Source organism: Salvelinus alpinus, chromosome 14 (assembly GCF_045679555.1).
Source record: "Salvelinus alpinus chromosome 14, SLU_Salpinus.1, whole genome shotgun sequence".
Lineage (NCBI taxonomy): Eukaryota > Metazoa > Chordata > Actinopteri > Salmoniformes > Salmonidae > Salvelinus > Salvelinus alpinus.
The window spans coordinates 31,234,877-31,379,055 of NC_092099.1; the positions used below are offsets into that span (position 1 = coordinate 31,234,877).

General features: G+C 42.6%; 5 protein-coding genes and 2 long non-coding RNA genes across 11 annotated transcripts in view; 6 read left to right on the forward strand and 1 right to left on the reverse strand.

Moving 5' to 3' along the window:
• Window positions 1–9,066, forward strand: part of LOC139538767 (mannosyl-oligosaccharide 1,2-alpha-mannosidase IB-like) — a 172,193-nt gene extending 163,127 nt beyond the window's left edge. For both annotated transcript variants that reach the window (XM_071341178.1, XM_071341179.1), the window contains exons 14-15: window positions 6,162–6,277; window positions 6,648–9,066. In XM_071341178.1, the coding sequence (XP_071197279.1) occupies window positions 6,162–6,277; window positions 6,648–6,780 (249 nt within the window). In that variant the 3' untranslated portion in view covers window positions 6,781–9,066. The remainder of the gene's footprint in view (window positions 1–6,161; window positions 6,278–6,647) is intronic.
• Window positions 9,067–28,240: 19,174 nt separating this feature from the next.
• LOC139538769 (terminal nucleotidyltransferase 5C-like) lies at window positions 28,241–34,993 on the forward strand. The gene is made up of 2 exons (XM_071341183.1): window positions 28,241–28,398; window positions 29,223–34,993. Exon 2 carries the CDS (start codon window positions 29,245–29,247, stop codon window positions 30,424–30,426), a length of 1,182 nt encoding a protein of 393 aa, XP_071197284.1. The 5' UTR covers window positions 28,241–28,398; window positions 29,223–29,244; the 3' UTR covers window positions 30,427–34,993.
• Window positions 34,994–42,551: 7,558 nt separating this feature from the next.
• On the reverse strand, window positions 42,552–89,868 carry LOC139538768 (ganglioside-induced differentiation-associated protein 2-like). 3 transcript variants are annotated; one of them, XM_071341182.1, is made up of 13 exons: window positions 89,383–89,868; window positions 80,438–80,577; window positions 79,849–80,002; window positions 78,784–78,872; window positions 78,297–78,373; window positions 77,695–77,854; window positions 73,703–73,853; window positions 73,497–73,573; window positions 72,997–73,073; window positions 72,736–72,875; window positions 68,229–68,283; window positions 67,271–67,414; window positions 42,552–44,049 (listed from the first exon to the last, which is right to left on the reverse strand). In XM_071341182.1, exons 2-13 carry the CDS (start codon window positions 80,451–80,453, stop codon window positions 44,029–44,031), a joined length of 1,161 nt encoding a protein of 386 aa, XP_071197283.1. In that variant the 5' UTR covers window positions 80,454–80,577; window positions 89,383–89,868; the 3' UTR covers window positions 42,552–44,028. The 3 variants fall into 3 exon arrangements, with proteins under 3 accessions (XP_071197283.1, XP_071197281.1, XP_071197282.1); XM_071341180.1 differs by lacking the exon at window positions 89,383–89,868 and adding an exon at window positions 87,852–88,015; XM_071341181.1 differs by lacking the exon at window positions 89,383–89,868 and adding an exon at window positions 87,852–88,015 and having other exon boundaries at window positions 42,552–46,997.
• On the forward strand, window positions 61,597–88,753 carry LOC139538770 (uncharacterized). Of its 2 annotated transcripts, XR_011667802.1 has the most exons (3): window positions 61,597–61,943; window positions 62,679–63,451; window positions 87,943–88,753. It is a non-coding gene; the product is annotated as an uncharacterized lncRNA (long non-coding RNA). The 2 variants fall into 2 exon arrangements; XR_011667801.1 differs by lacking the exons at window positions 61,597–61,943; window positions 62,679–63,451 and adding an exon at window positions 85,556–86,131.
• A 3,910-nt stretch (window positions 89,869–93,778) lies between the features above and the next one.
• wdr3 (WD repeat domain 3) lies at window positions 93,779–108,525 on the forward strand. Its single transcript, XM_071341185.1, has 25 exons — window positions 93,779–93,996; window positions 94,114–94,191; window positions 94,983–95,184; window positions 95,465–95,674; window positions 95,813–95,931; window positions 97,102–97,180; window positions 97,724–97,819; window positions 97,970–98,062; window positions 99,167–99,268; window positions 99,412–99,509; window positions 99,742–99,843; window positions 99,926–100,156; window positions 100,351–100,444; window positions 100,547–100,648; window positions 100,831–100,913; window positions 101,104–101,299; window positions 101,468–101,568; window positions 106,002–106,113; window positions 106,353–106,487; window positions 106,605–106,655; window positions 106,748–106,816; window positions 106,933–107,076; window positions 107,196–107,368; window positions 107,979–108,072; window positions 108,161–108,525. Exons 3-25 carry the CDS (start codon window positions 95,011–95,013, stop codon window positions 108,314–108,316), a joined length of 2,814 nt encoding a protein of 937 aa, XP_071197286.1. The 5' UTR covers window positions 93,779–93,996; window positions 94,114–94,191; window positions 94,983–95,010; the 3' UTR covers window positions 108,317–108,525.
• A 9,803-nt stretch (window positions 108,526–118,328) lies between these two features.
• LOC139538240 (uncharacterized) lies at window positions 118,329–119,599 on the forward strand. Its single transcript, XM_071340096.1, has 2 exons — window positions 118,329–118,339; window positions 118,459–119,599. The coding sequence occupies exons 1-2, from the start codon at window positions 118,329–118,331 to the stop codon at window positions 119,597–119,599; spliced, it is 1,152 nt and encodes a 383-aa protein (XP_071196197.1).
• Window positions 119,600–135,315: 15,716 nt separating this feature from the next.
• On the forward strand, window positions 135,316–138,701 carry LOC139538772 (uncharacterized). Its single transcript, XR_011667803.1, has 2 exons — window positions 135,316–135,707; window positions 138,459–138,701. It is a non-coding gene; the product is annotated as an uncharacterized lncRNA (long non-coding RNA).
• Window positions 138,702–144,179: the final 5,478 nt, after the last annotated feature.

Genomic DNA, 144,179 nt, shown 5'->3' on the forward strand with positions numbered 1-144,179 from the left:
TTTATTTTGTAAAGTGGCTTCTTGCATCAAACACAACAACAAAAAATCGGTCACCTCCTTGTCTGAAGGACAAGTGGATAAACAGGTTAATGTCAAGCCCTGCATGATTTTTTTCAATTGAAATGTAGGCCTTCATTGAACACGACACATTTGCTGCTACTGTAGGTTCAATGATAGAACAGCTACTTCAATGTAAAAATGTGATAGGATGCATTTTCTCCATTGTTTTTGGTGGTAGGCCTACATTATCATTTAATAGCCACAGTAGCCTACTTGATCACTGTTAAAACTAACTTAAAGCAGTACAGCCTGTGTTCACGGTAAACATGCGCCAGAAGTTGCACAGCATTTTCACAACGCTCAAGTTTGCGCTCAGCAGACCTGAAAGTTGCTCAGTAACTAAAAACATTTGTGGGAACATTGGTTCCCACTCCTTCAGAGGGATTCTGCTGACAGCTACTGACTCATAGAGTAACTAGAGAACGGGACCAGCTACTGACTCATAGAGTTACTCGAGAACGGGACAGGCTACTGACTCATAGAGTAACTAGAGAACGGGACCAGCTACTGACTCATAGAGTTACTCGAGAACGGGACAGGCTACTGACTCATAGAGTTACTCGAGAACGGGACAGGCTACTGACTCATAGAGTAACTAGAGAACGGGACCAGCTACTGACTCATAGAGTTACTCGAGAACGGGACAGGCTACTGACTCATAGAGTAACTCGAGAACGGGACCAGCTACTGACTCATAGAGTTAATAGAGAACGGGACCAGGACAGATTCAGAGTGAGAGAGAGAGGAGCAAACTCATCGTACTCTGTTTTGATCCACCATATTTTACACTTCCTTGAATTACATGTGATGAGACACAGAGGAGTAAAGAACAAGAGATTAAAAAGATCGATAAAATCTGTCTGGACACTTTAAAATAGAAATACCCGGTGCCTTGTAAAATCACAGCGTGTAATGCTTTGACTGAGGTCACAGACCCAGACATTAACTTAAAATCTAAATTAAAGGCATTGATTATATAGACTGGCGTGGTGATGGATAGAAAATGTCTCCTCCAACCCTCCCTTAAACAAAAAATGGCAATGGAATAAACGTCTACCCATATCCTGACTTAACTCTTTAGACTTATGGTATTAGCCTATATGGATAGGGTTAAATTGAAATGTTTCTTACAGAAGAAATATGAAAAGCATATGCATAATCATGGTAGCAATTAAAAGGGAGCAGTTTGGATATAATGGAAAAAAGATGAGAATAAAGGTGGACACAACCGTTCACCTGACACAATCCTAACATTACACTGTTGATTGGATGTGCATTTTACATTTACTGTACTTTTCGCCCCATTTGTTGATAATGAAATCTGTAAATACTCTGGATACATTCGTAAAATGATAGGGGCAGGTGAAACATTTTTTATTAAAATTTTTATTTCACCTTTATTTTATTTAACCAGGTAGGCCAGTTGAGAACAAGTTCTCATTTACAACTGCGACCTGGCCAAGATAAAGCAAAGCAGTGCGACAAAAACAACAACACAGAGTTACACATAAACAAACGTACAGTCAATAACACAATAGAAAAATCTATGTACAGTGTGTGCAAATGTAGAAGAGTAGGGAGGTAAGGCAATAAATAGGCCATAGAGGTGAAATAATTACAATTTAGCATTAACACTGGAGTGATAGATGTGCAGATGATGATGTGCAAGTAGAAATGCAAAAGAGCAAGAGGATAAGTAAGAATATGGGGATGAGGTAGTTTGGTGGGCTATTTACAGATGGGCTGTGTACAGGTACAGTGATCGGTAAACTGCTCTGACAGCTGATGCTTAAAGTTAGAGAGGGAGATATAAGACTCCAGCTTCAGTGATTTTTGCAATTCGTTCCAGTCATTGGCAGCAGAGAACTGTAAGGAAAGGCGGCCCAAAAAAGTGTTGGCTTTGAGGATGACCAGTGAAATATACCTGCTGGAGCGCTTGCTACAGGTGGGTGTTGCTATGGTGACCAGTGAGCTGAGATAAGGCAGGGCTTTACCTAGCAAAGACTTATAGATGACCTGGAGCCAGTGGGTTTGGCGACGAATATGTAGTGAGGGCCAGCCAACGAGAGCATACAGGTCGCAGTGGTGGGTAGTATATGGGACTTTGGTGACAAAACGGATGGCACTGTGATAGACTACCTCCAGTTTGCTGAGTAGAGTGTTGGAGGCTATATTGTAAATGACATCGCCGAAGTCAAGGTTTGGTAGGATAGTCAGTTTTGCGAGGGTATGTTTGGCAGCATGAGTGAAGGAGGCTTTGTTGCGAAATTCAGAAGCCGGTTCTAGATTAAATTTTGGATTGGAGATGCTTAATGTGAGTCTGGAAGGAGAGTTTACAGTCTAGACACCTAGGTATTTGTAGTTGTCCACATATTCTAAATCAGAACCGTCCAGAGTAGTGATGCTAGTCGGGCAGGAGGGTGCGGGCAGCAATCGGTTGAAGAGCATGCACTTAATTTTACTAGCATTTCAAAGCAGTTGGAGGCCACGGAAGGAGTGTTGTAGGGCATTGAAGCTCGTTTGGAGGTTTGTTAGCACAGTGTCCAAAGAAGGGCCAAATGTATACAGAATGGTGTTGTCTGCGTAGAGGTGGATCAGAGAATCACCAGCAGGAAGAGCACATCATTGATATATACAGAGAAAGAGTCGGCCCGAGAATTGAACCCTGTGGCACCCCCATAGAGACTGCCAGAGGTACGGAAAACAGGCCCTCCAATTTGACACACTGAACTCTATCTGAGAAGTAGTTGGTGAACCAGGCGAGGCAGTCATTTGAGAAGCCAAGGCTATTGAGTCTGCCGATAAGAATGCGGTGATTGACAGCCTTGGCCAGGTTGATGAAGACTGCTGCACAGTACTCTTTTATCGATGGCGGTTATGATATCGTTTAGGACCTTGAGCTAGGATATAGGTCTATACCAGTTTGAGTCTAGAGTGCCTCCCCCTTTGAAGAGGGGGATGACCGCGACAGCTTTCCAATCTTTGGGGATCTCAGACGATAGGAAAGAGAGGTTGAATAGGCTAGTAATAGGGGTTTCAACAATTTCGGCAGATCAATTTAGAAAGAGAAGGTCCAGATTGTCTAGCCCAGGTGATTTGTAGGGATCCAGATTTTGCAGCTCTTTCAGAACATCAGCTGTCTGGATTTGGGTGAAGGAGAATCGGGGGTGGGGCTTGGAGATGTTGCTGCAGGCGGTGCTGAGATTTTGGCCGGGGTAGGGGTAGCCAGGTGGAAAGCATGGCCAGCCGTAGAAAAATGCTTATTGAAATGATCGATTATCGTAGATTTATCGGTGGTGACAGTGTTTCCTATCCTCAGTGCAGTGGGCAGCTGGGAGGAGGTGTTCTTATTCTCCATGGACTTTACAGTGTCCCAAAACTTTATGGAATTAGTGCTACAGGATGCAAATTTCTGTTTGAAAAGGTTAGCCTTAGCTTTCCTAACTGACTGAGTATATTGGTTCCTGACTTCCCTGAAAAGTTGCATATCGCGGGGGATATTCGATGCTAATGCAGAACGCCACAGGATGTTTTTGTGCTGGTCAAGGGCAGTCAAGTCTGGGGTGAACCAAGACTATATATTTTCTTAGTTCTACATGTTTTGAATGGGGCATGCTTATTTAAGATGGTGAGGAAAGCACTTTTAAAGAGCAACCAGGCATCCTCTACTGACGGAATGAGGTCAATATCCTTCCAGGATACCCGGGCCAGGTCGATTAGAAAGGCCTGCTCGCTGAAGTGTTTTAGGGAGCGTTTGACAGTGATGAGGGGTGGTCGTTTGACCGCAGACCCATTACGGATGCAGGCAATGAGGCAGTAATCGCTGAGATCCTGGTTGAAGACAGCAGAGGCGTATTTAGTGGGCAAGTTGGTCAGGATGATATCTAAGAGGGTGCCCATGGTTAGGGATTTAGGGTTGTCCCTGGTAGGTTCCTTGATAATTTGTGTGAGACTGAGGGCATCTAGCTTAGATTCTAGGAAGGTCGGGGTGTTAAGCATGTCCCAGTTTAGGTCACGTAACAGTATGAACTCTGAAGATAGATGGGGGCAATCAATTCACATATGGTGTCCAGGGCACAGCTGGGGGCTGAAGGGGGTCTATAACAAGCGGCAACGGTGAGAGACTTGTTTCTGGAAAGGTGGATTTTTAAAAGTAGAAGCTCGAATTGTTTGGGCACAAACCTGGATAGTATGACAGAACTCTGCAGGCTATCTCTGCAGTAGATTGCAACTCCGCCCCCTTTGGCAGTTCGATCTTGTCGGGAAATGTTATAGTTAGCGCATGGAAATTTCAGGATTTTTGGTGGCCTTCCTAAGCCAGGATTCAGACACGGCTAGGACATCCGGGTTGCCAGAGTGTGCTAAAGCAGTGAATAAAACAAACTTAGGGAGGAGACTTCTAATGTTAACATGCATGAAACCTTCTTGCGAGGAAGAATAGATTCAAGTCATAATGTACAGACAAGGTATGGTAGGATGTGAGTACAGTGGAGGTGAACCTAGGCATTGAGTGACGATGAGAGAGGTTTTGTCTCTAGAGGAACATTTTAAGCCAGGTGAGGTCATCACATGTGTGGGGGGGGTGGAACAAAAGGGCTAGCTAAGGCATATTGAGCAGGGCTGGAGGCTCTACAGTGAAATAAGACAATCACTAACCAAAACAGCAATAGACAAGGCATATTGACATTAGGGAGAGGCATGTGTAGCCGAGTGATCATAGGGTCCAGTGAGTAGCTAGGCGAGCTGGAGATACAGCAATTCAGACAGTTAGCGGGCCGGGGCTAGCAGGATAGCAGATGGGCCTCCAGGGGACGTCGCAACGGAAGAGCCTTTTACGTCGGCAGACCAGTCGTGATGGATCGGCGGGGCTCCGTGTCGGCAGTAAAAGGGTCCAGGCCAATTGGCAAAATAGGTATTGTAGCCCAAGAATTGGCTGATGGACCTCTTCGGCTAGCCGGGAGATGGGCTTAGCTCCAGGCTAGCTCCAGGCTAACTAGTGTTTGCTTCGGGACAGAGATGTTAGCCAGAAGTAGCCACTCGGATAGCAGCTAGCTAGCTGTGATGATCTGGTGTAAAGGTTCAGAGCTTGCGGTGGGAATCCGGAGATATGGTAGAGAAAAAGCAGTCTGATATGCTCTGGGTTTATATCGTACTGGGCAGACTGGTTCCGGTTCTAAAGTGTAGAAAATAGCAGATCCGTACCACATTGGGTGAGGCGGGTTGCAGGAGAGTTTGTTCAGTCCGTAGAAGGAAATTGAGATAAAAAAATATATATGAAGAAAACGATATATACCCGGGATGGGACAAGACAAAACAGACGTCCGACTGCTACGCCATCTTGGAACATAAGACAGAGTTTGAGTCAGTGGACTAACTGGTGTCTCCAAGTGGCCACACATCTCTCCAAAGTGGGCACAGTTCCTAAGTAATTTCATTGCACTTTTATGACTCAAAGAAGAGTACAATCTTTGTTTTCACAAGGCAATTAAGAGAAATTGTAATTTTGGTGCCCATAGAAAGGAGTCAACAGTGCATTCAGGTACATGTTCCACAGCTAATTTTCTTCACAATAGACAAACATTAGGCTCATTCTGTTCAGAACAACCCAGTGTATGACGCCATGTCATCTTTTAACTGTACATCAAACATAGTGATCATAAACGTTGACACTGTTTCTGACATGAGTTTTATGATATGGAAATGTGAAGTGCACATTTGGACTCATGAGTTCATGGCTTGCTTGTATGACGATCAAAGCGGTATTTATTATAAAAAAATCTAAATACATAGTCATCTTAATTTACAGCATTTCCCTCACTCAGACAACAAAATTTGTGCAAATGTTGCCCAATTAGCTGCAGGGATGGGGGCAACTTCTTGTCGTGTGCGGTGCTCAAGTTCAGGACGTTTGTCAGTCAAAACCCATACAGCGCTGTGAAGCACAGAGCCTGATGTAATTTATAGCATGTTACTGTACAGCCATTGTGTTCCAATTTAGGCACTTATCAGTGCCAACTCTGCCATTTTCAACCCATCTATAGGTTAGAGTGTAAAGGACTAATGTATGGTGATTAAGTGCTGCTCTCTGTCTCCCCCTCCAGGCTATAGATAAGTACTGCAGGGTCAGCGGGGGGTTCTCCGGGGTCAAAGACGTCTACTCGTCCAACCCAACCTACGACGACGTTCAGCAGAGCTTCTTCCTGGCCGAGACGCTCAAGTAAGTCCTCAGCCATTTTGAATCAAGACTGCACACCCAATAGCTCTCTGGTTGAACAGCCGCTGTTCTAGGGTGATATTACACTGGTTGTTGTTTTAGGCTGAGGTGAGGTGGAGTGGATGGGGCAGCTCCCCTGTGTCCTGTTCATTCACTTACAATTAGTTTGAGATGGGGATGTCCTGGCCTGGCAGCCCCCAGAATGCACTGGAACTGTGTACTCTACTACCCTCTGCTGGTGACTGTTTATTGCTGTTCACGTTGTCTCACCTGTACCATACAAATAGCACTGATGAACAGAATATAGCAGCTGAATATTGTCTACTCTCTTCCTCCTCCTTGTCTTTCTACCTCGCCCTCCTATCTTGTCCAGGTATCTGTACCTGTTGTTCTCCAGTGATGACCTGATGCCTTTGGAGAGCTGGGTGTTCAACACGGAGGCCCACCCCCTGCCGGTACTGCACCTGGCCAACCTCACCCTCCCAGGGAGCCAGGCCCAGCGGTAGAGACCAGGGGTCCTCCAGGGGACCAATGAGTCCTTGCCTCCCTGCCTCCATCTCTCCCTCTCACTACTACAGACTGCAGAAGGAGAGAGCTCAGACCATTGTAGAGTGGAGAGGACTGGAACAATAGCCTCTCTCTCGCTCCCTTTCTTATTCTTTCATTCTCTCGCTCTCACTTTCTATAGATCTCTCTGGCTCTCTGCTGATCAGAAGGACGGTGGGTGCGTTCAGCTTTTGTGATTGCCCTCGTAATGTGACTTTTGTCAGGAGGCTTGATTTGTTTTCACCAAACTGTCTCATAACGGACGCACATGGGCGAGAGAGGGTGTATCGAGTCTGAACGAACAAACAGACAGACTCTTCTCTGAAGGGATATGTATATTCCAGACAGTCAGACTGACAGTAAAACTGAAGACTATGCGATCAGTGGGGTTTGTTGATTATTATTTTTTTCATTCTATCTTTTGGACGCTGATTGGCGGGGACACAACAATGTGACCCTCCTGGTCCGTCTGCCATTTTCTGTTTACTGTCTTGACCTGGAACTGTATCAGTGTTGCTTTGTGGATAGGAGCAACGGCTTAATACGTCCCCCTCTGGCACCTTTCTAAAGTGGGCCGTTGAAATGGAATTGATATCCCTTGCGTTCTCTATGCTACATTCTGCCATTTCTGTTCTTTCTCTCTATCATTCTCTTTCCATCTCTCATCATTAGCAGGTGACATACTGTTGCTTAGCCTGGTCTCAAATCATTTTTTGCTGCTATTCAACCGATGCTGCTTCTCTCTCTCCTCTCAACCTTGTCTTATCACTCCATTCCACCTCCATCTTCTCTTTCTTGTCATATTTCTTCACTTCTCCAGTCACTCCTCTCGCCTGGTCAATTTCTGTTCCTGTCTTTCCATAAATCACTAACACTCCACAGGCAAATTGGGACAGGTCTTGATTTGGCTGTGATTCTTGTCTGCTGATAAAATGGCCCCTGTGGATAAATTGTTATGCACTTTGTTGTTTGGATTACTGATAGGGAAAAGGGGGTGCAGTTACAGCACTGTAGGAGCTGAAGACACAAAGCCCTCCATTTATTATCTGTGTCTTTGACTCCTTTTAAAATGACTGACATGGAGCCATATTGTTGCTCTAACACTACCACTGATGGGTATAGCCTGGAGTTTTTCCTGTTCAGGAACAACTCCCCACCCTACTGATAGGGTTCTACCTAAACTGTTTCTTGTTCTCATTCCAATCACCACTCGCATATTAGGACTTGGGCTCCGTCACCTGTGCAATTAGTATGTTGAATGTTATGCCATTCATTCTCTATGGGCTGTGTTCTTAATGGACCTTTTGTGTTTCATATGAATGTTGTTTCTGCAACAGTAGATGGAACGGAAGGAACTCTGCTGTGTTCAGTGAGGAATCTGTGATTGGTGCATTGGAGTGGATGGAGATGTACTTTAGGTTTAGGGGACTGAAGGTAACACTGGGAAATAGAAATGTACCCTGGAAGAAATACAATTTTTGTTGGAAGTGTCAATTAATTTAAAGCCTTATCAAGTGTTGCTATGTGTGAAGCCTTTGGCCAATACTTTTTTTTTTTTTTTTTTTTTTTTACAAAATGTTATTCATACACAAGCTCATACACCACAAGCTCATACACCAGTCTGCTAGAAACCCAGCTGTCGCTCTAGCAGACCCATGATGATGAAGGAATAGTGATGATGATAATGTTGGGGTTTAGCTGATTACAGAACCACTCACCTTGCCAATCGATAAAGCCATACTATATTTGTGTTGCTGCTTAGCTAATTGGTTGGTTTCTGTCACTAATTTCTCATGTCTTGAATGAGTACCACCTGGCTGCACCTGTACAACACTTGTCTCACTCTATTCTTCTTTCCTCTGTCACACCCATTCTACTCATTCCTATCCCTCCAGCTTCTATTCCTCTCTTTCTCCCCTGCTATTGCTCCCTCTGTCCCCATCTGTCAGCAGCTCAGTGTCTCCCTCCTCGTGGTGGTGGCAGTAGCAGCAGCCTACTGGGGTAGAATGGTATGAAGTATGTTTATCACCTCCACCTCACTCTCTGACATCCTCACTCTGACACCATCACTGCTTCCTGTCTGGGTAGAAATCCCAGGCGTTCTTTGGCACTGTCAGTCGCCGGGAGGATGTTGATTTTGAAAAAAGTGTTCCGTATTTGTATTTTTACTGAACAAAAAAAGACCTGTAAATATGTTTAAAATGAGACAATAAAGATGTTATGAAAAGTGAACAGAATAACTAAAATGGTGTCTTGGTAATGTTTGTTTCCTGTTCACTCTGTTCCCTTATCTAATGCATTTACTTGCAGGATTTAGCTTGCGGTGCTCAGCACCTTTTTACTATACTTTTTTATAGAATGTTTATAGAAGGTGAAGTCAAGTCTTCTCTTTCAGCTCCTGTCCTGAGGGGGGCAGTCTTGCTTAATATCCAAAATACAAACATCAATTCAACAGCTAGTAAGGCTTAACAATAACGTTTCATTGATTTTAAGATTCTATTCGAGACTTTGAACACCCAAACTGTGATCGGACCCTTGGCAGGGATGATTTGTGTTATAATCCCAGTATCTAAAGATTTACTGTGCTGTCCCTCATATGTGGTACTGCCTGGGATGGGAATTACCGGAATTGCAAAGAGAACTCCTGCACACTTTATCTTTGCATGTGTCGTTGATTGTCTGTTTACGTTTCAATCTAGGACCTTTCTATCCCCAGTCAGTCTGCTGTGCCCTGCTCTACATGATGTTATCTGAGTATGAAGCCGTTAACAGTTACAGGGAGCAGCAGGTCGTAGTCCTGGCATGCAGCCTCTGCCCACAACACCACAGCATGGCACACTACGCTCTCTCTCTCCCTGTCATAACAACTGCTGTTAATAGAAGATAAAACAGCATGTCAGTGCAGAGATAGTATTTTTTCACAGTTTTGTTTTTTGTTTCTGTTCATCTAAGTGATTTGAGCAGTTCAGTAATGTTTCTTCTATCTGCCCAAATTGGAATGGCGGCCTCTCCTGCTCGCATCCACCCCTCATTTCTCAGTCTGTCATCAGTTAGCGTGACAATGGGCTGACAGGTCAGGATGGATAGGCAGAGAGCAGGGCCTGACCCTTGGACATCCATCTGACCTGAGGAGAACCCTTGTGTCATATGGTTTCCAGATAACGATCTTCAGACGTACAGGCCGCATCTTAATAGTCTAAAATGGCTTCTTCTTCATCTGCATGGATCTGAAAGCACAGGATAGGTGAAAGCACTATGGTGTTTGCATACTGGTGATTTTCTTCCACCGATCCAGGTCTTTTAGATCACTGCAGTTCAAGGAAAAGAGACAAATAGAAGAAACAAAGCCACTTGAGATGCACTGATGTACTGGTCCAGATGGCCAGAAAGAGAACTGGCAATAATGCAGCATAACAAAACACATGAGTAAATTAAGCCTTGTCTGTTTCTAGAAAGCCTTTCAAGTACATTATAAGGATATATTTGACTGTGCTCTTGAAGAAGGGACTAGTTGGATGTGGGTAATAAAGAAGCTTAGGAAAATATTTGGGCATAGATTTCTATCGCTGGTTATGTGTGGTTGCTGGTTACTCCTCTAAATGTCATTATTAGTTGACTTCAAAAGTTTGTTGTCTATGAACTGGCAAAATGTCCTGCTCCTGTAGGCTCATTCATCTGCACACACCCTGGAGTGGAACAGAGTTGTGTATATTTGTATGTAGAGGAACAGGACAGGTGTGTCGAAGATGGGACTCTGCCAAGGTTACAGTGATCTAAATGGGTAAATACGGACTTGATGTCCCAAGCAAATAACTCTCTTTCACTTTTCACATACACAGTACCAAGGATTTGAGAATCTTAGCTAGACAAGGAAGCCTTGAAATAATGAAGATCCCTACTATCCCCGTCCTTATGGAGTGGCAGCACAAGAGCTGATTTCCGTACTTTTGGAATATTTCGTGGTAACAATGTTAAATAAAAAATGTGGGTTATTGAGCCAACAATAATGGGCGCTGCACATGTAAGCAGACCAGGATCCAATTGGTCGGCCCCTGTGGATTTCTTGTCTATTGCTAGCACAGCATCCAGGACGTATTTTTATGTAAATAGCCTAAAAGAAAAGCTTTGATTATAATTTCTCTGATCATTCAGCACATTTCCCCTATCATTATCCAGCCCAATATCATTGTGAATAGACTTGTCATTGTGAATAGACTACACCTGTTGTATTTGGCGCATGTGACAAATAAAATTTGATTTGAAGTTATTTCAAAGAGAGAACCCGCTGAAGTAAAATGGTGATTAAATGCATCAATGATATCATTTTTTCCCGTAATGAGGTCCGTGTCTGAATTAATTTGTCGTGGCAGAGAAGAGGAAGTAGAACCCTTCAGGGATAGCTGAAATACAATCGAAGGTCACAAAAATAAAGATAATGTCAAAAAGCCTGTTCACTGAAGTCCCTCTTTGTGATGACACGAGGCTTAGATTTTTGTATTCTCACATCTCTAACACAAACATCTGGGCAATGGTCACTCGTGTCATGGGCAAATACACCAGCAGAAACTGGTGTATTCGTTAAAATAAGATCAATCCGATTTGACTTTGAAGGATCTCTAGGGTTGGGCCGTGTAGGCTTAGTCACCAACTGGGTTAGATTTAGATCATTACACATGTTTTTTAGATTGTCTGAAGCCTGCATTTACCAATCATAATTTAGATCACCCAGGATATCTTTTGATTTAGTAAAAGAAGACAACAAACTAGTTAACTGCTCGAGTACACCAAGGTTAGCTGAGGGAAGACAGTAGACCCCTATAACAGTTATGGATACATTTTCCCTAGACAAAGTCTTGAAGATAGTAGCTCAAATTCTTTGGCAAGGGAAATGGATTTCAGAGACAGAGAAATGATTTTTAATAAAAATGGCCATTCCACCACCTCTCTGTCAGCTCTGAACACATGATAACGCTCAATATTAATATCAGAGTACAGAATGATTCAAGCTTCAGTCAATACCAGAATAACCAGATTTGTCTGCATAGCCCAGATCTTGATGTAATCCAGTTTAGGAAGTAAGCTCCTAATGTTCAGATGCATCAACCAATTTTTTTTACGATTTTTAAAGTCACATGGAAAATCCAACTCAAACAAGCTACGTTCAATAGGTGGTTGCAGGCCCTGTCTGATGGTTGATATAGTTGGTATGGCTATAAGATTGCATAGAACTGCACCATTTGGTCTATCCCTATTAGTAAAAGAGGAAGGAGAAGAAATTGGAATTACTTTTCCAAGGTTAACACCATAGGGCCTGAGGCCGCAGCCAATGTCAAAATTAGGAACACTCAGAGTAACCAATGATGGAATGATATAAACAGACTTACATGGCCTTTGGTTGCTATCATGCAACAGCCCAAGCCCTCTACGTGCTTTGAAAACCGAGGGGGTATTCAAGTTTAAGGAATTCATATTTGAACTAAAAGCACTGGGTGAGCAGACCACAGTGGGCTTCTCTTTTGAGCTAACAATAGGATATCTAAGGGTGCAGTTCAAACGCATGGGTACAAGGTTACAACTGACAACACCCCTGGCAGTATAGACAACAGTACGACGATAACACTTAGAGTGGATGGGAGGTATTACCTGAGTGGGACATGGTCTGTGTCTGAGTCAATATCTTAACGCAGCCTTGAAATATGAAAAGAGGGTCCAGGCTCCTAGATGATTTGGGTGGAGTCCATCATCTCTGTAGAGCATCTTTTGTTTCCAAAAAGTGTCTAAATTGTCAATAAAAGTTATGCCAACAGAGTGGCAGTAGTCTTTAAGCCAGATATGACGTGCTAAGAGCCTGCTGAACCTTTCGCAGCCGCAACCCACTGACCCCTTTCATTCTAATATTGTGTGTTTGGGGCATCGAAGCCCTCGTGGGGCATTTAAGCCCTGAACGCTGCCTATCAGGGCAGCTGTGTCTCCCAGTCTGTGTGCCACCCCCAAGACCACAGCCAATCACATGCAAGCAACTAACAAGACTACCTAGCTAACTAGCTAGCTCAAAAAACTAGCCAAGTTAGCTGCATTGTTCCTTGCATGCGATTGGCTGTAGTCTTGGGGGTGGCACGCAGCCTGGGAGACAGTGCTGTCAGGCATCATTCAGGGCTTAAATGCCCCGCATACACTTTAGATGATGTTTCAATACACCCAGTCACTACAAAGATACATGTGTCCTTCCTAACTCAGTTGCCGGAGAGGAAGGAAACCGCACAGGGATTTCACCATGAGACCAATGGTGACTTTAAAACTGTTTATTGGCTGTGATAGGAGAAAACTGAGGATGGATCAACAACATTGTATACTCCACAATACTAACCTAATTGACAGAGTGAAAAGAAGGAAGCTTGTACAGAATAAAAATATTCAAAAATATGCTATGCAATTCACTTTTTGTCCTGAATTTAAAGTGTTACGTTTGGGGCAAATACAACACATTACTGAGTATCACTCTCCATATTTTCAAGCATAGTGGTGGCTGCATAATTTTATGGATATGCCTGTAATCGTTAAGAACTCAGGAGTTTTTCAGGAAGAAACGGAATGGAGCTAAGCACAGGCAAAATCCTAGAGGAAAACCTGGTTCAGACTGCTTTCCACCAGACACAGGGAGATGAATTCACCTTTCAGCAGGACAATAACCTAAAACACAAGGCCAAATCTACACTGGAGTTGCTTACCAAGAAGACAGTGAATGTTCCTGAGTAGCCAAGTTACTGTTTTCACTTAAATTTACTTGAAAATCTATGGCAAAACCTGAAAAAGGTTGTCTAGCAATGAACAACAACCAATTTGACAGAGCTTGAAGAATTTTGAAAATAATCATGGGAAAATGTGCACAATCCAGGTTTGGAAAGCTCTTAGAGACCCAGAAACCCAGAAACACTCACAGCTGTAATTGCTCCTAAAGGTGCTTCTACAAAGTATTGACTCAGGGGTGTGAATACTTACAGTACCAGTCAAATGTTTGTGCACACCTACTCATTCCAGTTTTTTTTTATTTTTACTATGTTCTACATTGTAGAATGATAATGAAGACATCAAAACTATGAAATAATAATATGGAATCATGTAGTAACCAAAAAAGTACTTAAAAGTGTTCAACTTTTATATTTTAGATTCTTCAAAGTAGCCACCCTTTGCCTTGACAGCTTTGCACACTCTTGGCATTCTCTCAACCAGCTTCATGAGGTAGTCACATGGAATGCATTTCAATTAACAGGTGTGGAATTTCTTTCCTTCTTATTGTGTTTGAGCCAATCAGTTGTGTTGTGACAAGGTAGGGTTGGTATACCGAAGATAGCCCTATTTTGTAAAAGACCAAGTACTGTATGTAAATTATATGTTTCTGTATTTTATTTTTAATGAATTTGCAAAAATTCTAAAAACATATTTGGGGTATTGTGTGTATATGGGTGAAAGAAAAACATCAATTTAATCAATTTTGAATTTGGGCTGTAACACAACAAAATGTGGAACAAGTCAAGGGGTTTGAATAATTTCTGAAGGCACTGTATGCCTTTAGTTTCCATGTGGACCAATTCATCAGTGTATTCTGAAACGCTATCCAAGGATTGTTCATCAGTGTTGTGTTTTTCGGGAGTGATATTGGTTCTTGTAGAATCCATTTCATTTTCCTCCATATTGATGTAGTTTTCTGAACTATCAAGTTCTTGATGTTCTTAGCTTTACAGTATCCTTTGAAAAAAGACAAATGCAAAGATTCTAGCGGTGAGCATGTGCATCTTCAATATTTACCCATAGATCCTCTTTAGTGCATATAACACTGTCTCAAGTAAAAGCCTTGGGTGGCGAGTTGATACAATTTAAAGTCAGACTTAAGGAGATATAAAACTTCCCTTTTTATTTTGTGAGTTTTATTTGCCCATATAAAGTCTGTTATGGCAGAGTGTACCTTTTAAAGAATGTCTTCAGTGGGGTAATTGGTACTACCGAGAATAAATACAAAAACTTTGGGAGCCATGCCATTCTGAAGAGGTTTATTCTACCTGTAAGATTTATGGGAAGACAGTTCCATTTAAATAGATCTGCTTTCATATTGTTGAGTAATGGGATGAAGTTATCTTCATGTGTTTGTTGTCACTTAGAAAAGCTTCCTAAGTATTTGATATTTTTTTGTGGTCCACTTAAAGGATTTCTGTAGATCATGGGTATTATTTTTATTTTTCCTATTGCCATTATGGCATTTTTTCCAGAATTTTTTAAAAATATTTTTGAATATTCTGAAAATATTTTTTGCAAGGGTGGCATTGAGTTTTCAATATTGGTCAGGATTATCTGCAATTAAGTTTAGTTTATATTAAAATTATTATTTCAGCTGGAAAGTTGAAGGCATCCAAAGTTTTGAATTGAAAAGGCCATTCAAGATGTTTGAAAGCCTTTTTGGAAACTACAGGCATTATTTATAAATCTATATTGTGTTTTTTAGCGTATTGTATTATACTGAAACATGTTCTTGTACAGTGGGGAGAACAAGTATTTGATACACTGCCGATTTTGCAGGTTTTCCTACTTACAAAGCAAAAATCCAGAAAATCACATTGTTTGATTTTTAAGTAATTAATTTGCATTTTATTGCATGACATAAGTATTTGATCACCTACCAACCAGTAAGAATTCCGTCTCTCACAGACCTGTTAGTTTTTCTTTAAGAAGCCCTCCTGTTCTCCACTCATTACCTGTATTAACTGCACCTGTTTGAACTCGTTACCTGTATAAAAGACACCTGTCCACACACTCAATCAAACAGACTCCAACCTCTCCACAATGGCCAAGACCAGAGAGTTGTGTAAGGACATCAGGGATAAAATTGTAGACCTGCACAAGGCTGGGATGGGCTACAGGACAATAGGCAAGCAGCTTGGTGAGAAGGCAACAACTGTTGGCGCAATTATTAGAAAATGGAAGAATTTCAAGATGACGGTCAATCACCGTCGGTCTGGGGCTCCATGCAAGATCTCACCTCATGGGGCATCAATGATCATGAGGAAGGTGAGGGATCAGCCCAGAACTACACGGCAGGACCTGGTCAATGACCTGAAGAGAGCTGGGACCACAGTCTCAAAGAAAACCATTAGTAACACACTACGCCGTCATGGATTAAAATCCTGCAGCGCACGCAAGGTCCCCCTGCTTCAGCCAGCGCATGTCCAGGCCCGTCTGAAGTTTGACAATGACCATCTGGATGATCCAGAGGAGGAATGGGAGAAGGTCATGTGGTCTGATGAGACAAAAATAGAGCTTTTTGTTCTAAACTCCACTCGCCGTGTTTGGAGGAAGAAGAAGGATGAGTACAACCCCAAGAACACCATCCCAACCGTGAAGCATGGAGGTGGAAACATCATTCTTTGGGGATGCTTTTCTGCAAAGTGGACAGCACTGCAAAGTGGACAGCACCGTATTGAGGGGAGGATGGATGGGGCCATGTATCGCGAGATCTTGGCCAACAACCTCCTTCCCTCAGTAAGAGCATTGTAGATGGGTCGTGGCTGGGTCTTCCAGCATGACAACGACCCGAAACACACAGCCAGGGCAACTAAGGAGTGGCTCCGTAAGAAGCATCTCAAGGTCCTGGAGTGGCCTAGCCAGTCTCCAGACCTGAACCCAATAGAAAATCTTTGGAGGGAGCTGAAAGTCCATATTGCCCAGCGACAGCCCCGAAACCTGAAGGATCTGGAGAAGGTCTGTATGGAGGAGTGGGCCAAAATCCCTGCTGCAGTGTGTGCAGACCTGGTCAAGAACTACAGGAAATGTATGATCTCTGTAATTGCAAACAAAGGTTTCTGTACCAAATATTAAGTTCTGCTTTTCTGATGTATCAAATACTTATGTCATGCAATAAAATGCAAATGAATTACTTAAAAATCATACAATGTGATTTTCTGAATTTTTGTTTTAGATTCCGTCTCACACAGTTGAAGTGTACCTATGATAAAAATTACAGACCTCTACATGCTTTGTAAGTAGGAAAACCTGCAAAATCGGCAGTGTATCAAATACTTCTTCTCCCCACTGTATTTGTTTGTAAATGTCTATTTTTAATAACCCTTGTTTGGTTCATATGTATTAAGACTTTTGCCGTTCTGTTGCTTATGAGCTTTGTTATTATTTTATTCTCACAATTTATTAAACTTATGGGTTTGTAATCAGCAGGGGACTCTCCAGATTTTTCTGGTTTTAATATATCTGAAATAACTGTTTGATACATGAAGTACTGAATTGAGTGACGTGTGTTGTCATTTGTGTAAATAGGGGTGCTACTTTGTCCCAGAATGTTAAATATAATTCTATGGGAAAGCTATCTATACCTGCTGTGTCTAATCTTTGGGTGATTTCCATTTTTAGTGATGATTTTCTGGTCTGCTGATAGTTGCTTCAGGGTTGTTGAGTCTAAGAAGGCTGTAGGATCAGTACAACTGTTTAATTGATATCGATTTTCATAAGTTTTAAAAATTGTCATTAATAACGTTGTTGTTTCTAATTAAAGCATTCGTATCCTTATCTTTTAAAATTATAACTGGTTTGGCGTGAATTCGTTTTGTAAGGGCTGCGAGATGTTTACCAGGTTTATTTACCATTAAATAGTATGCTTTATTTGAGTTTAACCTGTAGTTGTTGGCTCTCTTAAAAGTAAAAGATCATATTCCTGCTAAAGTTCAGACATTTTATTTTATAGCTTGTAAAGATTTTTTTACGGTTATTTTTCTAAGATAGTGATTTATTTATTTTTATTTCAAATTCAAATGTAATTTTTGACCGAGTATGAGATTATAATTTCCTTAATGTCCGCCTTAAAAGCATCAAAAATTATGTCTGGGCTGGCTTTTCTCTGTCCTCTGTCCTCCACATTTGAACTACAGCCTTATTCTAAAATGGATGAAAAGTGTTTTTCCCTCATCAATCTACACACAATACACCATAAAGACAAAGCAAAAACAGGCTTTTAGACATTTTTGCAAATGTATTCAAAATAAAAAACTGAAATATTACATATTCATAAGTATTCAAACCCTTTAGTCAGTACTTTGTTGAAGCACCTTTGGCAGCGATTTCAGCCTGGAGTCTTCTTGGGTATGACGCTACAAGCATAGCACACTTGCATTTGGGGAGTTTCTCCCATTCTTCTCTGCAGATCCTCTCAAGTTCTGTCAGGTTGGATGGGGAGCTTTGCTGCACAGCTATTTTCAGGTCTGTCCAGAGATGTTCGATTGGGTTCAAGTCCGGGCTCTGGCTGGGCCACTCAAGTACATTCAGAGACTTGTCCCGAAGACACTCCTGCATTGTCTTGGCTGTGTGTTTAGGGTCGTTGTCCTGTTGGAAGGTGAACCTTCGCCCCAGTCTGAGGTCCATGAGAAGGTTTTCATCAAGGATCTCTCTGTACTTTGCTCCGTTCATCTTTCCCTCGATCCTGACTAATCTCCTAGTCCCTGCCGCTGAAAAACATCCCCACAGCATAATACTGCCACCACGCTTCACCGTAGGGATGGTGCCAGGTTTCCTCCAGACGTGACACTTGGCATTCAGGCCAAATAGTTCAATCTTGGTTTCATCAGACCAGAGAATCTTGTTTCTCATGGTCTGAGAGTCTTTAGGTGCCTTTTGGCAAACCTCAAGCTGGCTGTCATGTGCCTTTTAATGAGGAGTGGCTTCCGTCTGACCACTCTACCATAAAGGCCTGATTGGTGGAGTGTTGCAGAGATGGTTGTCCTTCTGGAAGGTTCTCCCATCTCCACAGATGAACTCTGGAGCTCTGTCAGAGTGACCATCAGGTTCTTGTTTACCTCCCTGATCAAGGCCCTTCTCCCCTGATTGCTCAGTTTGGACGGGTGGACAGTTCTAGGAAGAGTTTTAGTGGCTCTAAACTTCTTCCATTTAAGAATGATGGAGGCCACTGTGTTCTTAGGGACATTCAATGCTCCAGAAAAGTTTTGGTACAGTACCCTTCTCCAGATCTGTGCCTCGACACAATCCTGTCTCGGAGCTCTACAGACAATTTCTTCGACCTCATGGCTTGGTTTTTGCTCTGACATGCACTGTCAACTGTGGGACAGTGCATGTGGGACCTTATATAGACAGGTGTGCGCCTTTCCAAATCATGTCCAATCAATTGAATTTACCACAGGTGGACCCAAATCAAGTTGTAGATCAATGGAAACAGGATGCACCTGAGCTTAATTTTGAGTCTCATAGCAAAGGGTCTTCTGTTTTGATTTATTTTAATACATTTACAAAAAATTATAAAAAACTGTTTTCACTTTGTCTTTATGGAGTATTTTCTCTATCCATTTAAGAATAAGGCTGTACTGTAACAAAATGTGGAAAAGGGGAAGGGGTCTGAATACTTTCCTAATGCACTGTATATAATACATTTAGGGTATTCTGTCACTAAGTGCATTTTCTGTTGGTGTAATTAAGCATGATACAGGAGAATGATTCGATATCACTATGTCATAGATTTTTTTAACCCAGTAAATTGTTGAGTGCATTTTTGGAAATAAAAATGTAGACAATTATTGAATAGCTTTTCTTACTTTGAGAAAAAAAGGAATAGTCTTTTGTAGTTGGGAATAGTAATCTCCAGGTTTCTTGTAAATTATTTGTAGATATGACCTTTTTCAGCTTCTTTGGAGGCTCCTTGAGTTTGCCTTTTTTATTACTATGTCTGTCTAACTTGTCGAATGTGTGATTTAGGTTGCCTGCTAAAATAATAGTTCCTGTCTGGATTTGATCTAATATAGCTTGAATTATATCTAAAAACACCAAAATTGCCCCTGGGGCGATATACAATGAAATCAATGTGTATTTTTCATTATGTAAATTACAATTTAACATTAGAAAACTGCATTTTTGGTCTGTGTGCTTGGCTATAAGTGAAAAGGTGTATTCTTATTTATCAGGATACCTACCCGTCTGCTGTTACTACAGTAGGTAGCAGCATAGGCCTCTCCAACCCAGTTCTTCTTTAAATATTCAATTTCTCCTTTTTTGAAATGTAACTCTTGCAGGAAACCACATCTGCTGACAATCTCTTTAAATGTTCAAGAACAATATGTTTTCTTTTGACATCATGGAGCCTGTGCACATTCCATGTAATTGGTTGGATTTTGTTGGTCTTTACTTGTATAGAATCAAAGTTAACCTTGTCTGTTCCATCTATCGTTGAAGAACCAGATAAAACAGTTTAGCAGACATGTCATATAGGACTGTGGACGTTCCATGTAATGGGAGAGTCAGTATTGTTCATATATTTTTTTAAGATCACACTGACTATCACCTGTTTCACTCAATGCAATGCCGCCAGCTTGGTCAGAGGATGGAGTATAGTGCTACTCTCTCTATTGCAATACCACTGAATGGAAAACATACTATTGCGCGACATCAAGTATGGGCAACTCCAGTCCTTAGGGGCCTGATTGGTGTCACACTTTTGCCTCAGACACAACTAACACACCTGACTCCAATAATCAACTAATCATGATCTTCAGTTTAGAATGCAATTAGTTGAATCAGCTGTGCTTGCTAGGGATGGAGAAAAGTGTGACACCAGTCCAGCCCCCGAGGACTGGAGTTGCCCATCCCTGTGCTATATGATGGACAACTACCAAGCTGATTTGTATCAAAAGTTCAGTAACGATTTGCTCTCCTGCTGCGCTGTTACTGTATAGACATGTTAACAATTAATATTATTCATGCCTAGTAATGTCTAAAACATGTTTAGTGTATTAGTGTCAGAGATATTTGGGAAACACTGATGGATTGGGCATGTAGTTCCTGCTGTGTTTAAGTTATTAGTCATCCTAGTGTTTTATCTGGCCTCAGTCTCCTACAAAAACGTCTGTGTATGTTAGGAAAGAGGGGATCCAAAATGAAGGAGAGCAGGAGGGAGAGGGGGATATAGTAAGGAAATGGGGTAGAAAAGAACAGGGATAAGATGGATGGGAGATGGAGGCAAAGGGTATATGGGCAGGGAGAAAGAAAGGGAAGGGATAAAGATCAAGGATGGAGAATCTTTCTATCATGTGGAAAAACTGACCCTCTCTCTTTTAAACAGCTTGGTGAGGTCACTGGGAAACGTGAAGGTGAATATGAGATAATGGAATAGGTCTAGTAACACACAGACGCGTCCCCATAAAGTTGGTAACACTCAAATGAAGTCCCCATAAGGCGAAAGTTTATGGGACCATGCTTGCTTTGTGATTATCATTTAGAAAGTGTCAACCTCTGCTCTCCCAAATGAAGAGTCGGGACTGGGGACTGATCCCTTTTGGGTTGTGGCTTAAGTTAAGTTAAAACGGGTTTTGCTAAAAAGTCAGATTTTCTTTATCTCGTGGGTCAGAAAAATAACTTCAAAATATTCACATGGGTCCCTCAAAATGCAATGGGGATTGGAAACCACTTTCTTCGCAGACAAATTAACATTGAGGCTTGCGTTAGGTGACTTTTCACACCAGTGATAACAAGAAGATCCTTTCAGTAAAAGACAACATTCACTCACAAACAGATGCACCACTTTCAAGTCAGCCCCTTCCCAACAGACCAATGCACCTCTTTCAACTCAGACCCCTCACTTTCATTCAACACCCCATTAAGTTCAGTTCAGGGGGAAGCCTTACAGCCTACACTCAGCTCAGCTCTGCAATTGCACAGCACTGTAAGTATGTTGACCCCTGGATTACCTCATGGCTCTGTAACCTCAGCCTCTGCACTTTCTTAACTTGGCTCCGTCATCATGGAGAGTGACAGACACATTTATTTTCAGCTGTGCTCTATTAAACAGTAATTGCTGAGCAAGGAGAGGGTCTATAGCAGTCAGAAGGCACTTCAGCGAAGCCTGATGAACATGTTGTCTCTGACCTAGTCAGTGTTAAATGTCACTGAGGGATCCCACTACAGAATGTCCTATACTGTATGTTCCATTAGAAAACCATGAGAGTAGTACTATTAACACATAGAATTAGTTAGTTCCAGAATCCAGATCAACTCATTCCGCTCAGGTCGAGCTTTATTTGAAAGCACTTTATCTCAATGCACTGTGCTTAGAGAAGATGAAAGTGAAAATTCCTGCCCTCTTCAAAAAACCCGTTCTGAATCCGTAGCCCATAACCCGCCGGCTTTAGATCTGAAATGCAGCCCAGGGCTTTTTCCGTTATGCAGATTGGAGTCCTCAGGAAGAGGCTCCCTGCGTCACGCCTGTGTGTCTGTGGGAGAGGTGGGAGGATCCTCTCCAGAGGGCTACCTGAAGATGTATTTTTTTTTTTACTGCCACTGAGAATCAATAGGACCTGGGGGTTGCTGATGATGTCAGAGGAAGTGCTGAGTTATCAATGTGATACTGCATGAGTCACGCTGCAGAGAGAGACAACATTTGCATGGACATCGGCAAATGTACTGGAGTGTTTAATGTGTGTGTGTGTGTGTGTGTGTGTGTGTGTGTGTGTGTGTGTGTGTGTGTGTGTGTGTGTGTGTGTGTGTGTGTGTGTGTGTGTGTGTGTGTGTGTGTGTGTGTGTGTGTGTGTGTGTGTGTGTGTGTGTGTGTGTATACTTACTGGTTTGATTCCCATCATAATAAAGAGTGTGTGTACTGTGCAGAAGAGTGTTTGTGTGGGTTTAATTGCTGCTGTGCGTGTCTGTTCATGTGTGTACGTGCGTGCGTGTGTTTAATGTGTTAATGGCCCCCGTGGCATGGACAGTGAGTCACATCCCCTTGGCACAGGGCCCAACAGCAGCAGGTGGCACTGCTTCTACCTCTCAATACTGTTTCTACCTCTCAACACTGTTTCTACCTCTCAGCACTGTTTCTACCTCTCAGCACTGTTTCTACCTCTTAACAATGTTTCTACCTCTCAGCACTGTTTCTACCTCTCAGCACTGTTTCTACCTCTCAGCACTGATCTACCTCTCAGCGCTCTTTGTACCTCTCAGCACTGTTTGTACCTCTCCGCACTGCTTCTACCTCTCAGCGCTGTTTGTACCTCTCAGCGCTGTTTGTACCTCTCAGCGCTGTTTGTACCTCTCAGCGCTGTTTGTACCTTTCAGCGCTGTTTGTACCTCTCAGCGCTGTTTCTACCTCTCAGCGCTGTTTCTACTTCTCAGCACTGCTTCTACCTCTCAGCGCTGTTTGTACCTCTCAGCGCTGTTTGTACCTCTCAGCACTGTTTCTACTTCTCAACACTGTTTCTACTTCTCAGCACTGTTTGTACCTCTCAGCACTGATCTACTTCTCAGCACTGTTTCTACCTCTCAGCACTGTTTCTACCTCTCAGCACTGTTTCTACCTCTCAGCACTGTTTGTACCTCTCAGCACTGTTTCTACTTCTCAACACTGTTTCTACTTCTCAGCACTGTTTGTACCTCTCAGCACTGATCTACTTCTCAACACTGTTTGTACCTCTCCGCACTGATCTACTTCTCAGCACTGTTTCTACCTCTCAGCACTGTTTGTACCTCTCAGCACTGTTTGTACCTCTCAGCGCTGTTTGTACCTCTCAGCACTGTTTCTACCTCTCAGCACTGTTTGTACCTCTCAGCACTGTTTGTACCTCTCAGCACTGTTTGTACCTCTCAGCGCTGTTTGTACCTCTCAGCACTGTTTCTACTTCTCAACACTGTTTCTACTTCTCAGCACTGTTTCTACCTCTCAGCACTGTTTCTACCTCTCAGCACTGTTTCTACCTCTCAGCACTGTTTCTACCTCTCAGCACTGTTTCTACTTCTCAGCACTGTTTCTACTTCTCAACACTGTTTCTACTTCTCAACACTGTTTCTACTTCTCAGCACTGTTTCTACTTTTCAACACTGTTTCTACATTTCAACACTGTGTCTACCTGTCAACACGGCAAAACACACACATACACACTCACTTCTCTTGCGCCACACAAACCTTTTGCTATACACACAATCCTCTCGTCACACACTCCTGCTACATACACTCCTCATGCCATACACACACATTCATCCTGCTACACACACTCCTCATGCCATACACACACATTCATCCTGCTACACACACTCCTGCTACATACACTCCTCATGCCATACACACACATTCATCCTGCTACACACACTCCTGCGCTGCTTGTGTGTGTATTTGTAGGGCTCCCAATAGGGGCAGCGGTCTAAGGCACTGCATCTCAGTGCTAGAGGCGTCACTACAGACCCTGGTTCGATTCCAGGCTGAATCACAACCAGCCGTGATAGGGAGTCCCATAGGGCGGCGCACAATTGTCCCAGCGTCGTCCGGGTTTGGCTGGGTTAGGTCGTCATTGTAAATACGATTTTTTTCTTAACTGACTTTCCAAGTTAAATAAAGGTGTGTGTGTGTGTGTGGTCCCAAGCGAAAAGAACCCGGTGTAAAATTGATGTGAAACTCCAGAGAGAAAAGAAACACAAATCTTCTTAAGCTGCGGGGAACAACACTCTTACTTACAGCACCTCACCCTCAAGCTGTTGCACAATGTGAAGATTCTGCTTAAAGTGCACACACTTTAAGAAACCACTTAGCACTGCCAGCACCTGCACAGACAATGCAGAGAAAGTGTGTAGATGTTGGCCTACTGTATAGTAGAATTCATTTTCCTATTGGGCAACAATTCAAATCAAATGGTAAGAAGATAAGAAAGAAAAACAGAGGAATAGACAGTAGGATATCTTATTAGTCACTTTGTGTTACCACTTTTTCCAGTAACAAAGAGATGAATGCGTCAGTGGGTGTGCAACCCATGCATTAGTGAATTGTACTGTAGTCATATCATAGACGTGTAATGATAGTGTACATCTATTTTTGTATTTTCCCAGTTGAGTCTTTCCCTTAAATGTTTTTGTACAGCTCATGTGCCACGTTTGACTGTGTGTAATAGCTCTGTTCTGTTCTGTCGTGAGTCACTCCTACTGTCAAACAGATTTGAGTATAATATGCAGCGTGGCTGTGAGCCCTTGGCTGCCGTCTTCAGCACATAATCGCCTCATTCGCTTTCTTTGGAAGTTTCTCTCAGTTGTAACATTAATGCTTTGGCAAAATGTACTCAATATTTGTCTCTTCTCTCTCTCTCTTCCTCTATCTCTATTTGTCTCTCTTCTCTCTCTATATATATTTTCTCTCATTCCCTCTGTCCCCCCTGAAACTCCTTGTAAGAGAGAGGAAAATAGAGAGAGAGAGAGAGAGAGAGAGAGAGAGAGAGAGAGAGAGAGAGAGAGAGAGAGAGAGAGAGAGAGAGAGAGAGAGAGAGAGAGAGAGAGAGAGAGAGAGAGAGAGAGAGAGAGAGAGACGGGAATTCCCCTGGTTTCACATCTCATGGCCCATCAGTTCTCCTTCTGACTGTTGGCTGTGAGTCTGCTGATTCACCAGATGAGGGGGACTGTTCTACTCCATTGACTAATGTTCTACTGCGTTTCCCACCCCGACAGCTGCCCAATCACACACACACACACACACACACACACACACACACACACACACACACACACACACACACACACACACACACACACACACACACACACACACACACACACACACACACACACACACACACACACACACACACACACACACACACACACACACACACACACACACACACACACACGGAAACCAAGTTTATTATTTGTTTCCTCTTCTTTGAATTTCCCCTCCCCTGTCACACATTATGATATATCAAAACCAAAAGTTCTATGGAAAGTGCATTATGAGAGGAGTATGTTAAGTTGGAACCTACTCTGAAGCAGGCTCCTACATACAGCTTTTCTCAGAGGTCTTTCTATTGACCTAGAAGGGCCAATAGCTATCCAGCTGCAGCTTGAGGTCACGTTTCCTGCAAAACACAACAGGCTGTTCTTTGTGGCTTAAAGTTGAATCTGCCCTTTTCACAGGATTCCAACTCTTCCATGAAAAATTAAAGGATGCAGCTGTTGATTTTTTTTATATATGCTGTGTTCAAAATACATATATTTTTTTATGTGTCCCAGTTATGAAAAAGTCAGTTTGGTTTGCTAGGCTTACAGCGTTGGGGGGGGGGAGGTGGACTATACAGAAGAACAAGCAATATTTGAAAGCCCATACAGTGCATTCGGGAAAGTATTTAGACCCCTTGACTTTTTAATCATGTTGTTGCGTTACAGCCTTATTCTAATGTGGATTCAAATGTTTAGTTCTTTTCTCCTTATTTTTCTGATCTACACTATACCCCATAATGGCAGAGCAAAAACTGTTTTTGTAGAAATGTTTGCAAATGTATAACAAAATAAAAAGTTTTATCAAGTATTACATTGACATAAGAATTCAGACCCTTTACTCAGTACTTTGTTGAAGCACCTTTGGCAGCGATTACAGCCTCCAGTCTTCTTGGGTATGACACTACAAGCTTGGCACACCTGTATTTGGGGAGTTTCTTTCATTTTTCTCTGCAGATCCTCTCAAGCTCTGTCAGGTTGGATGGGGAGCATCTCTGCACATATATTTTCAGGTCTCTCCAGAGATGTTCGCTCGGGTTCAAGTCCGGGCTCTGGCTGGGCCCCTCAAGGACATTCAGAAACTTGTCCCAAAGACACTCTTGTGTTGTCTTGGCTGTGTGCTTAGGGTCATTGTCCCTTTGGAAAGTGAACCTTCGCCCCCAGTCTGAGGTCCTAAACGATCTGGAGCAGGTTTTCATCAAGGATCTCTCTGTACTTTGCTCCGTTCATTTTTCTCTCAATCCTGACTAGTCTCCCAGTCTCTGCCGCTGAAAAACATCCCCACAGCATGATGCTGCCACCACCATGGTTCACCGTAGGGATGGTGCCAGGTTTCCTCCAGACGTGACGCTTGGCATTCAGGCTAAAGAGTTCAATCTTGGTTTCATCAGACCAGAGACTCTTGTTTCCATCTTGCCTATGCCGTTCTGTACCATCACTCATTCATATATCTTTATGTACATATTCTTTATCCCTTTACACTTGTGTGTATAAGGTAGTAGTTGTGGAATTGTTAGGTTAGATTACTTGTTGGTTATTACTGCATTGTCGGAACTAGAAGCACAAGCATTTCGCTACACTCGCATTAACATCTGCTAACCATGTGTATGTGACAAATAAAATTTGATTGGATTTGATTTGTTTCTCATGGTCTAAGAGTCCTTTAGGTGCATTTTGGCAAACTCCAAGCGGGCTGTCATGTGCATTTTACTGAGGAGTGGCTTCTGTCTGGCCACTCTACCATAAAGGCCTGATTGGTAGAGTGCTGCAGAGATGGTTGTCCTTCTGGAAGGTTCTCCCATCTGTTCAGAGGAACTCTGGAGCTCTGTCAGAGTGACCATCGGGTTCTTGGTCACCTCCCTGACCAAGGCCCTTCTCCCCGATTCCTCAGCTTGGCCGGGTGGCCAGCTCTAGGAAGAGTCTTGGTGGTTCCAAACGTCTTCCATTTAAGAATGATGGAGGCCACTGTGTTCTTGGGGACCTTTAATGCTGCATACATTTTTTGGTACCCTTCCCCAGATCTGTGCTTCGATACAATCCTGTATCGGAACTCTACGGACAATTCCTTTGACCTCATGGCTTGGTTTTTGCTCTGACATGCACTGTCAACTGTGGGACCTTATAGAGAGAGGTGTGCCTTTCCAAATCATGTCCAATCAATTGAATTTACCCCAGGTGGACTCCAATCAAGTTGTAGAAATGTCTCAAGGATGATCAATGGAAACAGGATGCACCTGAGCTCAATTTCGAGTCTCATAGCAAAGGGTCTGAATACTTATGTAAATAAGCTATTTCTAAAAACCTGTTTTCGCTTTGTCATTATGGGGTATTGTGTGTAGATTGATGAGGAAAACGATTTATTTAATCCATTTAAGTATAAGGCTGTAACTTTTCAAATAGATTACCAACGCAACAAGGTTTGAGAGTTTTCACAAATTGCAAATCCATGCCCTGCTAATCATTTCCGAAAACATAACAGTTCAAAAAGGAAGAACTGAGTTGTGTTTAGGAGATTAGATTGCAGCAAATGTATCACATCTCTGTTAAATGTGTCAAATTTGTTTGTCAACCGGGAAACCAAATCATCCAACGACAGCATTCGAATGAAGGCAGCAGACGCTTCTGGTAACCTGGCAACACAAAAACCTCTCTAGCCAATCAAGGGCTTCGCTCAGCGCATTAATATAATGAAATAGAAAGACTAGCTATCTAGTTGTTAGAAAATTCCAAGTCTGTCAATGCTGTAGAATTATTAAGAATTTCGATTAAAGGTAAATATTTTGTATTCACATTTTTATTCACTCATCTGAATCTGATTAAGTTTTTGTGAATAGGGAACGTGTTTTAACGTGTTGGGGATGGTGTAGTGCGACGTGGAGGGCTGTTCAGCCAGTTGCTCTTCGGCATATAAGAAGGCGTTTCTTTTAGTAGATGCGCACTTACAGGCACTGACATTTTAGTGTAAGACTCACGAGTGGATATATGGAAGTGCCTGCACGTTTCCTCCGCTAACATTTTCTAATTGTGCAATTTGAATGCCTTGAGAGGATACCTTCATAACCGTATGTATAATTTTTATATCAGCTCATTATGTGTGCATTTCTGACTATAACCCTTTTCATCTAGGTAGTTGATTCGATTTACCAAACTTTTTGATTTGCCTGTTTGTGAGATGTAAACTTAGGCTAGGCTCGCCAGCAGTTCACTTCTTACCTGTTTAAAAAAAATGTTTTAGGTATCAATTTTACACGCTGTAGTTTCCTATCTTGTGTAACCCTTTCGCGTCGTTTTCTGTGGCCATCTAAAGAATTGGTGAAGTGCTTTTTAGAAATAGTTACTGTACTTGCACGAACTTGTTCTGTCGGCTTCCACGTTCAACCAGTTTCACGAGCGCGTGCTGTAAAATGTGGAATTAGCCAGTCAGTCAAATTATTGCGAAGTTAGCTAGGCCGATTTAATTGAAGCGTTGCTGTTATTCATGCCTGTGTTATTTCCCCACATGTAAATATTTCGCGCATGTATTCCTAAAAATCATCTTCCCCCTTGAAATGAAAAGTTAAGTTAGGTAGCTAGTTAAAATCGTATTTTTTAATAAGTATTGTTTGATTAGAAAAAAAAAAAAATGTTTAGAGCACGATGTTTGTGACATCCAAATGATTGCTCTCGAGCACCTTTCTATTTTACTCTGCTGCTTAGTTCTCGATTGAAAACATTCTCACTCTGTTCTAGAAGTTCAGGAGGCATCATACTAGCTAGTGATCAAAGGCTGGAATTCCAGTGCATTCTGTTTTGGCATCTCCTCACAGACATGCCATGCATGTTCTGTGGGGTCAGAAACGACTTATTTTTGGTACTCGTAAACTAATATTTTTTTTTCCTGTCCTAGTTAATTTAAAGACAATTAGAAGATGGCTAACAAGGCAGAGTCCACAATGAGCACTACCACTAGTGAGAGTGTGTCCCACAGTGTGCTGAGCTGGGACCAGGTGAGCCGTCTCAATGAGGTCCTGACAGCAGTGGTGCCGGTCCATGGCCGAGGTAACTTCCCAACCCTGGAGGTGCGGCTGAAAGACATTGTTCAGATGGTGCGCACCCGTCTGGAGCTAAGGGGGATTAAAGTGAAAGATGTTCGTCTGAACGGCTCTACAGCCAGCCACGTGCTGGTGCAGGACATTGGCTGGAGCTACAAGGACCTGGACATCATCTTCAGGGTGGACCTGCCCCAGGAGTCAGGGTTCCAGTTGGTCAAAGATGTGGTGCTGGGCACTCTGCTGGACTTCCTCCCTGAGGGGGTGAACAAGGAGAAGATCACTCCCATGACCCTAAAGGAGGTCTATGTTCAGAAGCTGGTCAAGGTGTATACAGAGCAGGACCGCTGGAGCCTCATCTCCCTCTCCAACAACAACGGGCGCAACGTGGAGCTGAAGTTTGTGGACTCTATCCGCCGGCAGTTTGAGTTCAGTGTGGACTCATTCCAGATCGTGCTGGACTCGCTGCTCTCCTTTTACGACTTCTCGCCAGAGAACCCTATGTCTAGCCACTTCCACCCCACCGTGGTGGGTGAGAGCGTGTATGGAGACTTTGGCGCGTCTCTGGACCACCTCATGAACAAACTGATCGCCACCAAGCGGCCGGAGGAGATCCGTGGCGGCGGCCTTCTCAAGTACTGCAACCTACTGGTAAGAGACTTCCGGCCCACCTCGGAGGAGGAGTTCAAGGGCCTGGAGCGTTATATGTGCTCCCGCTTCTTCATCGACTTCCCCGACATTGGTGAGCAGCAACGGAAGCTGGAGGCCTACCTGCAGAGCCACTTTGTGGGTGAGGAGAAGAGCAAGTATGACTACCTCATGATCCTGCGGCGCGTGGTCAACGAGAGCACGGTGTGCCTCATGGGTCACGAGAGGCGGCAGACCCTCAACCTCATCTCGCTGACGGCCTTCAGGGTGCTGGCTGAGCAGAACGCCATCCCAGACGCCTCCAGTGTCACCTGCTACTACCAGCCGGCGCCCTACGTCCGAGACCACAACTTCAGCAACTACTACGTTGCCTCGTGTAACCAGAATATTCCAACATGGCTGCCATGTAACTGAGAGACCCATATAACACGAAGAATGCTGCTTTGAGAAAGGGGAAAAAAGTCAGATGTGCCAAAAAAATAGAAATTAGGCCATAACTGGCATTTCGCTCTGTAGTCATAAAGGATATATTTAAATGGCCAAGTGTTTTGATTTTGGTCTCCTTTCTCATTCCTTATCTACAGAGGTGTCAAGATCATTGGATCCAAAGTGATATTTTTTTGCCTTTTCTCAGATTGTAATGTTTTTGTTTGTTTCCCCTAATGAGAAGATTGGTTTCAAATTAACGTCCTGATTCAAGAATGAGTTCTACTTGGTGCCCACATGTTAAGTGTATTTGGTCCATCTTCAAAGAAAGGGAAACAAATATTTAGAAGTTTATTTGGGTTTTGCTCCTGTGTGTATTGAAGAAAGAAAAAACGCAGAAAATTGTTGTTTAAAAAAAATAAAAAGTAGTATAAAAAAAAGGTTAACTAAAGAGATGTGAAGCACAAGGTGTAAAAGGTAATCCTGAGATGACATAATGTTTAGTTCACTGATGAGCAGTATGGGTTTGCTCATCAGTGTTTTTGAGGAATCTTCTATTAGTGAGATGACTGTCCCATCTCCTTTAGAAGGCATCCAAGTTAAAAGGGAGGCAGAGGAATGGCTCATTTTGTTTTTAAATCAAAGGTGTAAAAAAGGAAAGGTAATCTTACCGAATATCACTAGCGCAGTGCTGCCAGAGTGCCTTTGTAGAGAAAAATGTGTTTTATTTTCTGCTGTGACTTGCCTCCTTCCTAAATCTGTTCAGCCAATACTATGTATAAACAATAGTTCATACTATGTAGGGTGCATCTCAATAGTGTTAAGTGGCTTCCTCTCCTTAGTATCTTCTCCTCCATGCAACAGGTCAAATAGAAATGTAGACTGCCTATCCAAACCTTTCACCTGTTTGTGGTAATGCTTGAAAGGAAAGCAAAGGAAGCCATGAACGAGTATTGAGAAGCACACCATGCAGTGTAACTCTTTGGGCCTTTTTGCTCACTGATCGTGGCTAATGTATGTTGTGGGGAGTTGCTATTCTTTTCTTTTAAACCTCTTCCAAAACATTGGTGCAGCAGTGACCACTCATGTCAGAGTTTATGGTCCATGTGGTGGGGTCTGTACTGTAAGCTCATTCGGAGAACAGGACAGGGCCTTCACCTCCCTCTTTCTGGAGTCTAGTCTGAGAGTCCGGGAGAGACTGTCCTTTCCCTTAAAAGGAGCCCCACTTGGCGGGCCCTGGAACCCCTTGCAGGCCTTCCTTTGCAGGCAGTGGCCTGAAATGGGATCCCAGTCTGGTGCAGGCCAGCTGGCAGCCAATAATGAAAGTGGGGAGGGAGTGTAGGGTGGCGGGGTTGTGCCAGTGTGTGATGGCAACCTTATGCGTGGGGGCTGACTCACTTCCCTCTCCACCACCCCCTAAGGGTTTGCAGGGGCCAGGTTTGAACCCTTTTCTGGCCATGGAAGGATAGGGGAGCACTGCTGCCTGCCTGGCACATTTGACGAAATGTAAGTGTCTGGAATTCCGTTCCCATTTTGGACCTCACGTGTCTTGATTTACATGGCAGAAGTTGTACTCTGATCTACGACAGGCATCCGAGTACCCCCTCCCACCCTAATTAAACTTTAAAACCAATTTAGAAATTGCACCCCCACCATCTCCCTTTCTACTGACCTGGCAAATTTAATTTCCAGTCTAGTGAGCCAACTGTTCGCCTTAAGTATTTCTGTCCAACCAAACCCAGGGACTTTTATTTTTGGACCTAAAAGGCAACATGACTTTCACTGATGGATGAGCAGCAGTGACTCAACCGTTTGCCCTCCTGCCCCCCCCCCCCCCCCCCCCCCTGCTTGCTGACAGCCTGCTCCCTGTCCCTCTACTCTGCTTACACTCCCTAGGTGCCAGCTGCTGCTCGATCAACTTGTGCAAACTAAAATGCTCATCCAGATAAGAGCTAGGATGTGGTTATCTGCTCCGTTCACAGGCCTGGGGGGGGTCGGCATGGTCTCTGGAGCGGGTCACACCCATGGGTCGGGGCACGTTGAGCAGCCCAAACTAAACGTGGACACTGCTTTTAGTCCAAGGGCCACCCACTAATAAAGGCTTCAGAAAAGGCATTACGTGACCCAGGAAACAAAACTGCAAAGTTTCAACCTCATTATGTAGACAATTATATGAACACATTCATTACATTTTATAAATCAATGGTACAATTTCAATCGGCTCATTATGGTTAATTTCCCCTAGCAATGGAGGTTGCCACGTTAGTAGTTACACACTTTCTGCTGTCCATGCTTGCAGAAAGCAATGTACGGACCTGAGGAATCACGAAATAATACGAGATAAGATGAAAAACTGTTCCAAGTTGTTTAAATTGCTTTATGTAGCTGTTGGGACCTTGAATGTTTTGAGAGCTGTGTTGGCTAGCAAATGTGCTGTCTTTAGTTTGGCAAGCAGGCAAAAGCAATGATGGCCCTTGTAGGCTGTACATCTTACATTAACTGAGAACAACTGTACATGGTTAAAACACATTTCCTTGTTTCGGGGTTCATCTGGATCAGTGAAGGACCGGTAACATGTTGCTTGAGCCTATGCAAGGACAACCACTGAACTCATGAATAGTTCTGTGTGCCAGTGTGCAACAAAAGTAACCAACATGTCCTTTTTTGATGATTTTTTTTATATATATATTTTTTTAAATAACAAATGAATGCTAGTTTTGAACCGGTGTTCATATTCATAACAATCTCTAATGTTTTTTTTAATTTCGCCGTCTTGTGTGCTGGGTCACGGAACAGCAATTTATTTTGTGGGTGGCAATGGGACAATTTTAACCTGGGTTAGCTTTAGCTTAGCCACCATGTGGGCACATTTGGTGTGGACCAAAGTCTGAACCAGCAACTAAGCACTTAAGTGCCTTTACATTTGGTGGGATAATTTTTTTTTTTTTGTGGGTGGGAGTTGAGAGAATTAGTTAAGAGCTGAATAGTTGCTACTAGTTACCATAATTGTAATTTGCATTTGGTTGAATTCTATTTTTCGTTTATGGGTTGAGACACTGCCATTGAATTATTTATGTAGACTTTTTTTTGGTGTCATGTGAAGTGTTTTTCTTAAGCCCAACCCCAAACCATACTTTGAAACTTAGCTGTCTAGTCATTCCAGTAATTATTTGTCATGATCTACATTTCTTTTTTTTTTGCCCCCACCTCCCTCCCCTTCAATTTATCGAAACCAAAGCAACACCTGCAGCTAGTGCAATGACAAGCCATACATAATAACTGTCTGGTGTCAAATGACTTGTACACCCCACTCAATGGAAGCACTTTAGAGGCCTTGTCTTACTCCATACCCAGCTAGCGGAAAGTGTACATGTACATAAGCTATGGAGGAGACTGTATGTTGGAGGTGAGCTGGTTCTCAGGGAGGTTAAATGTGTTGAAGGGCTGTTTCAGACTTTTGAAGGCTGGGGTGTAAACTTTTTGAACCTTGGAATGTTTATGTTTTTGAATTGTGCTCCCATCTTGGCCACCAGATTCCTATACTTGGTATTTGTCTCCCCCTCTGGTGTGTATTAGAGAAGACTTCTCATCTGTCTCCGCGCTGAGACCATTTCTGAGACCATTTTTAATTTGTGAAAGCTTGTTGCGTTTGGAGCCGATGGTCTTTAACCTTGGTTCTGATGAGTCACTTTTTTTACACAGCATTACTTCATAATTCAGGTGGAGAGGAGCTGTCAGTCATTCCTACAAATGTTTACCACCATGCAAAGTGATGACTCAATTGAGCTTTGAGCCAGAACCAGCAGCTCAGTAGCTCTCCAGAACCAGGGTTGTAGACCCACTGATATTGAATTTGTGTAAATTCTGTGTCTGTGTCCCTTACCCTGCCTGAATGTGTTATGGTTATTGTGGTCTCTGTCTCTATCCTAACTGGGAATGTGTGCCTATTTATCAATTGTAAACAGATGAGTGTTATGTATGCTCCCCTAGATAAGAATGGGTGTGACCAGGCTTGGCTATGATATATCGCTGCCCATATTTGGGGTTGTATGTTTCATGGATGGTGCAAGTGATGTTTCCCCCCCATTTTTATTTGTCAAATTTTTTTCCCCCTCTTTTATCTGCTGTAATTCCATGTGATTTTGCGTTATGGTCCCCTCGATTGTCTGGATTTCGGGGGGGTTGGGGGTGATTTCTTTTTTTCAAAGAGCAAGTCTTATCTTTTTGGAAAGTGACAATCCCTTTTTGAAGCTCTTTGCTATTTTTGCATTAAGAGTTGTGGAATTTTACAGCAGATATGTTTTTTTGTGTGTGTACGAGGATGCCTGTGTGGATGTGAGTTAAGTTAAAGATATGAAATTCTTGCACATTTTATTTTTTGAAATGGTTAATGGCAAAGAGCTGTCAGCTTTCTGATTTATGACGTTGATGACATCATTATACTATTTCATTTCAGCACTTTTACCTTTAGTTTTCCTTTTGGATAGAAATGTACTTCAGGAAAATGTGTTTGAAGAGGGAAAAACAACATTTAAATAAAGTATTAAATTCCAAATGTTGTCCAAATGGTGTTGCTATTCTGTTAATTAACATTTTTAAATGTGTTTTGTGTTAGGTTTTAAAACGTTTGGTTGCACTTTGAGGTGTGTCAGTGGGTACATTGTGTGCATGGTTTTGCCTTAGTGAGCACTAGTACAATAGCTAAGCTAATTTGTTCCTCAACTTAATGTGTAGTAAATCTGTCAACATTTTTTAAATTATTATTAGACTAAAGCAACTTGGTCAATAACATCGAGCCTCTGTTTTTCTCATTTCGATCACAATAGGGAAATGGTTACAAACACTCAGTTCAGCAATTACAGGCTTAGGTCTTATTCCCAACTCATTTTGATGCGGTCTGTTCCATGTAATGGAAATATTGACCCTGCCAAGTTTTCTAATGGGCGGGACATTGTTTTCCCAACATGCTGCATTGGACCACTTGGAAGCATCAGGGCCTACCTAGGGTCCAATGGCTAACTATCCATCAGTATTCACTTCACTATTCTCTCCGAGAGCAGGTCAGCCAAAAACTGGATGCTGGTGAGATTTTGTTATTCTAGTGCTTTCATACCTTGAAGTGTGAACCTGATCAATCACACTTACCTTTTTTTTTTTGGTTGAAGAACTGGGTAAAAAGTGTTCAAACTATCCATCCATACGTAATGCTGGAAACCTCAAGCGTAGACACTGAATCACACCCTGCTGCCATTAATAAAAAGGTGACTTATCTGCTGGGAATTACTCATGGTGTAACTAAAGTGATGCAGCTGTGTCCCCCGCACAATCTCTTAACCACTTTTTCCACCTCTGTCATTGCCGTTAACCCAAGGCACTCACACTGTCTTTCTGTATAATTTAAACTGTCTTCCTCTCTGACTTTATTGAATTGATAGCATAACAGTCTCCCGTAAGTCATTGAAGTCTAGGTTGAAAACGAAAGGAGACCGGGAATCTTGCAGATTCAGTGCCTCTTTAATTCCCTGCTGGACACATAAAAAAACTTGTTTTATTTTTTTAAAGATGCTTTTTAATGTATGATCCTAATTACTAATCTTTTTATTCTCCCACCTGTCTTTGCTTCTTTATTTTATAATGTATAGCGCTTTGTTACTTGTATTGAAAGCCCTATGCAAATAGTTAAATGTAACTCAGACTCCACTTGCATTTGAATATCTATCAATATGCTGATGGCACTGTGACATCCCTGCCGTGCGATCTGAGCGAATCCGAATAGACTTACTTAGCCATTAAAGTCATGTGGGGGACTGATTTTAAATTTGTAATATCTTTAAATAGCCTCTACTGTCACTGAATTCCAAAGCACACTTCTGTCAGACGTGGCCCTTTCTGGGTGTAGATCGTGGCTTCTCACTCTCCTACACCCAGGTTCTGTTATCTCGGGTTGTAAATTCCTGGCAGAGACTCTCCCCCTTTTCATGCAGAGAGAGACCACAGAGTGAACAAGGGATTTCACTTGGCTCCTAAATCCCCAAAATGGGAGTTTTAAACAATATGTCCACCTTTTGAGAGTGTGGGAAAGGTCCGTGGACACTTAACATCACATTACATAATTTAACAAATATTTTCATCTTTACTCATTCATTTTATACAAGAATTAAATGCAAACCCCATAATTGAGAATTGTACACAGAGATATAGTTGTGTGTTTCCTGTCCTTCATGAGGTTACAAAATGAAACACATTCAACATAACTGTCCCTTAAGTCACACATGAAAGATACCAAATTAAAGCTACACTTGTGAATCCAGCCAACATGTCAGAATTCAAATAGGCTTTTCGGCGAAAGCAAACGATGCTATTATCTGAGGATAGCAACAGAGTAAACAAAGAGAGAGAAGCATATTTCAACCCTGCAGGCGCGACACAAAACACAGAAATAAAAATATAATTCATGCCTTTGAAGAGCTTCTGTTGGCACTCCAATATGTCCCATAAACATCACAAATGGTCCTTTTCGATTAATTCCGTAGATTTATATATCCAAAATGTCAATTTATTTGGCGCGTTTGATCCAGAAAAACACCGGTTCCAACTTGTGCAACGTGACTACAAAATCTCAAAAGTTACCTGTAAACTTTGCCAAAACATTTCAAACTACTTTTGTAATACAACTTTAGGTCTTTTTTAATGTAAATAATCGATAAAATTGAAGACGGGATCTGTGTTCAATACAGGATTAAAACAAACTGTAGCTAGCTTTCTGGTCACACGCCTCTAACAGTACACATCAAGTGACCCTTGTTCAAGATGGCCGTATTTCTTCGTTACACAAAGGAAAAAACCTCAACCAATTTCTAAAGACTGTTGACATCCAGTGGAAGCGGTAGGAACTGCAAGAAGGTCAATTAGAAATCTGGATTCCCAATGAAAACCAATTGAAAAGAGTGACCTCAACAACAAAAAAATTCTGAATGGTTTGTCCTCGGGCTTTCACCTGCTAAATAAGTTCTGTTATACTCACAGACATGATTCAAACAGTTTTAGAAACGTCAGTGTTTTCTATCCCAATCTACCAATAATATGTAAATCTTATCTTCTGGGGATGAAAAGCTGGCAGTTGAATTTGGGTATGCTTTTCATCCAAATGTGAAAATGCTGCCCCCTATCCTAGAGAAGTTAACATTTCATTTTGAAGGAATTATATTCCCTGTAAAGTTTAACTAGTCAGCGGCCACGCCCCCATGAGCACAGACATGATCTGGCGCCATAGAACCGCCTTTTCTATTGTTACGAATAAAACCCCCTCCTGAGGAAATCCTCTTCAGACCACGCATACCTCGGTGTAAGCTGAGGTGGCACAGATTTGAGTACCAAGACTAAGTAAACCCACAGCGGGTGCTGGGATTGCGAATAATTGAGTACCAAAACTATACCACGTGGAGCATTGGCTACACAGCTGGAAATGGTTCAACTCTGAGACTATCAATCCCTACAGAATAAGAGCAAATCTTAGATACGAAGTACTAGTCTGCAGCTAGAAATTACGTAAACCGAGGACGAGAATAGACAACCGGCGAAACATCTATCCTATGAGAACATTTCTGAATGGTACTCTGAAGTATCCATTCTAACCACGAAAGACTTTGATCTTCAGGGAAACAGAAAGAAAGACTCGAACTGACTCTCCAGCAGACGGACCGACAATTCCAACAGAAAAGACAATATATGGGCATAAATATATTGATTGCAATTATTCCCGAATGAGTGAGCGTTCATGTGCAAAGGGTTAGCATTTCAATGAATATAATTATCCACTGTGTAGTGAAGCCATTTTGTCTTTCCCGCTTCTTTCTCAGTCCACACCCCCTTCCCTTTGTCCACCAAGCTGTCATATTGGTTTAGCCCACTAGGGGATCTTCCCTATCATTGTTAGTAACCAATAGCTACTGTTTGTTTGTTTATGCATTTCTGTGATTATTTAGTTAGTAAATAAATGATTAAGCCAATTGGTGTACGGATGATTTATAATAAAGGCTGGGTTTGTGCAGATAACCAACAGTTTACGACGTTCAGATGAGACTGACGTGAGGTAAAGAATAATTAATTAATAGAAGACTAATTGATCAGATGTTAAAATATCTGAAGAGTTATATTCGGAAAATTATAACTTTGTAATCTGAAGATTTTCCGTGGTGCCCCGACTTCCTAGTTAATTAAATTTACATGATTAGTTTATTCACGTAATAATAATTACAGAGAATTGATTTGGTAAAATAACAGTCTTCACCTTTAATGATGCCAAAGACACGACACTTCACTCTGTCGGTGTCCTCAGTATAACAGCATGCCTGTCGTGCTCTAAAGTCTTCCTCGGCTACAGGATGGTAAATCTCTCGTTTCCTGTGGGCATCAGTGGACACATAGAGAGAGGTGACAGGAGGGTGGGCACAATGCATCCCTCCCAGGTCCCTGTCCAGCCCAATAGACAATCACCATCCGAAACCCACACACAAAAACAGCCCAGCATATGGCCAGGCCAAACAATGCTTGATTTCTGGAATACTGCAGATAGAAATATGCAGAGAGACAATGAAAATGCAGCATGCAGCAGAATGCTTAGAGAGGGAGGAAAGGGACGAGAGAGAGACCCCATTGGGACAAGGCCACAATGAACCCGACTGTCCTCTCTCGCACACACACACAGTTGTGGTCATTTATCCTAAAAGATACAGAAGGGTTCCCCAACTGGTTTCCACTGGGTGGTTATATTTGGCCCCCCCCCAAATTTTCAGAGCAAAAAATATGTACTTTTTTTTATTTTTAATATTACAATTTTATTGTTGGACATAAAAGACTAAAAACACCAGGAAATCAGTTTCAAATTATTTTAATTTTAGAAATCTGTCCCCAAGTATTCCCATAAAGATGTGATCGTATACAAATGTAAGCAAATTTAGAAATTAATGTTTTAGTCATATCAGTTTGGGCTTCTGTGGTCAATTTGATTTTTTTAAATTATGTTCCGTCCCCAGACCATCCGCTCAAGAAAATTGGCCCGCGGCTGAATCAAGTTGATGATCTCTACAATATCTCCCCCTTCTCTGCTCTACTTGGTTTGTATCTGAGGTCTCTGGGCCAAATGCCACTAATTAGCTCTGTGGTTGATTAAGGTTGATGTAACTCACATGTACAACCCAAAAATGTGTTGATCAAGGTGATCTATAGCACCGATCACATCTGTTTTAAAGGGTGTGATGACATGACTGATTGTGTGTTTGTTATGCTTGATACAGACTGGGACCACATGTTAGTGAACCCTCCACTCCTGGGCCTGTCCACGTAGTAGTTTCAAAGTCAGGAGAAGTTCAGAGAAGGGGGAAGAGTTTCTGGGTAACACAGCCTCAGCTCCACAAGCAGTGCCGGGGGCAATGTAATATCTAGTCAATTGTACAACTGAATGCATTCAACTGAAATGTGTTGTCTTCTCTATAGAGCAGTGTAAAACAGAGATCCACTCAGTGTGTTAGTGTGTGTAAAAGGGGGAAGAAATAAAGCGTGACACCTCTTATCGCAATGAGTCCTGGGTCAGCATGACTGTACAACACCCTGAGGCATCCTCCTGACTCTGCAGGCCTGAGTTGTGGCCTGTGGAACTAACTTCTGAGAAATCTAGCAGTTTGAGCAAACTGTCCCTCCCGTTCAGGAAATGGATAAGCTGCACAAACATCCCCCATTTCCCCCCAGCAACAGCCCTAAAGCGTGTGCCATTTATAACAGGCGACATACTCAAGGTCCTGAGAAAGAGGTGTGGGGAGGGGGGGTTCGCCGGCGGCAGATACCAATGTGGTTGAAACGGAGAAAGCAAGACAGAGAGTGAGAGAATAGAGTGGCCTGCATGCACTACTGCATGTTTCCGGTGGAGACATTTCTCAGAAGCACCTCTATATCACCATTTGACCCCCTCCCCTAACTTCCAGTTATGTGTGTGAACTTCCAGTTATGAAATATTGAAATCAGATTAGATACTTTTGAAAAACTAGATATTACTTATTGGATTACTTTGAAATCCAGAAAAGATGCAAAAAATACATTGACACCTTTGTGTTTTCTCAATGGAACTCAATTCAGCATTGAAAAAAGGCGCAAGTTTAAGTTTGTTCCACCTGAGTGAGTCTGACCACAAGACAGAGACCACTGTGATAACACACCAAAAGCTTTTGATGGATCCTTTTTGTCTTCTAATGCCACTTAAGGGAAAAGTAATCCAAAAGTAACAAAGTAATCAGATTACGTTACTGAGTTTGGACAATCAAAAAGTTACATTACTAATTAAAATGTTGGACAGGTAACTAGTAACTGTAATGGATTACATTTAGAAAGTAACCTACACAACCCTGAAACTCAGCATGTCGGCTCAATAGGAAATTTCTTAAAAATGTCTATTGCCCAATCTGTAACACTTCAGCGATACAGATTGAATAGAGCCCTAAAACCATAATCATTTGGGGAGACTATTAATAATGTATTAATGTAGGCATTAGCTGTGCAGCTCCCAGAGGCCAATTCTAAGAGACTCCAGGATTGACCCTTTTGACTCATAACATACGCTACTGTTATCATCTGCTGTTGCCTAGTCAGTTTATCCCTACCTATAGTATATGTACATATCTACCTCAATTACTTCGTAACTCTGCACATCGCCTCGGTACTGGTACCCAGTGTATATAGCCAAGTTATCATTACTTATTGTGTATTTATTCCTCGTTATTATTTCCCTTTTCTCTCTGCATTGTTGGGAAGGGCACGTAAGTAAGCATTTCACTGTTAGTTAACAAAGCATGTGACAAATAAAATTGTATTTGATTTCAAGGGTTGATTCTGGACCGGGTAGTGTTCTCCCCCCACTACAGCAGACAATCTTTGATGAATGGGTAGTTAATTAGAGTAAAGGTGAACATTCGTCAGCGTTTGTCTCCAACATGAAACAGTGCAGATATTTCAGAGGAGTAATTCTTGGCTGCTCTGATGGACAGAAATGTGCAGTGGCGAGCCTTCGGCTACATGTTTTACAATCACATGCAGGGTCACTCGTAGGTCTTATGTGTTCTGTGTACTAAAGAAGTGTGGTTTGATGGTGATCTGTTCAGACTATTCTCCTAAGCGTGTGTAACTGTAAGTAATTACTGATATGTACTGTGTGTATATATATATATATATATATATATATATATATATATATATATATATATATACAGGTTTCTGTGGAGGAGTCCGCATTAATTCCACATCAAAGGAAGAGATGTAAGATGTATTGGACTCAAGCACATGGTGATCATTGACAACCTTGAAATCATCCACATAAGAGAGTGCCCATTGGGACTGAAGTCCTTTACTAATCAACAGCTACATAGAAAATGAAATGGGCAGCACTCCAAAGGACGCCTTCTTCATCCTCCAGTGTATCAAAATCAGTGAAACTGAAAGCCAGAAACAGAACACACTTTCTGTGATCAGAAACTAAAAGAGCGTGTCTCTCTTAATCGCTGTTAGTGTAGCAGTGTTGATCCTTCTGCCTGACCTCTCTCTCACCCATTCCTCTGTGGAGAGCAGAGCAAAAGGTGGCCAGGTGTGTGTGTTGCTTTGTCCACCACACCATTGTACCCAACTAATCCCTCCTTCACAACAGGAAGTCTGTGAATGATGGATTTACCCCGCTCTTCATCCCATCCCTCGCTCCTTCCAGCTTTGTCTCTGTCCAGAGTTTTAATCCGGCTTTGATTAATGAATGGATAACAAAAAAAAAGACAAGATAAAGGTGATGGATGGAGGGTTAGGGACAGGGCAGGTGGAGGGAAAGGGGCACGGGAGCAGAGGAAAGGGAGAAAAGTGGAAAATAGAGTAGCGCGGACAGGTTTTAGTCAATGAGACCACTTCACAGCTTCCTGGAAGAGATGGCTCTTTTCTGTGGAAGACAAGTGTAATGGAAAAAAACTATTCTGTGTGAAACACCTGCTGTTTATCCCTCCACTGCTTATCTGTTGTTTTCTCCCGTCCTTACAGTAATGTTGGGCCATGCCACAGATGTTTCCATAACAGTTTGATAGAAGCAATTTTTAAATCAAATGTTCAACATGGACTTTAATCATTACAATTCATATATTAGAGTACAGTATGTTCATACATGTACATATTCTCAAACTGGATTAGACTAAACAACAATCCTACACTGAAAAAACAATCATGGCAAAGTCTTTTGAATTTTCCTTGTTGTGATTAATGTAATTTGTTAGTGAGCTTACAAGTTAGGGTGAGATAAGAAGGAACTGGTAATAAAAGTTCACAAAAACAATGTATAAGTGTATTTCCCGAAAGCGCACACACCCTCGCAATATCGGTAAGCAGAATATACAATTTCAAACAGCACAAGGTCAGCATAAATCAGAATGGTACGACTGTTTATTTTCATGTCTTTACCTCAAAATGAAAAACTCTACATCATTAAAATGGCACGGAATGTATTGGGATGCAGCTCAAATCTCTGATTACATCTTCTCTCTAATAGACCACTAAAACAACACTAACTATAGCTGATACTTACATTCACTTACATGTCTCAGGAAAGCTTGTGTGTTAATTGACAGAAGAGCAAGGCTGGCATACAGTGAAAAAAATCACAATGTAATAGAGAAAGGAGAAATCAAGTTAAACATACTTATGAAGAAACTGACTGCATGGTAAAGTTAAACATACTTATGAAGAAACTGACTGCATGGTAAAGTTAAACATACTTATGAAGAAACTGACTGCATGGTAAAGTTAAACATACTTATGAAGAAACTGACTGCATGGTGAACACAATCATTTGGTATTCAGAAATCCAAAATTATGCATTGACGTCACTAGGAGATTTGTGCAAAATAAATTCTAGATACAATATGTTTAAAGTTAGGATGCTGCACTATTATTGCATTCCTAACATCTGACGTATAACTTTAACTGTGATAATGGGCATTGGAAGATGCAGCATCCCATGGTATAAATTCAATGTAAAGAAAAATAGGAACCGTTTGGTTCTTCATTAAAAAAAACATTCTTACACACAGTACCGCGCTAAGTACACTCCAGAAACAAACTATCTGCCTGTGTTTTCAAAAGAGGAAAAAAAAGAATGCTAATATTTAATATTTTATCAAACACTCTTAATCCGTTCAACAATTAACTTCTATGGCATTTAATGAATGTTCTTTGACAGAAGCAGTAGAACTGTGTTTATGGTTTCATTGTTTCAAGTGACACACGCACACGCACGCACACACACACACAGCTGCCATTAACACATTAAACACTACAGTACGTTTACCTAAAAACAGATTCACATTTAAACTGCTTGTGAACATATACAACCTCCAAAACCTACCATTCGGTGAAGTTTTGCAAAAATAAAAAATTTGAAACATAACATGAGTGATGTCACTCTCACACACACAGGAGGGCAGGTTTTTAAGATAGGCCAGCGGAGTGTCCTGGGATAGGTTGGTGAGTTCACACAGGCTCCGTCACAGAGAGATCCATCCTTCTATCCGTCTGTCATCTGATTGCATCACACTGCTAATAAAAACATCATCTTAGGTTCATCAGTATCCAGGCTTTTCAGAGTGTCAGCGTCCGGTATACTGTCCTTGTGAGGTCCCAGACAAAGCCCACTGAGGCCCTGGGTGGCTTATAGCCTGGTCAGAGAGCTGAACCACAGGGGTCCTGCTGGTCAGAACATGGAAGTGGAGCCAGTCATGTGACTGTAGATGTAGTTATGTTGCGTTCATAACCAAGTGTGAAAGTGTTAATTACCAGTTGGATGCACTCACATGCTTTGTACTCTTAAGTCTTATTAATGAATATATTCTTTCTACAGCTTATCAGTGTACACCCAATATGTTCACCTTGTTGATGATGCTTATTATGCATTATGGTTGAACCAAAAGATTACATGTAACAAACATTTTATTAAATTGGAAACAATTAAATGTATACAGTACCAGTGAAGAATTTGGACACACCTACTCATTCAAGGGTTTTTCTAAATTTTTACTATTTTCTACATTGTTGAGTAATAGTGAAGACAAACTATGAAATAACACATGGAATCATGTAGTAACCAAAGAAAGTGTTACAAATCAAAATATATGCTAATTTAGATTCCTCAAAGTAGCCACCTATTGCCTTGATGACAGCTTTGCACACTTTTGGCATTTTTTCAACCAGCTTCACCTGGAATGCTTTTCCAACAGTCTTGAAGGAGTTCCCATATATGCTGAGCACTTGTTGGCTGCTTTTTCTTCACTCTGCAGTCCAACTCATCCCAAACCATCTCAATTGGGTTGAGGTCGGGTGATTGTGGAGGCCAGGTCATCTGATGCAGCACATCATCACTCTCCTTGGTCAAATAGCCCTTACACAGCCTGGAGGTGTGTTGGGTCATTGTCCTGTTGAAAAACAAATGATAGTCCCACGAAGTGCAAACCAGATAGGATGGCGTATCGCTGCAGAATGCTGTGGTAGCCATGCTGGTTAAGTGTGCCTTGAATTCTAAATAAATCACGACAGTGTCACCAGCAAAGCACCACCACACCTCCTCCCCCATGCTTCATGGTGGGAAATACACATTGCGACTGCACTTGAAGAAACTTTAAAAGTTCTTGAAATGTTCCATATTGACTGACCTTCATGTCTTAAAGTAATGATGGACTGTCGTTTCTCTTTGCTTATTTTAGCTGTTCTTGCCATAATATGGACTTGGTCTTTTACCAAATAGGGCTATCTTCTGTATACCAACCCTACTGTACCTTGTCATAACACAACTGATTGGCTCAAATGCATTAACTTTTAACAAGGCACACCTGTTAATTGAAATGCATTCCAGGTGACTACCTCATGAAGCTGTTTGAGAGAATGCCAATAGTTTGCAAAGCTGTCATCAATGCAAAAGGTTGCTACTTTGAAGAATCTCAAATATATTTAGATTTGTTTAACACTTTTTTTGGTTACTACATGATTCCATATGTGTTATTTCATAGTTTTGATGTCTACACTATTATTCTACAATGTAGAAAATAGTAATAAAACATTTTTGTGTGTCCAAACTTCTGTTACTGTGAAATTAATTTAAACAATGTTTGTTGATGCTAATATTATGTACAATATCTAATTATGTTGCCATATGATAATAGCCTAATATATTCATGCTGTAAACTATCGTCTTAACAGTGTCACTCAATTCATTCAAATCGACCTAATAGTCATGACACCCCTCACTGTTGTCATTGGGTGCACCGTTTGTCGACATAAAAGGGTAATGTCATGAATGCTTGAACCAGGTTAAGGCGGCACAGGGATGCCAAAACGTTGGTGGTTTACCCAATAAATTACTGGGAGTTCATAGAGTGTGCAACTCTATTTTTATAGCAAACCAGCTGCATCAACCATAAACTAAAAGTACAGCTATTATGCTGTACTTAAACAAATGAGTGTTCACAAACCATATTAATATATTGCTTTGTTGTTGCATTTATCTGCTGAAAATTATGTGGTTTGAGCGCAGGGGTAATAGACTAGGTTCCCACTAGTAATTACCAGTTGGAGGGGCGTTCAAGTGGATTTTTCCCAGTCGTATGTGGTAAAAACCTCCATCCCACTTGGATATGAACGCAGAATGAGTCTCAGGGTGTTTCTCAATATGCATACTACCGTGCTCCACACTCTCATTGAGTACGTTCTTATGAGGACGAGAGTGTGGAGAATGCATAAAACATCACATCTGAGAAGCACTCGCACTCCCCCTACTGTATTACCTCACGCTTTACCTCCCCAGTCACTGAACCTTCTTCCAGCCACAATGGCAACAAGACAAAACAAGATATTCACAAAGCAAACATTTACTTCATAATTATCAGCTAGATTATCAGCATAATTATCAGCTAGAATCATAAATGTAGCTAACCAGATAGTTTAACAGGCAAAAATGACCTAAAACTAATATTTTGCAATATGTAAATTATTCATAGCTATCTGGCTGGCTAACAGAGGTAGCTAGCCAGTTAGCCCTATTGACTTATGTGCTTGTGATCTACAGTACGTAGGCAGTTAAACATGCCAAAATTAACACAGGATGTATTTATTAACATAAAATGATCAAGTATTGTAGTCAGGAAACATTTGAGATGTGAATAGGCAACATTTCATTCCTTAGTCAGAGTGTATTTTCTCTGCTTCAGCTAAAATAATGGCCACCAATGATTTCGGGAAATTCTCAATTTCTAACGCTGTTGCGTCATATTTCCTTACATACTTTCCATTGAAGCTAGCATCGATGCATACTTCAAAATATGTACAAAACGGAGTGTGCATTCAAGAAGTGCCCTCGGTGCTCTGTTTCGCATACTTTGATTTGGACTCCCGTGCGCCTATTTGCGTGCTCGGAATATGGAAGTATGCATTTTGAGAAACACCCTCAGAGTCCTTGGCTTTTATCTCTCTCTGTCGGAGTTCTGATTGGTTCACACCTAAAACACACACGAACAAATACATACAGGTCGTGTCATTACAATGAGGCTATAAACATTGCTTGACATTTTACTATCAGGTTACACACTGCACTGTGTGTATATAGTAGTAGTCAGCGGAGAGCATTTTTACTGCGAAAATCCAGAGATGTTACCAAAAAAGGCAATGAAAGCAGAAGTAAAAGATCAAATGAAAGATATTAAAGAGAGATTGTATAATTCTCTCATTCATTTGTAGGCCTGGTTTGCCTCTGTCTGATTGAGTTCAGTTTGAGTTGAGTAGAGCACACAAACCTGAGTGTATATACAGTTGAAGTCAGAAGTTCACATACACCTTAGCCAAATACATTTAAACTCAGTTTGTCAAAATTCCTGACATTTAATCCTAGTAAAAAGTCACTGTCTTAGGTCAGTTAGGATCACCACTTTATTTTAAGAATGTGAAATGTCAGAATAATTGTAGAGAGAATGATTTATTTCAGCTTTTACTGCTTTCATCACATTCCCAGTGGGTCAGAAGTTTACATACACTCAATTAGTATTTGGTAGCATTGCCTTTAAATTGTTGAACTTGGGTCAAACGTTTTGGGTAGCCTTCCTCAAGCTTCCCACAATAAGTTGGGTGAATTTTGGCCCATTCCTCCTGACAGAGCTGGTGTAACTGAGTCAGGTTTGTAGGCCTCCTTGCTCAAACACGCTTTTTCAGTTCTGCCCTGAAATGTTCTATAGGATTGAGGTCAGGGCTTTGTGATGGCCACTCCAATACCTTGACTTTGTTGTCCTTAAGCCATTTTGCCACAACTTTGGAAGTATGCTGGGGTCATTGTCCATTTGGAAGACCCATTTGCGACCAAGCTTTAACTTCCTGACTGATGTCTTGAGATGTTGCTTCAATATATCCACATAATTTCCATCCTCATGATGCCATCTATTTTGTGAAGTGCACCAGTCTCTCCTGCAGCAAAGCACCCCCACAACATGATGCTGCCACCCCCGTGCTTCACAGTTGGGATGGTGTTCGTTGGCTTGCAAGCCTCCCCCTTTTTCCTCCAAACATAACGATGGTCATTATGGGCAAACAGTTCTATTTTTGTTTCATCAGACCAGAGGACATTTCTCCAAAAAGTACGATCTTTGTCCCCATGTGCAGTTGCAAACCATAGTCTTGCTTTTATATATGGCGGTTTTGGAGCAGTGGCTTCTTCCTTGCTGAGCAGCCATTCAGGTTATGTCGATGTAGGACTCGTTTTACTGTGGATATAGATACTTTTGTACCTGTTTCCTCCAACATCTTCACAAGGCCCTTTGCTATTGTTCTGGGATTGATTTGCACTTTTCGCACCAAAGTACGTTCGTCTCTAGGAGACAGAACGCGTCTCCTTCCTGAGCGGTATGACAGCTGCGTGATCCCATGGTGTTTATACTTGCTTACTATTGTTTGTACAGATGAACGTGGTACCTTCAGGCGTTTGGAAATTGCTCCCAATGAGGAACCAGACTTGTGGAGGTCTACAATTTTTTCTGAGGTCTTGGCTGATTTCCCAATGATGTCACGCAGAGGCACTCAGTTTGAAGATAGGCCTTGAAATACATCCACAGGTACACCTCCAATTGACTCAATTGATGTCAATTAGCCTAATCAGAAGGTTTTAAAGCCATGACATCATTTTCTGGAATTTTCCAAGCTGTTTAAAAAGGCACAGTCAACTTAGTGTATGTAAACTTCTGACCCACTGGAATTGTGATAGATTATTTCACTTACAAATCACTGTGTCTGTAATCAATTATTGGAAAAATGACTTGTGTCATGCAAAGTAGATGTCCTAACCGACTTGCCAAAACTATAGTGTGTTAACAAGAAATTTGTGGAGTGGTTGAAAAACGAGTTAATGACTCCAACCTAAGTGTATGTAAACTTCCCACTTCAACTGTACACAAACTGGCATATTTCAACTAAATGTCTCTGGATAGGAATGCCTACTGAGTAGACAACCCTGAAGTCATTAAAATGGCAGTGTTTGCTGGTACATTATTGTAATGTACTGAGTTGCATCCAAAACAGCGGACATCTCACTGTTCCAGTTGTTCCCCATAGAAAGTGGTAAGCAGGCCAGTGTATAGTAATACTCATTACTTCCTCTGGGCAGTTCAATTCGCTGTGTCGACTATTTCCTCATGAGGAAATTTCTCTCTGTTCACAGCCTTGTGGCTAAACCCTTATGGTACCAACGCTTGGACTGAAAATTTAAAGATCATTTAAACTAATGTTCTGCAGGGAAAGCTACCGCTCTGTAGGGAAAGCTAACAGGCTAGGGCTAACACCAGCTGATCAGCAGGGAAAGCTAAAGGGTTAGGGCTAACACCTGCCTCTCTGCAGTCCAGCTGCTGATGCACTCATAGGCCAGGGTAGTGAGGGGAGAGACTGAGGTAGTTACCATAGTTAGCATGAAGAGCTAAAAGTGCACTTTGCAACATACAGATAGATCCATAATGGAGCCTCCACTTCAAAGAAATTCCCTTCCCTTCCCAATCTAACCCTACACAGGCCCAGGCAAAAACATAATCTAACCCAACACAGGCCCAGGCAAAAACATAATCTAACCCTACACAGGCCCAGGCAAAAACATAATCTAACCCTACACAGGCCCAGGCAAAAACATAATCTAACCCTACACAGGCCCAGGCAAAAACATAATCTAACCCTACACAGGCCCAGGCAAAAACATAATCTAACCCTACACAGGCCCAGGCAAAAACATAATCTAACCCTACACAGGCCCAGGCAAAAACATAATCTAACCCTACACAGGCCCAGGCAAAAACATAATCTAACCCTACACAGGCCCAGGCAAAAACATAATCTAACCCTACACAGGCCCAGGCAAAAACATAATCTAACCCTACACAGGCCCAGGCAAAAACATAATCTAACCCTACACAGGCCCAGGCAAAAACAATCTAACCCTACACAGGCCCAGGCAAAAACAATCTAACCCTACACAGGCCCAGGCAAAAACATAATCTAACCCTACACAGGCCCAGGCAAAAACATAATCTAACCCAACACAGGCCCAGGCAAAAACATAATCTAACCCTACACAGGCCCAGGCAAAAACATAATCTAACCCAACACAGGCCCAGGCAAAAACATAATCTAACCCTACACAGGCCCAGGCAAAAACATAATCTAACCCTACACAGGCCCAGGCAAAAACATAATCTAACCCTACACAGGCCCAGGCAAAAACATAATCTAACCCTACACAGGCCCAGGCAAAAACATAATCTAACCCTACACAGGCCCAGGCAAAAACATAATCTAACCCAACACAGGCAAGGCAAAACAAGGACAAGAAGAGATATCAGCACAGTGGTGTAGTGGAGTATATACGCAGATATAGACCGCATACACACTTTTTCATTGGGCATTGCGCATACTCCCTTCTTAATCCACACTGATACGTATCAAAGTAGTCTAGCGGGAGTACAGTGTATTCAGAACCCTTGACTTTTTCCACATTACAGCCTTATTCTAAAATTTATAAAATTATTTAAAATGAATTAACAGAAATACCTTATTTACATAAGTATTCAGACACTTTGCTAGGAGAATCGAAATTGAGCTCAGGTGCATCCTTTTTCCATTGATCATCCTTGAGATGTTTCTACAACTGATTGGAGTCGAGCTGTGGTCAATTAAATTGATTGGACATGATTTGGAAAGGCACACACCAGTCTATTTAAGGTCCCACAGTTGACAGTGCATGTCAGAGCAAAAACAAAGCCATGTGGTCAAAGGAATTGTGCATAGAGCTCCGAGACAGTATTGTGTCGAGACACAGATCTTGGGAAGGGTACAAAAACATTTCTGCATTATTGAAGGTCCCCAGTGGCCTCCATCATTCTTTTTATTTTTGTTAAAGTTAGATTTATTTTTTCCACAAACAAATCAAATAAAACATTGTACAGCATAAAAACATTGAGCATGACATCAAGACAAATCCTCCAACATAGCACATAGTGGGGAGAACAAGTATTTGATACACTGCCGATTTTGCAGGTTTTCCTACTTACAAAGCATGTACAGGTCTGTAATTTTTATCATAGGTGCACTTCAACTGTGAGAGACGGAATCTAAAACAAAAATCCAGAAAGTCACATAGTATGATTTTTAAGTAATTAATTTGCATTTTATTGCATGACATAAGTATTTGATCACTTACCAACCAGTAAGAATTCCGGCTCTCACAGACCTGTTAGTTTTTCTTTAAGAAGCCCTCCTGTTCTCCACTCATTACCTGTATTAACTGCACCTGTTTGAACTCGTTACCTGTATAAAAGACACCTGTCCACACACTCAATCAAACAGACTCCAACCTCTCCACAATGGCCAAGACCAGAGAGCTGTGTAAGGACATCAGGGCTAAATTGTACACCTGCACAAGGCTGGGATGGGCTACAGGACAATAGGCAAGCAGCTTGGTGAGAAGGCAACAACTGTTGGCGCAATTATTAGAAAATGGAAGAAGTTCAAGATGACGGTCAATCACCCTCGGTCTGGGGCTCCATGCAAGATCTCACCTCGTGGGGCATCAATGATCATGAGGAAGGTGAGGGATCAGCCCAGAACTACACGGCAGGACCTGGTCAATGTCCTGAAGAGAGCTGGGACCACAGTCTCAAAGAAAATCATTAGTAACACACTACGCCGTCATGGATTAAAATCCTGCAGCGCACGCAAGGTCCCCCTGCTTCAGCCAGCGCATGTCCAGGCCCGTCTGAAGTTTGCCAATGACCATCTGGATGATCCAGAGGAGGAATGGGAGAAGGTCATGTGGTCTGATGAGACAAAAATAGAGCTTTTTGGTCTAACTCCACTCGCCGTGTTTGGAGGAAGAAGAAGGATGAGTACAACCCCAAGAACACCATCCCAAACGTGAAGCATGGAGGTGGAAACATCATTCTTTGGGGATGCTTTTCTGCAAAGGAGACAGGACGACTGCACCGTATTGAGGGAGGATGGATGGGGCCATGTATCGCGAGATCTTGGCCAACAACCTCCTTCCCTCAGTAAGAGCATTGAAGATGGGTCGTGGCTGGGTCTTCCAGCATGACAACGACCCGAAACACACAGCCAGGGCAACTAAGGAGTGGCTCCGTAAGAAGCATCTCAAGGTCCTGGAGTGGCCTAGCCAGTCTCCAGACCTGAACCCAATAGAAAATCTTTGGAGGGAGCTGAAAGTCCGTATTGCCCAGCGACAGCCCCGAAACCTGAAGGATCTGGAGAAGGTCTGTATGGAGGAGTGGGCCAAAATCCCTGCTGCAGTGTGTGCAAACCTGGTCAAGAACTACAGGAAACGTATGATCTCTGTAATTGCAAAGAAAGGTTTCTGTACCAAATATTAAGTTCTGCTTTTCTGATGTATCAAATACTTATGTCATGCAATAAAATGCAATATAATTACTTAAAAATCATACAATGTGATTTTCTGGATTTTTGTTTAAGATTCCGTCTCTCACAGTTGAAGTGTACCTATGATAAAAATTACAGACCTCTACATGCTTTGTAAGTAGGAAAACCTGCAAAAATCGGCAGTGTATCAAATACTTGTTCTCCCCACTGTATACACAGTCAAATAGTCTCTCACAAGTTACAATACAGAACTAAATGGGTTCACAAGCAATCACCTCCCAGTCTTAGAAACATTACAAATAAAATGCATCCAGCTTCTAGAAATGTCATTTCTACTGGTGATCCTAGCAAGCGTTTGTTAATAAGATGCTACCTCCAACATTGATTCGATCCACTGTTTCAGAGCAGGAATGGCATGACCCGTGCAAATTCCTAATTTGTTACATTAGGTAACTCTGTTCTATTGCCCAAGAGACATTCTGGGTGAAACTGGAATTGTTAACCCCAACCATTCCTCCAGATATTTCAAAACATCCTTCCAGACAGGTAGAACTAATGTTAATTTCCATATTGCGTGTAAAAATGTCCCAGTGTCTTTTTGACATTTCCAACACAGAGAATTGTTGGTCAGCCCCATCCTATGAAGCCTTGTTGGGGTCTAATAAAACCTATGTAGTATCTTATATTGAGTAAGTTTCCCCCTGTCTTCCCTTATGTTCCTCCCTGAGCTGGACAAGATCTTCAAAACAGGTATCATCCTCAATTTCACACTTTAGGTCAATTTGATATATTGTTCTGAGGTGTTTATAGTCTTTACTCTGCAGATGATGAAATATTGAGTAGAAAATGGCTGCTTTATGTTTGGGTAATTCCAAATACTCAGCTATTGGGTTCTTTCCTGGATTTCATTGATAGCCGGTTAACAACCATTCTCTCAATTGTAAATATTATTTCCAGAAATGTCCCTCGTCTCCAACATCCTATTTTTGTACCAAATCGGAGTAGGACATTAAAACATCTTCATTGTACAGATCACCTATAGTATGAATTCCTTTCATTAGCCACTGTTTCCAGTACACAGCCTTCTTTCCTATCCGTAGCCTAGGATTGTGCCACAATGATGAGTATCCTCGTTTTAGATGTGAAATTCCACATATCTTGTGTACTGTTCATACACCTCTGAGTGTAACAAAATTGAGTTGGGAGTTTCAATAGACCTCTCCTCTGTAAGACTATGTGACAGAGTATCAACAGAGGTGAAAGGATAACTTAGAACAGGAATTATTGTTATGCAATCCAAGCCAGCATCCCTATGCCCCAAAGCTTCGGCAATTTAGCCATTTCAAATTATAAATTGTAGAATTTAACATCTGGTAAAGCCAAGCCTCCTACATCCCTTGGTGAGAACATTTCCTTCATATTAATTCTGTGTTTTTCCCTATCCCACAAAGTATTTAGTTAATTTGTCATGTTGTTCGGTCTGGAATATTCATAGGTAACAATGCAGAGATATAATAAAATTGTGGGACCACAACCATTTTAATCACGTTGATCTTTCGACATAAAGTTACCTTTTCCTATTTTTCTAAATTGGTCTTAATCTTGAATCGTAGTGGCTCAAAATTTTGGTCTCTTCACTTGGTCCAAATTTGAGCTTAACCTAATGCCCAAATATTTAATCCAAGTAGGAACCCATTTGAAATTAAATAGGGTAACGGTTCCAGAGTAACATATGGCATTAATTGGCATTGCTTCCGACTAACTGCAAGATGGCGCTGACAGAGATGGTCGCCTCGCTTCGAGTCCTTAGGAAACTATACAGCATTTTGTTTTTTTATGTATTATTTCTTACATTGTTACCCCAGGAAATATTAAGTCTTATTACTACATACAGACAAACTGAGCAACAGCACCTCTTCAACCTCAGGAGGCTGAAGAAATTCGGCTTGTCACCAAAAGCACTCACAAACTTCTACAGATGCACAATCGAGAGCATCCTGTCGGGCTGTATCACCGCCTGGTACGGCAACTGCTCCGCCCACAACCGTAAGGCTCTCCAGAGGGTAGTGAGGTCTGCAGAACGCATCACCAGGGGCAAACTACCTGCCCTCCAGGACACCTACACCACCCGATGTCACAGGAAGGCCATAAAGATCATCAAGGACAACAACCACCCAAGCCACTGCCTGTTCACCCCGCTATCATCCAGAAGGCGAGGTCAGTACAGGTGCATCAAAGCAGGGACCGAGAGACTGAAAAACAGCTTCTATCTCAAGGCCATCAGACTGTTAAACAGCCACCACTAACATTTAGCGGCCGCTGCCAACATACTGACTCAACTCCAGCCACTTTAAAAATGGGAATTGATGGAAATTATGTAAAAATGTACCACTAGCCACTTTAAGCAATGCCACTTAATACAATGTTTACATACCCTACATTACCCATCTCATATGTATATATACTGTACTCTATATCATCTACTGCATCTTGCCATCTTTATGCAATACATGTACCACTAGCCACTTTAAACTATGCCACTTTATGTTTACATACCCTACAGTACTCATCTCATATGTATATACCGTACTCTATACCATCTACTGCATCTGCCATGCCGTTCTGTACCACCACTCACCCATATATCTTTATGTACATATTCTTTATCCCTTACACTTGTGTGTGTGTAAGGTAGTAGTGTGGAATTGTTAGGTTAGATTACTGTTGGTTATTACTGCATTGTCGGAACTAGAAGCACAAGCATTTCGCTACACTCGCATTAACATCTGCTAACCATGTGTATGTGACTAATAAAATTTGATTTGATTTGATTTGAAACTACCTGCCCTCCAGGAGACCTACAGCACCCGATGTCACAGGAAGGCCAAAAAGATAATCAAGGACAACCACCCGAGCCACTGCCTGTTCACACCGCTACCATCCAGAAGGCGAGTTCAGTACAGGTGCATCAAAGCTGGGACCGAGGGACTGAAAAACAGCTTCTATCTCATGGCCATCAGACTGTTAAACAGCCATCACTAACTCAGAGAGGCTGCTCCCCACATTGAGACCCAATCAGTGGCCACTTTTATAAATGGATCACTAATCACTTTAAACAATGCCACTTTAATAATGATGTTTACATATCTTACCTTACTCATTTCCTATGTATATACTGTATTTTATACCATCTATTGCACTTGCCTATGCCGCTCGGCCATCGCTCATCCATATATTTCTATGTACATATTCGCATTCACCCCTTTAGATTTGTGTGTATTAGGTAGTTGTTGGCAAATTGTTAGATATTACTGCACTGTCGGAACTAGAAGCACAAGCATTTCACTACACTCTTATTAACCTCTGCTAACCATGTGTATGTGGTCGATAAAATTTGATTTATTCCAATTGATTTTGTAGCCTGCCATACTAGAATATGATTCAATACAAGTAAGTAATCGTGGTACAGACCGAAGAGGATCAGAGACCAGCAGTAGAATATCACCTGCATACATAAGTAGCTTGAATTATTTTCCTCCTCAATGTACACCCCTTATTTCTGGATCTGTTCTTATCATTGTTGCAAGAAGCTCTAAAACTATGGTGAACAGGAGAGGGGAGAGCGAGCAACACTGCCTTGTGCCTCTAGAAAGACTAAAAAACGAGACATAATTCCATTTGTAAGTACTGATGCTTTAGGATAGAGGACCCTATCCATTTACAAGTCAGGTCCAGAACCACATTTTTCTAGGGTTCTTAAGAGAAAAGCCCACTCTACCCTATCAAATGCCTCCTCAGAATCTAAGGAGACAGCAGCGATAAGAACTATATTTGATCGGTTTAACCACATGAGATGTAAGAGCCTCCTCATATTATCACTTCAGGTCCTGTTCTTAATAAATCCTACTTGGTCACTATGTATAATATTAGGTAGTTCCTTCTCTAAGCGTATCGCAAGGCTCTTAGTAAGAATCTTACAATCCACATTAAGGAGGCTGATAGCGCTAAAATTCCCAGGTTCTGTAGTATCTCAATCCTTTTTAGGAATCAGCGATATCAAAGCCTCATTAAAGGTGTCCGGAAGGGAGCCATTTTTAAATGCCTCCTGGAAAAACCACTGTCAATACAGGTTTAAGAATGTCAATATACTTTTTATAATATTCTTCAGGAAGGCCGTCCAGACCCGGTGATTTCCCTGCTTTCATAGATAAAATGGCAGCTCTAACATCCTCTTCTGTTATAGTACAATCCAGGTCCTCTACCTGGCTATCTGATAATCTAGGTAATTCTGTACCCATATCTATAGGGCTCGCTGAGGAGGATGTGTATAAATTAGTGATGCACCGATATTACTTTTTTGGCAGATACCGATATCCAATTATTTACTTGCCAAAAAAAACAATACTGATATTTAACATTTTAGCGGCCTTTTAAGCATTCCAGTACAGTTAAATAGTTGAAACACACACATGGATGCAGCGGTCTAAGGCACTGCATCTCAGTGCAAGAGGCGTCACTACAGTCCCTGGTTCGAATCCAGGCTGTATCACATCCGGCCATGATTGGTCCCATAGGGCAGCACACAATTGGCCTAGCGTCGTCCGGGGTAGGCTTACATTGTAAATAAGAATTTGTTCTTACATGACTTGCCATGTTAAATAAAAGGTTACACACACAAAAAAGTTATTTTGTTGGCATTTATATACACTACCGTTCAAAGGATTGGGGTCACTTAGAAATGTCCTTGTTTTTGAAAGAAAGGCAACTTTTTTGTCCATTAAAATAGATCAGAAATACAGTGTAGACATTGTTAATGTTGTAAATGACTATTGTAGCTGGAAACAGCAGATTTTTTGTGTAATATCTACATAGGCGTACAGAGGCCCATTATCAGCAACCATCACTCCTGTGTTCCAATGGCACGTTGTGTTAGCTAATCCACATTTATCATTTTAAAAAGGCTAATTAATCATTAGAAAACCCTTTTGCAATTATGTTAGTACAGCTGAAAACTGTTGTTCTGATTAAAAAAGCTATAAAACTGGCCTTCTTTAGACTAGTTGAGTATCTGGAGCATCAGCATTTGTGGGTTCGATTACAGGCTCAAAATGGCCAGAAACAAAAGACCTTTCTTCTGAAACTCGTCAATCTATTATTGTTCTGAGAAATGAAGGCTATTCCATGTGAGAAATTAACAAGAAACTGAAAATCTCATACAACGCTGTGTACTACTCCCTTCACAGAACAGCGCAAACTGGCTCTAACCAGAATAGAAAGAGTGGGAGACCCCGGTGCACAACTGAGCAAGAGGACAAGTACATTAGTGTGTCTAGTTTGAGAAACACATGCCTCACAGCTCAACTGGCAGCTTCATTAAATAGTACCCGCAAAACACCAGTCTCAACGTCAACAGTGAAGAGGCAACCCAGTGATGCTGGCCTTCTAGGCAGAGTTGCAAAGAAAAAGCCATATCTCAGACTGGCAAATAAAAATAAAATATTAAGATGGGCAAAAGAACACAGACACTGGACAAAGATATGGCTTTTTCTTTGCAACTCTGCAGTTTCTGTTTTCAGGCTGGTTGTATTGGTGCTAGCTACAGTTAAAATTGGAAGTTTACATACACTTAGGTTGGAGTAATTAAAACTCGTTTTTTAACCACTCCACAAATTTCTTGTTTTGGCAAGTCGGTTAGGACATCTACTGTGTGCATGACACAAGTAATTTTTCCAACAATTGTTTACAGACATATTATTTCACTGTATCACAACTCCAGCGGGTCGGAATTTTACATACACAAAGTTGACTTTGCCTTTAAACAGCTTGGAAAATTCCAGAAAATGATGTCATAGCTTTAGAAGCTTCTGATTGAGTCAATTGGGGGTGTACCTGTGGATGAATTTCAAGGCCTACCTTCAAACTCAGTTCCTCTTTGCGTGACATCATGGAAAATCAAAAATCAGCCAAGACCTCAGAAAGAAAATTGTAGACCACCACAAGTCTGGTTCATCCTTGGGAGCAATTTCCAAACGCCTGAAGGTACCACGTTCATCTGTACAAACAATAGTACGCAAGTATAAACACCATGGGACCACGCAGCTGTCATACCACTTAGGAAGGAGACGTGTTCTGTCTCCTAGAGATGAACGTACTTCGGTGCGGAAAAGTGCAAATCAATCCCAGAACAACAGCAAAGGACCCTGTGAAGATGCTGGAGGAAACAGGTACAAATGTATCTATATCCACAGTAAAATGAGTCCTATATCGACAACCTGAAAGGCCGCTCAGCAAGGAAGAAGCCACTGCTCCAAAACCGCCATAAAAAAAGCCAGACTATGGTTTGGAACTGCACATGGGGACAAAGATTGTACTTTTTGGAGTAATGTCCTCTGGTCTGATGAAACAAAAATAGAACTATTTGGCCATAATGACCATTGTTATGTTTGGAGGAATAAGGGGGATGCTTGCAAGTCGAAGAACACCATCCCAACCGTGAAGCACGGGGTGGCAGCATCATGTTGTGGCGGTGCTTGCTGCAGGAGGGACTGGTGCACTTCACAAAATAGATGGCATCATGAGGATGGAAATTTATGTGGCTATATTGAAGCAACATCTCAAAACATCAGTCAGGAAGTTAAAGCTTGGTCGCAAATGGGTCTTCCAAATGGACAATGACCCCAAGCAGACTTCCAAAGTTGTGGCAAAATGGCTTAAGGACAACAAAGTCCAGGTATTGGAGTGACATCACATAGCCCTGACCTCAATCCTACAGAACATTTCTGGGCAGAACTGAAAAAGAGTGTGAGCAAGGAGGCCTACAAACCTGACTCAGTTACACCAGCTCTGTCAGGAGGAATGGGCCAAAATTCACCCAACTTATTGGGGGAAGCTTGAGGAAGGCTACCCAAAACATTTGACCCAAACTAAACAATTTATAGGCAATGCTACCAAATACTAATTGAGTGCATGTAAACTTCTGACCCTCTGGGAATGTGATGAAATAAATAAAAGCTGAAATAAATAATTTCTCTTCACTATTATTCTGACATTTCACATTCTTAAAATAAAGTGGTGATCCTAAATGACCTAAGACAGGACATTTTTACTAGGATTGAATGTCAGGAATTGTGAATAACTGAGTTTAAATGTATTTGGCTAAGGTGTATGTAAACTTCCGACTTCAACTGTAGGTACCAAGGTAAAGCTAGCTTCCCCAGAAGTTACGGTCGAACAAATGATGCTTTATTACCAAAGCGCTACTGAAAATACATCGTTCGTGGCCGGTGTTTGCAGACTTTTATACAGCTTTGACAGTGCTACTGTATCTTTTTTGACTTGCAAAGACCCAAATGGCATTCCATAGTATGCATGTCGTGAAGCTAATAGCAGTGGCGCTATTGCTGTGTAACTCCGGTAGGGCAACATCTAAAAAATAGCGGACTTGGTAGTGTGTACCGGTGTTCGACCAGTCGGCGAAAGCCAACATCACCCACGACAGAGAACGGTTGATTGTCAAGGGCAATGAATTCCATTATCTTGGCTTTAATGGATTTCGGCCTTTGAGTTGTCGTCTCGCTGAAATTTTCAAATGACTGCTCGACCCACACAGCAGACATTGTGGGCTAAGTTAGGAACGCTGTGTTGCACGTGTAGTGCAACATTTTGTGTGTCGTCATTACGTCATGTACCTATGTTATATAGGTATGCACGTCAGCTTTGACATCGGTTTTGCACATCGGCGTTAAAATAGACATCGGCCGATACCGATGTTGGCATTTTTAGTTAATATTGTCCGATTCCGATATGTTCACCTATACATCGTGCATCCCTAATATAAATCTTCATAAAAACACACTCTCTCTCTTTGGATGAGGTCACCATCTTATTGCCCTTCTTAATTGCTGGAATTATGTTAGAAGTGTTCAGCATTTTTAGTTGTCTTACCTAGTAGCCTGCCTATCGTCTCACCTCCCTCATAAAAACTGGTTTAAAAAGTATAAAAACAGTACATATTCTGCCTTTTTGTTATCCATTACATGTAACTGAAATTTCAATTTGCAGGCAGTTTGAAATGTGCCATCTGTAAAATGTCTGGTCAAATCCCTTCCAAACCACATACTCGGTGTCTAATATTTTTACTGCTTCAACCCTTCCGCTCTTCTTTTTGGACGCATGTGCCATTATTTTCCATCTAAAATATGCTTTATAGGTTTCCCATACTGTGAAACTCTTTTCAGTTGAGCCTATGTTGATCTCAAAAAAGGATGTAAGATCATCTGCTAACGATTGGCTAAATATCTCATCTTGTAATAGCATGGTCTATATCAATATGTAACTATACTATAGCATGATCTATGAGGGCAATGGGCCCAATCTTGCAATGAATCACGTTATTAACCATGAAATTATCTATTCTAGTGTGTGTCTTATGACAGTGGGAGAAAATAGAGAATATACCCATCATTAGGATGGACTAATCTCCGTATGTCTGTAAGGCCCATATCTTCTGCTAGCATATGTATTGCAAGTCTATCCTTTGGCGTGGAGTTACTTGTAAATGTACTTCTATCAATCATATCAATCATCACTTGGTTGAAGTCTCCAGCAAGGATGATCTGCCCCTCCATATTTCCCAGTATAACGTTTACCTCATGGGGGGAAAAATATATATATATCAGTGTCCTCATTGTTGGGAGCATATATGCTGCATACCACTACATTAATCCCATTTATAAGAGCCTCAATGCAGATAAGCCTGCCAAACTCGTGAGAGTGGTGCTTCAAAATTAAGTATTTTGTTTATCAGAATAATCACCCCATTTTGAATTAAATGAGCTATGATAAACTTCTGCAACCCAGCCTCCTCTAAATTTCAGTGCCTATCTGTTAAATGTGATTCCTGTATGAACACAATATTTGCCTGTTTTGATTTTAAAATGTAAATCTTTTTCCTCTTCCCTTGGTTACCACAACCATTTATATTCCAATAGATTATGTTTACATAACCATTAGCCACATTTGTGTTGAGTAGTTATAGCCTGTGAAGTGTCCCATTTAACACACGTATATAACATTTCACAATATATGCTCCAGCTGTACAATAAAACAGTGTAAATAAAAGTAGAAAACCAATCCCAAAATAAAATATAGCAACGTAACTTTGCTTCTTGATGATAGATAAGATAACCTGCAGTCTCAACTCAAAATTCCTTATGGTCTGTGAGGCGCTTGAAAGGCTAAATTAGCAACACTCCCCAGAGTCCCGCAAACACATAAGCTACCTTCATTTGTATAGTAAACAGCATACAATTCAACTTGTATTTTACTCCGTCTCGTCTTCTTTATCTAGGCTAAACACCTTACTCTAGCAAGAATCTCTGCCTCAATGTTGTCCTTAAATAATTTTCTTTCCCTTCCAAGAAAAGAGCAGGGTCGCTGGGAATGCCAGTGTGTGCCTGACGTTCTTCTCAAGGTTGTTTCTTTACCATTGCAAACGTCTTCCTCTTTATTGCAAGTTCCTTGGACAAGTCTGGGTAAATAAGACAGCTGGCGGCCTACACACTGAACACCACCCTTTTCTTTCGCCGCTTTAAGTACCTTGTCCCGGGCTGTAAATCGTAGGAAGTGGATGAGAACCGTTCTCGGGGGCCTATTCTCGTCAGGCATGGTTAAACTGCGATGGGTTCGTTCAAGTCATCAATTCCAAATCCTTCTGGGGTGATTTTCTGCACACACACACACACACACACACACACAAGATTAGTCCACCGCCAACCTCACTCCCCTCTTTCAGATTAAGCAACATCACTGTATTTCTCCTACTTCTGTTCAAGTTCTTCGACACAATTCCACAATATATCCAGCTTTTTCTCATGATTCTCACTACCATTCTCCAGACAGGAGATATCTTCCTCCACTGTCAAAATCCATCCTTCTGCCCCATCCATCCTCTCTTGTATCGCATCAACTTTTTCCTTTAGCTCGGAAGTTGTTTTTATCGTGTGTTTATCCATGTCTTGGTGGGGGGGGGGATTCGGGAGGACTTGCTGTTTGTTTGCTAGCCGATGTGGCCTTCTGTGAAGTTTAGTGTGTATTGACATTCCAATAACGCCACCTTAGCGAGATGTTTCAAAATGTGAATTATCTTTATATTAATATATTGACTTGCAGTACAGTTTAAGACAAAAATGAAAGTGTGTGCCGTTAAATTTCAGTATTTACATGCGGTTATTAGGAGCTCTCTAATGTGCTGCCTTCTTTTTTGGCAGTCCCACGTGAGTCCTGCCTCCATCATTCTTAAATGGAAGAAGTTTGGAACCACCAAGACTCTTCCTAGAGCTGGCTGCCCGGCAAAATTGAGCAATCGGGGAAGAAGGGCCTTGGTAAGGAAGGTGACCAAGAACCAGATGGTCACTCTGACAGAGCTCCAGAGTTCCTCTGTGGAGATGGGGGAATCATCCAGAAGGACAACCATCTCTGCAGCACTCTACCAACCAGATGGAAGCCACTCCTCAGTAAAAATCACATGGCCTCCCGCTTAGAGTTAGCCAAAAGGCACCTAAAAGACTCAGACCATGAGAAAATGATTCTCTAGTCTGATGAAACCAATATTGAACGCTTTGGCCTGAATGCCAAGCGTCACGTCTTGAGGAAACCTTGCACCATCCCTACGGTGAAGCATGGGTGGCAGCATCATGCTGTGGTGATATTTTTCAGCTGCAGGGACTGGGAGACTAGTCAGGATCGAGGGAAAGATGAAAGGAGCAAAGTACAGAGAGATCCTTGATGAAAACCTGCTCCAGAACGCTCAGGACATTAGACTGGAAGGTGAACCTTCGACCCAACAGGACAACAACCTTAAGCACAGTCAAGACAACGCACGAGTGGCTTCGGGACAAGCCTCTGAATGTCCTTGAGTGGCCCAGCCAGAGCCCGGACTTGAACCTGTTCGAACATCTCTGGAGAGACCTGAAAATAGATGTGCAGAGATGCTCCCCATCCAACCTGGCAGAGAAGAATGAAAGAAACTCCCCAAATACAGGTGTGCCAAGCTTGTAGCGTCATACACAAGAAACTCAAGGCTGAAATCGCTGCCAAAGTACTGAGTAAAGGGTCTGAATACTTATGTAAATGTAATATTTTAGTAAAATAATATATATATATATATATATACACACACACACACATTTTCTCAAATTTATATAAACCAATTTTTGTTTCGTCATTATTGGGTATTGTGTGTAGATTAGTGAGGGAAAACAAATATTTAATCCATTTTAGAATAAGACTAATGTAACAAAATGTGGAGTCAAGGGGTTTGAATACTTTCTGAATGTATATGCCATATTAATTAATAAGGCTGATGGAACAGATCAGAATGTTAAGCTTAAAATGTTGCTAAACTACTATTTCTTCACATTTTAGGCACAGCAATGTACACATAGCAGTAGGCTTACGCATGAATGTTCCAAAATTCAATTGCGGGAAAACACCATTCTAAAATACGCACCGCACATGCGAGCGGTTTCATGGCCAGAGATGGAAATATCGGTTAGAAATTTTTGAAAGGGGGATTTAAAGATGCAACAACTATCATGGGTTGCTAATATGACTAGGATAATGCCTTTGGCTGCTAGACAATGAAAGTTTAAAGAAAACCAATAGAACGCATATGAGTAATTCAAAAAATAATATTGCTACTTTGAAGCAAGGTAATGCCTCATAATATGAAGTAAAATGTCCAGGTGTCAAACAATGAAGCAACAGGAAAAATACAAGGATGCTAATAATAGGCCTAAATGTCTTCAGGTAGATGGAAAGGCTTTCCCAAAAACCTTCTCTATTAAAATGTTAACTAGCTACAAAGTAGACTATGCCTATCTGCCAGAATATTATGATAATTAGCATAAATCCAATGGCCATTTCTTTTCCAAACTCCATCTCATGTACAACAGAAATACTGCTAACCAAACAGTGCTACGTGCCTGCACACATCGAGTTAAAAGGCAACTACACTCAAATCAACATTAGATTTTTTCCAAGACCTCAAATTTAGTCTCCTGATGTGGTTCAAGCATTGTTACGGCATTAGAACATACAATTGTGTTGTATTTACGTTTAAAAAAAAGTGACTTTGAGAGCGAAATCTGAAACCTGTAAATTTCTGACTCAGTTGACAGTCTCATTTATCGGTTTCAATAGTAGGCCTAATATTAGCCTACTTGCCCAGTACAGCTTGGGTTGGCCTGACTGTGAAAGACCAATATGGAATTTATGATTTTAGGTCATTCAGAGTGTATAAGTCACCGTTTCTCATAGAATTTTTCACATAGGGCACCTTTCCTTCACTGGGCGGCCCGTTTTAGAAATGTTTTAGCATAATTAGAGTATACCCACTTCTCCAGGCACCACTATACCAGCGTATAAGCTTACAAATGAACCAACTCCACAAACTAACGAGTCACCCAGAGCCAGTAAGGAGTCATTGCATCATTTCCCCTCTCTCTGCTTCATCTCAATACAAGATCAAAAAAATATATATTAAAAGAGCAATTGTGTAACGCTCATTCCTTTTCAGTTCTGCTTTTCCTTTCCATCCGATTTAGGGTGATAACTCCAGCTGACAAATTGAGTTAAGTAGAACACACAGACCTGCGTAAGTATACTAAACAGGCATATCAAGTGTTTACATCAGTGGAGGTATTTTAGCGACTGTGACCAGTAATTTTGAAATAACCCCGAATAAATAACTAAAATAAATATGCACTATGCAGAAATCGCTTCACCATTTCCTGGTTGCTAAAATGTTAATAGTTTGCCTAATTTCAGTTTATGTGACAAACAAGCAAGTATAGTGTAGAGAACCATCTAAACCGCTGTGAAATGTACAGTACCAGTCAAAAGTTTGGACACACCTACTCATTCAACGGTTTTTCTTTATTTTTACTATTTTCTACATTGTAGAATAATAGTGAAGACATAAAAATTATGAAAGAACACATATGGAATCACGTAGTAACCAAATAACGGTTAAACATAAAAATATATTGTATATTTGAGATTCTTCAAAGTAGCCACCCTTTGCTTTGTGGTCAGCTCTGCACACACTTTGGTAAAAGACCAAGTCCATATTATGGCAAGAACAGCTCAAATAAGCAAAGAGAAATGACAGTCCATCATTACTTTAAGGCATGAAGGTCAGTCAATCCGGAAAATTTCAAGAACTTTGAAAGCTTCTTCAAGTGCAGTCGCAAAAACCATCAACCGTAATGATGAAACTGGCTCTCATGAGGACCGCCACAGGAAGGAAGAACCAGAGTTACCTCTGCTGCAGAGAATAAGTTCATTAGTTAACTGCACCTCAGATTGCAGCCCAAATAAATGTTTCACAGAATTCAAGTAACAGACACATCTCAACATGAACTGTTCAGAGGAGACTGCGTGAAATCAGGCCTTCATGGTTGAATTGCTGCAAAGAAACCACTACTAAAGGACACCAATAATAAGAAGAGACTTGCTTGGGCCAAGAAACATGAGCAATGGACATTAGACCGTTGGAAATCTGTCCTTTGGTCTGATGAGTTCAAATGTGAGATTTTTGGTTCCAACCGCCGTGTCTTTGTGAGACGCAGAGTAGGTGAACGGATGATCTCCGCATGTGTGGTTCCCACCGTGAAGCATGGAGGTGTGAAGGTGTGGGGGTGCTTTGCTGGTGACACTGTCAGTGATTTACTTAGAATAAGGCACACTTAACCAGCATGGCTATCACAGCATTCTGCAGTGATACGCCATCCCATCTGGTTTGCGCTTAGATGGACCATAATTTGTTTTTCAACAGAACAATGATCCAACACACCTCCAGGCTGTGTAAGGACTATTTGACCAAGAAGGAGAGTGATGAGTGCTGCATCAGATGCCCTGGCCTCCACAATTACCAGACCTCAACCCAGTTGAGATGGTTTGGACTGCAGAGTGAAGGAAAAGCAGCCAACAAGTGCTCAGCAAGACTGTTGCAAGTGCTCAGCAAGACTCCTTCAAGACTGTTGGAAAAGCATTCCAGGTGAAGCTGGTTGAGAGAATGCCAAGAGTGTGCAAAGCTGTCAAAGGGTGGCTATTTGAAGAATCTCAAATATATTTTGATTTCTTTAACACTTTTATGGTTACTACATGATTCCATGTGTTATTTCATAGTTTTGATGTCTTCACTATTATTCTACAATGTAGAAAATAGTAAAAAATATAGAAAAAACTTTGAATGAGTAGGTGTCCAAACTTTTGACTGGTACTGTATTTTCCAAAACCAAAAATATTGTATTTTCAGCTGGTGTACAATACCGAAAGTAGATGAAGAAAAAATGAAATATAAAACATGGGAAGCATAGAAATAGTGCACAAAGAACAGATCTACTGCTTCTTAGACTTGCTTTCAATGAGAAAGAAATGTGACTTATAGATCTGTCAATGTGAAATGGGTTGGGTTGCACAAAAAGTGACATATTGCAGCTTTAACATTCAACCACATTACAATTCCGGTTTCATTTCCAGTGATGGATCACCCATTTTATCAAATGTCTTGGGTTTACTCAAAAGTATTTGCTGAACAGTTTGCTGGTTATTTTTCTTTTTGCAGACAATTCGGTCCTTTGAACAAACCAACAAAAATAGTCTGAAGATAAGGTACATGTTACATTTTAAAGTCGTAACACACACAAAGTGCAACACTTAGAATCTGATACAATGTGGGAATATACCCACAACTCAATGCATGAGAGTGTGTGTGTGTGTGTGTGTGTAGCCCTGCAGATGTAGGTCAGCAAGGTTGGTAAACTAGACAGAGAGAATGGTGTGTGTAGGCCCTCACCCGTGCATCGTACTCCAGGACAAAGGGAGGGATGTCTATCTGTTCAGGCAGGATACAGGTGAACAGCTGCTGGAGGGTCTCTACATGATGGACCTTCTGCTTCATCCCTGACACACTGAACGTAGTGAAGAACCAGGTGGACACCTGACACACAAGAGAAATTAACATGATAAGATTAGATACATTGAGAAAAACTGGTGAAAATGGGGGGGGGGGGGGTTACAATTGGACCTGCCCTGAAGGTTCAATTGTAATACTTGTTTATAACACAGATGTGTTTTGGCTGAAGCCTTCTACTGTATTTAAGTGGTAATCTATTGAGACAAATTTACTTCTCCCTAAAATCCACTTATTAGGTTTGATTTAATAAGGCCAATAGACTTCACTCTCCTCTTTAGTACGCAAGTGTGTGCTTTGCTTCCCATTCCAAACCATTTTAACCCATTCATTCTAATGACCCCAGCACAATGCCTGGCCCGTCTCTCATACACACCTCAGAGTCAAGTTACCTCGGAGTTCATGGATCCTTTAAATTGACCAATTAGTATATTGCTAAACTGTGAGCCTTCTCCCATCTAAAGGGCTGATTCAACTCAGTAACTATGCAGATGAGACCAGAAATTTAAGCTTGAACAGGGTAATGTGTCAGGGAGGCTCACAGCCAAAATAAGTCTTGGTGAAACTGCAGAACAGTAGTGGGGTGGTGTGTGTGCATGTGAAAAGAGCCCTGCTGATCTTGGTCAGAAAAGAGGGCATAAAACAGTCAATTCAGAAAGTAAACCAAATTCCAAGTACAAATTTTCCTAATTGAAAATCATTTTTATTTCAGTGTACCTGAATTCACTGGAATTGACCCCAACCCTGGTATATACTGTACATATCCTAATAATGCCTAGTAGTAGAAATACACCTAACAAGTTTTTGGGAAGCAGTAAAACAGGGGTACTGTTGACTTTACCTTGGAGCGAAAAGAGGGGTGTACAAAGTAGAAAGCACTCAAGTTATTCTTAAACCTGGAATACAAAACAAAGCAAAAGCCATTTACTGACATGTCACTATTGGCTAGCATGTTAAATAGTTATAATTATTATAATGATTTATTATTGCCCAAAAGAGCCATATCAAAAATATGCCTGGAAAGAAGACTTAAGCACAAGCATAGAAATAGCACACATAGAACATATCTACTGCTTCTTAGACTTGCTAGCAATGAGAATAACAGATCTATAAGTTACATTTCTATGTGAATTTGGTTGGGTCGCCCAAAGTTACACATTGCAGCTTTAACATTCAACTACATAGCAATTACAGTTTCATTTCCAGTGATGGATCACCCATTTTAACTGCCATCAAGTTCTTCAAGCGGCTTAGGTTTACTCAAAAGTATTTCCAGAACAGTTTGCTGGTTATTTTTCTTTTTGCAGACAATTGGGTTCTTTGAACAAACCAAAGAGAGATTTTTTACAAAACGACCAAATGTTCATAAAAGTGCTCCAATTGTTGCAGTGTCCTCAGGCCAAGGAACTGTCAAAAGAACACAAACTAGGAAAAAAATTTAAATCACCCAAGGCCATCCAACAGCATGCACACACACACACACACACACACACACACACACACACACACACACACACACACACACACACACACACACACACACACACACACACACACACACACACACACACACACACACACACACACACACACACACACACACACACACACACACACACACACACACACACACACACACACACACACACACACAACCCTCTACCCTTTCCCATGCCTCTCTGACATGGACATGCAACATCAATAGGCTACACCTGCCTATGTAACTAACATGCAATTACATGGTTTTAGTCCCCAAATGTGGAACCAACCCATCATCTTTCGGAGGTAGACAGTAACCACCCATAGCCAGTACAGGCTTAAGGCGTCTGCCTGCTTCCCAGCCGAAACAATTTGGAAGAGTTTGTGCATATATTATGACAACATTTTGTGACGTTTTGGACTTCAGTAAGGCTGTTTGGGCACACATCATTTTTTCTCGAGGCAAGCCGAAGTCAGTGCCACTTTGTCAGTGCCTGGTCAACAGTACAGATTCTTCAATAAAGTCTTGTCATTCAATGTAAGATGATTTTTTTTGCATGCAAACGAGTTATTGAGGAATACTGCACCAAAAATCTTAGATGTAAAATTGTGTGACTAAGACCTCCTCGGCTAAAACGTAGCAGTTTCTCGTTTTTCAAGCGAAGGTCTTTTAAGGGAGTATGCGAGCACACTCGTTCGGTTCATCCGAACTGAAGCATGCTGACACTTTTACAGGACACTTGGGGAAAAAACGGCCCAAACAAATGACCATTTAACCATTGTTTCATCGGTGTTCTGAGAGACCTAACAGAGTGGAGTAGAGCCTTGTTTGGGCCAGTCCTCAAGGAACAAAATCTGTCTCTTTGGTGGAACAGCCTCTCACTCCCTCATCTCCCCAGCCAGACAGGATCATGAGTCTCTCTCTTCTTGGTCTAGGCCTAGGGGAAGAATAGTAGTGCCAAAATGGACCTCTGCTCCAAGAGCCAACGCTAAAGAGCTATAGGTAAGATGATTCCTAATGTAGCAGGTCCATTTATTGGTCTAGAACAGAGATGGGCAGCTGGCTCGATCAATTTCCAAAAAGGAACTCAGTCGGGGTCTCAACTTACTGTTGAGAGTTAGAATAGTAATTTGGAAATTTGGTTGTGCATAAGCAGTTTTTCCTCTTATGTCAGTCACTGACAGTCACTCAATTATCCCATGTCAGCTAACATTTTTTAGATTGGTAAATTAGTCTAGCCAACAATTTAAACTTGTAGTAATCATAGTCGAATTACCGACCGGGGGAACCCCATTGATTTGGTTCTCACTCAGATATATTAAAAATGGCAAACATTTCTCTCCGCTGTCAAGAGTGAGGCAGCTAAAATGTTTTGCTCTCAAGGTGGGGGCCCCCCAACAAAATTTCACTTAGGGCCCCAAAAAGGCTAGGGCCGTCTCTGACTGTATGTGTGGGTATGGATGTGGGTACGCAGCCCTCCACCCTCATCAAAGTTTCCCATCCCTGGTCTAGAGCAGCAGTGCTGGTGACTCGGGAGTGCAGGTGTACAGTGCAGACATGGAGGACCACACAGTTTCTCTTATGGGGGACATAACATGCTCATCACAACTATTGGGAAAATAAGTCAGCAGTGCCAAGAGTTATCAAACATGTTCTTCTGGTTGTAAGCTGGTTTATTTGGATGATGGACCTACTACCCCATCAGCATACTGTTTACTGGTGGAAACTCAGTTTATCTACTACACTGAACAAAAATATAAGCACCATTACACAGGTGCACCTTGTGTTGGGGACAATAAAAGGTCACTACAATTTGCACAATGCTACAGATGTCAAGTTTAGGGCGCGTGCACTAATTCACCAATTCTCTGGCAACAGCTCTGATCTCTACCATAAGCCGCCTCCAACGTTGTTTTAGAGAATTTGGCAGTACATCCAACCGGCCTCACAGCCGCACACCACGCATATGGCGTCGTGTGGGCGAGTGGTTTGCTGATGTCAACGTTGTGAATAGAGTGCCCTATGGTGGCGTTGGGCCATAAGCTACGGACAACGAACACAATTGCATTTTATTGATGGCAATTTCAATGCACAGAGATACCGAGACAAGATCCTGAGGCCCATTGTCATGCCATTCATCCGCCGCCATCACCTCATGTTTCAGCATTATAATGCACAGCCCCATGTCGCAAGGATCTGGAAGCTGAAAATGTCCCAGTTCTTCCATGGCCTGCATACTCACCAGACATGTTACCCATTGAGCCTGTTTGAGATGCTCTGGATCGACGTGTAGAACAGCGTGTTCCAGTTCACGCCAATATCCAGCAACTTCGCACAGCCATTGAAGAGGAGTGGGACAACATTCCGCAGGCCACAATCAACAGCAGGGGATCTGGTGTTTTGCGGGTACTATTTAATGAAGCTGCCAGTTGAGGACTTGTGAGGCGTCTGTTTCTCAAACTAGACAGTCTAATGTACTTGTCCTCTAGCTCAGTTGTGTACGGGGGCCTCCCACTCCTCTTTCTATTCCAGTTAGAGCCAGATTTAAAAACAAAAAAAAAGATACGGTCGGTTGTAGAATCTCTCAATGACTACAACAACTAGCTTCAAAGACTATAATCTCACATTGTTCACGAAAGAGGAAGTTGTGTAGTACGACCACTGCTGAGAAGTTGGAGTACTGTGGGTGGTGCTGCCTTATCTATGGCTGTGGGGTTGAGGTGAAAAGGCTTCTGGTTTTCATTTGCAGGTTGTGGTTTTCAGCTCTAGTGCAGTGTAAATGTGTCAGTAGACAGGGGGGAAAGTATTTAGTAGTTGACCTCGTCTTAGACTGTAATAGACGTACTAAAGCAGAGGGTACGCATGGTTATGGTGTATAGTGTTGACATTGGCACTGCTAAGTTAAAATGTATGGTGCTGTGACATCTTGAAACAGAAGAGGGGAGATTAGAAGTCACGTAGAACCTGATGCCATTTTCTTCAATTGCACATGAAATTCATTCATGGCCGATTGTTGTCAGCAACAAGCTGTTTGATCAGTGAAGTTTGTAGAGTTGGCCAGAAATGCAAATGTTTTCGTAATGTTAGTGTCTTTGATTTGGGCTGTGTCACCGCCAATATATAATTTTCTGGGAACCATCTCAGAGCGTTGGGAAGCCGTTCCATAACAGACTCCAGGTTTCCAAAACGTATGTGTACCCAAAAGCTATCCCGTTTCAGTTCTCGGAAAGTGAGCAATGTCTCCTTGGTCTCATGGTAGCTTGAACAATATGTTTAGATCAAATAAAATGTTATATGTCACATGGGCTGAATACAACACCTTACAGTGAAGTGAAATGCTTACTTACAAGCCCTTAACCAACAACGCAGTTAAGAAAATATTTACTAAATAAACTAAAGTAAAAAAGTAACACAATAACGAGGCTATATACAGGGGGTACCGGTACCGAGTCAATGTGCAGCGGTACAGGTTAGTCGACGTAATTTGTACATGTAGGTAGGGGTAAAGTGACTATGCATAGATAATAAACAGCGAGTAGCAGCAGTGTAAAAACAAAGGGGGGTCAATGCAAATAGATGCTATACAAAAAGGTGATAAACCAGAACTGGTCAGTGAAAATCAACTATTACTGGAGGATAAGCCAACTGTACGCTCTAAAGAACAAACTACAGCTGATAGTTCATAGGGGTTAAAGACCCCAGAACAATTTCACGGTAAATCCCCATTCACAGGGAGAACGGTTTCATCTTACGCATTCAGATTTGATTCACTTGTCGTATCTGGTAACCAACAGTCTGTAATTGTCTCTAGACTTCAGTTCTCTCTCTCTCTTCACTAAATCAGTCAAATATGTGGTGTGCGTCTTACTTGGTGTCTACAATCTCATGAAGCTTCTTAAGGAATTCAGAGTCCAGATGGTTGTGTTCTCCGGTCAGAGTGTGAAAGTAAACCATCACATACTCCTTCACTGTGATGTGGTCCATGACATGGATGAAGTACAGCAGGGCCTGTAGTGGAGTAATACACACATGGTGGAGAGGTCAAGACTTGTTCACAGAGCAACAATATTGATTTATTTTCTATTGTGCAACTAAAACGGTGATGTTGCCTCCAAATGAAGCCTGGTACCTTTTCCATGTCGATTAGGGTGACAGGAATATTTCTGCCCACAAGAACCATCACTGTCCTGCCACACATGTCAACACCTGTGGAAACACACACACACACACACACACACACACACACACACACACACCACTAAAAGATAAGCCCAGCAGCCCGCCAGTGTTACTACACTGCCTCCTAGAGGAGACATGGAACAATTACACTCAGTGAAAAAGAAGGGTGTCATGAGCCTCACTATATTATATCTATGGCTGAAAAATAAGTATAAAAAGCGATCCAAAGAACTAAATTAATGAGTTTGAGGAAAGGGAAAGCAAGAGAAAGAGGGGGAGCAAGAGAAGGAGTGAAAGAATGTTGTCATGGCAGGACATCTGAGGCTGTTTCATTACTGGCCATTTTTTATCCTGAGAAAGATAAATTATAAAACTGATTATTTCACCCCCAGATGCTGTGTTCAATGAGCTGGAAAAAGGATTTCACATACAGACACACACTGAACTCACCAGTTTGATATAAGGCTTTCAGTGCTGCTATGTCAGACAAGTCCTCTGCTCTGGCTCGACATAACCAGCGGTTATAACTGCAACGATAGGAGAGGTTATAATACATTACGGAAACACTGTACTGGCTTAGGGTGTACTGTAAATCTTGGTAAAACTACGGTATATAATGCATGGTAGGGATGTAGTGTACAAGTTGGGTAACACACTTTCTCTGGTGCTGTTTCTGCATGGTTGCATCAGACAGCTGGCCCTGCAGGATTAGTTTGCGCTGTTTGTCCACGTCTCCCTCCATCCGGGAAAAAGCATGAGTCCCCACCTGGCCCAGGTCTGAGTCTAGAGTCTCCGCCTCAGAGTCAACTACACAGCACACACACAGATACAACAATCTATGAAAATGACTTTCAACTCTAAAAGAAAATACACTCTCCCTAATTGTTATATCAACAAATATCATATCTTTAAACCATTACTGTGAAAAGTCTGTGTGTTTATTCCAGTGTTTGTTGTCGTTGGGCCTGACTCACACCTCTAGGTCTGGAGTTTTTAATCTAGGGCTGAGTCATCCAAGGAGAGGCAATATTAAGACATAAAAGCATACACATGGCTAATGTGAGTAACTAAATATCATTTACCAGTCCAGTATATTCATATACATCAACACATCTAGACAAAACTAAAACACAACCTTACGGGACGGGAAACCTTTTCAACACAAATACAGTGGGGCAAAAAACTATTTAGTCAGCCACCAATTGTGCAAGTTCTCCCACTTAAAAAGATGAGAGAGGCCTGTAATTTTCATCATAGGTACACTTCAACTATGACAGACAAAATGAGAAAAACAAATCCAGAAAATCACATTGTAGGATTGTTAATCAATTTATTTGCAAATTATGGAGGAAAATAAGTATTTGGTCACCTACAAACAAGCAAGATTTCTGGCTCTCACAGACCTGTAACTTCTTCTTTAAGAGGCTCCTCTGTCCTCCACTTGTTACCTGTATTAATGGCACCTGTTTGAACTTGTTATCAGTATAAAAGACACCTGTCCACAACCTCAAACAGTCACACTCCAAACTCCACTATGGCCAAGACCAAAAAGCTGTCAAAGGACACCAGAAACAAAATTGTAGACCTGCACCAGGCTGGGAAGACTGAATCTGCAATAGGTAAGCAGCTTGGTTTGAAGAAATCAACTGTGGGAGCAATTATTAGGAAATGGAAGACATACAAGACCACTGATAATCTCCCTCGATCTGGGGCTTCACGCAAGATCTCACCCCGTGGGGTCAAAATGATCACAAGAACAGTGAGCAAAAATCCCAGAACCACACGGGTGGACCTAGTGAATGACCTGCAGAGAGCTAGGACCAAAGTAACAAAGCCTACCATCAGTAACACACTACGCCGCCAGGGACTCAAATCCTGCAGTGCCAGACGTGTCCCCCTGCTTAAGCCAGTACATGTCCAGGTCCGTCTGAAGTTTGCTAGAGAGCATTTGGATGATCCAGAAGAAGATTGGGAGAATGTCATATGGTCAGATGAAACCAAAATAGAACTTTTTGGTAAAAACTCAACTCGTCGTGTTTGGAGGACAAAGAATGCTGAGTTGCATCCAAAGAACACCATACCTACTGTGAAGCATGGGGGTGGAAACATCATGCTTTGGGGCTGTTTTTCTGCAAAGGGACCAGGACGACTGATCCGTGTAAAGGAAAGAATGAATGGGGCCATGTATCGTGAGATTTTGAGTGAAAAACTCCTTCCATCAGCAAGGGCATTGAAGATGAAACGTGGCTGGGTCTTTCAGCATGACAATGATCCCAAACACACCGCCCGGGCAACGAAGGAGTGGCTTCGTAAGAAGCATTTCAAGGTCCTGGAGTGGCCTAGCCAGTCTCCAGATCTCAACCCCATAGAAAATCTTTGGAGGGAGTTGAAAGTCCGTGTTGCCCAGCAACAGCCCCAAAACATCACTGCTCTAGAGGAGATCTGCATGGAGGAATGGGCCAAAATACCAGCAACAGTGTGTGAAAACCTTGTGAAGACTTACAGAAAACGTTTGACCTCTGTCATTGTTTGTAGGTGACCAAATACTTTTTTTCCTCCATAATTTGCAAATAAATTGATTAAAAATCCTACAATGTGATTTTCTGGATTTGTTTTTCTCATTTTGTCTGTCATAGTTGAAGTGTACCTATGATGAAAATTACAGGCCTCTCTCATCTTTTTAAGTGGGAGAACTTGCACAATTGGTGGCTGACTAAATACTTTTTTGCCCCACTGTATCTGAACACAAGAGGGAGGTCATCCTGCATTCCTTTATTGAAGACATACAGGTAACTGCCAAAATGAAGGAAACACCAACATAAAGTGTCTTAACAGGGCATTGGTCCACCACGAGACAGAACAGCTTCAATGCACATTGGCATAGATTCTACAAGCGTCTGGAACTATATTAGAGGGATGTGACACCATTTTCCCATGAGATATTCCATCATTTGGTGTTTTGTTGATGGTGGTGGAAAACGCAGTCTCAGGCGCTGCTCCAGAATCTCCCATAAGTGTTCAATTTGGTTGACATCTGGTGACCGAGATGGCCATGGCATATGGTTTACATCGTTTTCATGCTCATCAAACTATTCAGTGACTACTCATGCCCTGTGTATAGGGGCATTGTCATCCTATGGAGGCATAGCCATGGTAGCCAAAATAATGGCCTGCCCAGCATTTTCATACCCTAAATATGATGGGGTGTTAATTGCTCCAGAACCACACCTGTGTGGAAGCACCTGCTTTCAATATACTTTGTATCCCTCATTTACTCAAGTGTTTTCATTATTTTTCCAGTTACCTGTACATCCTCCTCTCTGCCATCAGAGCACCTGTCAGGGCAGCGCTCAGTGGAAAAGATGAACCAACGGAAAGACATGTTTAATTTAACAATTAGGCTCCTAATGCCTTCCACACTGATGTAAGATCCATCACTCTGCCTGTCTGTGTGTAGTGTGTGTATGTGTTCCACCACTGGCCGAGGGTATGACTGAGATGTTCCACTAACTCGACTATGAAAAATCATCCTGCATTCTTCTCCCATGTCCACTGAGTGCGTCTCCATGGATACAAATGACCTGGTTTTAAACCAGGCAGTACTGGCCAGGACTGTGCTGTTCAGACTCCAGGAAATACATCTGCTGCTTAGAGATGAAGAACTGCTGGTGGCGGCAGGTCTATTATCACCATGTATTCATACAATGCATCACCTACATGGAATGGAGGTTGTTCAGGGCCTAAAATGAACACCCGCCAAATGTGGCTAGATTTTGCAATTGGCGGGTAAGATGTTTACTTCACCAGCCACGTTGGCAGGTGGTCAGGGCTCCACAGTGAGAGCATTTCACTTGCATTTGCAAATAAAAATAGAGTTAGAAGTCAAGCATGAGCACATTTAAAACTAAAAAAAATAAATTCTACAGTAGCTGTTTTTGAAGTGTTTGTCTTTTTGTTTCATAGATGGTACCTAATCACACAAAGACCTATGAATCCTATTATATATAACCTACCTCGCGCAATGTGCATAAACACTGCCTGGCTAGGGAGCTGTGCGCACTGTGATTGAAGTGAAGATTCATTTTTTCAAGAGTCTACTAAAGTGAGCGTTTTTTCCTTGTGTTTCTTAGCTATTTACAATGTTTTGTTCACAAGCTAGATTGTTTTTTAATGTTTGAGTATAGTAGCATGTCTTCGCTGAAGCAGTCAGATTCTCATATGTCAAAGTCACACTGTCACTGACGACTCCAGCCGCTCCAAGTGCCGTCACCTCCTGCCCTTAAAAAGGGCAGCTGAACATTTGGCTCATCTATATTGGTTAAAAGATTTGGGTCACATTTTTGGGGAAAAATGTTGCAATATACCAGATCACTTCTTGCTAGTAATACATATATTGCTTTAGAAACATTACAAAGCATGCTCATCTGTTTTTTTGTTTATGGTGTAATTATGTCGGGACAAATATTTTGTCTGGTAAAAAATATAATTGTCTGGTAGATTTTTTTTATCTACCTGCCACAGTGGCTGGTGGATCAAAAAGTTTGTTTCAGGCCCTGATGTTGTTGCTATGGTAACCATATTGAAACCACTATGCACTACAGCTCAGAGATGAGTCACATCTAGGGGGTTGTGGGAAATGTAGTCTTACCTTCCAGACAGCCTGGTTTCTCGGCGATGCGGATCTGTCTCTCTGGGACTACAGGCTCGCCTTCTGAGTTCCCGATGTCAGCCGGGATTAGGGGCAGGCTGGCACGCTCCTCTTCCTCAGAACGAGGGTAGTAGAGAAGCAGCAGTTTCCTGTATGTGGGCTGAGACACACACAAAACTATGTTAACCACACAGATATTAGATGCCACACACTCACACATGCTTTCTAACACAAAAACCTTCACACACATCCTCAGTTTCTAATCACTATGTGCATTTTCCCTCTTATTGGTGAAATACACTGTCATTTTGTGTGTTAGCCATCTTAGACATGAATAATTACCTCAAACTGAAACATTCATGTTATATTTGAAATATTTAATGTTCCCTATGAAAAACAAATTAGTGAGTAATCACAAAAAAACATGGAAACTTTGCCTTCGAAACACAGCTTAAATATTTCATGCTCCAAACATTCCCCTTAAATTGAATTTCACACCAGAAAAAAATAAACAAGCCAGTGCAGTTATGTGCATGTAAACCTAAGGATGTGTACACATCACAGGAACTCGTGACCATGCAGAAGAGAAAAGAAGAACACACCTCATCCATGTCTGTCACGGCGAACACCACTGTCTCTATGCTCTCTCCATATTTCTCCAGAAACCTGCGGACCGTTCCTGCAAACACACACAGTTATACACACCGTAACAGACAACAGATATGCTAGTTGATGTGTAGTGAGCATTCTGGCAGAAAATGGTTGCTTTGTATCACCCAAGTGGGTGCTAAACATTGGTGGTGGGATAGGTGAGTTTCCCCCTTACAATGTAAAGCGCTTTGAGCACCTACTGTATTTGTAAAGGTGCTATATAAATGCAATAAATCATTATTATTGCACACACCTTCATATGTTTCACATAGGTCAGAGGTCATGGATGAGTTATTGAACATCATGCCAGTGTGAATAGTTGACAGCCACAAGTTAACTACATGAAATTGTGACAGTGTACTATACGCTAATGTATAAGAGATCATTAACTTAGTGAATGTATGCTGTGCATGCGAGTGTGTGCTGTGCGTGTCTTACTGAGGGCAATGTGTGTGGCGTCCTCCAGTGGGTATCCTCTCTTAGTTGTGCTGACCACACAGACGGCCACAGACGCCATAGCCTGCTCTCTGCAGAGACACACAAACAGCTCAAACATACCAACAGTAGCCACACCACAAACCCCATTCAATTGACAGTGCAGTACACACCACAAACAGAGTAAAGTGGTATATGTACATATTACCTCACCTGTACCCCTGCACATTGACTCGGTACTGGTACCCCCTGTATATAGCTGTGTTATGTTATTGTGTGTAAAAAATAAAATAATATCAAATATTTTCTTACTTTAAAAAAAAATGCATTGATGGTTAAGTAAGCATTTCACCTGCTGTATTCAGTGCGTGACAAAAAAGTGATTTGTGAAACATGGTGACTGAGATGGCCATGGCATATGGTTTACATCGTTTTCATGCTCATCAAACCATTCAGTGACTACTTAGGCCCTGTGTATAGAAGCATGAGGCTGTAAGGGAGCACCTCACGCTACACACACACCTGTGTGGTATTGTGGGGAGAGAACACTTCTCTCGTATGTAAACAAGCTGTGATCTAATCAACATGCCTGCCGTCCAAGTCACACCTAGCGGACTGCAGTTAGCCAAATGGACATGAGGTGGAGCAGGCCTCTTCGAACAATGTGTTGTACTTATCAGTCAAACTGATGTGGACAAATGAATTAAGGCTGCAATATGTAACTATTTGGGTGACCAGAACAAATTCACATAGAAAAGTGTATTATAGACCCGTCATTCTCATTGAAAGCAAGTCTAAGAAGCCGTAGATCTGTTCAATGTGCACTATTCTATTCTACGCTTCCATGTTTCGTTTTTGCATCTTACTTTTGGTTTTGTACACCAGCTTCAAACAGCTGAAAATACAATATTTTTGGTTATGGAAAATATATTGCACAGTAGTTTAGATGGTACAATGATTCTCTACACTATACTTGCTTGTTTTGTAACAAACTGAAATTAGGCAAACTATTTCTGCAACCAGGAAATGGCAGAACGATTTCTGCATAGTGCATCTTTAATGTCTTACTTGGCGAGCTGCATGACGTTCCTATAGCAGTTGTACAGAGAGTTCTCAGCAGCCGTCCTGTACTTGGTTTTGTACTTGGGGCCCACCGTGTGGATGATAAAGCGCGCCGCCAGGTTAAAGCCTTTGGTCATCTTTGCCTCGCCTGTCCGACATCCTGTGGATAAACACATACATACCGGTAATACAAGAGCATATCAAGATCCCACAATGAACACACAAAGAGAACATTCTTCACCTTCAACACAGCCTTGAAGGGGATTTACATAGCAACAAGACCCAATGGACACAAACCAACACTTTTTCCTTTTCTAAAATATGCATTTGTATAAAAACCTGTCTGTAATGTGTTTGCCTTCACAGTGCTCACATTATGTTAACACATGACATTCACTTTCCCAGCTTAACACAAGGTCATGATCAGTAGAGACAAACCAACAGAAGTTTTAATTGGACAACAAAAATAAGCATTCTGATTGATCAAGTTGAGATAGTGTTTTGAAACGAATGCGGTACTTTCTCATGTTTCGTGCCCACTGAGTGCAAACCAGGCATGTTGTCATTAACCTGATGAGTTAGTGGTGCCCCCTACCTTTCAGTTTTAGCATCTCGTCTCGAAGTTCAGGCCCAGCGTAAGTGTGGATGCTCTCTGAGATAGGGTTCTTGTCCGTCAGAGTCTCATTACTCGTGTTGACGATCGCTGTGCAGTTCAGCAGGGCAACATCGCCATTACTGAGAGATGACAGCAGAATGAAAGAGGGTCAGATGTCTTAACTCTGTATTGGCCATACTCAAATCTCCCTTTGACATCAAAAAGAAGAAGAAACTGTACTATGAAACAAAGATTAGTTATATAAACGATGAAAGCTTTGGATTACCTTCAATACAATTTTGGGCAAAAAGGCTAACTTTGATCCATATTCCCTCTGATATTGCCAACTACTTCAATTACTTTTTCATTGGCAAGATTGTTGATGGCATGTCATGCCTACAACAATAATAATCATCCCAAAAATAATCATATGTTTGGGCAAAAGAACACAGCATTAGCCATTGGAAAATGCATAGAAATTAAGAAGAAGATTGTGGGAGCTGTTTTGTTAGACTTAAGTGCAGCATTTGACATTATCGAAACTGCTGGAAAAACATACAGTACCAATCAAAAGTTTGGACACACCTACTCATTCAAGGGTTTTTCTTTATTTTACTATTTTCATTGTAGAATTGTCGCACACCTCATGTAGCCAAGCCCATAGGTGTATATGTTTTGTTAAAGTGGCCAAATAACTTCTTAAAATTAAGCATATTAATCCGTTTTACAACGGGTGCAGAGCCTAACTGCCATACATAAGCAGCGAGTGAGTTTTAAGTTGGGGGAAGATCATTTTCACCAGAAAAATTCACCTTTATAATAAAAGCATTACATGCATAATCACATTTACAGTCACTTTTGAGAATGGTGTTTTCCCGCTAATTGAACATTCATGCTAATAAACTACTGCCATGTGAGCATTTCTGCGCTTATAATGCGAAGAAATAGCCTAATAGTTTATCAAAATGTTAAGCTAAACGTTCTGATCGGTTGTGTCAGCCTCATTTATTTATTTTTTGATGCTAGTGGTTGTATTAATTTGGGCTTCATCTCATCCCACAACATGTTTGGAATATTTCTTTCTAGATAGAATATTTCTTTCTAGATAGAATAGGACAACTTTTGTACTATGGGGGATAGTAGACCGACATATTCTAGTGCTTTTGCTGTTCGTTAGGCCTACTCATCTTGTTGGCTGACAAAGTGAAATTGGACAGTTCTATCCAATATCTTTAATATGCGCCTCGGAATTGGTTAAGGACGTGCGCAGTTGCGTCCCCGATATGTCGCTCTTCACTTGTAGCCTGTGAGAAAGACCCGATCATGTGATGGAGAGCCATGTGAGTGAGGTGCATCGGAGCATGCAGCTGGGAGAAGGGAATTTTAATGATTATATTCAGCCTAAGGGCACAACGGCCACTGGCTGCAAAATGCATGTTGTTTTTTTAGGTGGCATTACTACCACACAAAGGGGATGCCGCCAGGAAATTCGAGGCATTATCAAGTGCTTGTCAAATATTGTGGATGAGAAATTGATGAAGTGTGTACAGCCTGCACTCAACACAGAATGTGCACTCCCTCAAATCGTTTAGAGAAAATATCCTTACTATTTAGCTATGTTCAATTGTATTCTTCATACTAGAGGTCAACCGATAAATCAGGGCCGATTTCCAGTTTTCATAACAACCGGTAATCGGCATTTTTGGACACCGATTGTGGCCGATTACATTGCACTCCACAAGGAGACTGCGTGGCAGACTGACTACCTGTTACACGAGTGCAGCAAGAAGCCAAGGTAAGTTGCTAGCTAGCATTAAACTTATCTTATAAAAAAACATCAACTTAACATAATCACTAGTTAACTACACATGGTTGATGATATTACTAGTTTATCTAGCTTGTCCTGCGTTGCATATAATCGATGCGGTGCCTGTTAATTTATCATCGAATCACAGCCTACTTCGCCAAACGGGTGATGATTTAACAAGCGCATTCGCGAAAAATGCACTGTCGTTGCACCAATGTGTACCTAACCATAAACATCAATGCCTTTCTTTAAAATCAATACACAAGTATATATTTTAAACCTGCATATTTAGTTAATATTGCCTGCTAACATGAATTTATTTTAACTAGGGAAATTGTGTCACTTCTCTTGCGTTCCGTGCAAGCAGTCAGGATATATGCAGCAGTTTGGCCCGCCTGGCTCGTTTCGAACTGTGTGAAGACCATTTCTTCCTATCAAAGACCGTAATTAATTTGCCAGAATTGTACATAATTATGACATAACATTGAAGGTTGTGCAATGTAACAGCAATATTTAGAGTTAGGGATGCCACCCGTTAGATAAAATATGGAACGGTTCCATATTTCACTGAAAGAATAAACTTTCAGTGAAGGAGAGGGACTATACTGTTACACTGGCAATACTATAGTGCCTATAAGAACATCCAATAGTCAAAGGTATATGAAATACAAATGGTATAGAGAGAAATAGTCCTATAATAACTACAACCTAAAACTTCTTACCTGGGAATATTGAAGACTCATGTTAAAAGGAACCACCAGCTTTCATATGTTCTAATGTTCTGAGCAAGGAACTTAAACGTTAGCTTATAGCCATATAACCATATGACATAGCCAGATCAGGGCTTAACATAAGGACAATAGCGTATGGTATTCTGTTCTTCTGAAATAGACTACATTTTCTTCATACCATGTTTCTTTATAACAAATAAAAAATAAAAAACATGAGCTGGCGCACACCCAGAAAAATTATTTGGTGTGGAGGTGTTGACTAACGGCGAATAAACTAAAAAGATAAAGAGAGTTGCACACTCCATATATAAACTGGGTAAATAAATTACTGGGAGTTTATATATGGAGTGTCGGACTCTGTCTAAAATAAATAATGGATTTATTGTGAAAGTGTAGGCTATATTACACTTTTTAAAATGTAGATGTTCCAAAGGGCTGCATCAATGGCTTGTAGGCTATGCGTGGAAGCCAGGAGATGCTAAATGTGTTTATGCTAACTAACGGTCAATTACCATGAGACCGGCAGTTATTTGCTTGAAAATCACCGGCTGACAAAATGTCATGACCGCCACAGCCCTAAGTGTTTCATATCGAGAGATTGACTGCATCACTTCTTGTCTTTGTGAGAGGTATTGACATGTTGAAGCACTGAACTCATGCTAGCAGTAAAATCTGATTTTAAAAAACAACACCTCACGGAACACGGACTGTGACGAGACACACACACACACATTCCAACAAACTCTACACACACTGTAATATTGTACATTTTATATTGTATGATGTATTGTTTTATTTAGGATGTAGGCTATTGTTTTATAATGATGTATTGATTTATTCCTGTTTGGACCCCAGGAAGAGTAGCCGCTCCCATGGCAGCAGCTAACGGAGATCCCAATAAATACATAAATGGCTGCGTTTATACAGGCAGCCCAATTCTGATATTTTTTCCCACCAATTCATCTTTTGACCAATCACATCAGATATTTTTCAGAGCTGATCTGATTGGTAAAAAGACAAATTACTAAAAAAATATCAGATTTGGTCTGCCTGTGTAAACACAGCCTATGTAACACAACAGTTTAAGTTAGCCTACATGTGTGTTTAAAGTGAGGATCCTGCCCATAGGGCTTTGTCCAGCTGCATAAGGGTAACTACTCAAGCAGCGTGACTACTGGGTCATATGACATCCTAAGGCAGGGCTAGCCAACCCTGTTCCTGAAGAGCTACAGTCCTGTAGGTTCACACCAACCCTAATCTAGCACACCTGATTCTAATGATTCGTTTGTTGATAAACTGAATCAGGTTAGTTAAAATTGGGCTGAAGCAAAAACCTACAAGCCTGTAGCTCTCCAGGAACCGGGTTGGAGAGACTTTTCTCAATGACTATGAAAAAGAATGAAACTTCAAAAACCTTTATTTTGGACGTCAAATCAGAAGGCAGCTGTGCTACTTAGGTTTATGTATTTACAAGCAAAGCACACACACGATCAAGATTACGGTGAAACACGTCTGTTTCACTTCACTAAAATGCTTCAGGTAGCAAAACAAGCTATGGAAAAATCATAATTGCGTCCTCACTTCCTTGGCAAATTACTGCAGTTCTACTTCAAAAAGGTTGGATGTGAATGAGCTAAGTGTCTTAGGCCTTGTTGTACACACTTGTGGTTAAAGGAGAAGTGCACAGCCTCATTTTTCATCAATGCTCTCTGTCAAATCACAGTTATGCCAAGACAGCAAGAACCAGTGTCTGGAATGTGTTTCATGTGACACTCGTTCTACAACACCTTGCTAGCGAGTAGCTAGTGTAACCAACTCTCAGCAACAACACCAGGCACAGTCTCACGTTTGACAGCCCGCAGTACTTGTAACTAGCGTTAGATGTAATCCATATCCTGGCCATCTGATTGTTAAACAGAAGCCCATTTTCACTAGAGTAGCTATTTCCCAAACAATATGTGCAGTGCAATCAAGGCTACAGTGTCGTCTGGGAAATTCGTTTTGCGCCGGGTGGGCGGGGTTTGCTCATTTGACTAGTCAATTAGTCTTTCAAGGAGATGTCTCCGCCCACCAATGGCACTGGGCCACGCAAAACTAACTCGCCCAGTATTTTCCGTGAAAAGAGTGCCACCAAGTGTTAATAGGCAAAAGGGGGCATTCATTTTTTACATAATTGTAATCCAATCCCTCAAGTAAGTAATGATGCAGTCACTTACCAAACTCTGTTTTGGACAAGTGACTTTATGACCAAAATTATTCTATTTACACTTTGTAGTCAATTGAGATACTATAATACATGTTTCTGACTTGTATCGATTATGACTTATATCGATGCCACATAGGCCATTTTCAAAACAAGTTTGTTTTCAAGGGCAGTTGACCTTTAACATTTTAAGCAAGTGACACTTGTGGTGATCCTTGCTCAAATGGAGTGCAAGTCAATCAAGACACTGTGTCAACTCCTGAAAATTAAGACAAAACAAGAGCAGAAAAGTGCTTCTCCTAAGACCTGTGTAAAAAGGACCAAGTTCAGTCCAGAGATCTGTTCCTTTAACTGCAGCAGGAATGTGAGGAGGGATTGGGGCAGCCTGGGTACAAATGTCTTACTGAGAGACTCCTACCAGTGGAACCTCTGAACACATCATGTGCTCAGCCGCCACAACAAAGAGGATTTATAAGGTAGAGGCTAGAATGATGGGGGTGGGAGAGAGAAAGAGTGTGTTTATTGAGGGGGGTGATCCACAGTGGTGCAAGAACAGGATAACAAGGCACAAGAAGCCAGGGCTACACCTTGAGACCTTATAGCTGTCAACAAACGCATTTGATATGAGTTTGACAATAACGATTGTGAGAGAAAAGGAGAGAAACCCTGAGATGGAGGGAAAAAAAGAGAGACCAAGAGATAGAAGTGGTATTAGAGCAGTCCTTCTCAAATAGTGGGGCGCGCCCCCCTGGGGGGCCTCGGAGCGATGCGTGTGACCCCGGGGAACATGCTTTTTTTTGCCGCAGGGAGTAGTTTTTTTTTGCACCGAACAAGAGCACACAGCACAGAGCAGGATATATGAAGTGCAGATAACAAACCCTTGAGACACCATGGAAAAATATTTAACAGGGATGAAAAGAAAGGCGGAGAGCGACGGAGATAATGAGACAAACGTAAGTCTCCCGAAAGCTAACGCTTCGAACACACCGACTGCGTCATTGCATCACTGCTGCATAACATTTTGCGCAGCTAGGCAACTATACTGATGCAGGTACCTTTTGCAAATGGTCGCATGCGGTTGGACACATGGAGGAGAGAATAATTTTCGCAGTATCTTCAAAACCGTGTCTTTTTGACACAACTGCTGACAGCTACAGGGACACAAACACACAAAATGCTGCTTGGAGACAAGTGTCCACGATAGTAGGATTGCCAGGTCAGTTTAGTAGTGAGCTTGTGCTAGATGTGGCTAGTTAGCGTTAGCTAGCAGACCCACACAGACCTGCGCTTTCGGCGGGGCTGGTCCCGGCCCAACAGCGCGATCAAGACCACCTTCCTCAACGTTGGTCTCATTGTTGAAAGAGCCTACTCTGCCTATCTTTACTATTTATTATTGCATTTCGCTCCAAAACTGCATTTGAGGGAAATTATATTATAGGCTCTCACAATTAATTTGAGGATGTCATCGAATAAATAATATACTTGGCAAATAAATTTATAAAAAATGTAAAGAAATTATGCAATCAAACTGTTTTTATGTAATCACAAATTTTTACTGAATGTGTATGCAAAAAAAAAACGACATTCATATTTTGCTACTTTCTGTCAAGTCCACTCATACAATTTGATGCATACGTTCACAGAACGCACTGCAACTGCCTCTGCAACGCAATGCTGCAAGGCAAATGCAGCGTTCCATTGGAAATGAATGTACTTCTGGTGTATCGAAGCGCAATGACACAGTCGGTGTGTTCGAAGCGTTAGACGAGGAAATATGACGACGCGTATGTAGCGCTTGGCTTCACTGTGACTACGGTGGGAGACGAGGAAAGACCGGTATGTTTACTGTGTCTAAAAATGTTGACAGCATGAAGCCAAATAAATTAAGGCGTCACTTAAAAGACATTACACCCCAATCACGCTGATAAGCCGCTTGAGTTTTTTCAGTGAAAACGTGCCGAATATTGCCAACAATCGTCCCGCTTTGTGAATGCTACTTCAGTAAACCAGCGAGCACTGCTGGCATCATAAGGTGGCGTACCAAATTGCTCAGTGCAAAAAAAAACACTCCATAGCAGAGGAGCTGATACTGCCTGCAGCATTAGACATGGTCTCTGTCATGCTGGATGACGCAAGTGCTGCAAAAATAAAAACAATGACTTCCTCATTTAATTGTTTTTTTTTTTTATCAACACAAATTGTTTTATTCATTTTTGTTTTATAGGTCAGTGTTTCATATATTGTGCTCCTGAGTTAATGTTGCTGATCAATTTGAATGTATTATTATTTATTGATTATATTTAATTATATTTTTCAGTATCAAATGGTCCAAAAAAATTTACAGTTTAAATAAGGCTTGAATTTTTTTTTAAATTTCAGGCAAATTGATGCACTTTAAGTATTTTCTGTTACAGACTAAAAAACAATGTTAATAAAGTTATTCTTTGTTGTAAGTTGATCTATATTTCTTTCTTTTTTCTTTAATGTTAATAAGGATACAATGTTATGCAGAGGTGTACTTAACAATTTTATAGACAAATTATATTATTTACAGTCGCGGCGGAGAGTTGGGGGGCACGAAATGTTTACTTCTTCCTAGGGGGGGCATAACAGAAAATAATTGAGAAGCACTGTATTAGAGACAGAGGTCCAGTGTGCATGTGTGCGACTCACTAGAGCACTATTTTCCTGTTGATATCCTCTCTGTAGGGGAAGGGGGATAGGAAGGCCTGCTGGCTGACGTTGTACTCCTTCTCTCCCTCAGGGTCCGGCTGCCGCTCCCAGGTGGACAGAGTCTGGACCTCCACAAACTGAGAGCGTGCTCCCAGAGGATCCATTCCTGCACTGGTCTGCACCTCAATGCTCGACACTGCAAACAAAGCCAGAGAAAGACTTTAAAGTGTATTTTCAGTGTCCACATCCAGGAGCCAAATAGGAAGGAAGGGAAAGGGGGATACCTAGTCAGTTGTACAAGTGAATGCATTCAACGGAAATGTGTCTTCCGCATTTAACCCAACCACTCTCCTGAGTGACACAGCAGTCTAAGGCACTGCATCCCAGTGCTAGATGCGTCACTATAGACACCCTGGTTCGAATCCAGGCTGTATCCCAACCGGCCGTGACTTCGAGTCCCATAGGGCGGCACACAATTGGCCCGGGTTTGGCTGGTGTAGGCCGTCGTTGTAAATAAGAGTTTGTTCTTAACTGACTTGCCTAATTAAATAAAAAGGTTAAATTTAAAAGTTTAAAAAAAACTCTAAATCAGCATCTATGACAAGGACCAACAGACAGTCACAATTGGTGATTACATGCGTGTTTCAGTGTTCATAATTAAGTAGGCTTGGCAATATAAAACCCATTTTGTAAAGCAAAAGCATTTTAGCACAATCAAAGAAAGGCTTTGACTGACAGTTTAAAAATAGCTTCCAGTGTCTAGAGTCAAGACAGTAACAAACCATCCCGTTTTCAGTACTTCTAACCTCTAGTATACAGCCTGAAAATGAAGCCTCACATAATGAATGTACTTGTGTGAGGTTAGCTGGCAGTTAATAAAGAAAATTGGGTGAAACAGGCAAGCAAGGTTTGGCTCCGTTTTTTCCAGACCCTGCAGCTATGTAAGACTGTGTTGTCGAGACTATCAGCTAACTACATAACGTTACCATGTCAACACCTATGACTGAGGGCCTCTGTCTAACGTTAGATTGGCCGCTTTCTAGGAACGGTTCCGTTTTGGAGCGTATGACACGAGGGGAGGACATTACTGTGAAGTGAACCTAAACAGACAGGGAATTCAAAAGCACCATAAGGACGTATTGAAATGCAGAATGAAGATAAACATATAACTAGTTAGTCTATATTTTTGTTGACTTCAGTATGGTCAACTACACTTGACGAACAATACTATTCCTCCCACATTTCCCAGTGTTTTTGCTTGTGCGACTACTCATATTAAGGTATTACCATTTTAATGGTTAAATATTGGAAAACATCTAATTATGAAAAAACGAAATATGTCATAATCACCAACCACGGAGCTCGACCTCAGTTGACCATCACATACCCAGTGTAGCGTTTGCTTTCTTTTACCTTTGATTCGCAAATTATCTGCTAGCACGGCAGAAAATAGTAGCATGCCCGAAAAGGGAAAGGAATTTAAAGATGTGTCTATATATCAGGAAGCTACAGGAGAAAATGTTACACCTACCCGTTTTCCTTTGTCCACGAATCTATTAGTTGTCGACTTCGAGCAGGACAGAATTACAAAACGCGAAGAATACAGGGTGTGTTCGTGATTTTCTTAACATCACAAACATGGCAAAACTCGATTTGATAAAGCCAATTCCCATCGTACTGTCACGTTTACTACAGTTTGGTGAGTTCCTGATCAGCTGATTCGCGACAGAGAGGAAGACGCGAAGCGAGAGGGTTCACTCTGCCCAAAATCTGTCCACTAAAACAAGACCGCGAAGTAGTGATTGATGCACTTCGGATGAATCGTGTGGTGAATGAAGAAAAAGTGAAGAGTCCATCTGTGCTTTTGTTTTTTGAGCCCGAGTGGCGCAGCGGTCTAAAGCACTGCATCTCAGTGCTAGAGGGGTCAATACAGACACCCTGATTCGAATCCAAACTACCTGTCCTCCATGACACCTACACCACCGATGTCACAGGAAGGCCAAAAAGATCATCAAGGACAACAACCACCCGAGCCACTGCCTGTTCACCCCGCTATCATCCAGAAGGCGAGGTCAGTACAGATGCATCAAAGCTGGGACCGAGTGACTGAAAAACAGCTTCTATCTCAAGGCCATCAGATTGTTAAAACAGCCATCACTAACATTGAGTGGCTGCTGCCAACATACTGACTCAAATCTCTAGCCACTTTAATAATTAAAAATTGGATGTAATAAATGTGTCACTTTAAACAATGCCACTTTATATAATGTTTACATACCCTACATTACTCATCTCATATGTATATACTGTAGTCTATACCATCTACTGCCTATGCTGTTCGGCCATCGCTCATCCATATATTTATATGTACATATTTTTATTCATTCCTTTGTTGTTGTGAAATTGTTAGATTACTTGTTAGATATTACTGCATGGTCGGAATTAGAAGCACAAGCATTTCGCTACACTCGCATTAACATCTGCTAACCATGTGTATGTTACCAATAAAATTTGATTTGATTTGATTTGAAGGGTGAAAGAAAATGAGGTGGCCAAAGTCAGGTATGTCCAGAGCATTTCATATGCAACAGCTGTTAAAAGGGTTGAGGGTTTGAATGGTTAACCTGAAGAGTCCATGGTGGTAGATAGATCTTCACTGCAGGCTGCAGGGGTTGCCTTTCACCAGCAGGATCCTGACATTTTAAAGGTTAAGAAGGTGGACTTTGTGGCCTTTATAGCTATGGTGATGAATGGAACTGCCAAGGTGGAGAGAAGGTCCAGGAAGATAGAAATCATTGTGGATGAGGCGGAGCGGTTCCTGGGGCTGAAAGATATCTTGGCGAAGCAGTTACATGGAATATTGTCACAAGCCGTACCACCCTCTCAGGCCCTAGAGCCCGAGAAGAGAGATATGGAGATTTGAAAGAAGGAAGTAGTGGGAGTTTTGTTTAGTTTTGTCAATGTACTATTTTTATTTGGGTGGATTAAGTTAATTTCCCTATTACGTATGGATTTTCTTTTTACCTTGTTTTGGTTTACACATTTTTGGGTTGTAGTCCGCCATAAAACCCACAGAAGAAGATTGCGAAGTGAGGAATTTTTCTATGGAGGTCAATGAGAGAATGTCGAATTTGGTTTAAAAAAATGTATTGCTTATTTGCTACATGAGGCTTAATTGATTGAATGGAAGTTTCGTAATGTTAGGTTGTCACGAATACATTGATAAACATGGATGCATGTGGCATTTTCTCAACTTTACTTTTTCCACATTTTGTTGTGTTACAGCCTGAATTCAAAATTGAATAAATATTTTTTTTCAATACTATACATATATTTTTGTATTAATACACAATACCCTATAATGACAAAGTGAAAACATGTTTTTAGAAATTTGTCCAAATTTGTTGAAAATGAAATAAAATAATATCTCATATATATATAGGTATTCACACCCCTGAGTCAATACTTCGTAGAAGCACCTTTGGCAGCAATTACAAATGTGAGTCTTTCTGGGTAAGTGTCTCAGGGCTTTCCACACCTGGATTCTACAACCTTTCCCAATTATTATTTAAAAATTCTTCAAGCTCTATCAAATTGATTGTTGATCATTGCTAGACAACCATTATCAGGTATTGCCGTAGATTTTCAAGTAGATTTAATGAATCCTATCACGTTCAACTATGTAACCATTGGCCTCATGGTGAAATCCCTGAGCGGTCTCCCTCCTCTCCGGCAACTAAGTTAGGAAGGATGCCTGTATCTTTGTAGTCACTGCGAGGCATTGGAAAAAAGAAAACCTCCCCGGTCTTTGTGATTGAATCTGTACGTGAAATGCACTGCTTGACTGAGGGACCTTACAGATAATTGTATGTGTTGTGGTATAGACATTATGTAGTCATTCAAAAATCATGTTAAACACTAGTTTGAGTCCATGCAACTTATGTGATTTTTTAGCACATTTTTATTCCTGAACTTATTTAGGCTTGCCATAACAAAGGGGTTGAATACTTATTGACTCAAGACATTTCATCTTTTAGTTTTTAATTAATTTGTAAAATTCAAGTGGTGTGAATACTTTCTGAAGGCATTGTATATCTGCCCTCTCACTGGCTAGAATCTCAGAGTTTCTAAACCCAGAGGTGCATCATTGCGAGACTAAAAGCCAATTTATGCTTGATCCGAAATGTGTTTGGAGGCTCCGTGTGGAGGGTGTGAAGCAATTGCGTAGTCTCAGTAGGCACACAGAGGCCAATTTATGCTTGATTTGAAAATATGGAATGGTGGGTGTGACGCAATTGCGGAGCCGCCGGGGGAATGCAGAGGCCAAATTGAGGTCCATACCGCATTTTATAACAATGCGCAGGGCTCCGTATAGCTCTGCATTGACATGATTGGTTGACGGTAGATGGGGTCGGGAGGTCCTGTATGAACACAAACTAACTTCCTTGACAACTTCCTTCACAACAGTGTGATTTGAGGGCCCATGACAAATATTTTCAGCCTCCTGAAGGGGAAGAAGCGTTGTTGTGTCCTCTTCACTAATTTATTGATGTGTGTGGACCATGATACTGTAGATCCTTAGTGATGTGGACACTGAGGAACTTGAAGCTCTCGACCCGTCGATGTGAACTAGAGCCCCGTCGATGTGAATGGGGGCGTGCTCGCCCCTCTGTTTCCTGTAGTCCACATTCAGCTCCTTTGTCTTGCTGACGTTGAGGGAGAGGTTGTTATCCTGGCACCACACTGCCAGATCTCTGACCTCCTCCCTATAGGCTGTCTCATCGTTGTCGGTGATCAGGCCGACCACCGGTGTCGTCGGCAAACTTAATGATGGTGTTGGAATCGTGAGCTGCCACGCAGTGGTGGGTGAACAGGGAGTTCAGGAGGGGACTAAGCATGCACCCCTGAGGGGGCCCCGTGTTAAGAGTCAATGTGGCAGATGTGTTGTTGCCTACCCTCACCACCTGGGGGGCGGCCCGTCAGGAAGTCCAGGATCTAGTTGCAGAGGGAGGGGTTCAGTCCCAGGGTCCTTAGCTTAGTGGTGAGCTTGGAGGACACTATGGTGTTGAACACTGAGCTGTAGTCAATGAACAGCATTCTCACATAGGTGTTCCTCTTGTCCAGGTGGGAAAGGGCAGTGTGGAGTGCAATAGAGATTGTGTCATCTGTGGATCTGTTGGGGCGGGATGCGATGTAGAGTGGGCCCAGGGTGTCTGGGATGATGGTGTTGATGTGAGCCATGACCAACCTTTCAAAGCATTTCATGGCTACAGATGTTGTAGGAAATTAGCTGTAACTGCAATTTTTTTCTCTCCGCCCCATGGCAAAATGTTTAGAATTGTAGAAAACTTGCTATTAACTCTATGGAAGCCCAATAATCCATCCCACCAAAACAGTCTGAAATTTCAAACAGCTCTTACACTAAACGTAATATTCACAATTTCACCGTTTTATTCCAACCTCATAGTGTGGAAATATAAAACACAGGAACATCACGTTTTTGATTACACTGGACTTTAAAACTGCAACATTTTCTCTATTCCACATGGCAAAATGTGTAGAATTGTAGGAAATTTACTTTAAAACTTTTCTCACCACCGTCACGAGCACTGAAATGTTTTACCGCGAGGTGAGAGGACCCCAAACCAAATCTTGCTTCATACTGTACTGTCTTGCTAGAATGGTCCCACCTGATCTCGCCTCCTCCCGCCTGTCTTCCATCTTTGAGGACATGTATTTCCATTGTTAGAGCGGTCACTCGACTATCTTGTCAATATGAAATAAAATCTTTGTTCACGACAAATAACACACCTATCCCTCCGTACAAGACACACACACACAAAATTTTACGGAATAATGGCTAGGGACTCACGATAAATCACAACATTTGTGTAATACGCATAGGCCAACGCCACTCAGAGGAGCGTTTGGAATTGTATGTAAATCCTCGAGAGAGTTTTATATATTGTCGGTAAATTTAGGCATTTAGATATGGTCAAATATATGGCTGAGGAGATATTTTCTGTAAATCAACAACACAATACCCATTATACAGACTAAAGTAATGGATACATATAAAAGTCCATGTGATTGATTGTTAGTTTCATATATTGCAGTTGAACACAACCATAAGTACAATACTCAGGTAACACTTTTTTTTTTTTTTTTTAATATACGCATTGTCGTATCTGCCTTTCTGCAATTTCAGAGACATCAATGTGTGCTATGTGTTTGTGTTCGACCAACTGTGTTTGATTAGTAGGGTCTTCCTCGTGTGCCTAGAAGTCAGAAAACATCACTGGCTGGATGCCTCAATCTAGGAATTAGCAACATTATTCAAGTAAGATTAACAATTGGGAAAAGTATACATCATAAATGTGTAAACGAAACGGTTATCAATCAGTCACAAAATATGTTTTGCTTGTTTTACTGTGTCATTTAGTTGGTTTTCACAATGCTATGGAACACCACGTGGGCCTAACAAAGCTAGCGACATAGCTAACCAGCTATTGCAGCGGGACTTGGCTATGGTCACTGGATCTCACAAAGTCTTCGAACAAATGCAGTTCTCAGAAATGATTTAGCTAGCTATTACAGTAGTACTAGTAACTGTTGTATACATTGTTTTGTATGTTGTAGCTGTAATGTAGCCTGGTCCCAGATCTGTGTGTGCTCTTGCCTAACGTTAACGCTACTCCTTTGCTGTCCTTGGCTATGGTCTCACATGGTCACTGGATCTCACCAAGTCTAACAAATGTAGTTGTCAGAATTGACTTAGCTAGCTAACTATTACAGTACTACTAGTAACTGTTGTATACATTGTTTTGTAGCTATAATGTAGCCTGGTCCCAGATCTCTTTGTGCTCTTGCCTGACGTTACTCCTTGTCAAGCTAAATAGGACAATTCCATAAGGAGTTTTTAGCAAGGGGCAGAAACAGATTGGCATCCTGGCTTGCTATAATGCACATTGTACACTTGTTTCACCGTTTAGCCTACATAATGCTGATGCACTTGCCCTTCTGTAATGCATTGAAGTCAGAAGGGCTAGCTGATGCTCCAGTTGTCATTCCTTGTCTGTTCTCCAATCCATCATCATATGATATTCATCATCACTGTCTCATCCTCCCTAGCCTGTGATATTGCCCTGATCTTGTGACCATGGGGTTGACCAAGCAGTACCTGCGCTATGCTGCCAGCGCCGTGTTCGGAGTAATTGGGAGTCAGAAGGCCAACATCGCCTTTGTCACCATGCGAGGAGGGGAGAGAGGACGCTTTGTGGCTGTGGCTGCCTGCGAGCATGTCTTCATATGGGACGTGCGTAAAGCTGAGAAGGTGAGAGACTTGGGATGATCTATTCATGTAGGGTTGACTCAGTGGATTTGTCAGTAGGCTACTGCTGCTGTCATAGCCGATATCAGGGTCATCATTGCTGACAGTGCTCTTATAATTGGGTCTGAAATGTCTTAACCCATGGCTGTCAATAACTCAAATAAGATGACTTGGCCAGTGATACCAAGTTGTAACTGTATATATCACCAGTATTTCCTCATAGTGAGAGATGACATATTAGGTTAGATGTCTTCCTTTGAAACTGTCCTATCCTCTGTCCCAGGTTCTTATTCTCAAGGGGAACAAGCACGAGGTGACGTACCTCTGCCCCTCCCCCGATGGCGTCCATGTTGCCGTGGGTTACGAGGACGGGGCTGTGCGCATCTTCAGCCTATTGAACGGCGAGAGCAACGTGTCCTTCAACGGGCACAAGTCCGCAGTCACTGTGATCCGCTACGATACTCTCGGTTCTCGGCTGGTGACCGGATCCAGGGTAAGAACAGAACTATGCTGCCATAGAGATGGCAAGGTCCCCAGGGATGTCCACTGTCCTGACGTCATGGTTAAGCTAAGGCGTTTGCATTCAAAATATGGTTAGTAATATGCCTATTATTATCTCTTTTCCTTTCAGGACACGGATGTGATTGTGTGGGATGTGATCAACGAGTGTGGTCTGTACCGACTGAAAGGACACAAAGACGCTGTCACACAGGCCCTGTTCCTCAAAGACAAGAATCTCCTGGTCACCAGGTAGTACATCACTCATATGTAGGGCTCTGACTTTCTGTCTTAGCCCTTGGTACTATTACGGCGTCGGCATACTCCCTTAAAGGTGCTGAACAGTCAGTCTGAAAATTACTTTTTCTCCCATGGCTAACTACCAGGAAGTTTGAAAAGACAGGCTGATTGGGCAGGGATCTTATATTCATGAGCTCGACTTGACTGACAGCTCTTTGAAACGCCTATGTCGAGGAACTTGGATGCGGTGTTGCAGTAAAATCATCTCAAGCTAATTTGGTGATACATAAAGCAACTCAAACAACATTGAAATTGCATCAATGATATCACTTTTTTTTATATATATCTCCCATTTATATTTATCTCCCATCTCTTGTAATGCGGTTCACAGTAGCGCTGATGGATGCGGTTCACAGTAGCGCTGATGGATGTGTTGACTTGACAACTGCTTCAGAGTTGTGAATGACCCCCCCCCTTTTTCCATGCTGGTTGAATATCATGTTACCATTGGTGTATTAATATGAGAGTTAAGGTGATGTCACCTTGTCCCCTTAATAATGAATCCAAGTGTTTGACATGGGGGGAGGGGACCAGTAACTTTATGATCAAACTTCATCAATGTAGAAGGAAGTCATGTTTCATACTTTGGTTAGGTTTCCTTCAAATATCTTCAAATTTAATGAAAAAAATGATTTTGACTGTTCATGATCTTTAAAAGACCGCTGCTCGAATTTATTTTTTAGACGCCGTAGCCAGTATACACTTCCTCAAAAAAAAAAAAGTCATTAATTGATGTTTTTGTAGAGGATATCTTTGTTGTGTAATTTTACATCTAACTAAGATGTTTGGTGCAGTATTTCTCAATTGAAAAAATGTGCATGTGAATACTTTATTGAAGAATCCCTACTGTTGACCAATCACCAACGAAGGTGCGTAGCCTTCGGCTACCGACTTTGTCTTGCCTCGAGAAAAAATGTTGTTTGCACGAACAGCTGAAAAAACACTTGCCGAAGACCAAAACTAACAACTTCACAAAATGTCAGAATATATGCATGAATTGTTTTGGGAAGCATTCGGACGCCTTTTGTGTTCTAGCGTTGAAAGACGAGGAGCGCAGGTTGGATACCAGCTAGGGAAAGTTACACCCCCCGATGTCTGAATGGTCTTTGTTGTTTTCTCCAGCTCCAAGGACAGCTTTGTAAAGTGGTGGGACCTGGACACCCAGCACTGCTTTAAGACCATGCTGGGACATCGCAGTGAGGTGAGTGCTCCTATCTTAACATTTGATTGTCACGTGTTGTTGACATTGGATGGTGTACTAAGAGTTGATTGGATCTCTTGTCTGATTAGTTAGTCATTTTTGAGAGACACTTATCTGATTAGAGAGAGACCGCAGGAGCGGTAGAGGTACTCTTAATGATCGGCTATGAAAAGCCAACTGACATTTACTCCTTAGGTGCTGACTTGCTGCACCCTCGACAACTACTGTGATTATTATTATTTGACCATGCTGGTCATTTATGAACATTTGAACATCTTGGCCATGTTCTGTTATAATCTCCACCCGGCACAGCCAGAAGAGGACTGGCCACCCCTCATAGCCTGGTTTCGCTCTAGGTTTCTTCCTAGGTTTTGGCCATTCTAGGGAGTTTTTCCTAGCCACCGTGCCTTTCCAACTGCATTGCTTGCTGTTTGGGGTTTTAGGCTGGGTTTCTGTACAGCACTTTGAGATATCAGCTGATGTACGAAGGGCTATATAAATACATTTGATTTGATTGGATCACCTTGGTTGTGTGTTTGTCAGGTTTGGGGCATGGCACTGCTGAACCAAGAGAGTAGATTGATTACAGGCTCAGCCGACAGTGAGCTCCGGGCCTGGGACATCAACTACCTACAGGAGGTAATCACAGGGGAGCTACAATGAGCCTTCTACACACATAACTACATATTTTAGACAATAATGAAAAAGTCTAAAATATCTTATCTGAATAAAATGCTAGTTGAGTCCTCTCTCTCTCTCTCTCTCTCTCTCGGTTTGTTCGTCTTTCAGGGCAGAGAGGCTGGTGAACCGAAGGAGAAGAAAGGAAAAAGCCTACTTGATGATGATGATGAGGAGGAAGCTGTGGACGAGACCCCTGAGGAGGTAGGACAGACCATGATCCTCTACAGGGCAAAACACCATAATTGGTTACCTGCAGCACAAGTGAATCAGTTCATCTATAAAATAACTCTGAAGAAGTATAGTAGCTAGTAATGAATGGCATATGTAACGGTAGCTAACACTGTTCCGTACAGATTTTGTGTACCGCTGCATTCAAACGAGGCTGCGATGAAAACTAATGGGACTGAGCGACTGTTGGCATCAAAATTCGGGGTGTAAACTACGTTTCTATTCAAGCGTTGATTGACATGGTAATAGACCAATAGTTTTTGAGAAAAGTTGAAAAAATCGGACCCCTCTGACGCTGTACGATACATTGTGACGTATCTTGACGTATTGTACAACGCATTATGCAACACGTGTGCCGTACAGCCTTTCCACCAGGGGTAGCACTTCTCTCGCAGATTAAAAACAAGAAAGTGTAAGGGAAAGGGGAATGGATACCTAGTCAATTGTACAACTGAATGCATTCATTGTTTGCGTCATCACTGCAAGCCATCATGACTCAAAAGCCGGTGACAGCCGCTGTTTACTTCTGAAGATAACTTTAGCGTCGCCCTAAAAACCCGATTCAAATTCGACATAAACCTTCAAATAGGTATGTGATGACTCATTATATAAACTCTTTATAGTGTTTTATTACAATTTTAGAGGTGATCAGTTGGACAAATCGGGTGAAAAAAGCAGTTTCCCCATACGATATATCTCCCCTTTCACTATTACTCAGTAGCCTTCACTTCCCCACCCGCCATTTTTAAAAAGACCCGACGGAGCTCCATTGCCTTCGTCAATCATATGCCCGTCTCTGTATGATTGACGAATGCAATAGAGCTCCGTCGGGTCTGGAAGGTCTCGTCATTGATTTGGCTGGTAAGAGGAGAAATTGTGCCTTACAATGGTATTCATATTACAGTTGTAAGTATATATATTTTTTGGTCACGTGTACGGAACACTGTCAAGTACGGAAGTTTGTTAGTTATCGTTGCTGTCTAATAGCATATGTATCTGAAACCTGTGTGTTTCATACTTTTCCCTCTTGCCCTCTTTCCCTCGCCCTCTGTCTGTCTCTCTTTCTCTCACACACAGAGGATCTTGAGTTGTAAGAAAGCTGGCTCTTTGCTGAGAGAGGCCAGGGACAGGGTAGTCTCCATGACTACCGATGCCAATGCCAAGGTCCTGGCGTGCCATGTAAGTATTGACCTTTTAATGTTGGTACAGTCTTACTTACCCTCCAGTCATATTGATTTATTGTCATACATTTCTCAGATCACTAATGTAATGTGTATTCTTCCCTCTGATCTTTCCTCCTTTTCCACATCCTTCTCTCTTAGGGCTCAGACACAGTGCTGGAGGTGTTCAGTGTGCTGCCGGAGGACGAGGTGGAGAGGGTGATGGCCAAGAAGCTGAAGAAAGCCAAGAAGAAGGCCAGGTATGTTGCACACAGTAGAGATCACACTGTTACCTCAGCCACGGCAGGGACCAGTCTGCAGATAGCCCAAGTTGGGCCAGACAGATACTGCAAAGCCTTCAGAGATTATTTGAAATAATAAAATGTGTAATCTAATTCCAATCAAACTAAATACTTCCAATGTTTATAAATACAGTTATGTTGATGAAATTGGTGAAATGTAAAGATGAGGTGCTGCTGCCCCCTGGTGTAGGGATGCGCAGCATGCAGAGGATGCCCCAGAGCCTGTGGTGGAGAGGAAACTGGCAAATGAGATTGTGAGACTAACCAACATCAAGGCCTCCGCCAATATCAGGTACACAGCAACACACACACGTGCACTCTCTCACACACTCAATCAATCAACCAACCAACATTTAGTGTCATGTATATCCCAGATGGGTGGACTGCCTGATGTGTGCGGGTGGGGAGTTGAAGGTAGCCATGCTGCTCCAGAACAACACAGTGGAGACCTACAGCCTCAAGACGTCTGACAAGAATCCCACGGGCACTAAGACCTCCCGGCTCACCCTGGGAGGCCACCGCACCGATGCCCGCACGCTGGCCTTCAGCTCAGACAACATCGCTGTCCTCTCCGCCTCCGGGGACACCGTCAAAGTCTGGAACAGGTGGGAAAGTCAGGTCACACAGGACTGACCTGACCATGTGGTTTCACTGTACAAGTTAAATCTAGTTCACTAAGCTGGCTTTCCAACATCTTTTAAAGGAGACACATGTTATGACACCTAGACACATACTGTATTATGAGCAGTTTTCTACATTCTGATTGGGTGTCTAACGGGAAGTCTCTACCCCGTCACAGGTCTACCCTGCAGGTGATTCGCACCATGGCGTGTGACTACGCCCTCTGCTCCCTGTTTGTCCCTGGAGACAGGCAGATCATCCTAGGAACCAAGGTAACACGCATACACACACTAACGTACACCAAACTACTGTAGATGTGTATTATCCAGTATTAAGCTATTGTGTGTAACCCAGGCTAATCTTCTCTCTATCAGAGTGGTAAGATTCAGATCTTTGACCTGGCATCAGGTACCCTCCTGGAGACTGTCGACGCCCATAACGGAGCTTTGTGGTCCCTCTGTCTGTCTCCTGATCAGGTACTGTCTGTATCTGCCTCTCTCTGTCCATGTTCAACATCATCCACAATACATGTAGTGTACAACTCCATAGGCCCATTATCTGTAGACAAAAGCCCATAAAATATTATAAATAAAAAAATAAAAAAACATTCCCATTTGCTCTGACTGTTTATTTGACTGTAATTATGTGATTTCCTCAGAGGGGGATAGTGACTGGCGGGGCTGACAAGACTGTGAAGTTCTGGGAGTTTGAGCTGATTAAGGACGAAGACGCTGCACAGAAGTAAGCCATGCTTTATTCCTTCTGTTTCACATAGTGTCAATAACACTTAGAATACTGTTTCATACTAGAGGCAACTAGTTTTATGCCCAGTCAGGCTGCACGCTGTTATTCAAGTGAGCTTTTATCAAGTGAGCACTTGACTGGAGTTTCTGTTTACTCTGCTCTAATTGTTTGTGTGTGTGTGTTGCAGGAGGCTGACGGTGAAACACATGCGTACACTGCAGCTGGATGAGGATGTGTTGTGTGTGAAATATTCTCCTGACCAGAGACTGTTGGCTGTCTCCCTGTTGGACTGCACCGTCAAGGTCTTCTACACAGACACACTCAAGTTCTTCTTGTCTCTGTATGGACACAAGCTGCCTGTGCTCTGCCTGGACATCTCTCATGTGAGTACCGGTACTCATCCTAGCAACCCCAAACTAAACGAAAAACGAATGTAATGAGTGACAGTAGATGAAAATGGAATGTGCATACTTGAGTGTGTGTTGGTTAAAGTTGCTGCGTGTATGTTTTCAATCTGTCTTGACTCTGAATGTTACTTGTCCTTCTCTCAGGACAGTGCTTTGATAGCAACTGGCTCTGCAGACAGAAACGTCAAGATCTGGGGTCTGGACTTTGGGGACTGTCACAGATCTATGTTTGCCCATGATGACAGGTACAGAAAAAATACAACATATATTATATATACACACACAGTTGCAAGAAAAAGTATGTGAACCCTTTGGAATTACCTGGATTTCTACATAAATGTGTCAAAAAATGTGATCTGATCTTCCTCTTAAGTCACAACAATAGACAAACACAGTGTGCTTCAACAAATACCACAGCAATTATTGTATTTTTCTTGTCTATATTGAATACATAATTTAAACATTCACAGTGTAGGTTGAGAAAAGTATTTGAACCCATAGGCTAATGACCAAAAAGCTAATTGGAGTCAGAACTCAGCTAACCTGGAGTCCAATCAATGAGATGAGATTTGAGATGTTGGTTAGAGCTGCCCTGCAATATAAAAAACACTCACAAAATCTGAAGCATTGCGTGATGTGAACCATGTCTTGAACAAAAGAGTTCTCAGAAGACCTAAGATTAAGAATTGTTGACTTGCATAAAGCTGGAAAGGGTACAAAAGTATCTCTAAAAGCCATGATGTTCATCAGTCCACGGTAAGACAAATTGAGAAAGTTCAGCACTGTTGCTACTCTCCCTAGGAGTGGCTGTCCTGCAAAGATGACTGCAAGAGCACAGCGCAGAATGCTCAATGAGGTAAAGAAGAATCCTAGAGTGTCAGCTAAAGACATACAGAAATCTCTGGAACATGCTAACATCTCTTTGACGAGTCTACGATACGTAAAACACTAAACAAGAATGGTGTTCATGGGATGACACCACTGAAGAAGCCACTGCTGTCCAAAACAACATTGCTGCATGTCGGAAGTTCGCAAAAGAGCACCTAGATGTTCCATAGCGCTACTGGCAAAATATTCTGTGGACGGATGAATCTACAGTTGAGTTGTTTGGAAGGAACACACAACACTGTGTGGAGAAAAAAAGGCTCAGCACACCAACATCAAAACCTCATCCCAACTGTAAAATATGGTGAAGGGAGCATCATGGTTTGGGGCTGCTTTGCTGTCTCAGGGCATGAACAGCTTGCGATCATTGATGGAAAAGTGAATTCCCATGTTTATCAAGACATTTTGCTGGAGAATGTAAGGCGATCTGTCCGCCAATTGAAGCTCAACAGAAGTTGGGTGATGCAGCAGTACACCGACCCAAAACACAGAAGTAAAGTATAAATTCCCTGTCTTAGGTCAGTTAGGATCAACACTTTATTTTAAGAATGTGAAATGTCAGAATAATAGTAGCGAGAATGATTTATTTCAGCTTTTATTTTTTTCATCACATTCCCAGTGGGTCAGAAGTTTACATACACTCAATTAGTATTTGGTAGCATTGCCTTTCAATTGTTGAACTTGGGTCAAACGTTTCGGGTAGCCTTCCACAAGCTTCCCACATTAAGTTGGGTGAATTTAGGCCCATTGCTCCTGACAGAGCTGGTGTAACTGAGTCAGGTTTGTAGACCTCCTTGCTCGCACACGCTTTTTCAGTTCTGCCCACACATTTTCTATAGGATTGAGGTCTGGGCTTTGTGATGGCCACTCCAATACCTTGACTTTGTTGTCCTTAAGCAATTTTGCCACAACTTTGGAAGTATGCTTGGGGTCATTGTCCATTTGGAAGACCCATTTGCAACCAAGCTTTAACTTCCTGACTGATGTCTTGAGATGTTGCTTCAATATATCCACATAATTTTCCATCCTCATGATGCCATATATTTTGTGAAGTGCACCTGCAGCAAAGCACCCCCACAACATGATGCTGCCACCCCCGTGCTTCACCGGATGGTGTTCTTCTGCTTGCAAGTCTCCCCCTTTTTCCTCCAAACATAACGATGGTCATTATGGCCAAACAGTTATATTTTTGTTTCATCAGACCAGAGGACAGAACAAAAAGTACAATCTTTGTCCCCATGTGCAGTTGCAAACCGTAGTCTGGCTTTTTTATGGCGGTTTTTGAGCAGTGGCTTCTTCCTTGCTGAGTGACTTTTCAGGGTATGTCAATATAGGACTCGTTTTACTGTGGATATAGATACTTTGTACCTGTTTCCTCCAACATCTTCACAAGGCCCTTTGCTGTTGTTCTGGGATTGATTTGCACTTTTCGCACCAAAGTACGTTCATCTCTAGGAGACAGAACGCGTCTCCTTCCTGAGCGGTATGACAGCTGCATGGTCCCATGGTGTTTATACTTGCTTACTATTGTCTGTACATATGAACATGGTACTTTCAGGCATTTGGAAATTGCTCCCAAGGATGAACCAGACTTGTGAAGGTCTACAATGTTTTTTCTGAGGTCTTTTCTGAGGCTGATTTCTTTTGGTTTTCCCATGATGTCAAGCAGAGAGGCACTGAGTTTGAAGGTAGGCCTTGAAATACATCCACAGGTTCACCTCCAATTGTCTCAAATTATGTCAATTAGCCTATCAGAAGCTTCTAAAGCCATTACATCATTTTCTGGAACTTTCCAAGCTGTTTAAAGGCACAGTCAACTTCGTGTATGTAAACTTCCGACCCACTGGAATTGTGATAGAGTGAAATAATCTGTCTGTAAACAATTGTTGTAAAAATGACTTGTGTCATGCACACAGTAGATGTCCTAACCGACTTGCCAAAACTATAGTTTGTTAACAAGAAATTTGTGGAGTGGTTGAAAAATGAGTTTTAATGACTCCAACCTAAGTGTATGTAAACTTCTGACTTCAACTGTATATGTGTATGTAATAAACCCAGGGGAAAAAGAAATGTCCTCTCACTGTCAACTGCGTTTATTGTCAATATATTTGTATGAACATAACAAAATTCAACAACTGAGACATAAACTGAACAAGTTCCACAGACATGTGACTAACAGAAATGGAATAATGTGTACTTGAACAAAGGGGTGGTCAAAATCAAAAGTAACAGTCAGTATCTGGTGTGGCCACCAGCTGCATTAAGTACTGCAGTGCATCTCCTCATGGACTGCACCAGATTTGCCAGTTCTTGCTGTGAGATGTTACCCCACTCTTCCACCAAGGCACCTGTAAGTTCCAGGATATTTCTGTGGGGCAATGGCCCTAGCCCTCACCCTCCGATCCAAAAGGTCCCAGACGTGCTCAATGGGATTGAGATCCGGGCTCTTCGCTAGCCATGGCAGAACACTGACATTCCTGTCTTGCAGGAAATCACGCACAGAACGTGCAGTATGGCTGGAGGGTCATGCCAGGATGAGCCTGCAGGAAGGGTACCACATGAGGGAGGAGGATGTCTTCCCTGTAACGCACAGCGTTGAGATTGCCTGCAATGACAACAAGCTCAGTCCGATGATGCTGTGACACACCACCCAGACCATGACGGACCCTCCACCTCCAAATCGATCCCGCTCCAGAGTACATGCCTCGGTGTAACGCTCATTCCTTCGACGATAAACCCGAATCCGACCATCACCCCTGGTGAGACAAAACTGCGACTCGTCAGTGAAGAGCACTTTTTGCCAGTCCTGTCTGGTCCAGCGATGGTGGGTTTGTGCCCATCTGCGATGTTGTTGCCGATGATATCTAGTGAGGACCTGCCTTACAACAGGCCTACAAGCCCTCAGTCCAGCCTCTCTCAGCCTATTGGGGACAGTCTGAGCACTGATGGAGGGATTGTGCGTTTCTGGTGTTACTCGGGCAGTTGTTGTTGCAATCCTGTACCTGTCCCGCAGGTGTGATGCTCAGATGTACCGATCCTGTGCAGGTGTTACACGTGGTCTGCCACTGCGAGGGCGATCAGCTGTCCGTCCTGTCTCCCTGTAGTGCTGTCTTAGGCGTCTCACAGTACGGACATTGCAGTATATTTCCCTGGCCACATCTGCAGTCCTCATGCCTCCTTCCAGCATGCTAAAGGCACATTCACGCAGATGAGCAGGGACCCTGGGCATCTTTCTTCTGGTGTTTTTCTGTCAGTAGAAAGGCCTCTTTCGTGTCCTAAATTTTCATAACTGTGACCGTAATTGCCTACCGTCTGTAAGCTGTTAGTGTCTTAACGACCGTTCCATAGGTGCATGTTCATTAATTGTTTATGGTTCATTGAACAGGAAACAGTGTTTAAACCCTTTACAATGAAGATCTGTGAAGTTATTTGGATTTTTACAAATTATCTTTGAAAGACAGGGTCCTGAAAAAGGGACGTTTTCTTTTTTTGCTGAGTTTATATATATTAATATGAATATAGAATATACTGCAAGAACACATCATCCTAAGCTGTCAGCCATATGGTCAGTGTAAATGGCTGTGTGGAAGCTTGACCAACGGTCTTGAATGATATAATTTAATAGATGTTGGCTCCACTCTCCCCATTTCCAGTAAAATATTTAATTTAATCTCCAGTTTCAGAAACACTGTCCTTGTTAGCTGCCTCTGACCGATGACATCACCCCATCTGCTCTTTCATGTCGCTGTTTTTGTTCCATTTCTCATCTGTTTTTTTCTCTCTCTTTTCTCAGCGTCATGTTCCTTCAGTTTGTCCCCAAAACCCATCTGTTCTTCACAGCGGGGAAGGACAAGAAGATCAAACAGTGGGACGCAGACAAGTTTGAGCACATCCAGACCTTAGAGGTGACATTCACTCCCATGCTGTTAGCTACATTTCACATATGGAGACGAGGCCTAGAATTCATGATAACATTTTGGGGAATATTGATAAGTGACATAACCAATTACCTAAATGCTCTTTCTTTCCCATTGGAGGAATTACGTTTCCCTGCCTTAATTGACTAAATCGAAAATGGATTTGACCCCACCCCTAGTGTTGACCTTTTAACCGCTGACCCATGTGTGTGACGTGCTATCCTCAGGGTCACCATCGGGAGGTTTGGTGTCTGGCCATCAGTCCTAACGGGGACCACATTGTGTCCTCGTCCCACGACAAGTCCCTGAGGCTCTGGGAGAGGACCAGAGAACCCATCATCCTGGAGGAAGAGAGGGAGATGGTGGGTAGGGGTGCCCCAGAAACATGCTCTGTCTGTGGGTAAAAGGGAAGGGAGATAGTGGACACCAATCAGGTTTTATCTTGGAACTTTTTCACCATCTCAAATGTTTTTCTTTAGGAGAGAGAGGCTGAGTTTGAGGAGGGCATGGCCAAAGGGGATGAGCCTGTGGTAAGTGCTGACTTTATTTCAAACCAGTGGAAATGAAAATGTTTGTTTTCTCAGTGTCGTTCAGTCTCGCTGATGTCTCGTGTGTCTCACAGGTTCCAGGAGAGATCAAAGATGCGGAGGCAGCACCAGCGGCGAAGAAAACCATAGAGACAGTCAAAGCTGTGAGTCTCCATGTCAAGTAACTAGACTGCAGAGATGGAGAGGTTGTGTGTGTGTGCACGTTCGGATAGGTATGTGTGTGTGTAGTTTGTAATGGCTGGTGTGTGTGTCTCTTCAGGCTGAGCGTGTCATGGAGGCTCTGGAGCTGTACAGAACAGAGAGCAGGAAAATGGAGGAGCATCAGAAAGCCTGCCAGTCAGCCGGAAAACAGTTGCCTCCACCTAAGGCCAATCCTATCCTTGTGGCCTTTGGAAACGTTTCTGTAAGTTTTTAATTCCTTCTGAAATGATCATAATACATGCATTGCCCAGGGTACTAGTTATGTTCCTTACTAATCTATCATGTTAACTTAGTAACCACATCCTCCTGCCTCTCTTGCAGCCGTCTCGCTACGTCTTGGACGTAATAAAGAAGGTCCGGTCCAGTGAGCTGGAGGTGTCTTTGCTGGTCCTGCCGTTCCCCTACATTCCAGACCTGCTGTCACTCTTCAACTGCTATGTCCAGGACGGCCTGGAGGTGGAGCTAGTGTGCCGTTGTCTCTTCTTCCTGCTCAGGTATGCTAGCCTCTGACGCCAGGCTTCTCAAGTAGTGTGAAAACCTGGAGAAGTTCTCCTCAGGAAGAGGTGGAGTTTAGATTCAAACTAGTGACACGTTGCCACTTATCAAACCAATCAACTATTTTGAATGGGTGAAGTTCCAAAAAGATGTGCTGTTTCTGAATAATTTTCTGGCTTGCAACAAGGTAGCTACCATAAGATAAAACAAATGACACTGCATAGGCTAATAAAACTTTGTCTGACACATGGTAGGAAAACAAGGAAATGCCTCTCCTGAAGGGAAACGTAATTTCTACTCCGAGCCAATAAAATGTGAGCGTTAACAGCCAGTGCTTCCTTTCAATCGCTAAAGTTCTCCAGACTTACAATAGTCCAGTCAACACGACGAGATTTAGAAGGATGACCCCTTGAGACTACGGTTATGCTAACAAACAACCTCGCACCAATCATAAGTGTTTGTTACTCAGTTTGTGTGTTTCTCACATATGCAAACAACCTCACACAAGTGCGTGTCTGGTGTCTCTAAGGTACCTGAAGTATGAGCGTGAGTAGATGAGCCTAAAGTAGTGTGTCAGGGTCAGTCTTCACTGCTTGTCCTTGTCTCCAGAATCCACTTTGGCCAGATCTCTAGTAACCAGATGCTGCTGACCGTCATAGACGAGCTGAGAATCAACACCATCTCTAAAGTCAGAGATATCAGGGTGAGACTAATCAGAAAATATAGAAAATGTACTCTAAAGGCTAATGATCCTCAAGTCATATAAAACTGTATCTCTTCTTCTGCTCCAGGATGTTCTGGGATTCAACAGTGCTGGTCTCCAGTTCCTCCAGAGGGAGGTCGAGAGCAAAGAGGAGGTCATGTTTTTCGCGGATGCCACCGGTCTCCTTAAAGAGAAGAGGAGGAAGAGGAAGAAGAGAGAGAGAGCTATTCTCACTATTGCCTGAATCACCACAGGATTTTATATATATATATATATATATATATATATATATACATCCCACATCATGACCAGTAGGCTACTGCAAGGGTGGCCTTAAGCAGGGAGATTTACACTGTTAGTTTTATATCTGAACTGTTATAGGATCCTGATAGGACATAACACTGTGTTATTCAATGACATGCTTCATTTCCCAAATAAACTGTGTCTGAGTTACTCATGTTGAGCCTCACTCCCTCAGGTTTTACAGAAGGCCTGTGAATGAATAAATCCACTGCTCCCTAACTCAAGTCCAAAGGACGTACTGTATGTATACACGGCAGATCCCTCTGCAACCACAGGCTCGTATAAAACATTCATATAAAACTCCTTCTTTAATAGTTACATTTCGAGTTGGACTTTTCCCTCCCTGGTTGGTCTTAGCTTCCTGTCACATGGGGTTTGGACAGGTATGATTTAGGCCTGTTTCTCTGGGTCTTCCTGTAACACAGCCTAGGGGAGTGATTCATGGCTGGATCGGGGCCAAACCGGACCGAAGTGGGCTTCGGGGGGGGGGGGGGGTGTTAGATCAGTCACAGGCCACCAGAGTCTCAGACCACCAAGACTACTGCTCCCAAAGAGCACACAGGACAGAACTAGATTCAGTCAGCTACTGGGAACCCCTCCTCCCTCTCCTCTCCACAGTTATTTTATACTGCCATCAGTGGGAGAAAGGCAGATTCAGCTTTACTTCACTGCTCTTGTAACCCAGGCTGAATTTACGGGGTCTATACCTCGTGTACGTAGACTACATATTTCAAGGAGACTAGCAAGACTAGAGTATAGTACCCACATCTGCCATCTCAGTTTTCAGCGCCAAATTTTGCTGAAAGATGGGACTGCTTGCGTTTTCGCACCCAACCCTGAATGTTAATCCTGTAACAGCAGTGTTTCACACCTACATCAAACACGTTTTGTGTGTTTATATCCTGACCGCAGGGTGCCGTGAATTAATGAAATGGACACCTTAAAACACCTCCCTCTGTTCACTTTTTAATCTTGCGTCAGACAAAAAACAAATTTACTATTTATAAGGCTGTAAAAAGGCACGGCAACTCTTTACGAGGCTGGATTTGGCTCTTTAAGCCATAAATGTCACACCTACCAAAATTAAAAATTCTTCAGAAAAACCCTGACTCAGACACACACACACTGTTACAACCCTACAGCAATAGATTACAAAAACTAATCCCAAATCTAAATGGCATTCGAATGCATCATTTATTATCAAAACAGAATGAAAACTTTTAGATACAGTATTTAGCAAACAAAGTTTGACCCCAAAATTACCCCAAGTTACTTTTCAGTAACACCTATGAACTCAATTTAACCGTGTTTTATTCAGTACAGCCTCCAGCACACACTTCCAGTTTAATGTGTGTAATCTCTTTCTCTGCCTCAAACAATATCTAAAAGTGAGGGATTTCATAGCAATATTTCCCTGGTGTTTTCGTCAACATGTCATATTCTGGCTGTTAACCGAACACCCTTAACAGCTATAGCACACAGTGAGTGAAATGTTTATGATGTTTCCTCCCTCCATCTCAGTCATCTGCACTGTGGCTACAGCTACTCATGGACCCCGAGTTTATTATTCATTTCAGCTTCATAGCTTTTCACAGACAACAGGCCAGTGTACCTGGGAGAAATGGTGGTGGGTTCCATAGCTGTGACTGTTCCTGAAAATGACAGACTCTTGGCTCTTCAGATGAGTAAACTGTCAGAGAGAAATTTAGAATAAGCGCTTACCTCTAGTAGTCCTATTTAAAAGGTGTTCCTGGATAAATTACTATGGATTGACAAATCCAGTTTCAAGATTAGTGTTTATAAGAGAATGGAATAACTATGAAAAAGTAAGCTATAAGCACACAGGTCAGGTAGAAAGCAGATATGTATCTATTGTAATTGCTGCGTTCATGCAGAGGACCCCTCCTATATGTACAAAATTGTTAAGAGGATGTACAGATAATGATGACATGCTGTATCAGGTGTGCCAAGTACAATGTTTTCCAAAATAGTCAGCCGTGGCACACTGTTGGATTGGAGCGAGAGAGAAAACAGTCGTTTTTTTCTTCAGTAGTGTATTGGCTTAGACAGTCAACAAGCTCCTGCAGTCTCACGTCAGAATTAAACGTTCATTCATGTTTCTAAAATTTCGAAGGTGTTCCAAATGTCAAATGTCAAATTGTTTAAGGTTAAGGTTAGGCATTAACTCCGAAGGGTTAAGGTTTGGGATAGGCTTAAAACAACAATCTCAAAAACGACTTTCTATCACTGGTTTCTAACAGGCCTCTAATGCACCAGAGACATTACATCCACATTTTTAAGGTTATGGTAAAATTTAGGCATTAACGCCGAAATCTTAAGCTTAGGCATTAACTCCGAAGAGTTGAGGTTTGGGATAGGCTTAATACAAAAATATCAAAAACAACATTATCATTGGATTCGAACATGCAACCTTTTGCACGCCGTATGGTGAGGCAGACACTCACTGTTGGCCCTAGTGGCTGGTTTCTACGACATCTCCCGACCATCTCCCAATGTCTAATACTGACATGTATCCCGGGTGACCTAGCTGAGACAGTAGGCTACACTACTGAACTTGACCACTGGGTGGAAGGCTTACCTTTCCCAAAACACTTGGCGGTAGCCACATATGGCGTCCATGTGAATCTAAAGGCCCCTATCCAAGTGTAGATTACAGCCCTAGCACCTGTTCTGCTGTTCAGCTCATAATGGTTAAGGTTAGGACAGGGTCCAACACTGACTGACCACTGATCCAAACCCCACATCAATACAGCATCGTCATCACATTAGTTGCATACCACAGCATGGAGGTGACTGACCCCAAATAATGCATTATCTATAGTGTTCAAGTTCAAACAGAACATGACCCATATCTTTCACGTAGATTTATGTCTTCTAGTATTACAGTGTCAGTGTGGCATTTCTTTGGCCTCTGTTTGGATGCTTTTGCTTAGCAACCGCAAACAAGTCTGAGAAGTTGTTCAGATGAGCTATGAGCAACACCTGCTGAACTAGAGGACGTGTTCATCTTTTCGAACAGATGGAAACAGTGAACAGTAAGTTAACAATTAGTCAGTTAGTCAGTGAGTGAATCATTTCACAAGTCATTCCTGTAGTGAGCCATGTGTTAGGTTAAATCTGCATCCAGCACTCTAGCTGAATAAACCTGCAGCTACCTGGGTAAGATATGGGGTGGCGGATCGGTCCGAGGAGACCCTGAGTCATAACCTGGTTGCTATGGGAGCGCGGCAGGAGAAGGCGAGGGTTTGGTGGTCATCCAGTCAGTGTCTAAGTGATGAGGTGGCAGAACGCTCAGTCATGCCCAGCTCTGACCACCTCTCTCTGGGGTAGTTTCCATATGAACGCTGTCTTTATCTGCCTCTGCCCTTTTACTCTCTTTATTTACCTCTTATTTTTATTTTGTTTCTATTTGAATGTTTTATTCACTGTGGCGTTATTTTTCTGAATAACCCTGTATGGTTAGTGTGTCTTGCATTCTTTCTGTTCTATCTCCCACCACATTCATAAAGCTACAGCAGTCATGTGGATGAACCATGATTTCCATCTAAATATTTGTAGGCTATCTCCACTTTCAACATTTGAAAAAGTAGATGGAAATATTTTATAATAGGATTCCCATTTCCTCATTATCTATTCCAGCAGTGTTCCATAGAGATTCATGGCTGTTATACTGCAGCCTGAGGAGGTGAAAGTGGTGGCGCTCCCTCCACAGCGTCAGCCACACATGTCGAGTGGGTCAGCAGCACGCCTCCACTCATCTGGGCGGAAGAGAGGAACATGGTTTAATAGTCTGGAGAGATCAGGGGAGAGGAAACCTTTTCTCCCCCTGCCCCACACCGGGGTCAACCCTCCCTGGGCCCTTATGAAGCCCCCCACACGGACACGCACACGGACATGGACACGCACACACAAACAAATACAGAAACAGACACACATCCATCCCATTATCTGAAAACAGACATACAAACGCACACACACTTTCACCTTTCAAGAGCTCTCCCCAGAAATCCACATAGCTGATGTAATTAGTCATTTTAGAGCCCTGCACTTCATATTACTACCCATAAACAGACATTCAATACTTTCCTTTGAGAGCCCTGTTTATCCTAGAGTTTTATAGTCCATGCTGGACCTCTCCGTGTTTATTTTCTAGAACAATAATGCCACTATACTCCACTGCTGGAATGCAATTAATTTGTCCAATTAAACACAGAAAATAAATACAAACCCATTAGACTAGCTCTGCTCCGATTTGTTCCAAAAACACTTGAACAACGGCACTCTGCCTGAGGTTTTATGGAGTAGGTTTTAAAGCAGCAGGGCTGATGGATGAAATGACATGGAATGAGATGTTTGTCAAAGGTTTAATCAGTTATTATCTAAATATACTTTGACATAAATCTGGATTACACACAAGCAGTGGGGACTTAGTTTGTGAAAGGAAAAACACTGTGGAAACTAATGGAATACATACACTTTCACAAAGTAGCTACTGAGCACAATATCTTTGTCAAATGGATAAATGGATATAGTAGACCGTATTATGCTACAAACTATGAAGTAGCCTAAATACACAAAGCATGTATTGCAATGAGCATCATTAAAGCTACCATTAGGAGGGGGCATACAGTGCCTTCGAAAGGTATTCAGACCCCTTGACATTTTCCACATTTTGGTAGATTACAGCCTTATTTTAAAATTGATAAAATGTTTTTTTCATTTTTTTAATCTACACACAATACCCCATAATGACAAAGAAAAAACAGGATTTTAGAAATGTTTGCTAATTTATTAAAAATATAAAACTGAAATATCACATTTACATAAGTATTCAGACCCTTTACTCAGTACTTTGTTGAAGAACCCTTGGCAGCGATTACAGCCTCAAATCTTATTGGTTATGACACTACAAGCCTGGCACACCTGTATTTGGGGAGTTTATTTTATTCTTCTCTGAAGATCCTCTCAAGCTCTGTCAGGTTGGATGGGGAGCGTTACTGCACATCTATTTTCAGGTCTCCAGAGATGTTCGATCAGGTCTGGGCTCTGGCCAGGCCACTCAAGGACATTCAGAGACTTCTCCTGAAGTCACTCCTGCGTTGTCTTGGCTGTGTGCTTAGGGTTGTTGTCCTGTTGGAAGGTGAACTTTCGTCCCAATCTGAGGTCATGAGTGCTCTGGAGCAGGTGTTCATCAAGGATCTCTCTGTACGTTTCTCTGTTCATCTTCGCCTCGATCTGGACTAGTCTTCCAGTCCCTGCCTCTGAAAAACATCCTCACAGCATGATGCTGCCACCACCATGCTTCAGCGTAGGGATGGTGCCAAGTTTCCTCCAGATGTGACGCGTGGCATTCATGCCAAAGAGTTTAATCTTGGTTTCATCAGACCATAAAATCTTGTCTCATGGTCTGAGAGTCTTTAGGTGCCTTTTGGCAAATTCCAAGTGGACTGTCATTTGCCAGTCAACAGGTGGACTGCAATCAAGTTGTAGAAACATCTCAACAATGATCAATGGAAATAGGATGCATCTGAGGTCAATTTAGAGTCACATAGCAACGGTTCTGAATACTTATGTAAATAAGCTATTTCTATTGCAAAAATGTCTAAAAACCTGCTTTCACTTTGTCATTCTGTGGTATAGTGTGTAGATTGCTGAGTATTATTATTTTTTAAATCCATTTTAGAATATGACTGTAACGTAACAAAATGTGGAAAAAGTCAAGGGGTCTGAATACATTCCGAAAGCACTGTATTTCACAGAAATTATACTAATTTAAATGTAAATGGTCTCAACAAACTATGTATTTCCTACATAGAACTATGTACAAAGTAATGCAAACAACTGTGCTAGAAATTACAATGTCCAAACAAATAATCAATCTAAGCTCTTAAAAGGCTGAAACTAATTTGTGGGATGTTTTCCTGGGGAGTGGAGTGTAGAGTGCAGTGCGTCTGTCATTGTGATGAAGTTCCTACCGTCACATTGGGAGTGAATCTCATAGGAGGCTGGACAGAGGGCCCACAATGCCCCAGACAGACAGCCAATTTCCTGTGTTAGAAAAGCCTGGCTGCATAGCTCTATAAACGCAGTGTGCCGGGAACACAGGAACCAGTACGTATAGGACCAAACCACAAACACATAGCAACGATGACATACAGGTTTATATAGAGTTTACATCAAAGAATCCCAAAAACCTGTACCCACATCATAAATATTGCACTGTACAGACTCACACTCACAAACACACTGTAGGGCTTTGTGCACCCTGCTGTCCTTACCTCGTAGGTCAAAAGTTTCATTTTGAGTTGCATGATTGAGTCAGCCTGAATACTGGAATGTTTCTCTATAGTACATGTACGTAGTTCTTCCCTTACCTTAATTTGACCAATTGGTCCCGAGTGGCGCAGTGGTCTAAGGCACTACATCTCAGTGCTAGAGGCGTCACTACAGACTATGGTTTGATTCCAGGCTGTATCACAACCGGCCATGATTGGGAGTCCCATAGGGCAGCGCACAATTGGCCCAGCGTCGTCCGGGTTAGGGTTTGGCCGGGGTAGGCCGTCATTGTAAATAAGAATTTGTTCTTAACTGACTTGCCTAGTTAAATAAATGTTAAATAAATAAAAAATGTATACTGTAAGGCCTAACTGCAGGTGTGTTGAACATATTGTATGGACTAGGAGAAGATAACTACCCATATCAGTTAATTTCAGCAGCATAGGAGGACTGGAGAGATAATTGGTGATCTACCCCTTGACACACAAACAATTAACACACATTGAGGAAGTCTAACTACCCAAACATCCTGTTGTGTAGCGAGAGAGATGGCATGGATGCTCTATTTCAGTGGGCATGTCTCGGTTTGACCTACCATTGAATCAAGGTGTCAAAACTAGCTACAAAGTCGGGGAAACATGGAATAATCAGACGGAATCAGAAGCTATTCCAAAAATGCCTGTGAGTAATGAGTGCAGAGTGAACCATGTCAAAGTGTGTCAAAATAGCCCAAGAGGAGGTTGAATCTTTAAAGGGAAAGAGTGGCTCATTTAAAGGGGAACATGTGGAATCTGTGTCTAACATGTCAGGATAGCCTTTAGGGATGAGAAATTGAAGCCTGACGTGGGCACAGCTATTCGCTTTAAAGCTTCTTTTTTTTAAAGAGAGAGGAAAATAAAATAAATGTCTGAAAGGAGGGTAAGGATGGCCTGTCAAAGATCCCCCACCCCCCCAGACCACCCAGAAACAGGGTCGAACTGTCAGTCAACCAGGAACAAACATGCTCTTTAGTCTTTTATTACCACCGTGAAACTGATAAATACAATATAGTAATTATCTGGGAATGCTGATGCATTAGTTTAATATGGGGCAAAGTTAACAGATATTTTCATGAGCTAGTGAGACTCATACGAAACACTGTGTAAACACTTTAGTAACAATGCATCGTAAAACCATTGGAATCGAGTTGTTTTACATGTTTGCTATGTTATACATTGGGTAGATTCAGACTCTCTAGCAGCTCTACTGTCAGCAAAGGTAAATGTAGGCAGATTGCATGTAGAGGGGACAATAAAGCTAGTATATTCACTCTCCATATTTCAGAGTTGAGTAGCTAATATTTATCCTAATGTACGGTTAGATTGGCTGCCAGCCTGTTGGATTATTGCCCGCTCACTACGATCACTGATCCAAACAAACACACACATAATGCACACAAGCACACAGACACACTCGTATCCAGAGGTCAGATGAGGGTGCAAAGTGTGTGTCCCCTGTGTGTGTGTTGGACCCAGTCGTCTGTCAGCAGGCAGGTTTGGGCTCTGAGCTCAGGGTAATCCTGGTGTCAGTGACCAGACCTCTGACCGGACCGGGCAGCCAACACCAGCTTGGGCACACGTACGCACACACACACACACGCAGACACACACCACCAAAACACGCAGTCTAATCCTCGTCTAATCCCACCTCACCTCATGCTGGACACCACGATTCACAAAGGTCGAGATTTCAGCCCCCCTCTTTCCAAAGCCCCCCCAGAACAAAGAGGGAGAGTCACTGACTGCTTCATATTAGTGTTTAATTCAGTTAAAAGACCTCTCCTTTCTCTGCCGCACTGGTCTCTCCACAGACCAATAACCCAATTGAAGTCGTCTATTCTTTCATGGCTCTGAGCAGGCATTCCAATGGGCTGGGATCACCGCCCTGCCGTCCGCCCCGCCGTGTAGCTTCAGCTATACAGCTAGGGCCTTGTGGTTGCCTCTGGCCATGGCTGATCTCTCACTCGTGATTAATTCAATAAAACCATTAAGCGGTTCACTCCCTCCCTCTCTCCCTCCCCTCCTCTCTAACCTCGCACTCCATCCCTGACTAGCCCCCAGGCGTGCTCACACTGACAGATCTCTGCTTAGCACCTTCATACATTGCAGATAACCTTTTTAGCACCGGCCGGCTAAACAGAGTCAGGCCTGATCTCCAGAGGTTGGTGCTAGCTGTAGAGGGATGGAGGGATGGATGGAGGGGAGGGAGGGAAGGAAGGAAAACAGATTAAATCTCTTTGAAAGTACTCTCCCTTTGAATGTTTTATCGATGGTGGAGCAAACAATGGTGTTTTCAGCTGTTCGGAAGATAAGTGCCATGTGTGAGATCATTAGATATGTGTTATCCTGGTCTCTAAGCTTTTTTTAGGCTTTTCCCTTCTTCTCCTCTCTATTCCTCTGTTCATTTTACTAACATTTTCAGCTGCTCTCAAGTAACATTTTATCTGGCTAACTTGCGGCAGGGCCATAAATCTATCTAAAGCACACAGTGACTCCCACGCTTCGATTACACCGCTTTGGCAGCACTTTTTATTTCATACCCAAATTACTGTGACAAAAAAATCTGTAAAACGATATAAATCCTTCATTTATCATGCACTACTACTGTTATAGTCCATTCAAAGTCTATGTTGATTCAAGCTCTTCGTATTTCATCTGGGTTTAGCCAAGTAGTTAAGAAGAATTATTAACACATAGCCACCCCTTTGAAGGTTATGTTTGTCCCTTCTATCGTTTTTGTATATATATTTTTTTACAAATAAATGAGTTTCCCTTCTATTTAGCAAAGGTTAAATCAAAGGTTGGAAATGAGGTGATTGTAGATAAGACAGGTCTTGAATAGAGTTGGTCTGGGGTGTTAAGGACTGCTCTCTCTCTCTCTCCCTCTCTCTGGTGAGGTTTTCAGAGTGTTGGTGAAGTGAGGGCAGAGAGGTCTGGCCTGGGCAGAGTGCCACTAAGCAGTGGGGGCCCTCATTCTGAAGCTGCCTCACACACTGCCTGAGTAGAATATAAATTACACCCAAGGTGAATAACAGCCCATATCATATGAGAGCGTTGTGTTCGAATTGTAAAAATGAAGTGTGGGTGACACCACCGCTGCTTTCGGTTCCTCTCGCTGCACACTTGTGCCATTCCCATTTTTTGGGGGGTAAGAGTATCTTTTAACACTCCAGAGACTCTAGCAATGGATACATCCACCCACCATCACATCAGATATTAGGGAGAGAGACATAGAGAGAGAGAGAAAGAGAGAGGGAGTAGAAGACAGGTTGTCCAGCCGTAATGAGCAACAGTAACTCATGTCAGAGCTGGGCTGTGAGTTATGACCTTTTTGGTCAGGATGGGGTTAATATTTTCACTTCCAATGGCCTGACACCCTACCTAAGGAGCGCGTGGACAGCTTGATGCATCTGCGCCAGAATTTATAACCGCGATCATTGTCTCTGTTATTTTTGCCCTCTGAACTCTCCGCCCTGACACTCGTCTGCCTTTGCAGCCGTCTCTCGCATGGTGTACTCTGAAGTGCCAGATCCCTTTCGCCATGTCTCAGCGTGGCGGTAAATCTGGAAGGCTGGCAGGCTGGGGCCATAGTTGCCAGAGAGGGAGGACAGGGGGAGAATGGAGATGGGGTAAGATTGGTAGGATATATGGAGGGGGAGACGAGGTGAGGGTGGTAGGACAGGGGGAGAATGGAGATGAGGTGAGGGTGGTAGGACGGGGGAAAGTGGAGACGAGGTGAGGGTGGTAGGACGGGGGAGAGTGGAGACGAGGTGAGGGTGGGAGGACAGGGGGAGAGTGGAGATGAGGTGAGGGTGGGAGGACAGGGGGAGAGTGGAGATGAGGTGAGGGTGGGAGGACAGGGGGAGAGTGCAGACGAGGTGAGGGTGGGAGGACAGGGGGAGAGTGCAGACGAGGTGAGGGTGGGAGGACAGGGGGAGAGTGCAGACGAGGTGAGGGTGGGAGGACAGGGGGAGAGTGAAGAAGAGGTGAGGGTGGGAGGACAGGGGGAGAGTGCAGACGAGGTGAGGGTGGGAGGACAGGGGGAGAGTGGAGACGAGGTGAGGGTGGGAGGACAGGGGGAGAGTGAAGAAGAGGTGAGGGTGGGAGGACAGGGGGAGAGTGCAGACGAGGTGAGGGTGGGAGGACAGGGGGAGAGTGCAGACGAGGTGAGGGTGGGAGGACAGGGGGAGAGTGCAGACGAGGTGAGGGTGGGAGGACAGGGGGAGAGTGCAGACGAGGTGAGGGTGGGAGGACAGGGGGAGAGAGCAGACGAGGTGAGGGTGGGAGGACAGGGGGAGAGTGGAGATGAGGTGAAGGTGGGAGGACAGGGGGAGAGTGAAGAAGAGGTGAGGGTGGGAGGACAGGGGGAGAGTGGAGATGAGGTGAAGGTGGGAGGACAGGGGGAGAGTGAAGAAGAGGTGAGGGTGGGAGGACAGGGGGAGAGTGCAGACGAGGTGAGGGTGGGAGGACAGGGGGAGAGTGCAGACGAGGTGAGGGTGGGAGGACAGGGGGAGAGTGCAGACGAGGTGAGGGTGGGAGGACAGGGGGAGAGTGCAGACGAGGTGAGGGTGGGAGGACAGGGGGAGAGTGAAGAAGAGGTGAGGGTGGGAGGACAGGGGGAGAGTGCAGACGAGGTGAGGGTGGGTGGACAGGGGGAGAGTGGAGACGAGGTGAGGGTGGGAGGACAGGGGGAGAGTGGAGACGAGGTGAGGGTTGGTGGACAGGGGGAGAGTGCAGACGAGGTGAGGGTGGGAGGACAGGGGGAGAGTGCAGACGAGGTGAGGGTGGGAGGACAGGGGGAGAGTGCAGACGAGGTGAGGGTGGGAGGACAGGGGGAGAGTGGTGACGGGGTGACCACGGGTGGCCCTTGGCTGACCTTTGGGTTTTGAGTGGCAGACAACCCTCTGACTCCTGCTCTTGTCACCAGGTGTGAGTTTCTGCATTTCAGTTGACGTGAGAAGCTGAATAGTCAGTAATTTCAGCTTTGACTAATTACTTGCCCGTGTGTCTTTTTGGACTTGTTTTTGTCACCCACAGTCACAAGCCTCAGTGTCAGACATTTTGTTTCAGAGACATTTTCCATTAGTTGTCAGCCTGTCAACGTGGCTTGGAACTCAACAGCCTTCCAAATTTAGACAGAAATGCTGATCTCCCCACCCAAGTAAATAAGCTCAGTGATGTCATGATATGTTGTTGACTACTGTCTGCAGTATTATTCTTGGTTGTTCAGATCCTCAACGTGAGTCCAATCTCCCAGTGTAGTTTGTGTAGTATTTTGCAGTTGCTATGTGTGCCAAATGTGTGTGCGTGCTTGTGTGTGTGTGGTGCTGGGACCCACAGTTCTGCCTGTGCTGTGGTCTCATGGTGTGGATAGGTCCCTCAGGGCCTCTAAACTCCCAGACCTCAGCAACCCGAATCCCAGCACACATGTTCGGCCCAAGCCTATAAAACACACATATTAAGCACCTGATAATTCAGAGAAAAGTGAGGGAAAGCATAGGAATGCGCAACGAAGGCCTCGTCTTGTTTATACACACCACTTTACAAGAGCCTGTCGCTACTGCTGAGTCGGCAGGCCAAGAGAGGTACACTGAGGTAAAAAGGTTCAAGGAGACTGCCTTCTGCCATGACTCTTCCTCCTCTCTCTGCTTCTCTTCATCCCTTCATTCCTCTGAGGGTGAAAGGGCAGTCCTCTAGGTGCCCAGTGCTGAGCCCATAAATTGATGTTGGTGTGCCCTGAACAGCCTGCTAGGCCGATGTGTCAGCAAAGAACAGGGCTACTACGTGTTTATGTGTGTGTGTGTATGTAAGGTGTGTGTGCGTTTGTGTGTAACGAGGGCAAAGGAACACTGAGAAATAAGTAGGGCAGGAGAGAGGAACATGGTAGAGAGAAGAGGGGAGAGTGAGAGAGGGAGGAGGACAGGGAGGACTGGAGAAGTGAGGAGAGGGTCATAAATTAATCAAGAGGTCGTGGTGTGGTGGAGTGGTTTTGAAGAGAGGGGAGAAAAAAGCCTTGGAAATTCGCTGACAAGATTAATATGCAGTTGATGGGAAGGTTTTCACGACAGGGTGCCAACAAATAAACACAATTCAGGGATGCCACGTCCCTCGTGGGGTGGGTTCTATGAACGGACACCGCCGTTCCCCAAATTCCAGGAAGGCGATCCGGTGTCAGGTGGTCCCAGCCGCTCGCCCTCGAGGGACGGAAAGGTTATCCTGTTCTCCGAGAAACCGGGAGATCTCGGCACGATAAGGTTCACTGAGACAGCTGCGGACTAATCTCCAATCCATGCCAGCCGTAATATGGTACAGATCACACTCGGCTATCCGATAGCAGTGTGAAAATGAGCCAACTCATTTAAGATACATTTGAATCAATTTTCTTACCGCAACTTGTGTGTTACAACAACACAATGTTTTCACACCCAGAACCACTATGCTGGAATAGATGTATTTCTGTAAACTTTCATTTGATTTGACCTTTGGTCTTTAAAGAAGGGTGAAGTGGCATGCGTAGGCCTCAGAGGGTTCACTGCGGCTGTGTTTCTGTTTCAGATGGTGTTTTGGGTCACTTTAAGGATGTGGTAGTCATCGCTGGGCTCATGGCAGGAACCTGATCAGAGGCTGGCTAACTGGGGCCGTGCTGGATCCCTGCACCGGGCTCTATGAAAAGTCACAAATGGGATCATTCCTGTGCCGTTTTTTACCCAGAAGCCACCAGACCGGGTGAGGTGTGTTCCTCTCCGGATCCCCAACTGAGCCACTTTTAAAACCTAGTAGCCACCGCTAAGCTCAACCATCCAGAGCCCCAAAGCCAGGATGCCAACTAATCTAGCCCCAGATCACAATGTGAATTCACCCTTCCTTTGGCAAGAAGAAATGATGACATCACAATGTGACACCCTGATTCTCCAAAGTAGCCTTATAGTACCTATGACAGTGGATCTCTAACAGCGCTGTTGGTGAGAATAAATACATCCTAAGTAACAAATGGTTCCTGCCCTTTACAGGAAGTGGATTGAGGAAGTGGATTGAGAGAGATATTTTAGGGGTGTTCCAAATCAACTGGAGGCTCTAATTTGAGAAACAGAGGTAGCAGAACTTGACCCTGGCAAAGTTTCCTCCAGAGACCTTGAGGACCCTGCTGGATCAGTTCTTACTGTTCTCCGTGTTGGAAAGGTTTACCGTCCCGTTATGGCTATTAGTATCTCTGCATGGGCTGGGCTTACTTGGAATTCATAATTGAAATAACATGTAACAGATTGTGAATGACGTGTAACAAATGACTAGTAACATGTAGCAAATAATGATTGACATTTAACACATTTAAATCTCTTCTATCTTTATCAATTCTGATGAGACGATGGCTGCTGAGTCATTAGCCTCACAGCAGCACTCTGAGAAGCTCAACACTCCCAACATTCTCCTGAGCACACAAAGCCCCTCAAACACCCACGTTCACCCAGTCACCCAGTCACCCAGCCACCCAGTCACCCAGTCACCCAGTCACCCAGTCATCCAGTCACCCAGCCACCCAGTCACCCAGTCACCCAGTCACCCAGTCACCCAGCCACCCAGCCTCCCAGTCACCCAGTCACCCAGCCACCCAGCCTCCCAGTCACCCAGTCACCCAGTCACCCAGCCATCCAGTCACCCAGCCACCCAGCCTCCCAGTCACCCAGTCACCCAGCCACCCAGTCACCCAGTCAGCCAGCCTTCTTCTCTCTTTTCTTATCCTGTTCTCCTCATTCTTCTCCGAACCTTCGCACTGTTTCGTCTTCTCTTTTATTTTCTCACTATCCCTCTCTCTTCTCTCTTCTTCTTTCCACTGGGTTTCTCAGCCAAACCCTTGACAGGTAACAATCATCATCAGGCCTCAGCCCAGAGAGGGGCCTGGTGGGAAAATAAGGAGCTTCTGATGTCACGGCTACAGAGTTACACAGGGAGATGTAAATGAGCTGTCGTTCAGGCTGACCACTCTGTGCACGATCCAAATAACCCCCAGCAGGACCCCTCCCTCCCGCTGACCCCCCGTCCTCCCCCGGCCCCCTCCACAGCCACGGACCCCCATGCTGTCTTTGAGCTGACACATGCCGTGTGTCTCAGCACGGAGGAAGTGTGGAGGACACACCTGCTGCAGCACACAGGCCTTAGCTGCTAACCGCTGACACACTGACGGATCACAGAAGCCCTTTGTCGAACAGAGAAATTAACACTGACGCTCGCTCATTAGAGTACCATTGTAGCATTAGCACTTTGTCCTCCATTAAGGATCGCCACGGCAACACACTGAGTTTCTTAATGTACCGTAGGGCAGGGTGCTATTGCTACTTTGGCTGAAATGGCCAGGCTGTGTGAAAAATATGTTCCTGGCTGTCTGACAATCAGCCAAACTTTGTAGCCAATCAGCCTGCATGTAGCAAATGAACACATTTATATAGACACATAGAAACTAAGTCTGAGAGAGGTATATTGGTATATATATATATGTGTGTGTGTGTGGGGGGACAATGTTCAGCACTGGTTTCAAGGTCACTGGCCCATGTCTCTCCCCCTCCTTCCCCCTGCAGGGGGATTGTAATAGCTCTGATGACAGACATGTCGGACCAGCTGGGACAGTTTAACCCCTGTGCAGAACAGGTCCCTCACACACATACACACACCCTTATAAATACACATTCAAAGTAAATAGAGACCCCCGGGCCCCGGTAAATAAAGGCAAGAAAATAAGGATTGTTATTGTTGAATATGGTTAGGCTGTCTGGTCTATTAACGTTTTAAATTCTTATACTGGACGCACAGACTCATGGGAGGGTATTCCTCTGACAAAACAGTTTGTCCAGAATTTAGCTGAATGACTGGTGTCTCATACCTTGTAAGACGAGCGTATAATTTCATCGCGGTCATGTGCTAAATTCCACTTAACTCACGACACCTGGCTGTTGACAGTCAGAGCTCTCGCCATTTTAATTGGACATGCCTCCAGCAGATCAAAGTTAACCCCTCCGACATGACGCACGTATACCGATTCATCTAGTGAAACAATGTGCTGTGACCTGATGTCCTCATTACTAATGTGTCTATAGCCCTGTTTATACCTTGTTCTAACATGCATCCTTCATCCTGATATTGTCCTGTTCTTGTCCGATTACACTTATATCTGATCACAGTCAGATTACAATGCATATTTTATTTGTCTACAGCTGTCTAAATATGTGGGCACAATCAGAATGTGGACAAGATCAGGACAAAGGACACATGCTAGCACCAGGTATAAACAGGGATACTGTCACGCGGAGCAGAACAGGTGAACCCAAGAGCAGACTCAGACGAGGAGACTGGGATGAGGTAACCAAGGTATTTATTGAAACACGGGGGGAAGATTGAGTGCAGGCCAGGGGAAGCTCGGGCAGGTTGCCGGAAACCAGGTGCGGAGGCTGATGCTGGAGCGAGAGGTGTTGGGACAGGGTAAGCAGGTCCGGAGGGGAATCCAAGGGAGCGTAGAGTGGGGAATCCAGGACAGAGTAGCAGGACTGACGAGAAGTCGGACTGGAGACAGGGACCAGAGTCAGAGCGGGCAGAACTGTAACGGAGAGGACAGTGTCAGGCAAGGGAAAACAGGCACAACAGGACAACAGGAACAAACGGCTAGAAACATGGACTGACTGAGCAGAGATTACGATCTGGCAGTGTGGAAGAGGCAGGACTGAGTATGTGTAAAGCTATTGATTATGGAACAGGTTGCAGCTGGTGGGGATCTGCTCTGACTCCAGCACACCCGTCTCCGCCCACACAATCACACGCACGCACGCACGCACGCACGCACGCACGCACGCACACACACACACACACACACACACACACACACACACACACACACACAGAAAGGGAGATAGCACTGGGGGAGTAGCGGGAGGTCAAGGAGACACAGGATGAGCACTAGAGGGCATGGCAGGAGCAGATGTGACAGATAATGTGAGATGAAGTGGTTGGTAAGGGGCTCTGTGTTCTGCAATATGTGTGTGGAGAACACCTGTGCCATCACCACCTCTGGCTCTCTGTTGAAATCTGGAGTCCGTCTCCTCTTCTTGTTCCTCTTCCTTTTCCTGGGCATGGTGGGGCTCTCCTCAGGTAACCTCTAGTAGTGTAGTCTGGACTGGCCTGGAGGTTAAGGCCCACCAGGTTCAGTATACCAGGCTGTAGTGTAGTCTGGCCTGGTGCTCCAGACTCTGGCCTTGAGATTCAGGCCTAGTGGGTACCTACACAGTGAGAGACCGGCTGTGTGTAACAGGCTGCTGTAGTGTACCGTAGTCTGAGGTTCAATGGGTCCTACTGGCAGAGCAGAGCAGAGGGCACTGGAGGTGCTGATCCAGGAACAGCTGGAGAAGCACTGGTCACATGGGAGCAGGCTTTCCCTCCAAACAGCTGGGATAACAAACCCTCTCAACCCAGCAGCCACCCAGGCAATACACCCAACCACCCAGGCAAGGCAATACACACAGCCTCCAAACTAAACTATGCCCCATAGATACTACATGGTCTGTAGAGGTGAAAGCAGTAACTATCGAGTAGGTGTTATTCAAATGTTCCTCAGTTCACATAGGGACAAATCCAAACCAAATTTAAATGCACATATGTTTCTGACATATGCATGACTTAAGTGAAAAAAGTGACATCTGTTCATCTCAAGTTAGGATTAAGTCCAGAAGTTTTTACATACTGTAAATTAGTGTTTCCAGGTCTAGTGATAGCTGAGGGAGTCCTCATATGGCACAGGTCTATGAATGTGACTTCTGTGGATTTCTCTCTCTCTCACACTCTGTCACACATGCACGCACACACACACACATGCACAGACACAAACACAAAGGGCAGCTGGACTGGGCCTCTCCCTGGAAGCAGCTCCCTGTTGGTTCCTCCCCACCTGCCTGTCCACACGCTGATGGCCCTGAGTTAAGGTCCGGCGGGCCATACACATTCACAGTTCTCCAGCCACTCGCTCCTGTGTGTGTGTGTGTGTGTGTGTGTGTGTGTGTGTGTGTGTGTGTGTGTGTGTGTGTGTGTGTGTGTGTGTGTGTGTGTGTGTGTGTGTGTGTGTGTGTGTGTGTGTGTGTGTGTGTGTGTGTGTGTGTGTGTGTGTGTGTGTGTGTGTGTGTGTGTGTGTGTGTGTGTGTGAGAGATAAAGAACTACTCCAGTAAGAATTGATTGATTGATTGATTACACGTGTATGTATTTCAATGTTGAGAGTGTTCAGACAAAGAGACATGCACAATAACATTGAGAAAGGAGAGCATAGACAGCTCAAAGTTTCAGACAGAGAGAGAAAAGGCCAGAGAGGGACCTGTGTTTAACCAATGAGATGACAACGTTCTGTTGGGAGGTGCTCTGATGGGTGGTGGAGGGCCAGAGGAGGGGGTTGAGGGGACAGAGGTGGGGGTTGGGGGGGGGGGGGGGGTAATACATCATGTTTCCGTAGGGGGATCCTTAACATGCAACAACATTGTTCACAGCTTATCAGAAAGTTCATGTCACACCCAGGGATGTCCACAGGACCGCCAGCCTGACAGATCATCCTCTCTGACAAAGACGGATGAAAGCAGAATGTCAGAAGGGCGCAGGACGGGTGGCCATCCAGAACACCCACACTAAATTTAGGGGTAATGGCAGGGGGCGGGGGGTGTAGTGGCAGGAAAAAACATCTCTCTCTCTCTCTCTCTCTCTCTCTCTGCCTGCCTGCCTGCCTGCATGCCTGCCTGCCTGCCTGCCTGCCTGCCTGCCTGCCTGCCTGCCTGCCTGCCTGCTGTAACAGAGCTGTTATTTGCTGCATTCAGGCTGAAAATGTTTTTTTAAGGATGAATGTTAACTGCGCGTGACGGTGAGTGTGTTTCCATCCAGCAGATTAGAGGAGATAAGTGGAGATACAGCCGCTGGGTAGCATCATTCGCTTTAAAAAGTGTCAGCATGGCCAGTCAATTTATAGCTTCCCTCCCATCGGCACTGGTAAGTGATTCGCTGTGTAACCGTATCCGTTAAATCCAGACCCCCCTCTGTCTCCCACCTCCCACCTTCAACAATATCCTCCACAAAACACGCACACACGCACGTCCACAAGCACACATGCACACACCTGCTCAGTACATCCCAGCTCTGTCGTTTTGATCCTGATACCCCCTCTCCTCGACAGGTTCCACCGCAGTAACCTTTCACATTTAAACTAACTCCAACCAACCAGAACCTCCTGCCAATGCTTGGACCGTGTGTGACGACTGGGAGGGGAGGTTGTGCCAAGCTGGGGCCAAGGGGCTAGAGATGGTGGATTGCAGGGTTGGTCCTTGTCTGCTGTTTTCTGGTGACAAAAAACGAGGCGCTCTTTAATGTTATATCTACATTTGATAGACTGTACACTGTGAGCCATTCTCTTTTTCCTAGTATTGTCCACTGTAGAGTAAAAGTTGAGATTTTAAAAAAGTATTTTCACAGATTTTGTCTTAATTGAGACATTGTTTTAACCTACATGTTTTTGTTCTGGGTGAAAACCCCAACAAAGGCTCTGCCTTCTAGAAACAACATTCCAGAACATTACTTTCCCCAGAAGCACAGGGATTTCATCAGCTTTAAATTATTTACATTTTCACAGAGACATTTCTTTTCTGTCAGCCTCCATATCTAAACACTCCATGACATGAGGACATGTCTCGGAGGTCAGAGGTCAAATCAGTTTAAAACAATAACACGTAATAAGCTATTTAGTTCAATTAGATTCATCCATTTATCCTCTAAAGGAAAACTAAGGAAAAAATGCAATTTTGTGTTTAATATGCTATGTGTTTAATATGCTCTAGAAATATGCTCTAAAAACTCTTCAAGTCAATTGTGCATACAGGATTATTTTATATGCATTAATATGTAATTACAAGTTACATATTAAGTTATAAGGAGTTATAATCCATTAGTTACGAAACCAAATGAGTTGAATCTTAGAAGATCTTATTTTGGTAGCCTTATTGATCCTGGATGAGTAGTAGCTCATTAATGAGTAGTGTGTTGTAGTAGTGGTGTGGCCTGGCCGTGAGCAGAGGGCTGCTGTGGTCCAGATGTGCTGTTGAGGGACGGCTTCATGGCCTGAGCTCTGGACAGACACACCGCTCTACCATCTGAGGAGTGACACACACACACACACACACACACACACACACACACACACACACACACACACACACACACACACACACACACACACACACACACACACACACACACACACACACACACACACACACACACACACACACATACACACACATGCGAACATACAAACACATGCACACACATGCGTAATGAAAGTGAGGGTGTGTATGTAAGAGAAAGTGACCTTATTTGAAAAGATCTGGGGGTGTCGGTTAGCTAACTCACCTCTAATACCCCTCTATCACACATGACAGCGCTCATCCAAACACAGAGGTTCCACTGACCCGTTAAGCAGGTCACTAACACACTCCACAGCAACAGTGTACACCCAGCATCCCCGTCACCACACACTGAACATTCCGGGGCATAACATTTCTAAAGTAAAATCAGGATTTGGGGGAAATAAAAGGAAAGAAAGTGAAAGATTGAGAAATCTATTTTTGTCATTATTTTGTTCGGCTCCCTAATATTTACATTTAATTCAGATATAAATTGAGAGGGAAAATGTCACTTCTTATGTAATAACCCTAAACCTAGCGTCATGTCCACAGCATGCTTCAACCCTAACCCTAGTCATTACCCTAACCCCTAAAACTAGCTTCATGTCCACAGCATGCTTCAACTCAACTCTAACCCTAGCCTCAACCCTAACCCTAACTCTAACCCTAACCTTGGTTTATCATACTTTTTATCCTGCTTTTCTCTTTGGACCCATAATGTGATTGTGCTCGACTTTCCCTTTGACCCGAGCCATAACGACCAATAGAGCAGGAACCTATCTCCTGTTTCTGTAGCTTGAGGTAGCTTGATGTACAAGTACCCCCCCTGGACAGACGCTAGTCTGTCGCAGGGCCTTTCTACAAATGAATCTTCTTAATGCTGAGTGCCAAGCAGAGAGGGTCCTGGGGATCAACCTGGGATCGAACCCCCAACCTTCCATGTCAGGGCGGACACTCCAATCACAAGGCCTAATTGAGAAACCCTAATTGATTGGTCAGAGAATGATCCGTGACTGGTGATTGGTAGTTCTGGTTGATTGACAGGCAGATGCAGGAGGCAGTGCCTGGGGTGAAGAGCGAACTATTTTTCTCTCTCTCGCTCCAAGTTACTGTGCTCTGAGCTTGTCTACAAAGGGGCCAGGGGGATATTTACAGCATGTAGACACATGAAGGTCAGATGCGTAAAGTGGCCCTGATGGCTTTCCCAAATGGCATTTCCTGCAATGCCGAACCCTGATTGGAGCATGTCATTTACGGTGGCCAGCAAGTGTCCCAAAACACTGCAGGGAGAATTCTGCAGTAAATCGGGGGCTGAGAACTGGCTTTGTTGACATCTCTGAGCGATAATGAAACTGTGGAGGTGATCGTGTGTAGTGTTTGGTAAAGGGGGGAGTGTAGACAGTTCCCTGAAGTAGGAAAAATGGGACGGAAACCCATTCTGAAGCTGGGAGTCGGAGCTGTAAAGGGACGTCTGAGGCACCACAGTCATGTCCAGCAAATAATTCACGTTGAAAAGTTTTTTCCTCCTTAATTTCTGGTCTGGCAGGCCTTTCCCCACTGGATAATTTAGTGGCTGTTCCTGGGGAAGGGTGGGCATGGGAATGAATCACATACAGACTGAGCCCTTAGCTGCTCTAACACTGAGAGAACATGTTTAATATGTAGGTCTACCACTGACCTCTCTCTGTGTTTAATATGTAGGTCTACCACTGACCTCTCTCTGTGTTTATATGTAGGTCTACCACTGACCTCTCTGTCTGTGTTTAATATGTAGGTCTACCACTGAGCTCTCTCTGTGTTTAATATGTAGGTCTACCACTGACCTCTCTCTGTGTTTAATATGTAGGTCTACCACTGACCTCTCTGTGTGTTTAATATGTAGGTCTACCACTGACCTCTCTGTCTGTGTTTAATATGTAGGTCTACCACTGACCTCTCTCTGTGTTTATATGTAGGTCTACCACTGACCTCTCTCTGTGTTTATATGTAGGTCTACCACAGACCTCTCTCTGTGTTTAATATGTAGGTCTACCACTGAGCTCTCTCTGTGTTTATATGTAGGTCTACCACTGACCTCTCTCTGTGTTTAATATGTAGGTCTACCACTGAGCTCTCTCTGTGTTTATATGTAGGTCTACCACTGACCTCTCTGTCTGTGTTTAATATGTAGGTCTACCACTGAGCTCTCTCTGTGTTTAATATGTAGGTCTACCACTGACCTCTCTCTGTGTTTATATGTAGGTCTACCACTGAACTCTCTCTGTGTTTAATATGTAGGTCTACCACTGACCTCTCTCTGTGTTTAATATGTAGGTCTACCACTGACCTCTCTCTGTGTTTATATGTAGGTCTACCACTGAACTCTCTCTGTGTTTAATATGTAGGTCTACCACTGACCTCTCTCTGTGTTTAATATGTAGGTCTACCACTGACCTCTCTGTGTTTAATATGTAGTTCTACCACTGACCTCTCTCTGTGTTTAATATGTAGGTCTACCACAGACCTCTCTCTGTGTTTAATATGTAGGTCTACCACTGACCTCTCTCTGTGTTTAATATGTAGGTCTACCACTGACCTCTCTCTGTGTTTAATATGTAGGTCTACCACTGACCTCTCTCTGTGTTTATATGTAGGTCTACCACAGACCTCTCTCTGTGTTTAATATGTAGTTCTACCACTGACCTCTCTCTGTGTTTATATGTAGGTCTACCACAGACCTCTCTCTGTGTTTAATATGTAGGTCTACCACTGACCTCTCTCTGTGTTTGATATGTAGGTCTACCACTGACCTCTCTCTGTGTTTAATATGTAGGTCTACCACTGATCTCTCTCTGTGTTTAATATGTAGGTCTACCACTGATCTCTCTCTGTGTTTAATATGTAGGTCTACCACTGATCTCTCTCTGTGTTTAATATGTAGGTCTACCACTGACCTCTCTCTGTGTTTAATATGTAGGTCTACCACTGACCTCTCTCTGTGTTTAATATGTAGGTCTACCACTGACCTCTCTCTGTGTTTAATATGTAGGTCTACCACTGAGCTCTCTCTGTGTTTATATGTAGGTCTACCACTGACCTCTCTGTCTGTGTTTAATATGTAGGTCTACCACTGAGCTCTCTCTGTGTTTAATATGTAGGTCTACCACTGACCTCTCTCTGTGTTTATATGTAGGTCTACCACTGAACTCTCTCTGTGTTTAATATGTAGGTCTACCACTGACCTCTCTCTGTGTTTAATATGTAGGTCTACCACTGACCTCTCTCTGTGTTTATATGTAGGTCTACCACTGAACTCTCTCTGTGTTTAATATGTAGGTCTACCACTGACCTCTCTCTGTGTTTAATATGTAGGTCTACCACTGACCTCTCTGTGTTTAATATGTAGTTCTACCACTGACCTCTCTCTGTGTTTAATATGTAGGTCTACCACAGACCTCTCTCTGTGTTTAATATGTAGGTCTACCACTGAACTCTCTCTGTGTTTAATATGTAGGTCTACCACTGACCTCTCTCTGTGTTTAATATGTAGGTCTACCACTGAACTCTCTCTGTGTTTAATATGTAGGTCTACCACTGACCTCTCTGTCTGTGTTTAATATGTAGGTCTACCACTGACCTCTCTCTGTGTTTAATATGTAGGTCTACCACTGACCTCTCTGTCTGTGTTTAATATGTAGGTCTACCACTGACCTCTCTGTCTGTGTTTAATATGTAGGTTTACCACTGACCTCTCTCTGTGCTTGATATGTAGGTCTACCACTGACCTCTCTCTGTGTATACAGTACATATATTGTTTCAGATGGAAAGACTTTTAACTCTATATCCCTCACAGGGCCGTAACTACATATGAGAACACCAAGATTCAGACCTAATTTTATCTAATTTGATATTTTTTTAATATAACAAAACTATATTTTTTGTACAAAATAAAGAAAATAAATGAGTGGTAAACATTTAAATTCTGCTCCCAGCGTTGATCAAAGGTCAGGGCGCTTATATTCTTGATCTGACTGAGTTGTAATCACGCCTGCCTCTCTGCGAATGAGTGGAATCATGAACAGTGGTTTGTTCGTTATGTTCGCCTGCGAACATGCCTCCAGATTTGCCTTTTTTTTAGCAGCACATTCAACAATCTCTCAAACGGCTAACTCCGCCCGCTTGCGGTACAGACCAAGGGCCTGAGACGTGAAACAAACGACCCTAGCTCGTAGTTGGCTCAAGTAGGCAACTACAGACGCTGCTGACAGTGTTTTTGCTAGATGCTGGACAAAATGCCATTTTAAAACTGTCCTGCAACTCTTGCTGTGTCTACAGACATCCACCAAACAAAAACCAGCTCTCTGAGAATGACTGCTGGTAAATAGTCGCTTATAGATATGTCCATCAGTCAGGTGGCTAGCTGCCGACAGAGACTTCTATTGCAGTAACGTTGAAGGGCTCTGGCTAGTATTCCTTATCCAAGAAGGATGAAGTAAGAAGCTAACGTTAAAACAGAGCCTACCTCAGCAGGAGCAAAAAATAGGCTACTAAGTTCTCATAATAACTTTGCTTTACAGAGTGTAGGCTACTGAGACAGACAGTGATGTGTCACTCAGTGGTGAGGCTGAGGCAGGCTGCAATGCATGCAGGAGAAGCAGAGGAGAGAGAGAGAGAGCGGTTAGTACATAGGTTCCCAAACTTGGGGTCTGGGGCCTCATGTGGAGTCCCCTGAGAAAATCTGTACTAATCTTATCAAACAAGTTAGGAAGAAGATATGTTTCAGTATGAACATCTCCACATGGCCTATCTTCCCTACAGGCCTATACCTACATTCAAATGCAAACAATGCAGTTCTAAAAATGTCATCGTTTTTGTTTATATCGGTGGTTGTTCGTCTTATCTTCATCGCCCACTGGAGTTTATAGTTGACCCATTACCCACTTTGTTTTGGCTCTACATCACTGATATTAATACAGAATTGTAAATAATATTCTATTAACTCATGTAAATGTGATAATATGATCATCTGTGTGCTCCATTGATGTATGTTGGTGCGGAGCATGATTAGTGCCTCGGAGTACAAATGTGAACGCTTTGTAATTTGAGAAAAGAGATATCTATGTAAAGAGTTGACTATTTTACGTAATTCATCATTCCAACTGACTAAACAGTCACTGATGCTACGTGTCAGTGTGAATCAGTTCTCATATTTCCCCCCTTTCAAATTATAACATTACAATTGTATAGCTAATAGGCTCTGTGTTTGTAGATCGACTGAGGTGAATGAACCTTCAGCAAGTGATAAAGGCCCCCTTACGGATCTCACTAAAATGCAAACCCTGGTTACGGCCCTCATCCCTCATAGAATTAATTCCCATATGGGTCCATGCCACACCTAGGTTCAAACACATAATTACTTAACTAATTTGAAATTGAAAATACAGCTCAAAACAACTACTTATATTTGAAGTACTGTATTTACATGCCTATTTGTAAAACCAAATATTCTGCCAGATGGTATTTGAAATACATTTGGAAAGTACTAAATCAACAGTAGCTGTATATGTATGGTTCATTCAAAGGCACCTTGGCTTCGAGGTTTTAACAGAGCTAAAGACCTGTTGCTAAGTGTTGCTTAGTGTTGCTTAGTGTTTCGAAGGACAGGTGTTAGTACTGGTAGTGCTGTGAGTGTTGTATCTCTCTCTTTCTCCTCCCTCACACATACAGTACCTTGTAAAAGGTTATGAGATGCCTTTTCTTATATTCATCTGGCCTTAGAACTGGGTGGTCTGTTTGACCCTAACCCCCCAGTGTCAAAGGTCATAGTACAGTGTGTCCTCAGACATGCCGTGTTGGAATCCAGGAATCTATGCTATGGAATGTGTACACACGTATTGGTTACGTACAGTAATAACTTATATCAAATTGTATCAGAATAACTAAATCAGCTGCTAATTGAACAAAAAAAGATGTATTTGGAATTCTGCACTCCATAATGTATTACTATCAGAAATTCTAAACCTGATTGAAACAATTATTCCACCATACTGCCAAGAACACCAGTAAATACATACAAACTCAGTGGGTTGGCCCTGGTTCTGGGTAGGCAGCACAATGGCATGGCTCGGGTTAGCTTGGTGGTAGCTTGGTTCTGGCCAAGTCCAGTCCTGGACATTACCAGAAACTGAGGGTGAGGAGTGTTTTATGAGGAAGATCACATCCTTGCTGAGGTGGGACAAAGTGAGAAGAAGCTCTAATCGTGTTCTTTCCCATTTTCCCCATCACTGTGACATTCACCAGTCATTTTATCAGAAGGGTGAAAAGAGTGATGGAATGTTGTGGCTTTACGCTTCAGCTGTAGATCTGTCTGTCTGAGCTGTGGATTTCAGTAGTATTGGCAACAGACAATACACACTGATATGCACACACACACACACACACACACACACACACACACACACACACACACACACACACACACACACACACACACACACACACACACACACACACACACACACACACACACACACACACACACACACACACACACACACAGACACACACACACAGCTGATAGCTTTAACATATCAAGTCCGGCTTAGTGTTTTACAGTCCTGGCCTTCCAGCATGACTCCTGAAATAGATATCACAGAGAACCAAATTTGGTGTGACTGTGCTGTCAAAGACAATCTCTCAGTTCCTCTATTTAACTCAAATTCTTGAATCACGTTTTACTACCAGTGGCTAAAAGTTTGGCGAGAGTGTGAGACGCTGACACATTACTGTAAATATTTGTCCTCGTCTTTCATACCGAGGTATTTGGAACCATGAATGCATTATTCACACTTATCTTTCCTCAGTTCTTGGAATAGTGCTTGTTGACCTGTAAAACTGTATTTATAGCAGCATCCAGGAACGTAAGACACTCCCATCAATAACTAACTAACCCCGGCTAGCTGGGCGGGCCAGCACAATCAACCTGTCTGCTTTTATCAGCCTCACAACATCACAACATCACACTGCTAGTGTCTCAGTCCAACACTTAGTCTGTTTAACAATGTTACAGTGACTGTCACAGCATCTCACCCTGGCCCATTTAACACAGCAGCCCAGTGACGCCATGGCACCTGGAGTATTTCATATTACAGCTCCTACGACAACATAGCGCCTGGCCTGTGCATACAGCAGGTGTGGGAGCATGGCTCTCCTAGCTGCTGCAGCTATCTCAACATCACAACACTTAGTATTTAACAGTTCTCACCAGACCCTAGATATTGTATGGATAGACAAGGGGGAACGCTTGGCGTCACATTACACTGTGTGTGTGTGTGTGTGTGTGTGTGTGTGTGTGTGTGTGTGTGTGTGTGTGTGTGTGTGTGTGTGTGTGTGTGTGTGTGTGTGTGTGTGTGCATGCCTGCGCACTTGTTTGCTTATACTATATGTCGCTCTATGGGTCTAATCTCGTTGAGCTAGGGCAGGACAGAAGCATTCAGGTCATAGTAACTCCAAATGTACAGGAAAGAACATAATGGGATAAATATCCATTCAGGATGCAGACAGAGAGCTAAATGATGTCATATGCATGACATAAGCTCTGCAACAGGAGCGATGCCAAATGGTTTTCTAGATCTTCCTTCGTATCGTTTCCTCTGCCATTCTTTCTCACTCTCCCTATCGTTCCTTCTCGTTCTCTACCAGGCCAAACCTCACAATAACAGCACAATGGTGCCACTGTTCTCTCTGTCCACAGATACACAACACAGCTGCACTGAGACACATGGGACTGAGACAGACACCCATCAGTTATGTCATAGAAGCACACACACGGTGAGATCCACTCACACTTCCACATGCCGTTCATTTCACAGCTGTGGCCTTTAGCACAAAACAAACAGACACATATTTCCTTTAGCTGAAATTATTCAAGTATTAACAGCTAGGTGCTAAAACTAACACATATAAAACTTGAAAAACAATATGCATGTGTAAAGAAACATATGACAACACACACACACAAAGATGCATGCACACATGCGCACACACACACACACACACACACACACACACACACACACACACACACACACACACACACACACACACACACACACACACACACACACACACACACACACACACACACACACACACACACACACACACACACACACACACACACACACACACAATTATCCCAGCACTAAGCCCAGACATGAAACCGGCCACAAAGTCCAGAAGTGGCACCTTAGTCCAGGATTTCATTTTGTGAAATGGCGTTAGAAAAACACACGATGTAGCCAGTTGTTTGGGGGGCAAATGGAGCAGACATCATAAAGGCAGGTTTTATTAGCTGTTGCTTGATTTGTTCCTGCAGCCCGTGGAGTGAGCTGCTAAATCAATGCATCCAGCTGTTCTCCCGGTCGGGCTCTCTGGAAGCGCAGCAGGTGTATGGCCCACTACGCCTGGCTGTCACACACACCCGCTCACATAACAAATAATAATGGCCTCCACACACGGCCCATCCATCACCGTTATGGCCCGGCCCAGAGAGACCGCCACTCACACACTCACACAGGGGTCCCCCCGAGCACACACTCATGACATGAGGCATGTAGGTGTGCACACACAGCAGTGTGCATAAAGACACACGTTCACACACAGGTGCTGACATACATGTAGAGTACACACTTTTGCAGACGCGAAATAGATGCAAACACACAAACGCTTACACGTGCGCATACACACACACACGCACGCGCGGTCTGACGCAAAGGGGCTATCTATCATGGTTATGGCCCCGCTCCACTCAGAACTCTGCCTTACAGCAGGCCCGTAAACGACTTAAGCCAGTGAAGAAAAATGTTCCATGTACTATGTACACCAAATGGGACCTTTTTCTCTCCCCCTCCGCTGCTGTTGTTATAGAGGATATCTGCAGTTTTCAGACAGAGAGGGAAAAAGAGGAGATCTAATACACTTATTTATTTGGGCTTTCCAAACACAATAGTCGAATTGTGGCGGGCCAAAATCAATTAGTCTTCCAAACAGCAGGGGTCCACATCTGGTGTAACTCTAAACTAGAGGCCAGGGAGGGGTGGGGGAGGATCAGGGAAAGAGGTGAGGGATTCAGCAGGGGATGGCAGCAAACTCCACAATAATCTGAAGTGCAGAGAAAGGAGGAGGAGGAGGAGGAGAGTAGCGATGTGATATGCAGTACAGTACCTCATTATATCTGTCCAGATATAGCCCTGATCTACCATCATAGAAATACAATACATCCCTCCCTCCGTGTGTGTGACCTGCAGGATACTATCATGTGGAGACACTGGCAGGGAGAGGGACATGTCCCGATACAGATCCAAACAGCTGCTTCACAGTTGCCCTCTTTCACACTTGAAACAGTGGAGAACAGTGTGTGTGTGTGCGTGTGTATGTGTGTGTGTGTGAGACACATGAAAGAGTAAGGCAGCAAAAGGCATCACTAAGAAATATTCAGTGCCTCGTAAATCAGTGCTGTACTGGTGCATAGCTTTAACAGAACCAGACACATGTACAACTGTGTGTGCGTGCGTGCGTGCGTGCGTGCGTGCGTGCGTGCGTGTGGCTGAGAATGTGTGTCTCATTCTGTTAGAGACAAAATCAGACAAAGTACCCACTATTCTGTCCTATAGGGACAGTCACATAATGTAACCTAATTGTAATCCGATCAAGTGTTGGCAGGTCGTTGACATTCATCATGGTAAAGCCATGTTCCAATTCTCTGACTGTGAAGGTTGTTGGGTTGCCGTTGGGTTGCATAGATACTACCCATGGTGCAATGGACCCTGTTGGTTGTCCAACGAAGGTCTTGAACTGACTAGAAAACCTTTAGGAGCCCCTGTCACTATGCACTTCCTTCTTCTATGGACCTGTGTTTAAGACGGTACTTCAGGTGTACAGTTTTTGTTCTATGCAATGCGACCCTGTTAGGCAGGGTCAAGGGATGTCGGAGAAACAGGTCATTATGAGAAGTTGTTGTTAATTTACCTACCTGATTAAATAAATCAAATAATGAATACAACACAATGGATGTGAGGTGTGAAAGTCTTGGAAAAAGATGTTCCTATTCAGGAGTTATCCATGTGTGGTTACCTACCGCTACTTCCTCCCACTAAGGAAAGCCCAGGATGTATCATTAGTTCCCATCTCAATGGTTTTTAAATAGCTTGTACTGTATATTAAAGTCATCATGATTTCTTTTTCTTTCAAAAATTCCACTATTAAACATGTTGCATGTTGTACCCCTGAGAGTTAACACATTTTATGTGACATTTCATTTCCTTAACATAACAGCTCTACTCAGGTTGACTTCAACAGGGGCTCAGTTTACCCTGATATATTATCTGATATATCATCTGCCGTGAACCAGGTCAGCTGGTCTAATTAAACTACCGCTCCGGACTAGAGGAAATTGTAAAGAATGAAACAAATGACTACTGAATTAATATGGCCTCATGAGAGAATGACTGTGTGGTGTATGAGTGTGTGCATACTGTATGTGATTGGCTCTCTTTATACCCTTGTTTATTTTATTTTCAGGTGCAGCTGCCCAGGGGTAGGTGCAGTTGAAAGGGAAGCTGACATTTTGTTTTGAAGCTTAGGCCTTTTTGGAAACCTTGGTTTTGCTAAGAAGGTATCACTTATAATGAAATGATGACTCTGAGGTCACTTTGTTAATTGTTTTGTGTTATAGCCTCTCTCCTAGTTTTGTGCTGAGCTAATGCTAACTTGATTTATGGAAACTGAAATTGGGAGAGAAATAAAATAAACGGTGAATTGTGATCTGCCTCGGACCCTCCTTCCATGTTCTTCCACTTAATCCCAAACTATAAGAACCTGTGTAGGCTATGGTAGAAGTATGCTCTTGGTGTAAACCTAGGGTGATGTAGTCGGATCTATTCTACTGAATTTACTTTAGTCACAACCACTTTCGGCCAGGGTGTGACACACACACAAAACAGTCCATTGGGAAAGTATTCAGACCCCTTGACTTTTTCCACATTTAGTTACATTACAGCCTTATTCTAAAATTAATCAAATGTAAAAAAAAATCTAATCAATCTACACACAATACCCCCATAACGACAAAGCAAAAACAGGTTTTTATACATTTTATAAAAACTGAAATATACATTTACTTAAGAACTCAGACATTTTACTAAGTACTTTGTTGAATAACCTTTGGCAGCAATTACAGTCTCGAGTCTTCTTTGGTATGACGCTACAAGCTTGGCGCATATGTATTTGGGGAGTTTCTCGCTTTCTTCTCTAGAGATCCTCTCAAGCTCTGTTATGTTGGATCAGGAGCGTTGCTGCACAGCTATTTTCAGGTCTCTTCAGAATGTTTGACCGGGTTCAAGTCCGGGCTCTGGCTGGGCCACTCAAGGCCTTCAGAGACTTGTGTCGAAGCCACTCCTGCATTGTCTTGGCTGTGTGCTTAGCGTTGTTGTCCTGTTGGAAGGTGAATCTTCGCCGCAGTCTGAGGTCTTGAGTGCTCTGGAGCAGGTTTTCATCAAGGATATCTCTGTACTTTATCTTTGCCTCGATCCTGACTAGTCTCCCAGTCCCTGCCTCTGAAAAACATCCCACAGCATGATGCTGCCACCACCATGCTTCACCGTAGGGATGGTGCCAGGTTTCCTTCAGATGTGATGCTTGGCATTCAGGCCAAAGAGTTCAGTCTTGGTTTCATCAGACCAGAGAATCTTGTTTCTCAAACTTTTACTGTGCCTTTTACTGAGGAGTGGCTTCCGTCTGGCCAATCTACCATTAAGGTCTGATTGGTGGAGTGCTGCAGAGATGGCTGTCCTTCTGGAAGGTTCTTCTGGAAGGTTCTTACGTTTAAGAATGATGGAGTTCTTGGGGACCTTCAATGCTGCAGAGTTGTTTTGATACCGTTACTCAAATCTGTGCCTCGACAGTGGGACCTTATATAGACAGGTGTATGCCTCCAAATCATGTCCAATCAATTGAATTTACCACAGGTGGACTTCAATCAAGTTGTAGAAACATCTCAAGGATGATCAATTGAAACAGGATGCACCTGAGCTCAATTTCGAGTCTCATAGCAAAGGGTCTGAATACTTATGTAAATATGGTATTTCTGTTTTTTATTTCTAAAAGACTGTTCTCGCTTTGTCATTATGGGGTATTGTGTGTTGATTGCTGTGGAATTTGTATTTATTTAATAAATTTTAGAATAACGCCGTAACGTAACAAAATGTGGAAAAAGTCAAAGGGTCTGAATACTTTCTGAAGGCACTGTAAGTATGTATAACTTTGTGAAGGTATTTAAAAAGGTAGTATTATTTGTATGTGTGGATGTGTTTATAGATGAGGGCTAAAAGGATCATGTTTGCTGACTTTTTAGCCTGGTACACACTAAAATATATTTTAAGTGAATTTATAAGACGTCTCGTTTTCCCATCAGTGCACTGCAGTCTCCAGACAGTGGCTATCATCACCTACCTTCTAATCTACAGGCTGGTTCTTAACCAAGTATCTATAAGGACAACACTAATCCCTGCACTCTCACTGCTTCCTCCGTCTCTCCCGCTAGTTTCCTGTCTATTTCTGCTGCTGCGACTCATCTGCTCCTGAGACTCTCAAGTTCTACCTGTATGTCTTTCCATTAATCACAGGGACCAGTTTTATGCCATGGAGCGGAGGAGAAGGAGAAGGAGAAGGAGAGGGAGTTGAGGGAGGTGAGGGAAGTGAAGGGGAGAGGATGAGGGAGGTGAGGAAAAGAGAAGTGGAGATGCTAATCCCCATAAATCTCCCCCATGCCATAGTCAGAGAAGAAGGGGAGCTATGGGAGACCTTGAGGCATTTGCCCATCCGTGGCGCTGTCCCTCTCCTCTTCCTCTCCGTCTTCATCACAACAGACAGGGTGTATATATATCGATGGGGAATGTGGGAGCAGGGTTGTCCAGGGACAGGGATACCTAGGCATTTTCTGAGAGGGACCAAGGGACGGTTGTAAATTAGCATGGAGGATACTTTAGTTATTTTACCTAATAATTCTTACAGTATAAAGAAAAAGAGCTAGTACACTTGCCAAGGCAACCCCAAATAATTTGTCTTTCCTACACCTAAAAACTTGAAGTAATGTTTTTAAAAGAGGACAATTATGAAAAGATCCTGTACATCAAACAAACTGGAGACTATTTACGATTGAACTGTATGCACATTATAAAACACACAGCTGGCATAGCCATTCTGACTCACATAGCAATTACAGTGAATCAAAACGGGTTCTCTTGTTTTCAGTGCCACTAATGACTCAGTTAATGTACCTGTTAACAATGTCTTCAGTTGACCTCTATCACATAAAAGCCATAACCTACAGTACTTGCTAAGAATTAGTGTTTTAATAGGATATAGGGCCATTATTGGATCTCTTTGTTCGCTTGTGTAATTCAGATTATTGTACTGTATGTGCTCATCTCTCATCTCTCTGGGTATCCAGCATAACCTCCGTCTCCTTCTCTTCTTGGTGAGGGACACCTAGGTCAAATACATGTTAATGTAAGAGCAGATGCTGGGAGATGAGAAGAAAGTATAAGGAGTGAATATTTAATGAATCAACAGACAGGAAACAAAACATGAACAGTGTCTGGACAAGGGACACATAACGACATTAATGCTGACTCGGGAAAGAAACTGAGGAAGTGACAGATACAGGGGAGGTAATTAATAACGTGATGGAGTCCAGGTGAGTCCGATGAAGCACTGTTGCTCTTAACAATGGCAACAGGTGTGCGTAATGATAAGCAGCCTGGCGAACTCGAGCGCCAGAGAGGGAGATCAGGAGAAGACGTGACAGTCAAATACTTTGGAATGCTTGAGCTGTGCACTATTTAGCTTGTCCTGTACAATGGAACCAATGAATAGTCCAAAAAGTGCAAGCTAAATCAAGCGCACCTCAAGTATTAGGCAGATGTGTAAACTAGGTCTGCTGTGGAATTTCCCAGTCTGATCCGCAGACAGCAAGATACTGTTATAGTTTTGTGCAGAGCCATTGATGAATGTACACTGTTAAACTTCTTATGGCCTGGGGCAGTATTGAGTAGCTTGGATGAATAAGGTGCCCAGAGTAAACTGCCTGCTACTCAGTCCCAGAAGCTAAGATATGCATATTACTAGTAGATTTGGATAGAAAAGACTCTGAAGTTTCTAAAACTGTTTGAATGATGTATGTGAGTATAACATAACTCATATGGCAGGCAAAAACCTGAGAAAAAATTAAACCAGGAAGGTGGAAATCTGAGGTTTGTAGGTTTGCCTATCCAATATACAGTGTCTTTGGGGTCATATTGCACTTCCTAAGGCTTCCACTAGATGTCAACAGTCTTTAGAACCTTGTTTGATGCTTCTACTGTGAAGAATGAGGGAAGCAGAGCTCTTTGAGTCAGGTGTCTGGCATGAGCTGACCACGCGCGCTCCCGTGAGAGCGACCTGCGTTCCATCGCATTTCTGAAGACAAAGGAATTCTCCGGTTGAAACATTATTGAAGATTTATGTTAAAAACATCCTAAAGATTGATTCTATACATCGTTTGACATGTTTCTATGAACCGTAATGGAATTTTTTGACTTTGTCTGGAGCTAGTGCCTGCGCATTTGGATTACTGTACTAAACGTGTGAACAAAAAGGAGGTATTTGGACATAAATTATGGACGTTATCGAAAAAAACAAACATTTATTGTGTAACTGGTATTCCTGGGAGTGCATTCTGATGAAGATCATCAAAGGTAAGTGAATATTTATAATACTATTTCTGGCTTCTGTTGACTCCACAACATGGCAGATATCTGTATGGCTTGTTTGGGCTCTGTGCGCTGTACTCAGATTATAGCATGGTGTGCTTTTTTCGTAAAGTTTTTTTGAAATCTGTCACAGCGGTTGCATTAAGGAGTATTTCTGTAAATTGCAAAATCACTGGATGTTTTGGAGGCAAAACATTACTGAACATAACGCGCCAATGTAAACTAAGATTTCTGGATATAAATATGAACTTTATCGAACAAAACATACATGTATTGTGTAACATGAAGTCCTATGAGTGTCATCTGATGAAGATCATCAAAGGTTAGTGATTAATTTTAACTCTATTTCTGCTTTTTGTGACTCCTCTCTTTGGCTGGAAAAATGGCTGTGTTTTATGTGACTAGGTACTGACCTAACATAATCGTTTGGTGTGCTGTCGTCGTAAAGCCTTTTTGAAATCGGAAACTGTGGCTGGATTTACAACAAGTTTATCTTTAAAATGGTGTAAAATACTTGTATGTTTGAGGAATTTTAATTATGAGATTTCTGTTGTTTGGATTTGGCGCCCTGCACTTTCACTGGCTGTTGTCAAGTCGATCCCGTTAACGGGATCTCAGCCATAAGAAGGGGTAGGTACACATGTGAGATGAAAAAGTCTGGAATCTGAAAATATAGCAAACAATTACTCGTGACAGGTAAATTATAGATCTTTGTTAACATTTTAGAAAGTAAAATTAGGTAGGCCTATATTTTCTGAGAGGGTAGTTACATGTAGTTCAAGATGATTTCCAGCATATGACATATTTGTGCCTGTATCTGTTGTGTATATTTAGATCAGTAAAGCCTATTCTTTGGCCCCTTTTATGGTATCATTCCTTGTCTCACCTGTCTCCAGGAAGATAGTGTTATGATGCAAAGTACAGTAACTTTAATACAAACTCAGAATAAAAACAATGGTTGACCAAAATATTATACAAATTATACTGTAATGTGGATAATACTTCCTAGAAAGCTAACAGAAATATGAGGTAACAAGCCAAATGAAATTCCTAATTTGATATAAAATGTAATTACTCCTAATCACTAAAAGCTACATATTCAATTTCATTATTATTAGCTGTGGTAGCCCTTTACTCCTAGTAACATGAGCACACCTGGCCAAACTATATATCCAGACTGACCAGAGCCTTGACAAGAGTCACTAGACTCAATGTCACAAGAGAACACATTTCAACCTTGCTTGTTAGGGAGAGGTAGTTGCAGAATTGAAGAACAGAGAATTCCCACACAAATTGAACACCACTGGGCTTTATGAGCTGATCTACTCCTGTAAAGCCTTACAAGACAGAAAACTGTCATGAGAGTTAAGTGGTCAATGACTTATCTTAACAGCAAAGTGATACAGCTCTGTTGGCAGACAAAGATAAGTCTAAGGTTTAGGGATGATAAGGAACCCGTTCTGGCTTGGGGGAGAAAGTGAGAGGAAGCATT

Bases quoted from the DNA above. Each gene is read 5' to 3' on its own strand.
- LOC139538769 (XM_071341183.1), top strand. From the start codon at position 29,245: ATGGCTAACAAGGCAGAGTCCACAATGAGCACTACCACTAGTGAGAGT.
- LOC139538768 (XM_071341180.1), bottom strand. From the start codon at position 88,015: ATGGATCCTCTGGGAGCACGCTCTCAGTTTGTGGAGGTCCAGACTCTG. The intron at 77,855-78,296 runs GTGTGTTCTTCT...TGTGTGTCTCAG, and splicing joins CCGTGACAGACATGGATGAG to CCCACATACAGGAAACTGCT. The intron at 73,854-77,694 runs GTAAGACTACAT...TGTGCTGTGTAG, and splicing joins GAAACCAGGCTGTCTGGAAG to TTGACTCTGAGGCGGAGACT.
- wdr3 (XM_071341185.1), top strand. From the start codon at position 95,011: ATGGGGTTGACCAAGCAGTACCTGCGCTATGCTGCCAGCGCCGTGTTC. The intron at 95,932-97,101 runs GTAGTACATCAC...TGTTTTCTCCAG, and splicing joins AAGAATCTCCTGGTCACCAG to CTCCAAGGACAGCTTTGTAA. The intron at 107,077-107,195 runs GTAAGTTTTTAA...CCTCTCTTGCAG, and splicing joins TGGCCTTTGGAAACGTTTCT to CCGTCTCGCTACGTCTTGGA.